The 144179-nt window shown below is 44.1% G+C and overlaps 7 protein-coding genes across 9 annotated transcripts in view; 6 read left to right on the top strand and 1 right to left on the bottom strand.

Moving 5' to 3' along the window:
* LOC110493580 (ATP-dependent RNA helicase DDX39A) overlaps positions 1-1213 on the top strand; it is a 6963-nt gene extending 5750 nt beyond the window's left edge. Inside the window, exons 8-9 of the mRNA XM_021567933.3 lie at positions 198-490; positions 969-1213. Of these exons, the coding sequence (XP_021423608.1) occupies positions 198-490; positions 969-985 (310 nt within the window). The 3' untranslated portion in view covers positions 986-1213. The remainder of the gene's footprint in view (positions 1-197; positions 491-968) is intronic.
* A 4088-nt stretch (positions 1214-5301) lies between these two features.
* On the top strand, positions 5302-11328 carry LOC110493578 (CCN family member 1). Its single transcript, XM_021567932.3, has 5 exons — positions 5302-5658; positions 6695-6908; positions 7886-8257; positions 8541-8716; positions 9630-11328. Exons 1-5 carry the CDS (start codon positions 5608-5610, stop codon positions 9933-9935), a joined length of 1119 nt encoding a protein of 372 aa, XP_021423607.3. The 5' UTR covers positions 5302-5607; the 3' UTR covers positions 9936-11328.
* Positions 11329-12513: 1185 nt separating this feature from the next.
* LOC118940368 (rab11 family-interacting protein 4A-like) lies at positions 12514-24903 on the top strand. The gene is made up of 3 exons (XM_036949512.2): positions 12514-13061; positions 21270-21357; positions 23164-24903. The coding sequence occupies exons 1-3, from the start codon at positions 12852-12854 to the stop codon at positions 23334-23336; spliced, it is 471 nt and encodes a 156-aa protein (XP_036805407.2). The 5' UTR covers positions 12514-12851; the 3' UTR covers positions 23337-24903.
* A 6760-nt stretch (positions 24904-31663) lies between these two features.
* LOC149975706 (uncharacterized) lies at positions 31664-37109 on the top strand. Its single transcript, XM_090204689.1, has one exon. It carries the CDS (start codon positions 32442-32444, stop codon positions 37032-37034), a length of 4593 nt encoding a protein of 1530 aa, XP_090060815.1. The 5' UTR covers positions 31664-32441; the 3' UTR covers positions 37035-37109.
* Positions 37110-58061: 20952 nt separating this feature from the next.
* Positions 58062-60392, bottom strand: LOC118940369 (uncharacterized). Of its 2 annotated transcripts, none has more exons than XM_090204690.1 (3): positions 59693-60392; positions 59141-59261; positions 58062-59007 (listed from the first exon to the last, which is right to left on the bottom strand). In XM_090204690.1, exons 1-3 carry the CDS (start codon positions 59818-59820, stop codon positions 58663-58665), a joined length of 594 nt encoding a protein of 197 aa, XP_090060816.1. In that variant the 5' UTR covers positions 59821-60392; the 3' UTR covers positions 58062-58662. The 2 variants fall into 2 exon arrangements, with proteins under 2 accessions (XP_090060816.1, XP_090060817.1); XM_090204691.1 differs by having other exon boundaries at positions 58062-58944; positions 59693-60269.
* An 11593-nt stretch (positions 60393-71985) lies between these two features.
* Positions 71986-107262, top strand: rab11fip4b (RAB11 family interacting protein 4 (class II) b). Of its 2 annotated transcripts, XM_021567929.3 has the most exons (14): positions 71986-72425; positions 91022-91263; positions 91543-91728; positions 93045-93179; positions 94951-94986; positions 97447-97546; positions 97895-97998; positions 98225-98365; positions 98812-98893; positions 100081-100218; positions 100522-100680; positions 101860-101946; positions 102490-102633; positions 102884-107262. In XM_021567929.3, exons 1-14 carry the CDS (start codon positions 72345-72347, stop codon positions 103001-103003), a joined length of 1755 nt encoding a protein of 584 aa, XP_021423604.3. In that variant the 5' UTR covers positions 71986-72344; the 3' UTR covers positions 103004-107262. The 2 variants fall into 2 exon arrangements, with proteins under 2 accessions (XP_021423604.3, XP_021423606.3); XM_021567931.3 differs by lacking the exon at positions 101860-101946.
* A 1158-nt stretch (positions 107263-108420) lies between these two features.
* LOC149975705 (uncharacterized) lies at positions 108421-135083 on the top strand. The gene is made up of 3 exons (XM_090204687.1): positions 108421-108780; positions 114742-114926; positions 134236-135083. The coding sequence occupies exons 1-2, from the start codon at positions 108507-108509 to the stop codon at positions 114918-114920; spliced, it is 453 nt and encodes a 150-aa protein (XP_090060813.1). The 5' UTR covers positions 108421-108506; the 3' UTR covers positions 114921-114926; positions 134236-135083.
* The last annotated feature ends 9096 nt before the right edge of the window (positions 135084-144179 follow it).

The raw sequence follows: 144179 nt of genomic DNA, 5'->3' as shown, positions 1-144179 counted from the left end.
GCAATCAAATTGAGAATCTCATTTACATGCACATTTTGTATAATGGTCATGAAGCTGTTATCTAGAGGGCCTGAACAATAACCTTCTCTCAGATTACATGTTTGTAGGAAACAGTTTCAGTGTACCCACAAAAGTGAAGCAGGAAGTATAATGCTTGTTCTACTTATTTTAAATCTGTCGATGCCTCCCTCCCCTAGGCTTTCCCGGTACCAGCAGTTCAAGGACTTCCAGAGGCGGATCCTGGTGGCCACCAACCTGTTTGGCCGAGGGATGGACATTGAGCGCGTCAACATAGTCTTCAACTACGACATGCCTGAGGACTCCGACACCTACCTGCACAGAGTGGCCCGTGCTGGCAGGTTCGGGACGAAAGGTCTGGCCGTGACCTTTGTGTCTGACGAGACCGACGCCAAGACCCTGAACGATGTGCAGGACCGCTTTGAGGTCAATGTGGCAGAGCTCCCAGAAGAGATTGACATCTCCACCTACAGTAAGCTATAATCAACCAACTAGTCTAGCACTCATTTGGATTTCATGTGCTACTGCAGTACTTTTTCATTTTTTTTTTGTCTTAAATGTCACCCTATTCCCTATGTAGGGCACTACTTTTGATCAGAGCCAGAGGTTCTGGTCAGAAGTAGTTGGTCAGAAGTAGTGCACTGAATAGGATGCCATTTCAGACAACTATGTTTTCACTTCTCATTTATTCCTCTGGGTTTTGGAGTTTCCTTAAATTATTACTGTTTGTAATGCCAGTGCTGCTTGCAATTGTTCCTTCAATAGTTGATAACACTTTAGAGCATTTGATTATTACCCAGTCATTCCAAGTATGTGGCCTGTGTAGTTATGCTGAAGGGATCTATTTTATTTTCGGGTTATTTCTTTTGGTTCCCAGCATCTGCCAGTCATTTTATGTGGGTACACTGCTTGATGCTATAAACTAACATCTCCCTCTTTTCTTGTTTCAGTTGAACAGTCCAGATGAAAATCACCCCCTGACCAGTGAAGACGACGTGTGCATGCGTGCCCCTCTGTCCCTGTCTTTTTTTTGGAGATGGATAATAAAAAATGTCTTTTTTTTTTAAAGTAAGCATCACTTTTTATTTGATTTTATCCTCCCGAGGCTGCAGTTTTAATGTTATTTTCCCTGTTAATGGTTTTCTATTATTAGGTTAATAAAATAATTGAAATTAAAACTTTTTATACAATGTTATGTCACTGTATGGCTTCTTTTTTTTCCTTGCTAATGGGGTTGTAAAATTCTGGCAATTTCCAAAAATTAAGACCTCCCAGTTGGGTGATTCCCTGCTTATTCCCTCCCTGGGAAAGTTAGCAGAATTTAACCATACTTACTAATTAGAGAGAAGTTGGATTTTCACATTGCAGTATATCATTGTTGAATAAAATGAGTCAGAAGACAAACCTAGATTAACACTATAGAATATCAGATTCAATTGTCAGAAGTAAGTGGCGCTATGATCATACATTTAAACAATTTTTTTACAAATATACACTTAACAAAAATATTGTAAACATGTAAAGTGTTGGTTTCATGAGCTGAAACGAGCTCCCAGAAATATTCAAAATGTGCACAAAGCCTATTTCTCATTTTGTGCACAAATTGGTTTACATCCTCCTTTGCCAAGATAATCCATCTACCTGACAGGTGTGGCATATCAATAAACTGATTAAACACAGCATTATTACACGTGCACCTTGTGTTGGGGGACTACGGTGTGCTGTTTTGTCACACAACACAATGCTGCAGATACGTTTTAGGGAGTGTGCCATTGGCATGCCGGTTGCAGGAAATGTCCACCAGAGTTGTTGCCAGCTAATTTAATTTCCCTACAGTAAGCTACCAATGTCATTTTAGAGAATTTTGCAGTAGGTCCAACCGGCTTAACAACCGCAGAACACATGTAACCATGCCAGACCTCCACATCCGGCTTCTTCACCTGCAGGATTGTCTGAGACCAGCCACCCGGACAGCTGAAACTGGGGGTTTGCACGACTGACGAATTTCTGTACAAATTGTAAGAAGCTCGTCTTGACCTGACTGCAGTTCGGCTTCGTAACGGGCAAACGCTCAAGACTTGTCACCGGTTGAGCATGTTTGGGATGCTCTGGATCGACGTGTACAACAGCGGGTTCTTGTTCCTGCCTATATACGGCAACTTTACACATTCGTTGAAGAGGAGTTGGACAACATTCCACTATCAACTGCCTGATCAACTCTCGGAAAAAGATGTGTTGCGCTGTGTGAGGCAAATGGTGGTCACACCAGATACCGACTAGTTTTCTGATCCATGCCCTTCTTTTTTTTAAGGTATCTGTGACCAACAGATGCATATCTGTATTCCCAGTCATGTGAAATCTATAGATTAGGGCCTAATGAATTTATTTAAATTGAATTGAATTGTAATTCAGTAAAATCTTTGAAATTGTTGCACGTTGCGTTTATTTTTGTTCAATATATAACTAGGAGCAACTCTATTTCTATTTCCCACATTCTCCTCTGCCCTTTCTCTATTCCCTCTCCCTTTTCTTCACATTCATGCACAAACTTGTTTTATTTTCTATTTCAGAATACGGCTACTACATTTCCTCTCCTCAGTCTACCTATTTCAGAATGTTATTTAGATAATTAGTGGAATTAAATTGTAACATATTTAGCCCTCTACGTTTAAATCCTAACATGTAGGCAAATGTGTATTTTAAGTTATCTTAAATGTAAAGGTTATAATATATGCTGGGTAAGACCAGACCATAGTGCTGTGTTTTTGCGTGTTGGGTGAAGTTGCCTCTAGACGCTGATCTTGTCAGTTTTGAACTTTTCCCATAATGGCTACGGTTAGGATTTGGGGAGTTGAAGCTGATTCTAGGTCTCTACCTAGGGGAATCTTCACCTCATAGCTTGTTTTCTTTGTGAAGTACTGTACTTTACGCCAGGCTGTCAGTAGCACCACATATAGGGGCGGAGCAGGAGACGTGGTGTATGCTACCTCCTCCCCTTGAAAAAACAAGCTCTGTTACCACAGAACACCTGTCCTCCCTTTCTCCACTTCTCCCCCTCTATCCCTGTACGCCTCCTTTCTTCTCCCTCTCAGGCAAGCCTTCTCAGACTCTTTTCTTCTCAGCCCAGTTCTTTGTCCATCGCTTCCATTGGTCTTCCTTGTTCTCTCCATTCTGCTCTCAGCCAATCACTCATTCTCTCCTGCACTGTCTTATCTGTATCTAGTTCCATGCTTTGTGTTCACCGTGTGACTGGCCTTAGAAACACAATATCAGCTGTTTCTCTCTTCCGTTGAGTCATAAGTGCACTCTATTCCCTACATAGTGGACTACTTTTGACCAAAATCCATAGAGCTCCGGTCAAAACTACTGAACTACATAGGGAATAGGGAGCCATTTTGGATACACCCATAGTATTGTGCTCCTCAATCTCTAAAGTACTGTATCTGTATTGTGTTCAACCTGGGTGACTAGCTTTAGAAACACAATATCAGCTATTTCTCTCTTCCGTTGTGTCATAATATGCATCCCAAATGGGGATACATAGGGAATAGGGTGCCATTTGGGACAGACAGTCTTGTCCTCCTGTGGCCTATTTATCATATGGCTTCTGACAGACCTCAACAATTGTCAAACCATGAATAACCTTCAAAATCAAATGGGCTGGTGCCTTAGTCTTTGAAAAAGCATATTTAAAAAAATTTAAATAAAAAAATGTCCCTGTCTGTCTCGTTCAGCTCAGTGATGTGGCGAAAACCTGTGGTCGCCGGTTAAATGGGTCTCTCAAATCCTGTACCCCTGGATTAAAATAGATGGGCCATGACTTCCGTCTCCAATGGTCACATTACCACTTGTGCATCCCAAATGGTACCCTATTCCTTTTATAGTGCATTACTTTTTATCTGGGCCTACAGGGCTCTGGTCAAAAGCAGTGCACTATATAGGGAATAGCTTGGGATGCATACAGCTTTTAAGCCCTACAGCAGTGTCTCCTGAGTGGTGGGTGAGGACTAGCTAGTCAATTGTGGCTAGTTCCTTCCGGATCGCTGCTAATGCAATCAATCAAATTCAAACATATGCAGTTGTCACAAAGTGCTTTACAGATACCCAGCCTAAAACCCCAAAGAGAAAAAGCGCAGTGGCTAGGAAAAACTCCCTAGAAGGAAGGAACATAGGAAGAAACCTCTAGAGGAACCAGGTTCATTCAAAAGGCTTTCAGTGGATCACAACTCAAATATGGAACCGCTGCCCCTCAAAGAGAAACAATGAAACACCTGCCAGTTCAAAGAGGCAACTCTATTTACATATGAGCTCTGTGGACTACAACGCTCTATTGAGTAGTAACTGTTGCAAAACAGCTTTGCTATCAACAGCAATGCTGCTATAGGCAGTCTATAGGAGACCAATATGACTGTTAACCGTTCATATTGTTCTCACCTGCATATTCTCCCTATCATATTTCATGCATTCTTTCATCAAATAAGGGTTGTGTGTTTGAGGTGTGTCAGGAATGGAAAGAGCACAAGGGAGTAGCTAACCACAAAGAAAGAGAACTTGATGGGAGAAATGGGAATGTAGTATTGAGTGGGAATCTGGGAGAAGATGCACAATGGGCTCACATGGGCTTTTAGTAATAAACAGGGTTAACCGTTAACTTTACAACAATACACACCAAGGTCTATCCTCATGGCTGTGTCAGAACAGACAACCTCAATTCAAGACGGAAAGCTAGGCAGACATGGGGGTCGTTTTAAGCAATCAAGACCCAGACAGTGGAAGTAGAAGTAATGAAACATCTGTGCAGTCCACAAAATGGACAAGGTTTTATTAAGCCACAAGTAGGTAGACAAGGTCTCACTTCCCTGAAATCATGTAATACCTATACTCTTAATATAACTTGAATGTTTTGCATTTCACCTTGACTACATTTTTTGTACTGTTACACTAATATCAAAACCACCGGAATGCTTCGCCTTTCCTGAGGTGCTGTTGCTATAAGTATTACTGTACTGTACTGGGAGTGTCTGCAGTGCTCACCAGCAAGCCGGGTATAGTTATCTTGGTGTTAGCAGAGCGGTGGCTACAAAGGTGGAATGTCAGTAAGCCTAAATGTGACTTAAAAGCACCGGTTACATTTTAGTCCAGCCAATAAAATAAACACGGACTACTTCTACGGATTTTTATGAATGACCGTATTCATCCCCAAGCACGCCCCCCAATCAATTTGTGGCCCTCTCCTTAACTCCACCCATTTGGAATGTCTGGCCCGCTGCCCGAATGATAATTGGCTGGACATATGGCGACGCATGGGGCGGAGTTTCTGCGTAGCTCACGAGTTGGTATAAAGTAGATCAGGATACTCTCTCTGTTGAATAATTTTTTTTTAGAGTGCTGTAACGATCTCGGGGAAGGGATGAAAATAACTGTTCTCTACACTTCAACGACTTCTGTTCATCCAACGCAACTGTGCGACTGTAGTCTATTCTTGAAAGAGGATTTAAAAGTTCAGAACTGTCTTCAAGCAGACTAATAACGGGGGCAGAGCTTGTTTTTTGACAACTGTCTACTGTTTCTTTGTGATTTTCAATAATTATGGCAAAACGTATCATCTTTGTTTTCTTGACAATGGCAGTCACCAGTCAGGTAAGTCGTATCACCTTGGCAGCTGTCAAATTAGTATGATTTTGATCATATGCAAATCATGCAACAAAATAGCAATGGATGAGTGGATTGCTTAGACTGTTTTGTAACGAGCAGTTGGCGGTGATTTGACTGTCATACACAAGTCATTGTATTTTAGAGACACAAGTGAGAACTTTGTCTACCGTGTTTTCTGTTAACTGAAGATATATATTTTCAAACTGCTGTCGCCTACAGACTATTTGGTAACACGCTTACAAGAGCGTGCTACTGTGTAACTGCTCGTGTAATTACAGTGTAACAATTTTTTGTAATTACTCATTGTTATAATTAGTTACAATGTACTTACAGTAGAAATCCTTAACCCTAACCCAGTGTTCTAATGAGTAATTACAATACTGGTTACACTGTGATTACAGGAATAATCACAGTTATGAGGGCACAGTAATGTAAAATGTGACTGACTTTTTTTGCAGCCTACCAGTCCTACCTTGACTTGTGTCTCTTTTTTTATAGGCATGTGTGTGCTTGTCAAATAACTTTGACTCACTGTCTGAGGGTGGGACTTTATACATACTGTTGATTTTTTTTTTTTTATTGGAAGAAGTTGGCATGGAAGACTAATGTACTGTTACTCGATTCACGAGTTGGCAGGGGATTGGGTACAACACTTAAACAGCTGCCTAGACAGACAAGACATCCATGGGGATGAAGGGGTAGAAATTATATGAGCAAATTAAATTGACTACTTCAAATTGAAGTTCAAGTACATACATTCATTGTAAACGGTGTTCAAAACCACTCCAAAGGGGACACAATAATCAATTTAAATAAATCAGTTGACATCTCACAATGAATATAAAATGATCAAAATAGACTCCTAGAGCATCTTTATCACTAGTAGTGTTTTACCCATGAAGGCAGACCACAGCAAGAAAATACATGACAAAAATGACTTCCTTTCCTATGCTTCTTTCTTTATGCCTAGGAACCTAAACCTCTCCTCTATCCTATTCCTCTCTCCTCCCCACACCTCCAGGTGGGTGCCAGCTGCCCGGCGGTATGTGAGTGTCCAGCCATGCCCCTCTCGTGCCCCCCCGGGGTGAGTGCGGTGGCCGACGGCTGCGGGTGCTGCAAGGTGTGTGCCTCCCAGCTGAACCAGGACTGCAGCCCCACGATGCCCTGCGACCACCACAAGGGACTGGAGTGCAACTACGGCAATGACGTGACCCTGGCCCAAGGCATCTGCAGGGGTAAGGTTGTGATAGGGGGAGGAAGTGGGGCGTTTGGAAGTGTGTATTGTAGAAGTGTTGGGATTCAAAGTGTGTAATGAAGGTTGTAGGTGTTCAGTGTTGGAACTATGATGAGGTGTTAATAGTGTATATCTTGTCAAGTGTGATGTGTAGTAGTTAGTTGATGCTGAGTTTTTATGTGATAGCATCTTAGGGTGCATGTATGAGAAATATTACCGTAGGACTAAACCATGTGTTGAACGTCACCACAGCCCCGGACTTAACACGTTGTATCCCAGTGGGGGAGGATATTTGGATGTTAAGTAGATTCCTTATGGAGCTCAATCTCACAGACCAAAATGGAACTAGTTCTAGCTACATCAAACCAAGATTCCAATCCTTCATAGACTAAGATTGGAGGCTTCCACCGTGTCCATGACATGCAGACAATGAGACTCTTCTGGATTCTTACTCACAAGACTTCCTTTCTCTGACCTCCCTCTAGATCTAAGTGTTCTCTCTGGGTTACAGTCTGTGTGCCGTGTCGGTGTCGTTTATTGTGTGTTTGCTAGTTGTTAAGGGGAGGATTGAGTAAAGGGGGTTTCAGCTGGTGTATCTGGAGTATATGACAGATTCCTCCCGGTCATACCTGGGATTGTCAGTGGAAGTTCTTGTATACTTTGACTTTAAAACACATCCTCATATTTAGACTCTCCAGAGACAGGGATGGATGGTTCCCAAAATACCCCCTCGTTACATGATAGCACATTACACACTGTAGACAGTAAGCAGTTCCTTGGTCCTGCTGATGTTTTTATGTGTATATAAATCATAAATATGTTACTACCTCAAAGTGGTCTTAGTATCCATCTAAATTGCCCCTAAAGGAATTATGAAGTTGAATTGAGTTGTACTGCACTGTACCGTACTGTACTGTACTGTGCTGTACTGAACTCAATGGAATTCAATGCATTCTCCTCATTTCCCTCTCTTAACAGCAAGAAAGGAAGGTCGTACGTGTGAGTATAACGGGAGGATCTACCAAAACGGTGAGAATTTCCGCGCCGGCTGTAAACACCAGTGTACCTGCATCGACGGTGTCGTGGGCTGTTCCCTGCTCTGTGCCAACCGTCTGCCCCCCGCCATCCCCTCCTGCCCCTACCCCCAGCTGGTCAGGGTGCCAGGGCAGTGCTGCTTCACTGTGGACTGCCACAAGGGTACCTGGCGCCTTCCCCCCACCAAGCAACATCGCCAACCAACACAACCCAAACCTCATCCAGACCAGTACCAGCCGGATAACACACTGGGCAATGAGCTGGTGGAGAGAGGCAAGGGCTGGGAGAATGAACAAGGCTACAAGCACCTGCCTGGTGAGGAGCTGTTGCACTCTTGACATTGACCAAATGCATTGTTATTGATCATGATAGATACTTGGCTGTAGCTTATCATGTACACTGAGTGATCATCGCTAGCACTATTAGCATTTTTGGTATAATAGTTGAGGACTATTGGTCGATAGTTACTCATGTTTGTCTGTACATCAGTCAGTCATGTATCCTGGTTTCTTCCCTCTGAGGTATATTCTCCCTGTAACTCCCTTCCTTCCTTCCTTCCCTTTGTCTCCCATGCTCCTCTTCCTCCCACCCTTCCCAGTATGGAAGAATTTGTTGGATTGTGTTGTCCAGACAACGGACTGGTCCCATTGCTCACGAAGCTGTGGGATGGGAGTGTCCTCGCGCATCACCAACAACAATGCTCAGTGTAAGCTGGATAGAGAGACTCGCCTGTGCACCATCCGGCCCTGCGGTGACGTAGCCGTCCCGCCCAAGGTAAATTCCATATTTAGACAACGCAGTGGGCAACTGTAGTGTGTCTGTGTGCCCATCAGTGTGACTGCACATATTTTCATCCATCATCATCATCATCCCAGGCAGTAACAATATCTCCATTATAATTTACTGATCTGATATCACTTTGATAACAAACCCCAACCCCCTAGACTGTTTCCTCTGCGGAGCACGTCCCGGTGGGAACAGACTAGCGTTGATTTACTCACAGTGGCGGTGGCGCCCTTTTAAATATAGTCCCCTCCACCCCACCCACGGCATTCCTGCCAAGCAACTGTCCATAGCTAGGCGCCTGGGCCCTGTGCACTCAGCCAGGGAGATGGTGTGTCTATATTAATCCTCATCTGTTTCTCTGGATCAGTGCTTGCGACCCAAATGCCACACCCTATTCCCTATTTAGTGCACTACTTTTGACCAGGGCGCATAGGGCTCCTGACAGTGCCCATAAGGCTCTGGTCAAAAGTAGTGTACAATGTAGGGAATAGGGTGCCATTTGGGATGCACCACTGTGGGCTGGGAGATTATAGCTGATTTACCACTGAGACTAATAAGGCCTCTGTCTGGCTGAGTGCGAGATTAATGAGTTTCAGTGAGTTTGATTTAACTTTGTTTTGTCACTGTGTTCAGTTAATTTCATAACTTTACTATAATTTAATAAACTTCAGTTTTGTTTTCAGTACTGACACTTTGTTGGTGATAAGTTCATGATTTGGTTGCATAAGCCTTCCGGACATTTAATTCAAAGATGTTTTAAAGATATCTGCAAAAGTTTGTCATTTTATTGAAACAATACAGGTGCCCCGACAGTACAGCATGAAACTTTTACTTTCCTCTGCCCTCTCTGACTATCTCCCTCTTTCTCTCTTTCCCCTTCCTCCTTCTATTCCCTTTACAGAAGGGCAAGAAGTGCTCCCCGACTCCAAAAGCGTCAGAACCCATGCGTCTGTCATATGGCGAGTGTCAGAGTGTCCGCCTCTACCGGCCCAATTACTGCGGCGTGTGTACGGATGGCCGCTGCTGCTCGCCGCGTCGCACGCGCACCGTTCCTGTGACTTTTGTGTGCCCGGATGGCGAGCGTTTCCAGAGAGACGCCATGTTCATCCAGTCGTGCAAGTGTAGCAAGGAATGCGGCCATCTCAATGAAGTAGCCTTGCCACCACAGCACTGGATGTATGGAGACACACATAAGTTCATCGACTAGCTTGATCGTGTTTTAACAGAATCCTCAAACTTGACTGAGAACATTGACAAGGGAAGGGTGACATTTAAAAAAATAAATACCATGGGCCTTGAGGGTGTTTTTCTCTGCAGGCCTCAAATAACAGAACTGAGCTTCACAATGGGCTCTCAGTGAAAGCCTGGCACTATAGTAGCAAACCCCCAAATAGTAAAGTACTTACTGTATGTTTGACTGGAGTGGTTTTGATTGACAGGTGATCCATCCACTCCTGAATGTTCCTCAGACATGGCTCTGAACTCCGGCCTACAGTCCCACCTGGCGTTTTTGTTTAGTTACGGTGTGACATAATGAGTTGCTAGGGCCTTCACAGCAACGACAGAGAGAAAAAGATGAGAAACAGGTGACAACACAGCACTGTGTTGTAGAATAGAAACACATGAAGGAACTGTACAGGGTTATTTGCTGTATAAAGTGATATGATGCTTTGCCTACACTAACCAGGGTCATATTCACTAGGCACCGAATGGAAGAAAAGAGTCTGACACAGGGAGGGACAAGCTGAAGTTGTTCAATAATAAATACTTGCTTTGGTTATCCGTTGCAAAACATTTTTCTAGGGTGTGCACTAAGACTACAACCCAGCTCTATGAGGGCTGGCGTGATACTGGGGCATAACACAATGCACTGAGAACAGTGACTTTAGAAGATAAGTGACGTCAAGCCTGGATGGGCTGAAACGTCTTGACGAAGAGGCTGACAAGATGGAGCATTTAGCTCAGCGCAGGGTACTTGAGTATTAACATTATTTATTCGTATTCTTGTCCAAAGAACTTGACACTAACTCTCTGCAGTAGAGAGTGACGTTCAGTGTAGTTGGGATGATGAGCTGTCTAAAAACAGAGGTTTATGTGAGAGGTGGTAATGAAAGAAATATGTGTCTCAAATGGCACACTATTCCCTATATAGTGCACAAAGTAGTTCTCTATGCAGGGAATGGTAATGATAGCCTGTCTCCACTGACTGCAGTACTAAAAGGAGCTCTGTCTGTAAATGAGACGTGTTCAGAAATGACTGGACCAATACCAATTCACTTCAAATGACCTCTAATCTCTTACCAGATTCAGATGAGTTTTATTAACATGAATGACAAAGCCACTGTTGCTAAAGCGAAGTGAGATAATGTAATCAACAATACCAATAAACATAATGAATACATAATAATAATAATAGAGAATAGTCAATGAATAACATTGGTGAATAATTTTCAATATTGTGTATATGTTTGGGATTCATTCATGTATTGTATGCTGTTCCTGAAATCCGAAAAACTATTGCTTACACATCTTTAATTATGATTTGTTACTCCAAAACTGTCAAATGAAATGTTTTACAATAAAACTGTTATACAATTGTACAACGTCTACTTCAAATGTGTGTTTGTCATAACTGAGAATATGTAGCCAAGCTATTAACATGGCACTAGTGATTGTTGTTGTTCACGTGATACAAAGCTGACCTGCCTGTTTCAGTTACATGTGATGTTTTATTTGAACTTGGCTTGTATCGTTTCAAATTCTTTCATTTGGCAGTCATTTGATTAGCAAGAGGTTGATAAACTGAAAGGATTCGCAAAACACACCACCTTGCCTGCTGACATTTTTGGGAATGTGTTAAAGGGATAGTTCACCCAAATTACAAAATTACATATTGGTTTCCTTACCCTGTTCGCAATCTATGGACAAGGTAAGACAGTAGTCACTGGTTTGGTTTTGTTTACATGGTCACTGTTTCCACTATTGGCACAAATCCAATGCAAGTCAATGGTACTGATATAAGCATTTTTCATGCTTCATGTCCAAATCATCTATAGTAACTTCCCCGAGCTACACAATCAATTTGAGATACTTTAGGATGATTTGGTCAGTAAGCACAAAACAATGCTAATATCAGTCAGTACCTTTGTGCCACACATGCAAAAAAATGTAGGATTTGGAGACAGTAACCAGGTAAACAAAAACCAAGCATGGATTGCTGTCTTACCTTGTCCATAGACTGCTAACAATAAGGAAACCAGTAGCCTGTATGCCATTTTGTAATTTGGGTGAGCTATCACTAACAGAGGACTAATGAACAAAATACTAAACTGTTCCTTTAAGACTACACCTTTAAGGCTGAGCCTGGGTGAGAAAAATGCTAAAAAGCCACTCTGTTATTTTTATCACTAAACAGGAACTCCAGTATTGATTCCATCAACACAAACAGACAGGGTATGGGTGGATTCTGGGGGATGCACGGACTAGACCAGTCAGTATGGGGCAGAATGTATGGAGAGACCCATTGGGGACCATAGACATTGAGGTTTAGGTGGTTTAGACCTATTATTAAATGTATTGAATAGTATCTGCTTCATAGTGTACTGAACACAGAGATATCACAGGTCAACACTGACATTCTCACAGAATCATATGCCGACATTTACAATAAAAAGCATGTTATGTGGACATCCAAATCTGAAAAACTGAAACGTGCAGTTGGCTGCTCATTCAGGACAAAACAAATGTGTCTAGAAAACTTCGCCCTCAGGTGGTGATTTTTTAACAGTATATTAGGTTTGGGCGAAATTTGCAACTTTACCTGTCATCAACTCCCAGTTTATCAAAAATTATCTGTCTGGATTTCGCATATCGGATAGGATTAAATGCACGGAATTATAATGACTAGGACGGCTGTCCCCATTCAAGTCAATGATTCGTCCGTTATGTTCATAATATTTTTATCCATTTAATCCTGGCTGCTGTTTATGGGTTTTTCCCGCTCCCGCTAGTGTACCTCTTCCAACTCTCAGCATCCAGTGGTCCTCGCGCTCTACTGAGTTGGTGAAGTCACGCACAGGCTGCTGTCGGGCGCGCCAGAGCAGCGGTGGTTCTCGCCTCGGGGATGGCGCCCTCTGCTTCGGTGTTCAAGTCGGGTTTTCAACCTCAGGACAACAAACTTCCGATGGAAAGTGTCCTTCCCGACGCGGAGCAGCTCCTGCTGTTCCTCAGGAAACTCAAAGAGGTGTTCGACTTGTGCGACGAGGATTCGGATGGTTATATTCGCGTGGAGCATTTCGTAAACCTCGGTTCACAGTTCGGCCAAGGAGACGAGGTAATATAAATGCCAATCAAGCATCCCCTGGTGTTTTATGGAGTAACGTTGCGCTACAGTAGCGTTTGTTTATACGTTTAAAGGCTTCGTTTCTATGTTTCTTGTTGTGTTTTATGTCGTGTAGACGATGTTATTACACATGCATAGATATTTACTTACAATATACTAATTCATTCATGTTTGGCTATTCAGAACATATAGCCTATACCATAAAGTGGAACAGGCTCTTTGTACCAAAAGCTGAACAAAGTTCAGTCTTACACCTGTAAAAGTATATTTTCTTGGATGCTAAAATACAAGATAGACGTGAGATTTTATTTTCAAGTAACTGTTAACGTTATAACTAGTTTTCAGTGTGGCTGTGGAGGAGAGTACAGTAACACTTTCCAGTGAGATAATCTGATTCAGCCTTTCTCTCCCATTCCTTGTATTCAGGCTCTAATTTTGGCCCAAAAAGTGAAACTCATTTTCGTCCAAATGTGTTATTTTGTGGTAGAGAAATTAGGTCAACTACTGAGAGAGAGAGACTGGAAAATAGGCTAATTGTGTTCTTCTGACGGTATTAATGGACTATAGCCAATAGCTCTCAATTGCATCAGCCTTTTGATATTTAATATAATGTGCCAGCCTCAACATAGTAATAAACATAGGCAGACAGGTTTGTTTTAGTAAAGGAGTTTTCTCTGCTATAAATTAGGCTTAACACAAGCCTTCTGCCATTTGTCATGGCATGGCTGCGCTCTGCTGAACTGGGCTGAGTGATTGTGTGAGCAGGGAGCGAGCATGCATAGACCTGCCTGTGTAGATTCAGAAACAGATATATAGCCTAGACTAGAAACAGCGCAAAGCACCCAAGAGACTTTATCTTATCCTAACCCGTCACTGACCTGCTCTGTCTGAATAATAATTGTGTGCAATGAATTGGCACTCTCTTTATGTGAACAATTAACTATTTTAATTGGCGCTGTGTATCTTTGTAAATGTAATCAGGTTGGTAATAGACCACTTTGCCTGTCTCCATACAGGCTTTTTCCAGTAAGAATGATTCATAGGCTGTGTCTGAAATGGCACCCTATTCCCTATATAGTGCACTACTTTTGACCAGAACCCTGTGGGTCCTGGTCCCCCTGGTCAAAATAGGGTGCCATAGTATGCATACACAGGCAGATCAGCGTAGCTCTACAGGAGTCCACTGTCCTGCAGTGTGTCCTACTGTTCTGAGTGTGAGTTGGGGATGGATGCACTCAACTTCCCACAGGTTGATAAGCATAAACTGATCTCAGACCAGTTTTAATTGGACAACCCATACACTCCCGACTTTGTCATTGGCTAAATGATACCCGTTTGGTCTTGATGTTTTAACTGTTGTTGAATAATTAACAATGGCCCATCCAAAAATAGGTTGTTGTTCACACAAGTCCCTTGTGTTCCAATGTATGTCACAGGGCTGTAACATTAGTGTTGATTGGCTCCCCCGTGTTCTGTTGCTTATCACTTCTCTGGAACATTAGCTCTGATTGGTTCCTTTGGGATGCTTTGCATGGACTGTGGGCAAATGGATCAAATCAAATTTTATTTGTCAAATGTGCCAAATACAACAGGTGTAGTAGACCTTACCGTGAAATACTTACTTACAAGCCCTTAACCAACAATGCAGTTCAAGAAATAAGAGTTAAGAAAATATTTACTAAATAAAATAAAGTCAAAATAAAAAGTAACAGTAGAATGACATAACAATAACGAGGCTATATACAGGGGTCCAGTACTGAGTAAATGTGTGGGGGTACAGGTTAGTTGCGGTAATTTGTACATGTAGGTACGGGTAAAGTGACTATGCATAGCGAGCAGCAGCAGTGTAAAAACAAAGCGGTGGGGGGGTCAATGTATATAGTCCGGGTGTCCATTTGATTAATTGTTCAGCAGTTTATAGCTTGGGGGTAGAAGCTGTTCAGGAGCCTTTTGGACCTAGACTTGGCGCTCTGGTACCGCTTGATGATGTGGATAGGGGTTAAAAAGGGGTGCTATTAATAGTAGGTAGTGTGGGTGTTCAACTATGCATGTAGCATCAACACTCTCCTCAGCAGATGTAGTGAATAGGTCTATATGGACACTGAATTCTCATGTTGGAACTACTTTAGTTCAACATTAAATGAGCATTTGAGAAAGAGGCAGCTCGATGAAACTACATCTTTTCAGCTAAACAATTTCCACAAAGCTTCTCTCAATAGTTTTATTAGACCACAATGGTCCACTCTGTTATTTGACCCTGATGGTCATCTATGAAAGTTTGAACATCTTGAAGAATGATTTGGCTTTAATGGCCATGTACTCTTATACTCTCTACCCGGCACAGCCAGAAGAGGACTGGCCACCCCTCAGAGCCTGGTTCCTCTCTAGGTTTCTTCCTAGGTTCCTGCCTTTCTAGGGAGTTTTTCCTAGCCACTGTGCTTCTACATCGGCATTGCTTGCTGTTTAGGGTTATAGGCTTGGTTTCTGTATAAGCACTTTGTGACATCTGCTGATGTAAAAAAGGCTTTATGAATACATTTGATTTGAGTTACGCACACAGAACATGATGCAGATGAGATTAAACCTGTCTGGACCTCTGTGTCCCACTGGCCACACATAGCCTCAACATCATCCTTTCACTGCTCCCATATTCTGACCTATCCTGTCCACTCCCTCTATCCACCCACTCACAGTCACACTGATCCCCTGCTCCTCCTAATCCAGCAAAACTTAATATAATCTCCTAAAAACTCAGACTCACTGGTCCAAATCTTCCAACACAATGGCCTTCATTTCACCCAGTACTTTCCTGTTGACCCAGTTGCCGTGCCGACAGTAACTAGGGCATTAGAGCCGTAATTGTCTGGTGTGTGTTTTGACTGATAGCTGGCTGACACAGTGAGGGATGGTGATGCACAGCTGTATAGCAGAGGTTGGACAGATGGGAGCAAGGACCCATCGTGCGTGTGTGGTCTGTTGAAGGACTGTCTCCCACCACATTCTCAGACACGCACACAAATGTACGAGCATACACGTACACACACAAACACACGCATACGCAAGCACACACACACAATCTCTCTGGTATTCACACAGTCATTCTCAGTCACTATTAGGTCTCTATCCCCAGCATTTACCATTTCATGACACTGTTTTACCAGCCCCAGTCTAAAAGTAGGAGTTGAAAGAGTTGCAGGCAGCATCTAAAATGCATTAAATGCATAATTCATGAGTACAGTACAGTACCCCTGTGTCTCTGCTTCAGCCCACATGAAAAAAGAAAACCAGCCCCGTCACAGACCAGGATGTCTTACTCCCAGGCAGACTAAATAACTTTTTTGCCCGCTTTGAGGACAATACAGTGCCACTGACACGGCCCGCAACTAAAACATGCGGACTCTCCTTCACTGCAGCCGACGTGAGGAAAACATTTAAACGTGTCAACCCTCGCAAGGCTGCAGGCCCAGACGGCATCCCCAGCCGCGCCCTCAGAGCATGCGCAGACCAGCTGGCTGGTGTGTTTACGGACATATTCAATCAATCCCTATCCCAGTCTGTTGTTCCCACATGCTTCAAGAGGGCCACCATTGTTCCTGTTCCCAAGAAAGCTAAGGTAACTGAGCTAAACGACTACCGCCCTGTAGCACTCACTTCCGTCATCATGAAGTGCTTTGAGAGACTAGTCAAGGACCATATCACCTCCACCCTACCTGACACCCTAGACCCACTCCAATTTGCTTACCGCCCAAATAGGTCCACAGACGATGCAATCTCAACCACACTGCACACTGCCCTAACCCATTTGGACAAGAGGAATACCTATGTGAGAATGCTGTTCATCGACTACAGCTCGGCATTTAACACCATAGTGCCCTCCAAGCTCGTCATCAAGCTCGAGACCCCGGGTCTCAACCCCGCCCTGTGCAACTGGGTACTGGACTTCCTGACGGGCCGCCCCCAGGTGGTGAGGGTAGGCAACAACATCTCCACCCCGCTGATCCTCAACACTGGGGCCCCACAAGGGTGCGTTCTGAGCCCTCTCCTGTACTCCCTGTTCACCCACGACTACATGGCCACGCACGCCTCCAACTCAATCATCGAGTTTGCGAACGACACAACAGTGGTAGGCTTGATTACCAACAACGACGAGACGACCTACAGGGAGGAGGTGAGGGCCCTCGGAGTGTGGTGTCAGGAAAATAACTTCACACGTTGCGTGTGAGGTCAACAAAACTAAGGAGATGATTGTGGACTTCAGGAAACAGCAGAGGGAACACCCTCATCCACATCGATGGAACAGTAGTGGAGAGGGTAGTGGAGAGGGTAGTAAGTTTTAAGTTCCTCGGCGTACACATCACAGACAAACTGAATTGGTCCACCCACACAGACAGCATCGTGAAGAAGGCGCAGCAGTGCCTCTTCAACCTCAGGAGGCTGAAGAAATTTGGCTTGTCACCAAAAGCACTCACAAACTTCTACAGATGCACAATCGAGAGCATCCTGTCGGGCTGTATCACCGCCTGGTACGGCAACTGCTCCGCCCACAAATGTAAGGCTCTCCAGAGGGTATTGAGGTCTGCACAACGCATCAGCGGGGGCAAACTACCTGCCCTCCAGGACACCTACACCACCCGATGTCACAGGAAGGCCATAAAGATCATCAAGGACAACAACCACCCGAGCCACTGCCTGTTCACCCCGCTATCATCCAGAAGGCGAGGTCAGTACAGGTGCATCAAAGCTGGGACCGAGAGACTGAAAAACAGCTTCTATCTCAAGGCCATCAGACTGTTAAACAGCCACCACTAACATTGAGTGGCTGCTGCCAACACACTGACTCAACTCCAGCCACTTTAATAATGGGAATTGATGGGAAATGATGTAAATATATCACTAGCCACTTTAAACAATGCTACTTAATATAATGTTTACATACCCTACATTATTCATCTCATATGTATATACTGTACTCAATATAATCTACTGCATCTTTATGTAATACATGTATCACTAGCCACTTTAACTATGCCACTTTGTTTACATACTCATCTCATATGTATATACTGCACTCAATACCATCTACTGTATCTTGCCTATGCCGCTCTGTACCATCACTCATTCATATATCTTTATGTACATATTCTTTATCCCCTTACACTTGTGTCTATAAAGGTAGTAGTTTTGGAATTGTTAGCTAGATTACTTGTTGGTTATTACTGCATTGTCGGAACTAGAAGCACAAGCATTTCGCTACACTCGCATTAACATCAGCTAACCATGTGCATGTGACAAATAAAATTTGATTTGATTTGAAGATGTGGGTTGATGGTGGGAGCGGCTATGGAGTTGCATACATTTCCTCCATCACAGGGAGTGCAGGTCGGTACTATGGGCTGTTTACAGTAAGATACACCCTCTGTCTCCCCCTCCTCACTTTCACGTTGACTATTACACAGGATCATCAACCGAGATCTACCAGTTCACCTCTGACTGGTATTGGCTGGTTTTATTTATTAATTGTATTTTTATTTATTTTATTTATTTCACCTTTATTTAACCAGGTAGACTAGTTGAGAACACGTTCTCATTTACAACTGCGACCTGGCCAAGATAAAGCAAAGCAGTTCGACACATACAACAACACAGAGTTACACATGGAATAAACAAACATACAGTAGAAAAAGTCTATATACAGTGTGTGCAAATGAGGTAAGATAAGGGAGGTAAGGCAATAAATAGGCCATGGTGGCGAAGTAGTTACAATATAGCAAATAAACACTGGAATGGTAGATGTGCAGAAGATGAATGTGCAAGTAGAGATACTGGGGTGCAAAGGAGCAAGATAAATAAATAAATAAATACATTATGGGGATGAGGTAGTTGGATGGGCTATTTACAGATGGGCTATGTACAGGTGCAGTGATCTGTGAGCTGCTCTGACAGCTGGTGCTTAAAGCTAGTAAGGGAGATATGAGTCTCCAGCTTCAGTGATTTTTGCAGTTCGTTCCAGTCATTGGCAGCAGAGAACTGGAAGGAAAGGTGGCCAAAGGAAGAATTGGCTCTGTTGAGTCTGCCGATAGGAATGTGGTGATTGACAGAGTCGAAAGTCTTGGCCAGGTCGATGAATGTCTCTTATCGATGGCAGTTATGATATCGTTTCTGTGTGTGTGTGTGTGTGTTATATATATATATATATATATATATATATACACACACACACACACACACACACACACACACAGTGGGGCAAAAAAGTATTTAGTCAGCCACCAATTGTGCAAGTTCTCCCACTTAAAAAGATGAGAGGCCTGTAATTTTCATCATAGGTACACTTCAACTATGACAGACAAAATGAGAAAAAAATCCAGAAAATCACATTGTAGGATTTTTAATGAATTTATTTGCAAATTATGGTGGGAAATAAGTATTTGGTCAATTACAAAAGTTTCTCAATACTTTGTTATATACCCTTCGTTGGCAATGACAGAGGTCAAACGTTTTTTGTAAGTCTTCACACACTATTGTTGGTATTTTGGCCCATTCCTCCATGCAGATCTCCTCTAGAAGTGATGTTTTGGGGCTGTTGCTGGGCAACACGGACTTTCAACTCCCTCTAAAGATTTTCTATGGGGTTGAGATCTGGAGACAGGCTAGGCCACTCCAGGTCCTTGAAATGCTTCTTACGAAGCCACTCCTTCGTTGCCCGGGCGGTGTGTTTGGGATCATTGTCATGCTGAAAGACCCAGCAACGTTTCATCTTCAATGCCCTTGCTGATGGAAGGAGGTTTTCACTCAATCTCACGATACATGGCCCCATTCATTATTTCCTTTACACGGATCAGTCGTCCTGGTCCCTTTGCAGAAAAACAGCCCCAAAGCATGATGTTTCCACCCCATGCTTCACAGTAGGTATGGTGTTCTTTGGATGCAACTCAGCATTCTTTGTCCTCCAAACACGACGAGTTGAGTTTTTACCAAAAAGTTATATTTTGGTTTCATCTGACATTCTCCCAATCTTCTTCTGGATCATCCAAATGCTCTCTAGCAAACTTCAGACGGGCCTGGACATGTACTGGCTTAAGCAGGGGTATACGTCTGGCACTGCAGGATTTAAGTCCCTGGCGGCGTAGTGTGTTACTGATGGAAGGCTTTGTTACTTTGGTCCCAGCTCTCTGCAGGTCATTTACTAGGTCCCCCCGTGTGGTTCTGGGATTTTTGCTCACCGTTCTTGTGATCATTTTGACCCCACGGGGTGAGATCTTGCGTGGAGCCCCAGATCGAGGGAGATTATCAGCGGTCTTGTATGTCTTCCATTTCCTAATAATTGCTCCCACATTTGATTTCTTCAATCCAAGCTGCTTACCTATGGCAGATTCAGTCTTCCCAGCCTGGTGCAGGTCTACAATTTTGTCCTTTGACAGCTCTTTGGTCTTGGCCATAGTAGAGCTTGGAGTGTGACTGTTTGAGGTTGTGGACAGGTGTCTTTTATACTGATAACAAGTTCAAACAGGTGCCATTAATACAGGTAACGAGTGGAGGACAGAGCCTCTTAAAGAAGAAGTTACAGGTCTGTGAGAGCCAGAAATCTTACTTGTTTGTAGGTGACCAAATACTTATTTTCCACCATAATTTGCAAATCAATTCATTAAAAATCCTACAATGTGATTTTCTGGATTTTTAAATAATTTTGTCAGTCATAGTTGAAGTGTACCTATGATGAAAAATACAGGCCTCTCTCATCTTTTTAAGTGGGAGAACTTGCACAATTGGTGGCTGACTAAATACTTTTTTGCCCCACTGTGTGTGTGTGTGTGTGTGTGATATATATATATATATATATATATACACACACACACACACACACACACACAGTCTTATGCATTCATGATGTGTGCTCTATATGAGTGAGATCCTCTATGTGTGAAGAGCCGTACTTCACCTCTAGGTCATAACAACATGAGGTGTGTTGTAGTGACTCAGTAGTGATTCAGAGAGGGACTGTTAGAACAGGTGATGGTGGGAGGCTCACAGCTACAGGTCACACACACACACACACACACACACACAGCTGTCAGCAAGAGTCAGACATTGACAGGTTGTTTACAATTTCATCTGTACGTTTGCATAGATTCTATGAAGCCAAACTCATGACAAATTGTTTTTGTTCAGCCGTTTTGTTGCCTGTCCCATGTTCTCCAGGTGAAGAAGTTGGCCAAATGCTTGGACCCCAATACTCAGGGCAGAATCAACTTCAAGGACTTCTGCCATGGAGTGCTGGCTATCAAAGGTAGGAATGAGAGGCTTGGACAGGGAGCCAACCATCGGCAACTGCATAATTCAGTTTTACTGGTGTGTGTGTGTGTCTGCGTGCATGTGCATCTTGCATACATGCATATGGTGTCTTCCCACTGAGGCAGAAAAGCATCATTCAGCAACACTATTCTGCCATTACCCTCCTACTCAGGTTATAGATGCTGGGACTGAAGAGGATGGGTAACTCCTACTGCCTAGTTACCATGTAGTTACCATGGAGTAGAGTTGAGTCACATGTTCATACATACACAGCCTACCTACAAAATGGTATTGTGCTCAAACAATATTGTACTCATTTTCATAAGAAGGTAGTCTAGCTCAAACCCCCAAAATATTTTTTTTATGAGAGAACCAATCAAAGCTCAGCCAGAAATAAGTACAACTTGGTGCGAATATTGCATTTACAATGGCCTCAGCATCAGAAAGTGAAGGTGGAGAGACATAAAGGATGCTGGAGAGTTAGTGTCAATCAAAAGTGAAGCCCTACAATTTAGAGAATAAAAAGTCCTGCCCATGATTGAATCTTAACATCTTCACTATGGTCAGTTTGTTTTTCTCTGCTACACACTCAAGGCTGGTTTCTGCCAACTCATCATAACGGCTCTAACTGACCGGCCGGCCTCCTCTTTGGCCTGTCTAGAGAGAGAGAGTCCCTGTAAACCAGGTCAGTTTGTTTTTCCCTGCTACATCCTCCAGGCTTGTTTATAACAACCAGGACACATGAGTGGACACCAGCCAACCAGGACACATGAGTGGGGAACCAGCCAACCAGGACACATGAGTGGGGAACCAGCCAAACAGGACACATGAGTATGGACACCAGCCAAACAGGACACATGAGTATGGACACCAGCCAAACAGGACACATGAGTGGACACCAGCCAACCAGGACACATGAGTGGGGAACCAGCCAACCAGGACACATGAGTGGGGAACTAGCCCCGCCAGGACACATGAGTGGGGAACCAGCCCTGCCAGGATGTTGTGGTGTATTGTTGGGGCCAAACACGTTAACGGCTAACATCTAACGCTTACCCCATAGAGCTCCATTGCAATTGATTGACTGCAGGTGTGCATACTTAGCAGTGACCTGCCTCTACTCTGGCCCAGCTCAGCCACTGCAGCCAGGGGCTAAATCCACAACCCGCAGATGGTGCAGTGACGCTAAGGCAAGGTATGGGCACAGGGAGTTTGCCTTGTTAATACGGTGCATGCGTGGTGTCATGTCAGGTGCCAATGTGAATTTAGGATGATGAACCACAGATGATGGACTGAAGGCTCTGTTTTAGTCAGATTAAACTGCTGCTAGTCTACTCCCACTAAGTTAAAGCTGAGCCCTCATGTCTCCCTCTTACAAAGCCGAAGACTGCGTTTCTAACCTACTCCCAACCAATCATTAATTCATACCAACAAACTCCTTCAGCCCTCCGTGTCACTGTTGGCTCACTGTCTGTGTGAATATGTGTGTGTTGAATTATAGATAGGAGAAAAGTAAGTGCACGTGCAGAAGTGCACGTTTCCTAAATACTTACAGGAAATGGATTGTGAACTCAACTAGTCTACCTCATTTAATTGTGGCAGTTGTTTTCTGTCTTGATGTCTCATTACTTTATGCTAATTTAACATCTAACAAGTACAGCAAGGTCTCACATCAAGGATTTCATTTGATGGAAAGAAAAGCTACCCAGGGATGGAGAGACAAGTTGACAGTGGGAGTTAAAGAATATCATGTTATTCTATACAGTATGTATAGAACACCTTCTCCCTCTCTCGCTTTCAGGCTGTGAGGGGTTCCTGAAGACCACACTGGGAGCTCGCAGTATCACACAGCGTCCCTATGAGACCGACAACGGTTACTACTACCAGGTACATAATGTGTGTGTGTGCCCTTTCGCCAGGCCAGCCTCTATAGTTGTACACCCCTCTTTTCATTACCAAGTCAAAGTCATGTGAAACCCTCAAACTATATTGTTTTCTTGTAACATGGGAGCTTTGACTTTCTAAGCCCTTCATCCCAAATCAGACCCATAATGTGGTTACATTTTTACACTGTCTTTTCTCTCACTGCACGGTAAACCTAAATTAATGTCAGCATGTGAATCTGGACATAAACTCTAGCCAGAGTCAAGGCAAACTCCCACACAATGGATTAACAGGCATCACATCAAATATAGTGAGTTGTACCATACCTTTACAAATGTATGTCTTTACCAACATTACTTATTTAGATTTTATTGTGGGCCTAGTAGTTTACTTCAAAGTAAAATTATATAACATGTTTGTGTAATTACAGAGTACAATTTTTCAGCGTAAGTACCTCATGTGACCAGAGGGTGGCGTACTTTATCCATTCCATTGCCAAAGAGTAGTAACAGTAGCTGGCCCAGATTCTCCCCAGCCCAGCCCCATTCTGTAGACATGGCCTTTGTTTCACGCTTCTCTCTCATTTAAGGTCAGTAAACTAAGATAATTGGCTTATTATGTCATGGGGGGGGGCGTGTACAGTCTATAACATTGTTCCCAAGTGATGCCGCCCAAGCTTTCACCACACTGGAGCAGACCTGGGTTCAAATATTATTTAGAATCATTTCCATCTGGCACTCTAGGCAGGCTAGAGCAATCGCTCAATGTATTTGAAAGATTTCAAATAGTATTTGAACCAAGGTCTGCATTGGAGAGGAAGATCCCCATATTAGGTGTTACAGGATGTGTCATTGTAATGTCCCACTCATCGGGTCATCTCTGGGGAAACAAGATATGGTGTGGTAACGATTTATACCACGACACTAGACCAGGGGGTCTCGTACATTATATGTAAGCAATGTTGAAGCATTGATTTAATGTCAGTGGGTATTAACTAGTGAATGTTTTGCGTTTGTTTTCAATTGTGCCAGTGTATGTCAGTGTATCCTTTTATATAAGCCCTCTGAGTACCCAGATTGAGAGCGTTTTTTTCTTCCAAGGCTTCTGCTGCAAATGCATTATCCACATGGAGAAATATATCAAATCAAATGTATTTATATAGCCCTTCTTACATCAGCTGATATCTCAAAGTGCTGTACAGACACCCAGCCTAAAACCCCAAACAGCAAGGAATGCAGGTGTAGAAGCACGGTGGCTAGGAAAAACTCCCTAGTAAGGCCAAAACCTAGGAAGAAACCTAGAGAGGAACCAGGCTTTGAGGGATGGCCAGTCCGCTTCTGGCTGTGCCGGGTGGAGATTATAAGAGAACATGGCCAAGATGTTCAAATGTTCATAAATGACCAGCATGGTCAAATAATAATAATCACAGTAGTTGTCGAGGGTGCAGCAAGTCAGCACCTCAGGAGTAAATGTCAGTTGGCTTTTCATAGCCGATCATTAAGAGTATCTCTACCGCTCCTGCTGTCTCTAGAGAGTTGAAAACGGCAGGTCTGGGACAGGTAGCACGTCCGGTGAACAGGTCAGGGTTCCATAGCCACAGGCAGAACAGTTGAAACTGGAGCAGCAGCACGACCAGGTGGACTGGGGACAGCAAGGAGTCATCATGCCAGGTAGTCCTGAGGCATGGTCCTAGGGCGGGAGAAATACCCCAGATATAACAGACTGACCCTAGCCCCCAGACACAAACTACTGCAGCATAAATACTGGAGGCTGAGACAGGAGGGGTCAGGAGACACTGTGGCCCCATCCGATGATACCCCCGGACAGGGCCAAACAGGAAGGATATAACCCCACCCACTTTGCCAAAGCACAGCCCCCACACCACTAGAGGGATATCTTCAACCACCAACTTACCATCCTGAGACAAGGCCGAGTATAGCCCACAAAGATCTCCGCCACGGCACAACCCGGGGGGGGGGGGGGGGCCGACCCAGACAGGAAGATCACGTCAGTGACTCAACCCACTCAAGTGACGCACCCCTCCTAGGGACGGCATGGAAGAGATATATATATATATATATATGCTCTTGAATAATATACAAAGCCTGTAATTGAATACATAGCCGTCACCTGCCATCAATAAAATAGCTTTTGTAAAGTGACTGACATTACAAAATGCCTCTCTCGCCTTCACTGGAAATGTCATTGAACTAAGGTAGTCTCATTCACAAGGCAATGGAACTGTATGACCTTGGTGGTATATGTAGTAGTTAAACTGAAGTTGACTCAATTCCCCCATACAGTTGAAGCTATAAATCCAACACACACACACACACACACTCACAGAGGCAATAGTGTCTGGTTGATTTACAGCTGCCCTAATACATGTGAATCGATTGCTGTTTGTACCGTGTTCCAAAGAGAAAAATGTCATCACCATGGCCATGGGTGGAATGGTGCGGGGCCCAACTTATAGAGAGACACACAGAGTTCCCTTACTACCCTACACTCAATGCGTGCGTGAACGTGTATGTGTGTGTAGGTGCGCGCGCGTGTGTGTGTGTGTAGGTGCGTGTGTGTGAGTCGGCCTGGTCCTAGATAAAGATGGTTCCAGTTCCAGGGGCTGACTTGCAACCAGATGTATAATTGATCCCGTTCACTTCTCCCTCCTCTAGTGTCTACTCAACCTGTTGCACTAGATACTGGGAGAGGTTGGGTGTCTCATACCTGGTATAGGCACAGGTAGCTGTGGTGAACAGGGAATGTACCTTTTAGCTGAATGTATATACAGTCGCAGGACAAGTTTGGAACTATTTGTAAGTACATTGTGAATAGCTTTTCTCTTTAGGATCAAGATTGTTTTTGTATTGATGTTTTGGGGGTTAGTTTGGGTGGGAGAGTGTAGTTTTCTGGGACAGTGGGGTTGTTATCCAGTGTTCCAGCTGAGCTCTCTGGACTAAAGAGGTTTGTGGAGGGAAAACTTGGTTGCCATTGTGAGGAGACAGAGGAATCTCAGAATCTCTGTGCTCCAGTGCAGCCTCTAGGAGGTGAGAGAGAAACAAAGAGAGAGATATGAGGAGGAGGAGAAGTGTGTGATCTGCCTCATTAGTGTAAGAGGAGGTACACAGGATTTATTTGCCTGTTCACTCAAATGGATAATGTGCTGAGCGAGTGCACATAGACACACACACACACACACACACACACACACACACACAGAGGGGGAAGGCTGGGGGAATTAGTTTTGGCAGGTAACAGAGACAGATGAAGCTGGTGCGCTGAGCATTGCAAGGGAGGAGAGAGCGATAAAGACTGTGTGTGAGTGTGTGTGTGTGATGAGAGCTTGGTCTAGATGTGCAGCACCAGGGAGGTAGGGGTAGAGAGATAGCAGATCCGAAGGAAAACCGGCTCCTGTAATTGACAAGCCTGGTTTACAGAATCAGGTCAGAGCAAAGAGTGGGAGCAAAAGAGTGGGATCCCACTCAGAGCAAAAGAGTGGGATCCCCTACACAGTGGCACTAGCAGGGTAACAGAGTCATGTCTACCACCACTCCTGTTGAAGTTTAAAACTGCCACTGGTATATAGGAGCTAGTACAGCGTTGCGTATTGTACCCACGTAGCATCGCATATCAGACATTTCTACACTATTAGACGTCAAAGTTTATGATGTAGCTCTGTGTCTGGTCATTCCGTGTCATCCGAGTCATTAGGATTGAAAATATCATTGTCTGTATTCAATAGCTCAAAATAAGCCAAACTAATTAATGAAAATGGCTAATAAAGTGAACAAAATTCAAGGAACTGCAAACTTCTACTGAAGCATAGGGAGTAGGGATCAAGCTTGTTGGTGTTTTAAGGAGTCAACTGTGTTCTGAGGGTAGATAAATCATGATTGGTTCTTAAAACATTAACAAACTGGAGACTTACATCCCCCAGAGACCCACTTCAGTCCTCCCAAAAGAACCCCCTCTACAAACCTCTTACTGGTACTGACTCTGAGCCACACTGAGCTGAGATATCCCTCACTGCCTTAAGGCGCTTGTCCTCATTAGAACTGCATGGATTACACTGACATTCCACCAGTGCAGTTAGCATGCTAACAGATTAGCAATGAATTCCATTTTGGAATTATCATGCTAGAAGATTAGCATGGAACTCTCCCATTAAGAGGCGAAGGTTAGTAGCTGGCACAGCCACAAAGTAATAACATCTGATTTGAAACCTTTTTATATTTCACCTTTATTTAACCAGGTAGGCTAGTTGAGAACAAGTTCTCATTTACAACTGCGACCTGGCCAAGATAAAGCAAAGCAGTGCGACACAAACACAGAGTTACACATGGAATAAACAAGCGTACAGTCAATAACACAATAGAAAAAAAGAAAGTCTATATACAGTGTGTGGAAATGGCATGAGGAGGTAAGGCAATAAATAGGCCATAGTAGCGGAGTAATTACAATTGAGCAAATTAACACTGGAGTGATAGATGAGCAGATGATGTTCAAGTAGAAATACTGGTGTGCAAAAGAGCAGAAAAGTAAATAAAAACAATACGGGGATGAGGTAGGTAGATTGGGTGAGCTATTTACGGATGAGCTATGTACAGCTGTAGCGATCGTTTAGCTGCTCAGATAGCTGATGTTTAAAGTTAGTGAGGGAAATAAGTCTCCAGTTTCAGCGATTTTTGCAATTCGTTCCAGTCATTGCAGCAGAGAACTGTAAGGAAAGGCGGCCAAAGGAGGTGTTGGCTTTGGGGGATGACCAGTGAGATATACTTGCTGGAGCGCGTGCTACGGGTGGGTGTTGTTATCGTGACCAGTGAGCTGAGATAAGGCGGAGCTTTACCTAGCATAGACTTATAGATGACCTGGAGCCAGTGGGTCTGGCGACGAATATGTAGCGAGGGCCAGCCGACTAGAGCATACAGGTCGCAGTGGGGGGTGGTATAAGGGGCTTTGGTGACAAAACGGATGGCACTGTGATAGACTGCGTCCAATTTGCTAAGTAGAGTATTGGAAGCTGTTTTGTAAATTACCAAAGTCGAGGATCGGTAGGATAGTCAGTTTTACGAGGGTATGTTTGGTGTCGTGAGTGAAGGAGGCTTTGTTGCAAAATAGGAAGGCGATTCTAGATTTAATTTTGGATAATCCTAACCAAACCCTAACCTTAACCACACTGCTAACCCAAATGCGTAACTCTAACCTTAAATAAGACCAAAAAGCTAATTTATGTTTTCATACATGATTACAGCAGAAATTGCTCAGTTCTGCCTCAAGGTTAAAACGAATCCCAATAAACGTCAACCTGCTTAAGAGGCATTAGAAGAAGACAAAAATGTATATTACCATTTGAATGACATCTATTGCAGGATAAATCAATGTTAGAGTTTACATACGCTATATATACAAAAATATGTGGACACCCCTTCAAATTAGTGGATTTGGCTATTTCAGCCACACCTGTTGCTGACAGGTGTATAAAATCGAGCACACAGCCACACAGCCAAAATCGAGCACACAGCCACACTCCATAGACAAACATTGGCAGTAGAATAGTCTTACTGAAGAGCTCAGTGACTTTCAATGTTTGTCGGGAGCTTCATGAAATTAGTTTCCATGGCCGAGCAGCCGCACACAAGCCTAAGTTCACCTTGCGCAATGCCAAGCGTCGACTGGATTGGTGTAAAGCTCGCCGCCATTGGACTCTGGAGCAGTGGTAACGTGATCTCTGGAGTCCGACGGACGAATCTGGGTTTGGCGGATGCCCGGAGGACGCTACCTGCCCGAAGGCATAGTGCCAACTGTAAAGTTTGGTGGAGCAGGAATAATAGTCTGGGTTCGGTCTTCTTCATGGTTCGGTCTAGGGCCCTTAGTTCCTGTGAAGGGAAATCTTAACGCTACAGCATACAATGACATTCTAGACGATTCTGTGCTTCCAACTTCGTGGCAATAGTTTGGGAAAGGCCCTTTCCTGTTTCCGCATGACAATAGCCCCGTGCACAAAGCGAGATCCATACAGACATGGTTAGTCGAGATCAGTATGGAAGAAAAGTCATCTATATCTTTTCAATTAAAAAAAGTGTCAGATTTCCAGTCATTCCAATTAATGTAATACCCCTTGATCTTCAGGAAAAGGACTTGGAAATATGGGAATCTAGATTAGCCAAATTGTTTTACCTGAGCACCACCCAGAAACTAAGGACAGCTTAATCTGTTGTTTTTTGTCAAAAAGAAGTTGATAAAGAAATGTTGCTCTTGGAACGGCATGCTTTGAGCACTATTGAAAAATTGTCCATGAAGAAAATTAAAGCCCCACTCGTTGTCTTCTTAAATTAAATTCCTTTTTGACAGTATTGAGCACAAACATTTATCCCATAGGCAGGGATCCGCACCATGCAGCTGTTACAAAATACACATTTTCACTGGCTGTCCACTGGGGGCGTATTCATTACTCCGATCCTGTTGCAAAACGTTTCTTAAACAGAAGGAAACGGAACTAAATGGGGAGGGACCTACCTGAATTTGTTCAATAGAAACTCTTTTTGCTTTATGTTTGGTTTTCAAGCGGTAAACGGTTTCCGTAATGAATACACACCTGGCTGCAAAAACAATGATTGATAGGCAGCTTAAACTTCTTAAATTCAACCTTTTATTGGGTTAAAATGCACATATACATTCATGAACAGCCATCCACAACAACCAGAGGTGCAAATAAATGAGAGCAGCAGGGTGATTCACATCAATGCGCTATGTAGCCTAAATTTCCATTAAAAAAATCTGTATCGCCTGTAGGGTACACCACTGTTGTTGTCCTTACCTCCAAGCGTTTATTCAAGTTCGCTGATCTTTGGATGCCGACAGCAGTCGCACCATTGGTAGACATAGCTTGGACTGTAGCCTTCAAAAGCCTATTCCTGCTATTTTCCCGCGATCCATCAAATGCATTTGGTGTGTCATCATAGGGGTCTCTGGATTTGTGCTCAGACTCGCTCAGGCGGAACAAACTAAACCTTTTTTCAATGCTGATTTGAATGTTATTGAGAAAGCAGAAAGGTGTCAAAAAAGGTTTCGCAAGCATCTTTTCTGAATTTAATAGTAGTCCTAGAAGTAATCATCTAGTTTTTCAAAAGTATCTATTCTGATTACAATATTTTTGCTGGTAACGTAACTACAGTTACAGTTTTTTTTTGTTATCTGTTACTCCCCAACCCTGGGTGTCTGTAGGCTCACTAAAACAGTGACTATTGACTCAAAATGGCGGCTCGTAATCTTCAATGTAGTCTGTACTGCAAGACTCTGTCACAAACAATGAGTTACCCCAGACTTATACTGTAGGCTACGTTCATTGTGTTGGTTCATAGAGAAGTTTAAGAGACATGTTAGTTAACTTTTCTTGTTCTGGTGCCGACAGGCCAGGCAATTCACTAGGGTTTACTCACCTTAATCTCCTGTCCCTGTCGAATTCATCTAGTCTCTCTATTCTCTTAATTTTGTTGAAATCTTTTCATAACTTTGCATCTTATCTCTCCGTTCCCGGAGCACCAGGCAAGCTTCGTGATTCAACATCAGAGCAGAACAGTGTGTGAGGGAGCTCCCAAAACCAGCTCTGAAATTAACTGTGTTATCTCGCCCCCCCCCACTCTCTGTTCTTTCATTCTCTTGCACCATCTCTCTCGTGTGCTTACACTCACTCTCTAAATCGGTTGGTTGGTCTTGCGCTATCTCTCTCTCTCTCTCTCGCTCTCCTTGCAGGGTGGTTTCTCTCACCCCTTTCCTCTCATTTATCTATTTTTCTCATCCCTCTATCCATGTTAGCATTGGAGGGAGGACTATACACTGTCAGCCACTGCAGTCATTTCATGCTCGAATTTAAGAAGACAGAAAGAGAGAGAGACAGAGGGAGAAGATAAATAAAGCGATATGGAGAGGGAGCAGTAGAAATAGAGAGAGAGACACAGAGAGAGAAATACAGAGAAAAGGGAGAGAGAGAGAGAAGGGATATTTACTGTGTGGGCACTGCTGGAGCATACTGTGCGAAACACACTCATCTAGATGAGTGAAGGAAGCGTGCGGAGATGGAACCGCTTTGAGAATACTGTGCTGCAGACTTATGGCTTGTCATAATAGCCATAGAGATCCTATTATTCATCTCAATGATAATAGCTTTTAGGGATCCATAGTTCTTCAGAATTGTGCAGTCAATGGAATAACTCAAGCAATGGTCTTCTTCTGTCTACGTATAGATGGTTAGAGATCTTTAAAGAGGTTGATGTTAAGTCACTGTAACCATATGCAGTACCAGTCATTGCCTTAGCTTGTTACAAATATTCTGAATGATTCAAATGATCATCATTACGAGAGCCTGATTGACTGATTTCACATAGACCCACACATATCATTTGGAAAGATACTGTGACGTAGAAGTCCGTCACTGGCCGCAGGCAGCATTTGGTTCTTTAACGCACACACATATTCATCACTCCTCCCTGCGCCATTATACCATAAGTTAACAATGTGGGTCGACACACAAATTAACTTCTGTCTTGGTGCAGGCATTTCACACTTGTCAATGTTCATATTTGAGAGATACAATAATTATTATACTTATCAATGTTGTGGATGAGCGCATTGTTTGTTTGTTCTGTTCCTCTCTCTCCATCTCTGTAGCTTTCGGGTATGCTGGAAAAGGACCCGAGCTAAGGGAATTGGGTTGGCTTTATAGTGCCTGTCCCAAATGGCTCATTAATGCATATGGGCATATTGAAAGATATTGTCAGTAGTGATGTAATGTTGTAAATGTTATGTTGTGATATTGTTTAAAACCGTGTTGCAATGTATATCCTTTAGTATGTTTAGTTCATGGAAAATGTAGGTTTGTATTGTTAATTGATTAATTAATTAGGGTTAATTGTTCTGAGGGGAGGGGCTAGCCCTACAAAAGGAGCCTCTCTCCAGTCTCTAAGGAGGGCATTTTTTTGGATTGAGCTGTGGATGGGGCAGCATTGTTTTTAAGCTGTCCCATAAGGTAGACGTTGATGGCAGTACTGTTGTTTTTTGTTCCGGAATCACTTGTAAATAAACACCTTTGCACAGAAGAACTTTTGCGGCTCCGCCATCTTTTTATTTTGATAGAGGTTAGGTTATCCAGTTTAGCCTTCTGGCCTACTCTACGTGACATATGGTGGCAGTGGTGGGATGGCGTACCGCAAATCAGTGAATTCCAACAAGAGAGGTAAAGGAATGCGTACAGGATTGCGTTCTCAGCAACAGCAGCAACTGTCAGAAAAGGTACCTGAAGTTGAACCGGGGTGGAATACCATGGAATCGTCTGGAGAAGAAGAGGTCAAGTATGAGAAACTAGGAGCCCGACCGCGGGGCCAAAGACAACCAGAACTGGGTGAGCTGCTGACTGAAGGAGCAGTTGGGGGACCAGAACCACACCCAACCATGGTAACCCTTTTTCAGCAACTTTTCACCTGCCTTGAGAGGAGGGACGAAGACCTCAAGCAGGAATTACGTGGCCTACGCCAATCTATCCTCACAGCTCCCCACCAGGTGGAACTCGTCAGTGAGAGCCCAAGATTGGGTCTTCCAACACCAGGACGACAAAGGCTCGATGCAGCAGGGACTTCAACTCCACAGCAGGCACCCCAAGCAGTAATGAGGCCAGCACCAGGAGACCAGTCCAGCAGTGTTAACGTCCAGCTTCCAGCATTCCTGAGGAAGGAGCCAAAGATGCCCTCATACCAGCAGGGGGAGGACATTGAAAACTACCTGCTGAGGTTTGAGCGCATGGCTAAGACGTGGCAGTGGCCTGAGGTAGAGTGGGCCTGCAGGCTTGTCCCATTGCTCACGGGCAAGGCCTTAGAGGCTTACACAGCAATGGATGAGGGGCTGGCCAATGTCTACAAGGGCTTGAAGGAAGCGCTGCTGGTGAAGTTTGACATCTCACCGGAAACCTACCGTCAACGCTTCAGAGCTGCATCAACGCCATCGGGTGAGTCACCGACAGAGACGTACCACCGCCTCAAGGGTCTCTACCGACGATGGGTTCGACCGGGGGAGAAGACACAGGACGAAATCGGGGAGGTCATCATCCTCGAGCAACTTCTACAAGTTCTACCACACGACATTCGAACCTGGGTCCGAGAGCACGAGCCCAAGGACGGTCTTATGGCGGCCAAGCTTGCACTGCAGTATCTTAATGCACGTAAAGGGGGCCCACCACAACCTGCAGCACCCGCTCCAAGGAGTCTCAGAGACACAAGGGACATCAGAAACGCCAGAGATGGTGGAGGTAACTCTGGGGGTTATGTGTCTGGGAGGGAGGTAAGGGATCATGCAGTTCGCTCTGATGGGAGGGGTCTGACCTGTTTTTACTGCCGGCAGCAGGGGCACAAAGCTTCAATGTGTCCGCTACGTAAGTCCAAGCTCTCAGGTTACTGTTATGTACCCAGAGAGGGGGATGGTGTTCAGAATAGACAGACTCGGGAAGGGTCATGCTTGGTACCTGTAAAAGTGAATGGTAAAAGTCTTACTGCAATGATTGACACCGGCAGTTCCCTGTCATTGATCAGAAAAGGTAATGTACCTGTTAATGACATCGATTATGGTCATCAGACACTGATCCAATGTGTCCATGGTGACCAGTCACAGCAGCCCACAGCTGAGCTCACAGTTGAGATTCAGGGTCAGAAATACCTCCTCAAAGTTGGGGTAATGGAGAAGCTACCTTTTGAGATGATTTTGGGGAGGGATGTGCCTGTACTCTCTGATCTGTTGGGAAGTGTGGGGGGTCAGCTATATGAGGAGTCAGTTTGCCAGTCTGATGTTCAGATGGCATGTTCAGTTGTCACTCGTGCCCAGGCCAAAGCTGGTTTACAACCTCTGCCTGACTTGTGTGATAGTCTGTGCGAGGGGGGAACCAAAGGGCCCAGAAAGTCACGCCGCCAGCGGCGTCTTGAGAAGTATGTGGGAACCCCTGTACCTGTAGCTGATGTGTCTGGGTTAGAGGTGCAATGGGATGTTCCACAAAATTTTGCTACACTGCAGAAGTCTGACGCAACCTTGAAATGTTTGTTTGACAAGGCCTTAGCTGGGGACAGTCAATCTTCATGTGGGGGGATTTACACAGTAGACAACCACATACTCTACCTTGGGTCAGAGGCAGATAGCAGGAAGTTGGTGGTGCCATCTACCTGTAGACCACTTGTTCTCAACCTTGCACATACAGTTCCATGGGCAGGCCATCTAGGGCAACATAAGACCTATCTTAGGCTAGGCTCCCGTTTCTTTTGGCCCTCCATGTATACTGATGTACAAAAATACTGCAAATCATGCCCCACGTGCCAGAAAACCAGTGCTGTCCGTAGGTCTGAACGGGCTCCTCTATGTTCACTGCCAGTTATCTCTACCCCATTCAAGAGAATTGCAATGGACGTTGTTGGACCCTTGGAGAAGAGTAGTGCAGGTTACAAGTATATATTGGTGATCTGTGACTATGCCACCCGGTTCCCAGAAGCCTTCCCACTCCGTTCCATAACCACTCCAAAAATAATCAGTGCTCTTGTTCAGCTCTTCTCTCGTGTAGGAATCCCAGATGAAATCCTGACGGACCAAGGGACAAACTTCACCTCGCGACTGATGGTTCAACTCCACCAACAGCTGGGCATTAAAGGCTTGAGGACTACTCCCTACCATCCCCAAACGGATGGGCTCGTAGAGAGATTCAATCAAACGCTCAAGAACATGCTGAGGAAGTTTGTGGCTGACACTGGTAAAGACTGGGATAAGTGGTTACCCTTTCTGCTTTTTGCTTACAGGGAGGTGCCTCAGGCATCGACAGGTTTCTCGCCATTCGAACTCCTCTATGGATGGCCAGTGCAAGGACCACTGGACCTGCTGAAGAAGTGCTGGGAAGGTTCCCCAGTAGCTACCTCAGGACAGGGGATTGTCCAGTATGTCCTCCAGATGCGAGACAGGTTGGAACGGTACCGAGAGGAAGCTAGAGCAAACCTTCAGCAAGCCCAGAAGGCCCAGAAGAGAGGCTATGACCAGCACGCTCGCCACAGAGAGTTTGAGCCAGGACAGAAAGTCCTGCTCCTCCTTCCCTCGTCTACCAGCAAGCTCCTTGCGCAATGGCAAGGACCGTACCTAATCGGGAGGAAGATGGGCCCAGTGACCTACGAGGTGCTGCACCCGGACAAGGGTAAGAAGAAGCAAACCTACCATGTGAACCTTCTCAAGGCCTGGGAGGAGAAAGAGGAACTCTCCAAAGGAAAGTCCTTTCTGGTCCGCAGAGTAGAAGAGGATGAGTCGGATGGGGTCACAGAGGCATGGAAAGAACGAGCAGAAGTCATACTGGCTCACCTGGAAGAAGACAAGCAAGATGAGCTGAAGCAGCTGTTTGGCAAGTATCCGGCCCTCTTCAGTCAGAGACCAGGAAGAACCAAAGTCCTGGAACACGTCATTCGTTTGAAACCTGGCCAGAACCCTGTCCGCCAGCATCCTTACCGTGTGCCTGAAAGGCTGGTGGTAGCCCTGAAGGAAGAGGTCCACACCATGATAGAGATGGATGTTGTCGAGCCATCTTCAAGTGAATGGAGCAGCCCTATTGTCATTGTCCCAAAGAAGGATGGCTCTTTGCGCGTCTGCATGGACTTCCGTAAGGTGAATGCCATCTCCCAGTTTGATGCCTATCCCATGCCCCGCATTGACGACTTACTGGAGAGAATAGGTAGAGCTCATTACATCACCACATTGGATCTCTGCAAAGGGTACTGGCAGGTGCCCCTGGATGAACAATCCAAGGCCTACACTGCATTCCGGACGCCAATGGGCCTGTTCCAGTTCAAGGTCATGCCGTTTGGCCTTCATGGGGCCCCTGCGACTTTCCAGAGGCTGATGGACAAGGTCCTCCAGGACTGTGACGATTACTGTGCTGCTTACTTGGACGACGTGGTGATCTACAGCCACTCCTGGGAGGAGCACATACAGCATCTTAGCAGCGTCCTGGGGAAGATCCATGAAGCAGGCCTCACGCTTAACCTCCTGAAGTGTGAGTGGGCGAAACAGGAGACAAAATACCTGGGGTACCAGCTGGGTAAGGGTGAAGTTCGGCCTCAGGTGGAGAAAGTGGAGTCCATCAGGAATAGCCCTCAACCCAGAACCAAGACACAGGTGAAGTCCTTCCTAGGTCTGGCAGGGTGGTACCGGAGATTCATTCCACAGTTTTCGACCATCGCTGTCCCTCTGACCAACCTCACTTCGAAGGGGGCCAGCAACCGTGTGAAGTGGACTGAGGAGTGTGAGGAAGCCTTCATGACACTGAAAAAACAACTGTGCTCATTCCCTGTTCTCCAGACCCCTGATTTTAAGAAGAGATTTCTCGTGCAGGTGGACGCTTCGGCTGTAGGAATTGGAGCTGTACTGGCCCAAGGGGAGCCAAGAGAAGAGCTTCCTGTGCTGTACCTGAGTCGGAAGCTGTTGCCCAGGGAAACCAGGTATTCTACAATCGAAAAGGAGTGCCTGGCTATAAAGTGGGCCCTAGATAGCCTCCGTTACTACCTTCTTGGGAGGGAATTTGACCTGTACACGGACCACAGAGCACTGACCTGGATCCAGACCATGAAGGACCGGAATTCTCGTGTGACCAGGTGGTATCTGGAGCTCCAGCCCTTCAGGTTCTGTGTCCGTCACAAGGCAGGAAAAGAGAACGTTACTGCGGACTACCTATCAAGGCTCCCGAACATGGTCGCTTCAGGAGAGGAGGAAGGTAATGTGACGTAGAAGTCCGTCACTGGCCGCAGGCAGCATTTGGTTCTTTAACGCACACACATATTCATCACTCCTCCCTGCGCCATTATACCATAAGTTAACAATGTGGGTCGACACACAAATTAACTTCTGTCTTGGTGCAGGCATTTCACACTTGTCAATGTTCATATTTGAGAGATACAATAATTATTATACTTATCAATGTTGTGGATGAGCGCTTTGTTTGTTTGTTCTGTTCCTCTCTCTCCATCTCTGTAGCTTTTGGGTATGCTGGAAAAGGACCCGAGCTAAGGGAATTGGGTTGGCTTTATAGTGCCTGTCCCAAATGGCTCATTAATGCATATGGGCATATTGAAAGATATTGTCAGTAGTGATGTAATGTTGTAAATGTTATGTTGTGATATTGTTTAAAACCGTGTTGCAATGTATATCCTTTAGTATGTTTAGTTCATGGAAAATTTAGGTTTGTATTGTTAATTGATTAATTAATTAGGGTTAATTGTTCTGAGGGGAGGGGCTAGCCCTACAAAAGGAGCCTCTCTCCAGTCTCTAAGGAGGGCATTTTTTGGATTGAGCTGTGGATGGGGCAGCATTGTTTTTAAGCTGTCCCATAAGGTAGACGTTGATGGCAGTACTGTTGTTTTTTGTTCCGGAATCACTTGTAAATAAACACCTTTGCACAGAAGAACTTTTGCGGCTCCGCCATCTTTTTATTTTGATAGAGGTTAGGTTATCCAGTTTAGCCTTCTGGCCTACTCTACGTGACAGATACTGTAGCATTTCTGCCATCTCATATAATGACACCATAGTCACAGCAACCCAGACTGACTAGCAGCACACATTACTCACCCTGCTATCACAGCCCACACCACTCACCCTGCTATCACAGCCCACACCACTCACCCTGCTATCACAGCCCACACCACTCACCCTGCTATCACAGCCCACACCACTCACCCTGCTATCACAGCCCACACCACTCACCCTGCTATCACAGCCCACACCACTCACCCTGCTATCACAGCCCACACCACTCACCCTGCTATCACAGCCCACACCACTCACCCTGCTATCACAGCCCACACCACTCACCCTGCTATCACAGCCCACACCACTCACCCTGCTATCACAGCCCACACCACTCACCCTGCTATCACAGCCCACACCACTCACCCTGCTATCACAGCCCACACCACTCACCCTGCTATCACAGCCCACACCACTCACCCTGCTATCACAGCCCACACCACTCACCCTGCTATCACAGCCCACACCACTCACCCTGCTATCACAGCCCACACCACTCACCCTGCTATCACAGCCCACACCACTCACCCTGCTATCACAGCCTACACCACTCACCCTGCTATCACAGCCCACACCACTCACCCTGCTATCACAGCCCACACCACTCACCCTGCTATCACAGCCTACACCACTCACCCTGCTATCACAGCCCACACCACTCACCCTGCTATCACAGCCTACACCACTCACCCTGCTATCACAGCCTACACCACTCACCCTGCTATCACAGCCTACACCACTCACCCTGCTATCACAGCCTACACATACCACATCACTCACATTGCTTTCACAGCCCACACATACCACATCACTCACCCTGCTATCACATACCACATCACTCACCCTGCTATCACAGCCCACACATACCACACCACTCACCCTGCTATCACAGCCCACACATACCACATCACTCACATTGCTATCCCAGCCCACAACTACTGATGATCAGCATGCATCTGGGATGTGGTGATCTCCATATTCCCTGTTTAGTACACTACTTTATCCTATTCCCTGTTGTCGTGTCTTTACTATCATTAACTGAAGACTGATAGTTTTTATCAAAGATTCTCTGTAATTAGTTATTACGCGATTAGACTGATTAATCATGTAACCGTAATTACTAGGAAGTCAGGGGAACCAAGGAGAAATATTCAGATACAGATTCAGATTACAAAGTTATCATTTCCTAAAATAACTTTTCAGATATTTTATCTGATCAATTAGTCTTCAAATTAATTAATTATTTACCTCACGTTAGTCTCATTCCAAACGTCGTAAATTGTTGGTTATTGTAAGGGATTTCCTCCTCTTCTTCCGAAGAGGAGAGGCGAGAAGGATCGGAGGACCAATATGCGGCGTGGTAAGTGTCCATGGTTCTTTTAATAAGAAATACTACATATGAACAACTGAATACAAAAAACAAACGTGGAACGAACGAAACCCAAAACAGTACCGTGTGGTGAACAACACAGACACGGAAACAAACACCCACAAACCAAAAGTGAAACCCAGGCTACGTAAGTATGATTCTCAATCAGAGACAACTAATGACACCTGCCTCTGATTGAGAACCATACTAGGCCGAAACACACAAATCCCCAAATCATAGAAAAACAAACATAGACTGCCCACCCCAACTCACGCCCTGACCATACTAAATAAATACAAAACAAACAAAATAAAGGTCAGAACGTGACAGTTATCTGCACAAACCCAGTCTTCACTATGAGTCATCTATACATCAATTGTCTTAAATAATTGATTTATTACTAACTAAGTAATTCACAGAAATGCATAAACAAACAAACAAACAAGGTAAATGTGGTTACATGAAATGAGAATGTGCCCTAGTGGGCTAAACCGGCATGGCGGCTTGTTAGACAAAAGGGGAAGTGGGGGTCGACTAAGAAGTCACTACAAAGTGCTAATTATAACAATTGAAATGCTGTGGAAAACCCGGATGAAGAAAAAGGGCTGTCCCAGGAGGCCTGACCCTAACTGGGCTCAGGGGCGGTCCTCTGAATTAGTTCAAATCAAAAAGGTATTGTATTTTCCTTCATTAAACAGTCCAAAATCATATTACACAATTATACAAACAGTATTATGCTCACTCATTCATCTCATACAACAATTAGATGTAAACCTCATATCTGAGGCTATTATATAAACAGCGTTATGGTAATGTGGCCAAACCGTCTCCCATGAGCTTCCCCAAGTTGTGACAAACGGACCAGTTCGTAGCTGGATTCTTCACCGATCTTTTATACTTTCTCCGGAACATGAAATTTGTTCGTACCTCAAGTTCTGTGAGGTGGAAGGAATTGCTTTGTTCTCTATGAAAATGTACCCTCTCTATACTGTGTGTCCATGAGGAGATCCTCAGGAATTTACGACGTCTCTCTGGCCACAGCAACCTAGTTGAAGGAGGCAAGGGGGAGGCAGGGAGAGGGGGATGGGGCTTGCTATACCCAAAGAGGCCAACGTCATGACATGGTGGTTTGGATCTTGTTTGTCCTGCAAGTTACAAATCAACATAAAATCATGAACACATGGTGTCCTGTTTGTAGATCATCGTTGCAGTCCCCTCTGGTGGTTGACCTTGGTAGGCTTCTCTGAAAGCAGAGCAGTCCACCACAAGGATGGCAGTTGATGTCCGGTTGGTGATCGCCGTTGCGGTCCCTTCTACTGATGTACCTTGGTAGGTTCCCTGGAGGGCCAGGGAGGGCCAGGGGATGTCCTGGTTGGTGATCGCCGCTGCGCCCCCCCCCCCCCTCTGGCGGTTTACCTTGGTAGGCTCCCTGACAGCGGGGCATGCCGCCACAAGGATGGGCCGTGGGTGTCCGGATTTGGGGTCGCCGTTCCGGACCCGTAGTCTGGTCGTTGTCCAGACTGGAAGATCTGGGCAGTAACTTAGGCAGATGTTAACAACGTACACACACTCATGAAATATATATAATTACATTCATTCCCCAATGAGCGGTGATGGTTGTATGGGGACTTTGTTTATGGCTCTATCACTTCCTAAGTGTCACAGGAACTGAACCGAAAAGGAATGAAAGCATAAACAAAAGATATACAAAATATAGTTCTCACACAAAAATAATCTAATTGGACTGTATTCTATATACAGTGGGGCAAAAAAAGTATTTAGTCAGCCACCAATTGTGCAAGTTCTCCCACTTAAAAAGATGAGAGAGGCCTGTAATTTACATCATAGGTACACTTCAACTATGACAGACAAAATGAGAAAAAAATTCAGAAAATCACATTGTAGGATTTTTTATGAATTTATTTGCAAATTATGGTGGAAAATAAGTATTTGGTCACCTACAAACAAGCAAGATTTCTGGCTCTCACAGACCTGTAACTTCTTCTTTAAGAGGCTCCTCTGTCCTCCACTCGTTACCTGTATTAATGGCACCTCTTTGAACTTGTTATCAGTATGAAAGACACCTGTCCACAACCTCAAACAGTCACACTCCAAACTCCACTATGGCCAAGACCAAAGAGCTGTCAAAGGACACCAGAAACAAAATTGTAGACCTGCACCAGGCTGGGAAGACTGAATCTGCAATAGGTAAGCAGCTTGGTTTGAAGAAATCAACTGTGGGAGCAATTATTAGGAAATGGAAGACATACAAGACCACTGATAATCTCCCTCGATCTGGGGCTCCACGCAAGATCTCACCCCGTGGGGTCAAAATGATCACAAGAACGGTGAGCAAAAATCCCAGAACCACACGGTGGTGGGACCTAGTGAATGACCTGCAGAGAGCTGGGACCAAAGTAACAAAGCCTACCATCAGTAACACACTACGCCGCCAGGGACTCAAATCCTGCAGTGCCAGACGTGTCCCCCTGCTTAAGCCAGTACATGACCAGGCCCGTCTGAAGTTTGCTAGAGAGCATTTGGATGATCCAGAAGAAGATTGGGAAAATGTCATATGGTCAGATGAAACCAAAATATAACTTTTTGGTAAAAACTCAACTCGTCGTGTTTGGAGGACAAAGAATGCTGAGTTGCATCCAAAGAACACCATACCTACTGTGAAGCATGGGGGTGGAAACATCATGCTTTGGGGCTGTTTTTCTGGAAAGGGACCAGGACAACTGATCCGTGTAAAGGAAAGAATGAATGGGGCCATGTATCGTGAGATTTTGAGTGAAAATCTCCTTCCATCAGCAAGGGCATTGAAGATGAAACATGGCTGGGTCTTTCAGCATGACAATGATCCCAAACACACCGCCCGGGCAACGAAGGAGTGGCTTCGTAAGAATGATTTCAAGGTCCTGGAGTGGCCTAGCCAGTCTCCAGATCTCAACCCCATAGAAAATCTTTGGAGGGAGTTGAAAGTCCGTGTTGCCCAGCAACAGCCCCAAACATCACTGCTCTATAGGATATCTGCATTGAGGAATGGGCCAAAATACCAGCAACAGTGTTTGAAAACCTTGTGAAGACTTACAGAAAACGTTTGACCTCTGTCATTGCCAACAAAGGGTATATAACAAAGTATTGAGATAAACTTTTGTTATTGACCAAATACTTATTTTCCACCATAATTTGCAAATAAATTCATTAAAAATCCTACAATGTGATTTTTTGGATTGCTTTTTCTAATTTTGTCTGTCATAGTTGAAGTGTACCTATGATGAAAATTACAGGCCTCTCTCATCTTTTTTAAGTGGGAGAACTTTCACAATTGGTGGCTGACTAAATACTTTTTTGCCCCACTGTACGTCCAATGTTCTGGCAAAATGACTATCATGACATTGTCTCTATTGCCATATCTAGGGTTTTCCTACTTGGTGTGTTGCTTAGGCACTATCCTAAGTTGATAACTATATGATAAGTTTACAGCTGTAAGGCACTAGTTTTGGGCAGTCTACAGGGATGACCTATGGACTTCTGGGAAGAAAACTGGTGAGTGCTGTAGAGTCAAAAGCCTAGAAGTAAATGTTCAACTTTACTAAGGCTGGTATTTTGCTTGGACCCTTAAGTGATCCTAGCATAAATCCTAATTGGATGTTCCGTTGTGCATGTGCGTTTATGCTTACACAAGCGCTCATGTCAAGGGAAGAAAACCAAGTATCCTGGCAGATTACAACTTGTTCAGAATCTGACGTAGTCAGGTAATTTTCAGGTCAATGCCTGGAGGTCAGTCAGAATTGGTGTCGAGGGAGTCTGTAGTAGTTTTTACTACAAGTCATAGCTATGTTATCCACGGAGGAGCTAACCTCATGACGGAAGTATTCTTTAAGTATTGGACCAGTCGTACGTGGTGTGATCGTGGTTAATGATTCTAATAATTTTCCTCCTGAATGGAGGATTCTATTTATTAGTGACATGTCTGTTAACCATTGGAAGAGTGCGCTGGAGATTACCTTCCACGTGTTGCACTCTGAGTGACTCCTATGTCGCTATTGTCAAGGGTAATTTGATTGGTTAGGTCTCTAACCTTCTTACTGATTGTAGCTAGACTGACTGTCGCTGGTATAGGTACTGGTGCTCAAAGGAACCAGTTATCCTACCGATTTATTCTGAAATATTATACTACCGGAACACATGATTGGAGCATTTTACTAGTTGTATTGTAGTTGAACTGTAACGGCAGATTTCCTCTTTGTCTGAAGAGGAGAAAGGATCGGACAAAGATGCAGCGTGGTAAGTGTTCATGACGATTTATTAAAAACGAACTGAACACTGAAATACAAAACAATAAACGATGTGATGAAAACGAAAACCGAAACAGTACCATGTGGCGACAAACACTCACAAGGAAACAAACACCCACAAACCAACAGTGAAACCCAGGCTACCTAAGTATGATTCTCAATCAGAGACAACTAACGACACCTGTCTCTGATTGAGAACCATACTAGGCTGAACACAAAAACCAACACAGAAAAACAAACAGACCGCCCACCCCAACTCACGCCCTGACCATACTAAATAAAGACAAAACAAAGGAAATAAAGGTCAGAATGTGACATGAATCTACACATGGCAAGGAATGATTATTGTTGCCATTTGTTTTGGAGGTGGACAAGTCCACTGGACTTCCTTTACGACCAGTGTGGTACACCTCAGTACTATCTTAGATGTGTTCTAAGATAATCCCCGTCTAGGGGCCTGTCTGCTCCTCACTGTTCTCATAGGGGAGTTTACAACTAGATTTAATTTATGCTCTGGCGGCCTCGTACGGTGTTGTCCGTAGTCTCAACCCCCCCACCGGCCTCGATGAGGCTCATCATGGGTCTGGGATACTATCCCCCCCCCCCACCACCACCAGCGGGTGGTGTTGGTGTCCGAGGCGCAAACAAAAAGGTCGGACCCAATGTACGAGTTGTCAGTGGCCGCGTTGTTATCAGAATGGCTGTAACATTTCAACCAAATCTCCTGGTGTTTGTGCTTCAAAACGCTCAGTGGCTGTAGAGGCATGTCAGTCACCACCGCGTCCGCATGTGGCAACCTCTTCAGTACCTGCGAACTGAGACGAGGATATCGTCTGTGATATCGCAAAGTGTTTCACCAGTGGGAGTCATGGGGTCAGTTGCTGGACTGATGCCATTAGTGTCATTGTAAGGGGTGACAGTCCCCAACAGAGCAGAAGGTGTATCATCGGAAGCAGAGTATACTCTGCGCATCAATGTTTTTCTTGTTGATATGGCCGCAGTGCTTGCGGAAGTGTCCGAAGGGCAAGAGGATTTCATCTCAACTACCGTATTGCATGACTGCAAGGAGGAGGGAAGTTGCTTATTCACAGAGACAGCTGGCTCGAAATCATGAAAAGAATGGTCAATCAGGATGGCTGATGGAATGTGTCGAGATATCGTAATATCTCCTTGGATCGGATTCTGCCCCAAGAGGTTTTTAAACATCTTTTTCCCAAGGGGTGCTTTCGACAGATACCCCTCGTGAATAACTGCGTTGCAGCTAGCGTTAGTGAAAGACAGTGTGGTCAGTGGAGGAGGCACGGTGGCCTGTGACCATACCTGGTTGGTTTTCCAATCCATCAATGGGAGTAACCGATACATCAAGTCTGCTCCAAGTAGCAGGGTTACAGTTTTGAGGCTGGTAACATACACAGGGTGAACGAGCGATACGTCCTTGAAATGTAGTTTCAGCATGACTCTCAATGTGAGAGACGAGGTAGTCTGAGTGACCCCTCGAAGTGTAGTGTCGCATCGTTCCAATTTTAACCAACGTTTAGTTGGCTTCAAAGACATTTTGAGATCATCAAACAATGTTTGAGAGATGAGTGATATTGTCGCACCCGAATCAATTAGCGCATGACAAGTTAAGCAGTCCTCCAGGACTGTTTCCAGGTATGGCCGTTTAGATTTGTGGTTAATGGACATATTCCCCACAAAGTGGAGTGGTCGTTCGCAACGACATGATGTGCCATTTCTGTTCAAGGTGGAAGAAGATTGACTTTTCCGATATTGAGTGGGCGTGGCTTTAACGAAGCGTTTTACCTTTTTCTTCGCATCCTTTGTATCAGAGTCTATAGACAAAGCCTGTGGGCTTGTTTCTTGATCAAGCAGGCCCTGGATAGGGTCTTGAATGAGAGCAGGAGAAATTTGAATTTTAACGTCCTTGCTATGGGTGTTAATTCCTGTGGATCTGGTGTCCGGTAATTCCTCGTCTAGTCCTTGTGACTTATCTTTTACCCTTTTCTCAAATTGTTCTCGCTTTTGTTCTTCCCGTAGTGGAACTTCTGGAGAACATTGGTCTATGTTTTGATCGTCCTTCAACCCTTTGTTACACTTGTGCTCTGACACTTTGTGTGGGTTGGGTGCAGGAATGTAGCGAACAGGTCGATTGTAGCGGTAGTCATGTGGATGGCGACGTACTTTACAGTTATTTCGACTGCGGAGCCCCATGGGCCCTGGCCAAAGGTAGTGCACTTTATAGAGAATCGGAAGCCATTTGGGACTGCACCCTAGTGCATTATGTAGGAATAGGGTGCCATTTGGGACTCACACTGAAAGCGCTCTCTGATGGATGGAGAGGTAATTGCTAGTCAAAGGTATTGATCCATGATGGCTGGCTGGCTTGCAGCCTAATGGAAGCTGAAGGGACATGGCTTGTAGTGTAGTGATTTATCTAATGAGGGGTGTGTAGTGTTAGGCTAGCTGTAGAAAATGGGTTGGTATCTGTTGACATTTCATTCCCTATCATTGCTTTAATTAATGGCTATTTTATTACATGCTACGTTAAGCCTTCCCTTCTTTTAAGAGAGGAATTGTATTACATTCAAGGCAGCCATATAATATTGAAATATTCTCCCCCAGTCATTAATATTGTCTATAAATTAGTCTTTGACTGTGAGAGATGGATTCAATTCAGCAATACATTTCTTCACAGCACTTGAGCACTAGTTTTAACCATGTTTATGTGTGGGTGTTAAAATCCAAAACAGATGTTACCACACCATACCTTAATCCTCTACTTGGGAGGGATACTGTAAGAGGATCTCACTGGGGTTTTGGTGGTTTGATGCTATTGTGCTCCTGAGTGTATTACAACTTATAAGCAGAGTGCAATACACTGTCCCAACAATACCACACACCGCTGTCACTATGGGTCTTTAAAGGGTGGCTTGCATCTTTTGAGCTTTTAACTCATTACACTTTAAAACCACAAGTTCCTAGATGACAGACATCCTCCACTATTCTAATGTGATGTGATAAAACATAATGACAAGCTTTCGTTTAAAGTGAAGATTCAATGTTTGTGACAACCAAGACTGTGCTATTCCTGTGACATGGTAATTACACGGTGCTCTCTGTCATGATAGATGTCACGTTGTTATTTCAACGTCTGAATAAGATACTGTATATTCCAAAGGGAGAACTGTAGTGGGTTTTCAATGCTTGGCTAAAGATAACACAATCCAATGGAATTGGACTGCCTAATAGAAGACAATGGAGTCAACCAACAATGTCCAATACCATATACACTCTTAGATTCCAAGAGGGTTCTTTAGTTGTCCCCATAGGATAACCCTTTCGGGTTCCATGTAGAATCCTCTGTGGAAAAGGTTCTACATGGAACCCAAAAGTGTTCTACCTGAAACAAAAAGGACCGAAACCTGGGACCAAAATGGTTCTACCTGCATCCAAAAAGGTTCTTCAAAGGCTTCTCCTATGGTAACAGCTGAAAAACACTTTTAGGGTACTGTAACTAGGGCCAAGAATAACTCCTGTCCCATACAGTATATCCCTTCTTTATCTGACTATACAATCACTGTACTGTATTGTACTTGGTCATTGATAACAGCACCCTATGTGTTAACTAATTTATCCATAAACACCTTTACTTTATTTCCTGAATGGGGATTTCGAGATGAATCTCCTTTGATAAATCGCCGGCCACATGCCCTTGGTGTGATGTATGGAGCATTGTTAAACATTTAAACCCTCTACTAGTACCACAGCCTGCAGTATGTACATATCATTGATACTGAAGGGGTCCAGCTATTTGTATTCTGTGCATTCTGTGAGGGAGATTGAGAGATAGGCAGAGGCAGAGGGAGAGAGAGAGATAAGCAGCAGCTCTCTGTAACTAATATATTAACGGGAGCAGCGTCTTGCCACTGGCCCTCATAGAAACCCATTAATATACACTAAATGATGGTATGAGAAAACACTTTTCCATCAGTCTGTCACTCTGTTTCTGTACAGAATACAAGAGGCTGTATGTATTAAGTGTTGGAGTGATAATTTAGGATTCATTTAGCCTTTTAGATCACAATGAGTAAGGTTACATGAACAGGAGGGACCTGATCCTAGATCAGCACTGACCAGTATCAAAGCTAAGCGTTCAAAATAAAACCAAGTGCTGGACTCTTCCTCATAATCCATATTGCTGAATTGCAGCTCTGGATCCACTCTTGCCAAGCCATGTATGAAAATATCAATGGTATCAAAAGTGAATGCTGCTGTTCTCTCATATATTCAGTACAGTACATCACCCTCATGCTTGGTTGTACTTTTAGTGGAGGCATTTTAGACAGTTTAAAGTTTGAAAGTTGAAAATCAAAATGAGGATGGAGAGAAAATTGTTAAAGGGGTGAGAGACAGACAGAGAGAGAGAGAGAGCGAGAGAGAGAGAGAGAGAGAGAGAGAGAGAGATGAAGTGATGACCAGCTTGAAAATCAGATGGATGGATGGATGGAATAACAATTCTCAGTTGGAGAGATTGAAGAGGAGGTAGATTGCTTATCCTCCACTGGCTTTGGCATGATGATGTTGTGACTGGTTGTGGTCCATAGACGTCCAGCTGAGAGCAGCAGTCACCAGTCTGGATGGTGGTACTGTAGACAGCCCAGCTCAGCCAATTATTTATAAATACACTAGAGGACTGATCGGGGGAGCTGTGTTGAAGCCACTGTGCCTCCATTTTGGCACGCGCCTCCACAGCGCCCTCACCTCCACAGCGCCCTGCCCTCACCATTGTAAACAATATTTTGGAAGCTATAGAAATGTCACGTTTATTATATTACACACAGCTTCATGCAAACTTCTAAAATAAAAATATATATAAAGACATTTTCTTTAAAGTATCATTTTTAGAGATGACTAATGTTTCTGACCCCACTACAATAACAAAATTACTTAAATACATGTCATTTTGTCCTTAAAACGTTTAAGTGTTGGCCTCCCGAGTGGCACAGCGGTCTAAAGCACTAGCTGCTTTACTACATATCCTGGTTCGATACCGGGCTGTGTCACAGCCGGCTGTGACCAGGAGACCCATGAGGCGATGCACAATTGGCCCAGAATCGTCCGGTTTAGGGGAGGGTTTGGTCTGCCAGGATGTCCTTGTCCCATCTTACTCTAGCGACTCCTGTGGCGTGCCGGGTGCATGCACGCTGACACTGTCGCCAGGTGTACGGTGTTTCCTCTAACACATTGATGCAGCTGGCTTCTGAGTTAAGAGGGCAGTGTGGCTTGGCGGGGTTGTGTCTCAGAGGACGCATGGCTCAGGAGTTGCAGCGATGGGACAAGACTGTACCTACCAATTGGAAATGATGAAATTAGGGGGAAAATGTCGAAATAAGATACATTTAAGTGAAATACTGTAGAATTCCATTCATTCCTATGGAGGACTGCTCCTACTAGGGAGTGCCAATATGGCCAACCAGTGGCTTCAAAGCCTCTCAATGGCCAATGCATAGCATCAGCAATCCAGGGTTTATATACATCATTGGCCCCAGCAGTCCCTCAATGATAGCCAAGGACAGAGCAGGCATCATTAAACAGTACAGTCAGTGGTTAACAAGGAGGACTGCAAATGACCATCGACAGCTACCTCCTCTTTCTCTCTTTGTTTCTCTCACTAATTCTCTTACGCATTATTCTTACACAATATTAGGTTATCTCTTTCTACATTTTTCACATGCAATACTCTTTCTCCATTTCTCTCCCGGACTCTTTCTCTCTCTCTCCTCTCTCTCATACACACAGATTAATGAATATATACGGCAGGTAGCCTAGTGGTTAGAGTGCTGGGCCAGTAACCGAAACGTTCCTAGATCGAATCCCCGTGCTGACAAGATCGAAAAAATCTGTCGCTCTGCCCCTGAACAAGGCAGTTAACCCACTGTTCCTAGGCCTTCATTGTAAATAAGAATTTGTTCTTAACTGACTTGCCTAGTTAAAAGAAAAAACTGGTTGCATCTTTGATCTCATTATGTGCGATGATGGTACAGGTTTTACGTGATATACAGGGCTCAACATTGGCTTTAAATGACTTCCCCACCTCAGCTAATGTCACTGTGCGCATGTGTGTGCATGATCTATGTGTTTTTCTTATACGTCCTGGGGTAACAGTTTCAGTATAGATGCAGAACATGAGAGCAACTGCACTTTGAAGTATTGTTTTTATGCAGCATAACTGAGGAGATGCATTGAGTTCTTCAGGCAACACTTACAGCACTATCATCATATAGTAAGTAGTACAGTGTTATCATGTTACAGCCTTGAGAATGGAGACGCTGAGTTATAGCGGTTGAAATATACATTGGATTTAAAATAAGCAGTGGAATGATTCAGGGGAAAATGTGACAGAGAAGAGGAAGATACACTATGTGGACACCGATTCAAATGAGTGGATTCGGCTATTTCAGCCACATCCATTGCTGATTGATGTATACAATCGAGCACACAGTCATGCAATCTCCTAAGACAAACACTGGCAGTAGAATGGCCCGTACTGAAGAGCTCAGTGACATTCAACGTGGCACCGTCATTTGATGCCAACTTTCCAACAAGTCAGTTCCTACATTTTCTGCTCTGCTAGAGTTGTCCTGGTCAACTGTAAGTGCTGTTATTGTGAAGTGGAAACGTCTAGGAGCAACAACGGCTCAGCCGCGAAGTGGTAGGCCACACAAGCTCACATAACGGGACTGTCGAGTGCTGAAGCGCATTAAAATTGCCTGTCCACAGTTGCAACACTCACTACCGAGTTCCAAACTGCCTCTGGAAGCAAGGTCAGCACAATAACTGCACTCAAACTCAAGATCACCATGCACAATGCCAAGCGTCGGCTGGAGTGGTGTAAAGCTCGTCACCATTGGACTCTGGAGTAGTGGAAATGCGTTCTCTGGAGTGATGAATCATGCTTCACCATCTGGCAGTCCGACAGACAAATCTGGGTTTGGGGATGCCCAGAGAACGCTATCTGCCCGAATGCATAGTGCCAACTGTAAAGTTTGGTGGAGGAGGAATAATGGTCTGGGTTGGTCCAGTGAAGGGAAATCTTAAAGCTACAGCATACAATGACATTCTAGACGATTCTGTACTTCCAACTTTGTGGCGTTTGGGGAAGGCCCTTTCCTGTTTCAACATGAGAATGCCCCCATGCACGAAGCAAGGTCCATACAGAAATGGTTTATCGAGATCGGTGTGGAAGAACTTGACTGGCCTGCACAGAGCCCTGACCTCAACTCCATCCTAAACCTGTGGGATGAATTTGAACTCCAATTGTCAGCCCTAATTGCCCAACATCAGTGCCCGACCTCACTAATGCTTATGTGGCTGATTGGAAGCAAGTCCCCGCACCAATGTTCCAAAATGTAGTGGAAAGCTTTCCCCGAAAAGTTTAGGCTGTTATAGCAGCAAAGGGGGGACCAACTCCATATTAATTCCCATGATTTTGGAATGAGATGTTCGACAAGCAGGTGTCCACATACTCTTGGCCGTGAAGTGTAGCTCCTCCTTCAGTAGCTGTTTTGGAAGTTGAAATGCCCTCTAGTCAGTATATGACTTTGGCATGCTAGTGCATGTGTGTTTTGAACATTTGTGTGCCCTTCACTGGCATATGTGTGTTTCAGTGTGTGTGTGTGTGTGTGTTTGTGCCACAGGGCCAGGCTGTCTGACTGGCAGAGCTGAGGTCACCCCCTGCCACGAGCATCTGGACAGATACTCTGAAGCATGGACTCTCTCTGAGATGCACTGGGCCACACACATGTACTGTACTAATACACAAACCTCCATGCTGTTCTTGTTTGGTGATGTTCTATAGGAACTGTGTATCTCCATTCTTTCTGCTGTTTGGCCAGAGGGAGAGAATATGGGCGCTTATTGGGACTGCTGCCAACTTTCTCTCTCTCTCTCTCTCTCTCTCTCTCTCTCTCTCTCTCTCTGATACAGACACACACACACACACGGCTGAGGGAAGGATGGAATGTCAGTGTGTGTGTGTTTGCTTGTGTGTCTACGTGCGTTGATTTGTGTGTGGGTGTTTCAACCCCCCAACCCTTTGCTTTGCCATCACTTTCTACTGTTTGTTTCCTGGCAGACTTTCACTGTGTTCTCTCTCAGTTCCCTATGGATCCTAGTACTGTACACTTGAACTCTAGCACAGCTAAAGGCACATTACAGACTGTCCTGGAATGAATTTAAGGGGGTCAGCAAAAGGATAAAGTGCATGCACACGCAGCCAGGCACACACGCACACACACATACAGGCATAAAAACACACACACAAACACACACACACACACACACACACACACACACACACACACACACACACACACACATATTGCTGAACCGTAATATTAACCACTAGTTTGGCTGAATCTGTTCACCTAAGCTTAAAGGGTGTTAAGTCTAGAAATGTCATTAGTTTAGCTCTACCACTCACAATGGTTGAGACTAGACCCTGGCTATGAAGAGTTGATCCTAAAGAGAGTGTGACTGATAGGATTCATTCTGTCATTGATACTCACTGTAGCAGCATGCTGAGTCCACTCATCTAGAATGGTTTTACTTGTCATGCCTATAGCTTGAGTGAATGGTTATCCAGACTTCTCTCTCCCACTCTCTCCCTCTCTCTGTCTTTCTCTTTCTCCCCTGACTCCCTCCCACTCTCTCTCGCTCTCTATATCTCTTTTTTTATTTTATTTTTTATTTATTTATCCGTTATTTTACCAGGTAAGTTGACTGAGAACACGTTCTCATTTACAGAAACGAGCTGGGGAATAGTTACAGGGAAGAGGAGGGGTTGAAAGCCAATTGATCTCCTTAGTACAGCAGTGTAGGTATGTGTATGCCTATGCCCTGCTATGTTATGTTATAAGTCTATAATAGGGAATATATTCTAAGGGATGAAGTGCTTGCGACAGCATTCTTGCCCCTCTCTCCACCTCTCCCCAAATCTGAGCCAGCACATCTGATATAGCCCAAGGCCAAGGTTTTAACTCCCTCCCTCCAACCCTACCCCTTTTTCCAATAGCCTCCCTCCTTCCCTCTGTTCTAATCTATCATTCTCTTTCACACTGTAGCTTCTTTAGCTACGCTTGCATGTTGTTCTCCTTGTCATCTACTCATTGATTTGCTTGCTCCTTTCTTATACTGCCCACTTTTCTGTTGTCTTCCAACCCCTTTCTATCTCTCCATCTATCCAAACCCTGTCTGTCCCATCCTTTCTCACAGTCTCTCTCTCTGCTTATTTAATTAGGTCGCTGATATTCCTTTGATGTGGCGGCTGAATAGAGGAGCTGTCACAGGAGCTCTGTTCTGGCCCGCTGCCTCCCTGCGCGCACACACGAGCACACTCACTCACTCACTCACTCACTCACTCACTCCAAAACATTTCGGCAAACTTCACATTCTCCTACTGTACAAAGGTCAAACCAACAAACACACGTCCTGTCTCACAGACTCACTCTAAACCTCACACAGTGTTACTCCTTCTCACACCCACACTGTGTTCCTCCTTTGAGACCCAATTTAGTCACAACGGAATAACAGAAGTGATGTTATAGGGTTGGAAAACATAGCCTTTACCAGCACAATGATGTATGGAACACACAATCCATTTGGTATCATCATTCCCTGCAGCAATAGAGGAAGTTTATTCCATAGAGGAAGCTTAAGTTCCATTATATCTGGCAGACTATTTCAGCACATAGTTTTCTCCTCAACACGGTACCACAGCCAACAAAATAACAAAGAGAATGAAACAAAACCGAAACAGTTCTGTAAGGTGACGAAAAACACTAAACCGAAAATGATCACCCACAAAACACAGGTGGGAAAAGGCTACCTAAGTATGATTCTCAATCAGAGACAACGAACGACACCTGCCTCTGATGGAGAACCATACCAGGCCAAACACATAAACACAACATAGAAAAAATAACAGACTACCCACCCCAACTCACGCCCTGACCATACTAAAACAAAGACATAACAAAGGAACTAAGGTCAGAACGTGACACATGTCTTCTACACAGTATCTAACAAAGATATATTGACAGGGGAGATCACCGTGAGGGCTGCATGAGAGTATGAGTAGGGAAAGGTTATAGAAAGCTACTAGGGACCTTGATAAACATCTCCTGTGAGACACTGTCATCATGGTCAAAATGTGTTGGAGACAGTGTCACCGTTTAATCTTATCAATAGATAGATATTAATGATGGGTTCCAATCCCAATTTAGAATTGCCCATTTAACAGGTTATTTGGTAAAGATCTGTTGATGCAGTGTTTGGTAATTGTGTTACTGAGACACATTGTATCCCTGTATAGTTAAATGAGCCCCTAGTTAAGAAGACTAGACCCTACTAGGTTTATTGTTATTCATTCTCACTTCAGTCTTTCATCAAACTTATCTTCACAGATGGTGTTAAAACACTCCGTACCAGTGATAGTGGTCCAAAGCCACTGCTCCTGTGTTGCATGAAGTTCTATGTGCAATCATCTGGTGGCCCTTCTTTACCAGACAGCGCACTACTCTCAACTAAACATTCCTGCTGCACCACCAGTTCACAGATACACAGACACAGAACAGCGTTGGCACGAGCCAAGAACACTTGTGAGTCTATCAAGATCCATAAAAAAATGCACCTGAAAAGTATTCAGCCTATGCAACAGTAAATCCTTGTTAATTAGGGTGTGAAGCCAGGTCCGGTTGATGGGATAGAGTTCTGTAAACCTACTAACTCGTGTGCTGATGGAATAAGGTAAGTTGGAGGTTCCTAGAATGGAAGCATTTAAGAAAACAACATTTTCTTGTGATTTTTTTTGTATCCAGATGATAAGCCTGAACAGTGGCGTCTTTACGATGTAATGACAAAGGCTAGGTGTCACGCCCTGGCCATAGAGAGGCTTTTATTCTCTATTTTGGTTAGGCCAGGGTGTGACTAGGGTGGGCATTCTAGTTTCGTTATTTCTATGTTTTCTATTTCTTTGTTTTTGGCCATGTGTGGTTCCCAATTAGAGACAGCTGTCTATCGTTGTCTCTGATTGGGAATCATACTTAGGCAGCCTTTTTCCCACCTGTGTTTTGTGGGTAGTTGTTTTCTGTAAAGTTTATGCACCTTACAGAACTGTTTCGGTTTCTTCACTTTGTTATTTTGTTCAAGTGTTTTGGTTAATAAAGAATCATGAACACTTACCACGCTGCGTTTTGGTCCGATCCTCATTACAACGAGAGCCGTGATACTGGGGGAAAATATATAATCTGTATATTTTAATCAATTTTATTTGAACTTTCGGGCTTGTGCTGTTTCTGGAAAAATTACATGAGTCTTCGTCATAGTAATCTCTCCAACCTGATAAGGTTTTAAAATGTTTTCAGAAGTTCTCTGCAAAGCACTCAATGGATACATGCCTCACATTAACCTTCTCCGCGTCCCAGAAACGTATGCCAACTTTTTTCCATTTACTGCCCCTCTTGTGACAACAATGGAAATGTCAGCTGACATGCTTCTGGTTGAGTCCGCCTTTGGGCCAGTGCAAGCTGGCAGTGTGCTGTCCTATCAACTTCCTCAGCCAAAGACCCGTGAAATTGTGAAGATTGCCGATGCCCCTTCTCCACCAATCCTTCCATTAGATGGCTACAGACTTCAGTCTTCCCAGTGTGCTCACATTTTTATTTTATTTTTTATTTCACCTTTATTTAACCAGGTAGGCTAGTTGAGAACAAGTTCTCATTTGCAACTGCGACCTGGCCAAGATAAAGCATAGCAGTATGAGCAGACAACACAGAGTTACACATGGAGTAAACAATTAACAAGTCAATAACACAGTAGAAAACAAAGGGGGAGTCTATATACAATGTGTGCAAAAGGCATGAGGTAGGCGAATAATTACAATTTTGCAGATTAACACTGGAGTGATAAATGATCAGATGGTCATGTACAGGTAGAGATATTGGTGTGCAAAAGAGCAGAAAAGTAAATAAATAAAAACAGTATGGGGATGAGGTAGGTGAAAATGGGTGGGCTATTTACCAATAGACTATGTACAGCTGCAGCGATCGGTTAGCTGCTCAGATAGCTGATGTTTGAAGTTGGTGAGGGAGATAAAAGTCTCTAACTTCAGCGATTTTTGCAATTCGTTCCAGTCACAGGCAGCAGAGTACCCGGAACGAAAGGCGGCCAAATGAGGTGTTGGCTTTAGGGATGATCAGTGAGATACACCTGCTGGAGCGCGTGCTACAGATGGGTGTTGCCATCGTGACCAGTGAGCTGAGATAAGGCGGAGCTTTACCTAGCATGGACTTGTAGATGACCTGGAGCCAGTGGGTCTGGCGACGAATATGTAGCGAGGGCCAGCCGACTAGAGCATACAAGTCGCAGTGGTGGGTGGTATAAGGTGCTTTAGTGACAAAACGGATGGCACTGTGATAGACTGCATCCAGTTTGCTGAGTAGAGTGTTGGAAGCCATTTTGTAGATGACATCGCCGAAGTCGAGGATCGGTAGGATAGTCAGTTTTACTAGGGTAAGCTTGGCGGCGTGAGTGAAGGAGGCTTTGTTGCGGAATAGAAAGCCGACTCTTGATTTGATTTTCGATTGGAGATGTTTGATATGAGTCTGGAAGGAGAGTTTGCAGTCTAGCCAGACACCTAGGTACTTATAGATGTCCACATATTCTAGGTCGGAACCATCCAGGGTGGTGATGCTAGGCGGGCATGCGGGTGCAGGCAGCGATCGGTTGAAAAGCATGCATTTGGTTTTACTAGCATTTAAGAGCAGTCGGAGGCCACGGAAGGAGTGTTGTATGGCATTGAAGCTTGTTTGGAGGTTAGATAGCACAGTGTCCAATGACGGGCCGAAAGTATATAGAATGGTGTCGTCTGCGTAGAGGTGGATCAGGGAATCGCCCGCAGCAAGAGCAACATCATTGATGTATACAGAGAAAAGAGTCGGCCCGAGAATTGAACCCTGTGGCACCCCCATAGAGACTGCCAGAGGACCGGACAGCATGCCCTCCGATTTGACACACTGAACTCTGTCTGCAAAGTAATTGGTGAACCAGGCAAGGCAGTCATCCGAAAAACCGAGGCTACTGAGTCTGCCGATAAGAATATGGTGATTGACAGAGTCGAAAGCCTTGGCAAGGTCGATGAAGACGGCTGCACAGTACTGTCTTTTATCGATGGCGGTTACGATATCGTTTAGTACCTTGAGTGTGGCTGAGGTGCACCCGTGACCGGCTCGGAAACCAGATTGCACAGCGGAGAAGGTACAGTGGGATTCGAGATGGTCAGTGACCTGTTTGTTGACTTGGCTTTCGAAGACCTTAGATAGGCAGGGCAGGATGGATATAGGTCTGTAACAGTTTGGGTCCAGGGTGTCTCCCCCTTTGAAGAGGGGGATGACTGCGGCAGCTTTCCAATCCTTGGGGATCTCAGACGATATGAAAGAGAGGTTGAACAGGCTGGTAATAGGGGTTGCGACAATGGTGGCGGATAGTTTCAGAAATAGAGGGTCCAGATTGTCAAGCCCAGCTGATTTGTACGGGTCCAGGTTTTGCAGCTCTATCCTTAACCATCAGGAGCAGTTCCACGTCAAGTCATTACAGACAACCTACGTGATGTCACACAAAGTCGAGGTTGCTACAAGGGAGCAGAGCAGCAGCTCTGAATGGCATCAGCTTAGGAAAATGAGAATAACATCCTCTCGTTTCCGAGAGGTTTGCCATGTCCGGGGAGAGACCTCAGCTGACCGTCTAGCTGAACGGATGTTCAAGGGATCTGGTATGCAGACCATGGAGATGAAGAGGGGGCTAGCCATGGAGCCAGTGGCTGTACAGCAGTACTGCACACTGAAGAATGTTAACTTCTTTCCGTGTGGCTTCGTAGTGCACCCAGATGCTCCTTGGTTAGGATCCTCACCAGATGGCATCATATTTGATCCCAGTGTGAGACCACACTTTGGACTCTTAGAGGTCAAGTGCCCAAATGTACCAAGTTATGTTGACTGCCCTTACCTGAAGATACAAAATGGAGAGCTGATGTCCTTACCTGAAAATATAGAATGGAGAGCTGATGTCCTTACCTGAAGATACAGAATGGAGAGCTGATGTCCTTACCTGAAGATACAGAATGGAGAGCTGATGTCCTTACCTGAAGATACAGAATGGAGAGCTGATGTCCTTACCTGAAGATACAGAATGGAGAGCTGATGTCCTTACCTGAAGATACAGAATGGAGAGCTGAAGTTGAAGAGATCTCATGCTTACTACTGGCAGGTGCAAGGTCAACTCCTTCTCACAGGTTGTAGCTGGTGTGACTTTGTCATCTGTGCACAGGAGGTCATCCTAGTTGAAATTATATATAATTATATATCATCTACAGGTTTCAAAAACTATAAGAGAGACGATTGGCCACTTATTTTTACCACTACTTGCAGAAGTGTCTATCTCGCACCTGGATGTATCCCCTGCATGGGTGCCATGTTCTTGTGAAGAAAACTACAGTAGAATAGATTTGTTTAAAAAAAATGTATTTCAGCAAATGTTCAACAGTTCAGTTAATCAATTACACATCTCTAACATTGTATTCAGTCTTGCATTCTGGCTATTCTGTGTTGACTTGATTTCTTTCCCCCACCCCTAAACTCATTGCCTAATTAAAGCCAATACAAGCTCCACACAAACTGATGTTCACTACAACACAAATGATTGATAAACAAATTATTATTTTGCTGCTAGCAAGTAAACACAAGTACATTTACACTGACTTGGCCTATGCTCTGACCAAAGGTCAGTTTTGATAGTTGGCCAACAGGCACGCCACTGCAAATAATTGGTTGATGCTGCCTGAGATGGTCAGGGGGGTGACTGTGTCAAACAGCCTGTGCTCCTTTACTCTGTGGATCATTCTTTCAAAATGCACTCTCAGCCTGGCAATGGACTGGGTCTCCCTAACCTCATGCGCTGGCCTCTGTGTGTGTCTTGACAGAAAGACTGTCCGGTAGCCCTTGCACGGAACAATGTCATCTACGAGAAGGCCATTATGGTGGATAATGGCCAATGTCAGGGGTGAGTAAGGAAATAATTCCAGACTGCTTGAAGATCTCCATGTCACTCACATATGTGGTGACATTCCCAACATGCCCTTAAAGGTACAGTGTGACTTGTAGGAAGAAAACACCTCACTCTGCAGTAGTAGTGAAGATGATGTCTGGCAGGCGATCACTACCTGGGTGTCTGGACAGTCCTTGAACTCAGGTGGCAGGTGGGCTTTGATGGTTTCTTTGGGGATCCATAGCCGTGCTGATCCAAGCAGACAGTAGAGGAAGTTGGCCCAAGAGATGATAATCCGGCTCACTGTCGATTGGTGGATACTGAACTGATGGGCCAAATCCTTCTGTTTCAGACCCAGAGACAGATGAGTCATAAACAAGAAGAGCTCGTCGATTGATGGCAGTGTCTGAACGTAAAGAAAACCGTTTTAGTACAATATAGTCCTCATATTCAGTCCATAACAAAAAGTAAATAATGTTTAACAATTACAGTAAGATCAAATAATATTCTCTTAAGTATTTAATGAAGTTGTCCCTTACCAGTTTTCTTAAAGTAACACTTGTTTCAGATGAATTGGTGTTTGTGACTCTTATAAACCTGGTCTCTGCTGCCCCTTCAAACAAGTGCCAGAAGGCCATCAGGTGGGTGTAGCTTGCACATCTAAAGACGAACCCAGAGTATTTGAATACCAAAAAAGCTCATTACTATTATTGCCCATCTTCTCTAAGCATCAAGTAGCACTAGACATGACCTAGTTGCTATTGTAGCCTGTTTTGTTGTTACTGCAATTCATACTGTAATTCACAGCAGCTATCATCACAGCAGTGAATTTGTTTTAAATGTTCCGTTATTTAACCTGGGAAGTGGACTAAGAACCAAATCTTATTTGCAGCAACGACCTGGGAGCATCTGAAAACGAATGTAAAGACGATATGCATTCAATGTGCCTACTTATGCTAAGATATGCTAGCCTAGTTTTAAATAACAATGAACATGTTCTTAAAGGTAAGATGGACTTTGGGATAATAATAATAATTAATAGTAAATAATTAACAATAGTAATGCTGGATAATAATAAATCATTACTGTACCTTGTGTAAAAACGTATATCCTCGTCAGAACCAGCAAATCGCTGTAGACCAAAGCCGTGTTGGGCGATCAGTTTCTCCAGCTTGGCTCGAAGCTCCTCAATTTCTCTTACGTGCTCATGGTTTTCCATTTTCTTTCCCAAACACCAGGTCTCTTTTGAATGTGCCAGTTCCACGCCAAGACTGTAGGAACAACACCTCTTTTTAGGTATTGTCACTTCCTAATGTTTACCTCAACAAAGTCACTCAACGAAATGTGTACAACACATATTTGTGTGTTTGGTGACAGTAAAGTTGTCACGACGTACTGCCACCAACCACCTTTTTCTGAGCTCTACACCGACCGGGAAACTATGGAAGCGCACAATACCATTCCATTTGGAAGAAACTGAACACAGACGCACTGAACAATGTTCATTAGCACCTCCTTCGTGGGGCTGTAATTTAAACGTAGTCATTGCAAACTATTTCAGTCAGAAATGCATCAACGACATTTAGATAGCTAGTAAGCTAATGATAAAAACAATAGCAGAAATCGCTCCGGAAGTCATCAACCCGGACGTTGGAGGCGGTATAATGCATAGAGCCTATTGACAGCCATGGTGTGATGCATATCATGTGTTTGGTTCTGCTGGTCTTAGTTCAGTTCACACTGATCTTACTCAGGGCTACTGACTTCTGTCTGAAATGGCACCCTATCCCCTATAAAGTGCACTAAAGTAGTGTATTATATAGGGCAGAGGGTGCCATTTTGGACACAGACAGTGACTGCTTTCCACGACAACCCCCAGTAATAGGGGAAGTGATCTATCTAGTCTTCAACATCCTTTTCAACACTTCCCCTTCAGCAGTGATGTGCAGCCTGTCCTCATACAATTCTAGTAGTTTGACAATCATTATATCTTTTCATTTAGATTTATCTCTCTCATACATTTTAGTCATTTAGCAGACGCGCTTATCCAGAGAGACTTACAGTAGTGAGTGCATACTTTTTCTTGTTTGTTCGTACTGGTCCCCAGTGGGAATCAAACCCACAACCCTGGCGTTGCAAGTGGGACCCCTACTCATACTTACTCCAAGCGATCTCACACACACACATACACACACACACACACACACACACACACACACACACACACACACACACAAAACCCCCTCAACCCGTCTCTCTCCCTATACACAAGTCCACCTCGCCCCCTTCTATCTCTTTATTCCTCCCATTGATTCCCCTTCCCCCCTGGTCCCTGTGGCCTATTAACAGCATGATAGATGATCAGGCTTTGATCCATCGTCACTCACTGGCAGTGAGGTCAGCACCACCTGACCCAACGGCCATGTAAAGACAGATCCCTAAAATAACTTCTGTCTTGGTGTGACTTTGACTGCCCAGTTCCAATGTGTGGTGGTGAGAGATGTATAGGGAAGAGGGATGTGTGTGTTAGGGCGTGTCTGTTTGTGTGTGTGTGTCAGCTCTTGCAGGGTGGGATGAGCGGTGAGCCTTCATACCAACCACTATAGTGTCCTACCACTAGATCATAGCAAGTCAAGGGAAAGTGAATGTTTGTCCCCTTGGCCTTGCACTATTATGGCTAATATCTTAGGAACATACTGTGGACAAGAGTACAGACAGTATACCGTTTTTTGTGTTTATTTTTTGTCGCTTGTGTTTGTTCCCATTCTACATGGTATACTGTAATAAAGAGATCCTAACCTTTCCAGCAAAGGCAGAAGAATGTGTAGTGTTTATCAATACCTCCACATAACTCTTTTAATAGTGCCCTGAGGGCGCCACTAACCCAGTGACCTGGTTTCACCATAACACAGCTGTGTACTGATATCAGTCACACAGACAGAATGGGACTGGGTAACTTATCCTGTTAGAGCTAGAGAGGAGCGCTGTTTTCTAGCCTAGGCTATATATCACCTGTAACACCTTGCGCTGTACAGTCACAGTGGCATGGTAGTTAATAGTGATTTTACCATAGCTTTGATTTTGGGCCAGATCCTGTTTTTTGCAGCCAACCATGTCTTCAAGCTCCGCTTGTATAGACGCTGCAGCTATTGCAGTTGTATGTTATAAGGAGGGCTGTGTGTGTGTGCTGCCATTCTGTTGTGGGTAGAGAACAGCTGAATATTTCATGGCGAGCGGCAGCAACGGGATCTGATCGCTAGTGTGCGTGTGCGACTGTGCGTGCGTCCATGTGTGTGATCTCTCCATTTCATTCCGCCATAGTGTCTGCAGATCACTCCCTCTGAGCTTAGAGAGATAGACAGGGCAAATAGGACTGTGTGGAGGCTTGATTCTGCCTGCCCTGAAAACGAGAGACACTTAACTGCTCTGGAACGCCACTTACCTTGGGAGAGGGAGGGGTTATGCAGTCTGGCCATGCAATATACATTCTAGACCATACTATAGCAATTTGGAGAGAGAGTGCAAATGTATAGGTACATATCAAGTCAGTCTATCACACACAATAGAGGAATATCAACTCTCTGTCTCTCTCTCCCTTTCTCCTTATTCTCTCTCTGTCTCTTTCTTTCTATCCCTCTCTCCCTTTCTCCCATTCTCTCTCTTCTCTCTCTCACACTGTCTCTCTTTATCCTATTTCTCCCTCCCTTCCCCCTCCCCCCTCTCTCTCCTCTATCCCGCACTCTCTTTCCCTGTCTCCCTTTATCCTATTTCTCCCTCCCCCTCTCTCTCTTCTCTCTCCCTGTCTCTCTCTCTCTTTCTCTCTGTCTCTCTCTCTACCTCTGCCTACGTTATCATTTTGTCACTGTGTAAAGTGGTGCAGTAGGTGTTTGCTAATTCTCTCCATGTACAGCAGCTGTGGCTTCAAAATGCTGATAACATACCAGACCAGCAAAATATATACCTTGCTTTAACATCTACAGCAGCCTATTTTTCTCTCTGCGTCCCAAATGGCACCCTATTCTATATGTAGTGCACTAGTAGTGGTCAAAAGTAGAGCACTATATAGGGCTTAGGGTGCCATTTGGGATGCCAATTCTGTTAGAGCCTAAGGAAATGTATGAGAAATGTCTCAAAGTGAGAGGGACATATGTTGTCTGTGTTCTTAATGAGTTATGATGCTCGACTCATTATGTGGTGGTTCCAGAGTCTGTGTTCAAATGCAATGTTGTGTCTTTGGCTATGCCGGATTAAGTGATTTGACATGCTATTCTATAAAATCCTTTCTACGTAATTAATATTACCTGATTGAGCTAATCATGTAAATGTAATTAACTAGAGAGTCGGGGCACCACAAAATAATATTTATAGAGCTGTTATCTTCCGAATAAACTCTTAAAGACCTAGTAATATTTTACATCAATAGCAATCGTCACCTTAATTCAGTCTCATCTGAAAGTTGTAAATTCTTGGTTATCTTCACGAACCCTGGCTAACAAGTTGAATCAGCAACACAAAATTGGGTTTAATTATTTATTTACTAAATACCTAACTAATCACACAGAATTACACATACACATGATTAATTATAACTTGATTACAAATTACGTCATAAAGGAAAACGTCCCTAGCGGGCGGAACAGATATGAGAGCTTGTTACACAAAAGAAAAAGGGCTAGGTTTGAGTGAAAGAGCGGGAAGACTGAGTAACAAAGGAAGAAGCTGTGCTATCGTAAATACAGTATTTTATGCATTCTAAATTACCGCCCATTTGCAAAAGGAAAATGCAATAAATATTTACTCTGAGCTGCGCTTCAGTAGGTTGGTGGTAGATGGAAGGTCGTGTTACCAAACCGAGCCCTTTGAAGAATGTCTTTGGTGGTCAATTGGATACATTGTAGTAACGTCGTTGTGTGATAGACGGAATACTCTGTCTGTTCCTTCCTAACCCTCGTTTGCAGCTGCTGTTGCTAATTCAACGGCTAGGAGGTATCACTTCTCTAGTGAATAAGAGTTCAAAGTTCATAGCATTCGCAACCAAAGCTCACGCTGATGTTGGCTTCGTTCTGTAGTTATTATCTGAACCATTCTGACATCGGACCGTCGTCCTCACATCCTCAGAACAGGAGGTTATAATATGGTCGTCAAGGCTTTATATAGGAAGGGAGAGGAGGGCGTGTTTGAAAAGTTTTATAACCCATGTCCCTTCACAGGGGCGGGCCACTGATTGAGCAGAGCTCTAACCTTATGAAAACTCAAATCTCTCATTTGGAAGCTAAAATTACATTTCATATTATATTTATTTATTTATTCATATTTATATTCAAACATTTAAATTGAACAACAATTCCATGTGAATCCGATAACTCTGATGTGTAGACTTTCCACTGTAGAGTTTATGTCATCTTATCATTGATGAGAATGTTTCAGATGACAACCGAACTGACATCATATTCATTAAGTACCACCCCATATGTTCAATTGGTCGGATTAACAGAATATAGTTAATTTCCCTCCACCTTCTGATGTTCCCAGAGTCTCTATATTAACCAAGGGGTTTTCCAAAGGGGGGAAGAGGTATTTATGACTGTCATAAACCTACCCCCAGGCCAACGTCATGACAGCACTTATTGTGAGTCACTCTAAAGTTTCTCCAGAGTGTTCTGCAATTGTTATGCATTGTCTTTTCTGGTATATAAACACTTTTCCTTCTCCAGTCTATATGCCTTTTGAACCATGCATCCCACTGCTGGCACTGCTGGTCGGTCCCTGGATGGGGTACCAGATGCTGCTGGAAGTGGTGTTGGAAGGCCAGTAAAAGGCACACTTCCCTCTGGTTTAAAAAAAATATCCCAATGCCCCAGGGCAGTGATTGGAGACATTGCCCTGTGTAGTGTTCCGTCTTTCAGATGGGACGTTAAATAGGTGTTCTGACCATCTGTGCTCACTGAAGAACCCATAGCACTCATAAGAGTGGGGGTGTTAACCCCGGTGTCCTGACTAAATTCCCAATCTGGCCCTCATACCATATTGGCCACCTAAACATCCCCAGCTTCCAGTTGGCTCATTCATCTCCCTTGTAATTATTCCCAAGATTGTTTCTGTAGATGAGAATGTGTTCTCAGTCAACTTACCTGGTAAAAAGATGGCAAACTATTGAGTCGAACACGCTAATTCCTCATTCTCTGGGACAGATCAGAATCTGGAATTCTCTTCCACCATAGCCAATAATGACAGCATGGTCAGTGGTCCAGTGGCCTAATCAATCCATCCCATTGTCCAGACTGTGTGTGTGTGTGTGTGTGTGTGTGTGTGTGTGTGTGTGTGTGTGTGTGTGTGTGTGTGTGTGTGTGTGTGTGTGTGTGTGTGTGTGTGTGTGTGTGTGTGTGCATGTGTGATTGGCTATAGAAGTCTACAGGAAGAGAGCTACGATGGACTGATAAGCAATCCTAGTTGCACGGGTACCAGTGATTAACCAACATTTCATATTTTTCCCGTTATTAAACAACTAATAACCGATGTTGGTTCAATTACTAATGAACTACAATGACCATAATCCACTGCGCCTGTTCTTTCCGGCTTGGACAGATGGATACACTTTTATGCTTGCTACGAAAGAATAGATACACAGACCGCATGAGAGAGGAAAGTACACAACACAATGAAGAGGGAGATGGATAGAGACGGTTCATGAAAGTATGCCTTATCTACTTTGAAGAACTAGTAAAATGATTTAGTCAGACAGCCCTGCAGCATACGGTGTGCAGGCACAGAGAATGTTGTCTGGCTGTTTGGCTGCTACTGCCTGAGCAGAGATGAGATTAGGATTTTTAAGGAATGAAAAGTAATGAAAAGTAATAGTCATCAATTAAAAACAATGTAATATACATGTAACGATCGTCTTCGGGAGAAAGAGAGGAGGACCAAGGTGCAGCGTGGTAAGTGTTCATGTCTTTTTAATAAACAAACTGAACACTGGAACAAAACAATAAACGTTGTGAACAAAACAAAACAGTACCGTGTGGCCCAAACACTCACACGGAAACAAACACCCACAAACCAAAAGTGAAACCCAGGCTACCTAAGTATGATTCTCAATCAGGGACAACAATTGACAGCTGCCTCTGATTGAGAACCATACTAGGCCGAACTCAAAAACCAACATAGAAAAACAAACATAGACTGCCCACCCAACTCACGCCCTGAGCATACTAAAACAGAGACAAAAACAAAGGAACTAAGGTCAGAACGTGACAATACACAACTGAAATATTGAATTATTTCATAGTAATTTCCTATTTTTCTATTGCTGTCTACTCAATGTGGACCTGACAGAGACAATGGAATATTTCAAATGTTTTGGCAATTGAATGTCCACTATTTTGGGCTTTGGAATAAAAACAAATAAATCTAAAATCATTTGAATCTCATTCTTTCATAATGCATGTAATGTTCAAAAACATGCAGCTCTCTTCCTGATGGCTTCTATAGCCAAAGAAGTAGAGTAGGTCTACAGGAAATGGTTTGCCCACCTTGGTAGAGTAGAAACATCGGACTATGTGTGTATGTGTGTGCATGTGTGTGGCTGTGGTTGTGTTTGAATTCCCCCAGTCCTGCATCTTGGCAGTAGGAGAGTAGCACCGTTGTTGGCATTCACGTCAGCCACTCCACAACACCACTCACTGTATCCATGTCTTTACCCCTCACTGTATCCCTGGTACCCCTCACTGTATCCCTGGTACCCCTCACTGTATCCCTGGTACCCCTCACTGTATCCCTGGTACTCCTCACTGTATCCCTGGTCCCCTCACTGTATCCCTGGTACTCCTCACTGTATCCCTGTCTTTACCCCTCACTGTATCCCTGGTACCCCTCACTGTATCCCTGGTACCCCTCACTGTATCCCTGTCTTTACCCCATCACTGTATCCCTGTCTTTACCCCTCACTGTATCCCTGGTACTCCTCACTGTATCCCTGGTCCCCCTACTGTATCCCTGGTACCCCTCACTGTATCCCTGTCTTTACCCCTCACTGTATCCCTGGTCCCCCTACTGTATCCCTGGTACCCCTCAGTGTATCCCTGTCTTTACCCCTCACTGTATCACTGTCTTTACCCCATCACTGTATCCCTGTCTTTACCACATCACTGTATCCCTGGTACCCCTCACTGTATCCCTGTCTTTACCCCTCACTGTATCCCTGGTACCACTCACTGTATCCCTGTCTTTACCCCATCACTGTATCCCTGTCTTTACCCCTCACTGTATCCCTGGTACTCCTCACTGTATCCCTGTCTTTACCCCTCACTGTATCCCTGGTACCCCTCACTGTATCCCTGGTACCCCTCACTGTATCCCTGTCTTTACCCCATCACTGTATCCCTGTCTTTACCCCTCACTGTATCCCTGGTACTCCTCACTGTATCCCTGGTCCCCCTACTGTATCCCTGGTACCCCTCAGTGTATCCCTGGTACCCCTCACTGTATCCCTGTCTTTACCCCATCACTGTATCCCTGTCTTTACCCCTACTGTATCCCTGGTACTCCTCACTGTATCCCTGTCTTTATCCTAACTGTATCCCTGTCTTTACCCCTCACTGTATCCCTGGTACCCCTCACTGTATCCCTGTCTTTACCTCTCACTGTATCCCTGTCTTTCCCCCATCACTGTATCCCTGTCTTTCCCCCATCACTGTATCCCTGTCTTTACCCCATCACTGTATCCCTGTCTTTACCACATCACTGTATCCCTGTCTTTACCCCATCACTGTATCCCTGTCTTTCCCCCATCACTGTATCCCTGTCTTTACCCCTCACTGTATCCCTGTCTTTCCCCCATCACTGTATCCCTGTCTTTACCCCATCACTGTATCCCTGTCTTTACCACATCACTGTATCCCTGTCTTTACCTCATCACTGTATCCCTGTCTTTACCCCTCACTGTATCCCTGTCTTTACCCCTCACTGTATCCCTGTCTTTACCCCTCACTGTATCCCTGGTACTCCTCACTGTATCCCTGTCTTTATCCTAACTGTATCCCTGTCTTTACCCCTCACTGTATCCCTGGTACCCCTCACTGTATCCCTGGTACCCCTCACTGTATCCCTGTCTTTACCCCATCACTGTATCCCTGTCTTTACCACATCACTGTATCCCTGCCTTTACCACATCACTGTATCCCTGTCTTTACCCCTCACAGTATCCCTGTCTTTACCCCTCACTGTATCCCTGTCTTTACCCCATCACTGTATCCCTGTCTTTACCACATCACTGTATCCCTGTCTTTACCCCTCACTATATCCCTGTCTTTACCCCTCACTGTATCCCTGTCTTTTCTTCCACTTCCACCCTACTCCTTCTCTCATTCTCTCTCATTCTATGGTGCCACTCTCTACTCCTCTCTCACCCCCCCCCCCCTCTCTCACACACACACACACACACACACACACACACACACACACACACACACACACACACACACACACACACACACACACAATCTCGCTATTTTCCTCTGTCTCCCTCTCTCTCTCCCTCCCTCCTCTGTCTTGTTGCTGCATAGTGAATGCTGGCTGCCTCTCAAGTCCCCACGGAGCTTATTGAACTGAACCCGGCAACATACACTATTTGTTTGGCTTATTTATTTTTCTTTGGGAGGAATGTGTGTGTGTCAGAGAGAAGAAGTGAGTTTGTGTGGTTGAAAAGCGGTAGCGTGTGTGTACTGTATGTGTGTGCAATGTGTGTGATGTGCGTGTGTGATTGGAGTGACAGCATAATGCAGTACAATAATTTTGCCACAAATCTCCTCTCGCTTCATTCATCCCTCTTGATTCATTTTTCGCCTCACTATTCCTCCAATACACAGTTCCATACCCCTGGAGAATCGTTTAATCACTCTATTCTGCTCTCTGTGAATAACATCAAGAAATCACATTAATGCTGGATCTGAAAGCATTACCCTCAAAGTATTACTACATGTCTCCAACTGAAATACAATACGCCAGTCTCACCCAGGTAGACCTGAATAGAATGTGAAAGGAGAAGGCCAGCCCTCTAACAAATTGCGTATTAACAAATAGCTGTGGGACCGTTGTTTGACGTGTAGCCAAAGTCTTTGAGTGTGAGAGAGAGAGAGAGCGAGAGAGAGAGAGAGAGAGAGAGAGAGAGACAGAGAGAGAGAGAGCCAGAGAGAGCCAGAGCCAGGAGGGGAGCATTCCTTGCCACATAATTAGCTTTCATTTGGGTCCCCTGGCCTGGATCACCCTCTCTATCCCTTCTTCTCTCACCCCTTCCTTTCATCCTTCCTTCCCACCCTCTTTATATAAATCTCTCTCTCCATATATGCATGTCAAGCACTTGGTGATCTAGTGTCTGTGAGGTGAGGATCTGATACATATGTCAGTTCCCTCCGGAGACAGTCTGAGTCATAAAGACAAAGGGGGCAACAGGAAGAACAGGAAGAAAGGAAGAGGTAGAGGCTGAGAAGCAGAGGGAGAGGGAGAGATGGGAGTAAGCTGAGAAATGAGGAGAGAGAAAGGTGAGAGAGAGGAAGTGGTGAGGGAGAGGAAGAGAAGTGTTCTCCACCCTGAAATGTTACAGGGTTTGGCTTGGCATGCCAGGCACGGTCACCATTGTTTGGAGCAAGTTTGTCGCAAAGAAACTAGATTGGCACGGTACATAGCGATAAGGTGTATTATGAGTGATCAGGTTGGTTGACAGGAGAGTACCTTGTTTACAACTGTCCTGTATGGGAGACAGCTCCTCTTGAAGAAAGTAGGACATCACTGAGACATAACAGAGACAGCAACTGCTCCCGGAGCGCCAATGATGTGGACGTCAATTAAGGCTGCCCCCCCCCCCCCCCCCCCCCCCCCCTTTGATTCAGAGGGGTTGGGTTAAAGGGAAAGAAGGGGAAGGGGAAGACACATTTTGGATGAATGCATTCAGTTGTGCAACTGACTAGATACCATACCCCACTTTCCCTTCCATTAACACAACAGCACAACAGGCAGGTGCACAAGACACCATAGTGACAACAGCATTACCACAGACAGGTGCTAGTGCTACCACAGTGAGATGCTATCGTTTGGAGCTAGGAAGAACAGGGAGATTTACATGGCGTAGTTTGCACAGGTGCAACAGAGAGGCTGCTGTGTAGGTAAAAGACTCCTACGAAGTGTACCGCACCTCTAAATGATAACGCTGATTAATCAAATTCCATATGCTGACCGCAAGGCACTGCAGAGGGTGGTACACTCAGTTGCACACAGCCTGCCATCCAGGACATCTACAACACCAGGTGTCGCAGGAAGGCTAAGAAGATCATCATTGACCCCAGCCACCGTAGGCAGTACAGGAGCATCATGGCTAAAACTAACAGACTGGCCAATAGCTTCTACCCCCAGACCATTAGGCTGCGGAATAGTCAGTTACCTGTCCCTGATATTTATATTAATCATTGTCACAGTGGAAACAGTTATATATTATTAGTATTATTTATTGTTTCATTCACACCTGCACTGTTGGAGCTCGGAGTTTAAGAATTACACTGCAACTACCTGTGACTAATTAAAAAAGATCTATCTAATCTAGAATAAATAATTTGTTTTAATAATGAATTTCACCATGCAGGTGATGCACTGCACAGACTCACCAGTATTCCCCTCACCATTCAACCCCTCATCCTGTCTAGCAGTTTGAGCTGTTGTCTTGTAGTCCGAGGCTGCGTCCTAAGTGGCACCCTATTCCCTATGTAGTGCACTTTTGACCAGAGCCTGGGACACAGCCTGACTCTATCCTTCTACTGCCCCTGCCAAAGTCAACTTATTATGTTGTGAGACAGTTGGGCTCAGCAGGCTCAGACTGTGTGGGTTTAACATTAAGCTGCTGGGCCCTGGGAGAGGGAGAGGGGGTGAAGGAGGGTGAAGAAGTACAAGGAGGAGGGGAGCTGGGGAGGAGAGGTAGAGGGGAGATTGGGGAGGAGATAATGAGAGAAGGAGGTGTTAAGGCTGTAGCTGTGTTGTGATGTGGTGCTGGCCTTTTGGGATCCACTGTTGTTGACTCAAACACTGCCTCAGCCAGGCTTTTTAGAATATTAATTCATTAATTTATTTATTTTTGTTTATTTAACTAGGCAAGTCAGTTAAGAACAAATTATTGTTTACAATGACAGCCTAAACCGCCTAAATCCGGACGACGCTGGGCCAATTGTGCGCCACACTATGGGACTCCCAATTACCGCCGGTTGTGATACAGCCTGTAATCGAACCAGGGTGTCTGTAGTCACACCTCACGCACTGAGATGCCGTGTCTTAGAACGCTGCGCCACTCGGGAGCCCCAGACTATCAGGAAGGGAAGGAAGGAGGAGAGAAGCCTCAGCCTTCCCCTCTCTTAAGGGTTGGGGGATCTGAGGAGGTTGGTGGGGTGGAGAGTTCATCACCAGATCTCAAAGTCCATTGTTCCAGTGGGAACTGTGTGAGTGACGGAGAGGGTGTGTGTTTTGTGTGTGTGTCTGCGTTTGACCCTTTCTCTCTCGCTATCTTTCTGTCACTCTGTCTTTTTTTCAGACATGAGTTTATTTAGCTCTTTCTTCCAGTGACACTGTAGCCTACCAGTTATCTCCCTCGGTCTAAAATACAATTTCTCACCATTCACTCTTCCCCTCATCTCTATCAATTCAATTCAATTCAAGGAGCTTTATTGGCATGGGAAATGTGTTAACATTGCCAAAGCAAGTGAGGTAGATAATATACAAAAGTGAAATAAACAATAAAAATGAACAGTAAACATTACACATACAGAAGTCTCAAAAGAATAAAGACATTACAAATGTCATATTATATATATATAGACAGTGTTGTAACCATGTACAAATGGTTAAAGTACACAAGGGAAAATAAATAAGCATAAATATGGGTTGTATCTATCTCTCTCTCTCTCTCTCTCTCTCTCTCTCTCTCATATACTCACACAGAAGCTCAAATATGCAAACAACTTTTTATACACCTGATTGGGACACCTGACACTCTCTCCCCTTCCCTTATCTCTCTCTCCTCCTCCCCACTTTCTCAAATCCTCAAACCCACACAGAAGAACTCCATCACTCCACTTTCCAGGTTTTGAACCTGTAGATAAATGTGCCATGTCATTCGATAAGACTGTTTGAGTGGAGATAGAATGTTACTTCAGCCCTCTAGTAAAGCCGCTCTGTTCAATGGAAGAGAGGCAGGGCTTGATATGCAAATGCAGCTTGAGGGGGCGGAGGCCAAGAGAGAGTTTGCAGCAATGTGACTCTCTCTCTCTAGGGGCTGGCCCAGCTGAAGCCAGTTGCCCGGCAACAGCTCAGGGAGAGGGGAGGAGGGGGGAGTGGCCTAATCTCAACAACTGTTGCCAGAACTGAGCTCCCTCTGTGTGAATGTGAGCCAGCCAGAGAGCGAACAACCAAATGAGTGTGTGTGAGAGAGTTGCTGCATCTCTGCATGTGTGTGAGAGAATGAGGTAGTTGCAGTGTGTGTGAGTCGTGCTCTCACAGAGGAGCTAAGCCAGCCAGCACAGTTTTAGAGGCTCTGAAAGAGCACTCTCTCCTCTCCTCCTTTTCTCTCCCTCTTTTTCTGGACAACACTGATTCAAAGGACTGCCATTTGGACTATCTAAACCCCCGGCACTTTCTGTACTGACCTGGCTTCACCTGTGTGTGTAAGACGAAAGGCAGAGGACTTCACCCCTGGTTTGAGGGGCGCGTTGGATGACTTCTATGGATGAGGGCTTGGCCGGTGGAGTGTTGGGCCAGGGGGACCACCATGGCTCCCCCCAAATAATGGATGGGGTAAGAGACAGCACCTCTTTGCTAAAGGACGGGGGTAAGGGGATAGAGGGGTAGAAGGATAGAGAGAAGGATCTGGGGCGGAGGTTAGGGGTTGGGGGATCTGGGGGGGTTGGTGCAGTGGAGAGTTCAGCACCAGAGCTCAAAGTCCATTGTTCCAGTGGGGTGTGTGTGTTTTGTGTGTGTGTCTGCGTTTGACCCTTTCTCTCTCTCGCTCTCTTTCTGTCACTCTGTCTTATGCTCTTTCTTCCGCTGCCACGCTGTAGCCTACAGTCTATCTCCCTCTGAAATACAATTAATCACCATTTACTCTTCGCCTCATCTCTCCCTCTCTCTCGCTCCCCCTCATTCTCTGACCAGCCAGCCCCGGATTTCAATTAATCCCATTACAATCAGAGGAGGGGTGAACCGAGACAGCACCCAGCCACCGGCTGGCTATACAGAGAGAGAGAGAGACTTAAACATTGTGGGTTTTTAGTGTACAGTGCAGTATGAGCTTGGCTGAAGCTCAATGTTGTCCGTTCCGGCTGTGTAACTTAGCCTATGGTTCAGTGAGAAAGGAGAAGTTTATCCCACACAACAATGTGTCAAAAAAGGAAGTCTACATTCAAACTGTTGGAATGGGTGATAGGGTTTCACAATGTTTGTGTTTCCTTGGTCAGTACCTGTGACTTTGTCAATATAATTACCGACATGTTGTAATTGTGGTCTCAGTTCTACAGAAAAGAGGAAAGATGTCTATTTGTCATACAGTAACTAGTTTCTCCCACAGTGACATGTGACATGGCTAGCCGTATCTGTTTGAACAAGATGGCTCATGTTCTGTAACAAGACATTAAGTCATGAGATGCGTCCTCTTATTCTCAAACTAACTAACATTTCTCCTTTGCCAAGATAATTAATCCACCTGACAGGTGTGTCATATCAAGAAGCTGATTAAACAGCATGATTATTACACAGGTGCACCTTGTGCTGGGGACAATAAAAGGCCACTAAAAGGCCAGGTTTGTCACACAACACAATACCACAGATGTCTCAAGTTTTGAGGGAGCGTGCAATTGGCATGCTGACTGCAGGAATGTCCACCAGAGCTGTTGCCAGATAATTGAATGTTCTCTACCATAAGCCTCCTGCAACGTCATTTTTAGAGAATTTGGCAGTAAGTCCAACCATAGACCGCGTGTGGGCGAGCGGTTTACTGATGTCAACATTGTGAACAGATTGCCCCATGGTGGCAGTAGGGTGGCACCTATCTATCACTTTCCACTCTCCATTCCAAGGGCATTTTTAGCACAGCTTTTCTGAACTCTGATATGGCCTGTCTCCATTATGGTGTCTATATCAGGGCTTTATTCTGGTAGTTGGTGTAGGTTTTGTTTTGATATGAAACAGCGGGCTCTAACTGGTTCGTTTGAACATGACCAGGGCCCAGTTGCTCAGCACTTGTTGCTCAATGGCAACAGGTTTAACACCATGAGAACAAATGGATGGTCAGCATGTTGATGACACTGCAATCTGACTCCTAGGGCACTGATACCGATACTAGGGAATATTACACTGACTCCATTGGCTCTCTCACCCTCTCTTTATCTGTCTGAGTATGTGTTCCTGAAATACACTTTCAGATAGTCAGGATGACCGGACTGATTCCTCAGCGGGCGTCTTAACACCCATTCCCCCTCACCAAGGATACCTTTTATCTATCTGACAGACACACACACACACACACACACACACACACACACACACACCCTACTCAACATAACCCCCCTAGCCCAATCTTAGTCCTGCTTTGAGGAAAGAAAAAACAGCTGAGGGAAATGTCACCACAGGGCCGTCCAGCCAGGGTGGCACAGACAGGGACACAAACACGCGTTTGTTCCCACTTGGCTCTTCAGGGAACAGATAGCTGACAAAGGACAAGGACAGAATGGAAAGGGAGTGGCTCCCAGGGAGTAGAGGTATACAGGAGACTGTGTTGAAGTATTTTTACTGGGAAACCCAATACAGCCAATTGGGTTGATACAGGGACACTCTGGGAAACACTCTGGGGTGGGTGTGGGTGTGAAATGGGTCCTTCCTATTGTCGAAGAGAAAGTGTGTGTTTGTTTGAAACACACACCCTGAAAACATGACAGATCAATGGCACACAATGAATGGTGGTTTGGAGGAGCTGAGTCCACAGAGAGACTTGAGGACCTACTACTGTACAGGTGTCCTAGAACAAGCATACAGGAGCGGCCATCAGTTATGAGGTTGTGTGTATGAGGTTGTGTCCATTTCTAAGTGTGTGTGTGTCTGGGGTTTATAGTTTATAGTCTATGTGTCAGCACGTGCCTCAAGCATTTCTGTTTGTGTCTGCGTGTGTGTCTCAGTAGCCGAAACCTGAAGTGCTTTTAGAGACTTCTAGTGCTTACTTCACAGAATGCGGCTGGATTATGAGTCATCAGTTCCTGTTCTCTTTTGACTCTCAGGGTTTTTTTACTCCATCTGTGAATGTGTGGGCTGAGAGTCTCTCCATTGCTGTAAGAGGTTGAATCATAAAGATCCAAAACACACACATAGGAAACGCTGGAAATAACCTCAGCTGTACTCAGAGAAGGAAACATACTGACTAAACAGTTAACACATAGGCCTACTGGTAAAGGACAGTAAAATAGACTTAAAAAGCAATATTGTTTAGTGACTGCACAGGTAGACTCCATTGTGTTGGAGAGAGCACTTGAATCAAATGCCGGCTGCTGAGTTAGAGTGTAAGTCCGAGATAAAGAGACTGAAAAGCGCTCTGCAGTGCGTCAACAGTATGAGATTGGATTTGGATCTTATCTTCTCAAGCACAGTCAGAGCAACACCAGCAAAGCCACAGTATAGCTCTCTCTCTTTCCTTCTTTCTCTCACTGTCGCTCACTCTCCCAGTCTATCTTTCTTTCCCTCCCTCTCGGTCTCTCTCTCTCCCTCACTCCTGTTTCTGCTGACACCCACAAAATCAAAGCCTCCTCTTTTGAATTTCGCCAGTCAATGTCTGTCCCAGTGGATGGCTGATCATACCTGCTGCTCTCTCTCGCTCTCTTTCTCTCGCTCTCTTTCTCTCGCTCTCTTTCTCTCACTCTCTCTCGCTCTCTCTCCGTCTCTCATCTCTCCAACATACCCAATATCCATAAAAGATCATCCAGACTTTAATTCAGGGAATAATTATCCAGACTATCTAAATATTTCCCATCTCTGGACAGCGGGAGAGAGGGATGCAGATGGTGGGAAAAGGATAGGATCCAGGCTAGAATACATGGAATAGCTAAATTATCCTTTCAGATTTCCCATGCGGAAGTTGAAAGGTATTACGACGCATGGGAAAGAATAGACGGACACAGGCCTTCTGTCTCTTTCTCTTTAGGCTAAATACTTCCGGGGCCGACAGAGATGGCCGCCTCGCTTCGGGTTCCTAGGAAACTATGCAGTATTTTGTTTTTTTACGTGTTATTTCTTACATTGGTACCCCAGGTCATCTTAGGTTTCATTACATACAGTCGGGAAGAACTACTGAATATAAGAGCAACGTCAACTCACCATCAGTACGACCAGGAATATGACTTTCCCAAATGGGATCCTGTGTTCTGCCTTTCACCCAGGACAACGGAATGGATCCCAACCTGCGACCCAAAACAACGAAGTCGTAAAAGAGGGAAACGAAGCTTCTGGTCAAGCTCCGGAGACGGGCACATCGCACACCACTCCCTAGCATACTACTCGCCAATGTCCAGTCTCTTGACAACAATGATGACAATGATGAAATCCGAGCAAGGGTAGCATTCCAGAGGAACATCAGAGACTGTAACGTTCTTTGCTTCACGGAAACATGGCTCACTCGAGAGACGCTAACGGAATCGGTGCAGCCAGCGGGTTTCTTCACGCATCGCACCGACAGAAACAAACATCTTTCTGGTAAGAAGAGGGGCGGGGGCGTATGCCTTATGATTAACGAGACGTGGTGTGATCACAACAACATACAGGAACTCAAGTCCTTCTGTTCACCTGATTTAGAATTCCTCACAATCAAATGTCGACCGCATTATCTACCAAGGGAATTCTCTTCGATTATAATCACAGCCGTATATATTCCCCCCAAGCAGACACGTCGATGGCTCTGAACAAACTTTATTTGACTCTTTGCAAACTGGAAACCACATATCCTGAGGCTGCATTCATTGTAGCTGGGGATTTTAACAAGGCTAATCTGAAAACAAGACTCCCTAAATTGTATCAGTGTATCGATTGCGCAACCAGGGCTGGTAAAACCTTGGATCATTGCTATTCTAACTTCCGCAACGCATATAAGGCCCTCCCCTGCCCTCCTTTCGGAAAAGCTGACCACGACTCCATTTTGTTGCTCCCTGCCTACAGACAGAAACTAAAACAAGAAGCTCCCGCGCTCAGGTCTGTTCAATGCTGGTCCGACCAATCTGATTCCACACTTCAAGACTGCTTTGATCACGTGGATTGGGATATGTTTCGCATTGCGGCGAACAACAACATTGACGAATACGCTGATTCGGTGAGCGAGTTCATTAGAAAGTGCATTGACGATGCCGTTCCCATAGCAACGATTAAAACATTCCCGAACCAGAAACCGTGGATTGATGGTAGCATTCGCATGAAACTGAAAGCGCAAACCACTGCTTTCAACCAGGGAAAGGTGACTGGAAACATGACCGAATACAAACAGTGTAGCTATTCCCTCCGCCAGGCAATCAAACAAGCTAAGCGTCAGTATAGAGACAAAGTAGAGTCACAATTCAACGGCTCAGACACAAGAGGTATGTGGCAGGGTCTACAGTCAATCACGGATTACAAAAAGAAAACCAGCCCCGTCACGGACCAGGATGTCTTGCTCCCAGGCAGACTAAATAACTTTTTTGCCCACTTTGAGGACAATACAGTGCCACTGACACGGCCCGCAACCAAAACCTGCGGACTCTCCTTCACTGCAGCTGACATGAGTAAAACATTTAAACGTGTTAACCCTCGCAAGGCTGCAGGTCCAGACAGCATCCCCAGCCGCGTCCTCAGAGCATGCGCAGACCAGCTGGCTGGTGTGTTTACGGACATATTCAATCAACCCTTATCCCAGTCTGCTGTTCCCACATGCTTCAAGAGGGCCACCATTGTCCCTGTTCCCAAGAAAGCTAAGGTAACTGAGCTAAACGAATACCGACCCATAGCACTCACTTCCGTCATCATGAAGTCCTTTGAGAGACTAGTCAAGGACCTTATCACCTCCACCCTACCTGATACCCTAGACCCACTCCAATTTGCTTACCGCCCAAATAGGTCCACAGACGATGCAATCTCAACCACACTGCACACTGCCCTAACCCATCTGGACAAGAGGAATACCTATGTGAGAATGCTGTTCATCGACTACAGCTCAGCATTTAACACCAAAGTACCCTCCAAGCTCGTCATCAAGCTCGAGACCCTGGGTCTCGACCCCACCCTATGCAACTGGGTAATGGACTTCCTGACGGGCCCCCTCATCAAGTTTGCGGCTTGATTACCACCAACAACAACGAGACGGCCTACAGGGAGGAGGTGAGGTTCCTCGGAGTGTGGTGTCAGGAAAATAACCTCACACTCAACGTCAACAAAACAAAGGAGATGATTGTGGACTTCAGGAAACAGCAGAGGGAGCACCCCCCTATCCACATCGATGGGACAGTAGTGGAGAGGGTTGCAAGTTTTAAGTTCCTCGGCATATCACGGACAAACTGAATTGGTCCACCCACACAGACAGCGTCGTGAAGAAGGCGCAGCAGCACCTCTTCAACCTCAGGAGGCTGAAGAAATTCGGCTTGTCACCAAAAGCACTCACAAACTTCTACAGATGCACAATCGAGAGCATCCTGTCGGGCTGTATCACCGCCTGGTACGGCAACTGCTCCGCCCACAACCTTAAGGCTCTCCAGAGGGTAGTGAGGTCTGCACAACGCATCACCGGGGGCAAACTACCTGCCCTCCAAGACACCTACACCACCCGATGTCACAGGAAGGCCATAATGATCATCAAGGACAACAACCACCCGAGCCGCTGCCTGTTCACCCCGCTATCATCCAGAAGGTGAGGTCAGTACAGGTGCATCAAAGCAGGGACGGAGAGACTGAAAAACAGCAAACAGCCACCACTAACATTGAGTGGCTGCTGCCAACACACTAACTCAACTCCAGCCACTTTAATAATGGGAATTGATGGAAATTGATGTAAATAATATCACTAGCCACTTTAAACAATGCTACTTAATATAATGTTTACATACCCTACATTACTCATCTCATATGTACTGTATATGTATATACTGTACTCTATAACATCTACTGCATCTTTATGTAATACATGTATCACTAGCCACTTTAAACTATGCCACTTTGTTTACATACCCTACATTACTCATCTCATATGTATATACTGTACTCAATACCATCTACTGCATCTTGCCTATGCCGTTCTGTACCATCACTCTTTCATATATCTTTATGTACATATTCTTTATCCCTTTACACTTGTGTGTATAAAGTAGTAGTTTTGGAATTGTTAGGTTAGATTACTCGTTGGTTATTACTGCATTGTCGGAACTAGAAGCACAAGCATTTCGCTACACTCGCATTAACATCTGCTAACCATGTGTATGTGACAAATACAATTTGATTTGATTTGAAATAAAAGGAGAAGAGAGAGTGGAAACATTGCCGGTGGAAAACTTGTCCTAATGCCTTAGGTATAGTGTAGTATAGCATATATACCTTGTTGTTATGGTGAGATGTTGGCCTGCATCATGCTCACTGTTCAGTCATGAAGCAGCTTCTTAAACCATCTCCCATCCTCTTCCTTCTTCCTCAGTCAATAGTAGTGTGAACTGCATGGTCATCCAAATGACTGCCTACTGTCCCTGGGCTGCAGATCAATGACATGTCCAGCACTCAAGGCTTTCCCAATATTGTTAATGTTACATGACATTTGTGAGAGAGAGAGATAGAGTGAGCAAGAAAGATGTGTGAAAGTAGAGACTACAACTTTCCAAATCTGTTTGAGCAGGATGAATGTCGCCCATATTCATCCCATATGTGTATTAACATATCCATGTTATCTCGCCACACTCTGAACAGATGGTGCTTTAGGATGGAAATGTCTCTTTTCCACTAACTTGCTGAATTGACCAAACTATTTATCAACGTCTTTTCTAAAGATTGTGTGCCAACATGCTGTAAACATCATGGACGTGTTGACTACGTAGTTGCGTGAATATCATTTGACTGTGGGTCAAGCTTAGAATACATGGATGCCAAAGATAAGCTGGCGTAACTGATGCTGCAAAATACCAGGGACTCAAATTGAGATGATTCAGAATTGTTATAGAGGTGTATTTTACTGTTGTATAACACATACATGTGCAGGTGTACTACCTTCCTTCATCACTCTGTTGTCGCAGCAGGAAATGCAAGTTGTAGTGTGTTCAAGTTTTAAAAAGGCGTCTAAAGTTAGTAGTTTCCACTCTAAAATGTCAGACTTGACTTATCCTAACAGAAAATGTGTCAAGCCCTAAGAATATGTATCCGGCGTAATAATTCACATTTCCTGTTGCTGCAGGATTATCTTCCTGCTGTGAGGAACTGGTCAGCATGTACATGTCCTGGTTGGTTGAATAGTTGTAGTTGTGTTCCCAGCTCCAACAGCGCAGTAGTATCTAACAAATCACAACAATACACACAAATCTAAAACTAAAAGAATGGAATAGAGATATATAGATATAAGAAAGAGCAATGGCGGAGTGGCATTGACTAAAATACAGTAGAATACAGTATACGCAGTGCCTTCAGAAAGTATTCAGACCCCTTGACTTTTTCCACATTTTGTTAAGTTACAGCCTTATTCTAAAATGAATTAAATTGTTGTTGTTTTTTTACCATCAATCTACACACGATAACCCATAATGACAAAGCAAAAACAGGTTTTTAGAAATGTTTGTACATTTATTAAAACATTTAAACTGAAATATCACATTTACATAAGTATTCAGACCCTTTACTCAGCACTTTGTTGAAGAACCTTTGGCAATGATTACAGCCTCGAGTCTTCTTGGGTATGACGCTACAAGCTTGACACATTGTCACGGAACCCTCCGGTACGGTTACTCATTCCGTGCACCAGTTTCAGAGGTCTATGTCACCAGCCTCTAGGCACTGAACTGTGTCGTTACGCACACCTGGTTCCAATTCCTCACTGATTTGTATAAATGTGCCCTTTGTTTCACCATTGGGCTGTCGATTATTGTTCTAATGTCCGTTGGTCGTGTGAGTACCTGTACCTTGTCGTTTTGGATTTCTTGCCACTTGTATTGTGCAACACGGTCTCGTCCCGTGTTGTATCATTGTGCGCTTGTGTTTCGGGTCTCGTATTTATTCGAGGTACTCCTCGCTCTTTTGTTTGGGTTTCAACCCTGTGTTTTGTATACGTGTATTATTGGTCTTCATCCCCGTGCCTTTACATGGCACGCTGTAATTTGGGTAGAGAAATTTTAAAAACTATTAAGCATTCCTGCGGCTGTCTCCCGATCCTTTATACCAACGTGACACACATCTGTATTTTGGGAATTTCTCCCATTCTTCTCTGCAGATCCTCTCAAGGACTGTTAGATTTGATGGGGAGCGTCGCTGCACAGCTATTTTCAGGTCTCTCCAGAGATGTTCGATAGGGTTCAAGTCCGGGCTCTGGCTGGGCCACTCAAGGACATTCATAGACATTCATAGACTCCTGCATTGTCTTGGTTGTGTGCTTAGGGTTGTTGTCCTGATGGAAGGTGAACCTTCGCCCCAGTCTGAGGTCCTGAGCGCTCTGGAGCAAGTTTTTATCAAGGAACTCTGTACTCTGCTCTGTTCATCTTTCCCTCGATCCTGACTATTCTCCCAGTCCGTGCCGCTGAAAAACATCCCCACAGCATGATGCTGCCACCACCATGCTTCACCGAAGGGATGGTGCCAGGTTTCCTCCAGATGTGACGCTTCGCATTCAGGCCAAAGAGTTCAATCTTGGTTTCATCAGACCAGAGACCATCTTGTTTGTCATGGTCTGAGAGTCCTTTAGGTTCTCTTTGGCAAACTCCAAGCGAGCTGTCATGTGCCTTTTAATGGGGAATGGCTTCTGTCTGACCACTCTACCATAAAGGCCTGACTGGCGGAGTGCTGCAGAGATGGTTTGTCCTTCTGGAAGGTTCTCCCATCTCCACAGAGAAACTCTGGAGCTCTGTCAGAGTAACCATTGGGTTCTTGGTCACCTCCCTGACCAAGGCTCTTCTCCCCGGATTACAGTCGTGGCCAAAAGTTTTGAGAATGACACAAATATACAATTTCACACAGTTTGCTGCTTCAGTGTCTTTAATATATTTTTGTCAGATGTTACTATGGAATACTGAAGTATAATTACAACCATTTCATAAGTGTCAAAGGCTTTTTATTGACAATTACATGAAGCTGATGGAAATAGTCAATATTTGCAGTGTTGACCCTTCTTTTCCAAGACCTCTGCAATCCGCCCTGACATGCTGTCAATTAACTTCTGGGCCACATCCTGACTGATGGCAGCCCATTCCTGCATAATCAATGCTTGGAGTATGTCAGACTTTGTGGGGTTTTGTTTGTCCACTCGCCTCTTGAGGATTGACCACAAGTTCTCAATGGGATTAAGGTCTGGGGAGTTTCCTGGCCATGGACCCAAAATATTGATGTTTTGTTCCCCGAGCCACTTAGTTATCCCTTTTGCCTTATGGCAAGGTGCTCCATCATGCTGGAAAAGGCATTGTTTGTCACCAAACTGTTCCTGGATGTTTGGAAGAAGTTGCTTTCGGAGGATGTGTTGGTACCATTCTTTATTCATGGCTGTGTTCTTAGGCAAAATTGTGATTAAGTCCACTCCCTTGGCTGAGAAGCAACCCCACACATGAATGGTCTCAGCATGCTTTACTGTTGGCATGACACAGTACTGATGGTAGCGCTCACCTTGTCTTCTCCGGACAAGCTTTTTTCCGGCTGCCTCAGTTTCTCCCCCCTTCTCTCTGACTCCCCCTCCTTCTCTCTGACTCCCTCTCTCTCCCTCTCTCTCTCATCCCTCTCTGTCCAGCTCTGTGATCTCTCCACTCTGTTCTCCCTCAGTGGGTGTGTGACTGGAGGGGAGGAGCAGTTCCTTTCTTTCCCTCCTCTTCCTTTCTCTCTCCCTGTCTTTTCCTTCTCTCACGTCCTCTCCTCTCTCACGTCCTCTCCTCTCTCATGTCCTCTCCTCTCTGCTGCGCTGGATGTGAATAATAGATTTCTCTACTGATCCTCCTCTCAGAGATCCGTGCTGCTCTCTCTCTCTCTCTCTCTCTCTCTATCAGACTGCAGCACACAAACCCAGTGTCTGCAGGAGCATATTCTGTTTAATAGTAATGATTTGGTATGACTGTATCTAGCACTTCTCTGCTGTCCAAAGTACTTTATATTATGACTCAGTGCTTGCACCACCGATGTGGAGCCATTTCTCATTATCTCTTTTTGTGCAGCACTATCACCCACCTGGCAACCATCTCTCAGTAACTCTCATTCTCCTCTACCTGCAATATGACAGCAACTGATACTGACCCCACTTTAGTACCAATTGTCCCTGTGACACACAATCCCACGTCTGTAGGAGCCTCTAGTGTTTTTATATTAGTGTAGATAAAGAACAGGGGATGATGAGAGGAAGACATGTTAGACTATTGAGATGCATCCCTTGAAATATAATTGCTTCCATGTCTGTAGTGTAGATGGAGACGACGAGGACAGGAAGACAGCTTAGACTATTGAGATGCGTCCTTCTGACACAAAAACATAAAAACAGCATTGCATCGCCCAGAGCTGGAGCCGCTCTACTATACTGTGTGTAGCAGAGCATCAATAACAGTAATTTTACTGTTGGGCTTTTCTCTCTCCACTGAGTGAGCAGGCCATGATAAGCCTAATAAAGACGTCCGGCAGGCTGGGTTGGCCGATGACTGAGGGTGTGAGGAGAGATGACAGAGAGAGGAGAGTAGAGATGGGAAAGAGGAAAGGAGAGATGTGAGAGATGGGAGATAGGAGAGGAGAGATGGGAGAGTAGAGATGAGATGGGAGAGAGGAGAGATGGGAGATAAGAGATGGGAGAGAGGAGATTAGAGATGAGAGGAGAGATGGGAGAGAGGAGAGGAGAGATGGGAGAGATGAGAGGAGATATAGAGGAGAGGAGAGATGGGAGAGAGGAGAGTAGAGATGAGAGAAAATATAGAAGAGAGGAGAGATGGGATAGAGGAGAGGAGAGATGGGAGACTAGAGTGATGGGAGACTATCTGGTATCATAAACACAAGGATGGGGGAAAGGGCTGAGTCTTTAACATGAACACACCTGAGTTCACATATGTGACCGACCACCTTCAGGTCTTATGGTGCAAAATTACATTTAGTTTTTTACATTGGATAACAGCAGAGACACAGAGCTACAAAATGGTATATCATAGACTGTGTTTGAGGAACAATGGGACTTGTTTCTCACTTTTGAGAAAATGTCAGTTGAATGTTTTGGTACCTATTGGAGAGCTCTTCTTTGTCTATACCAATTCAGCATCATTCACACCCTTTAGCCCCAATTCACACTCACACCCTTTAGCCCCACCCATCTCTTTAAGGGTTGATCCGAGCGTCAAGCACCCAAGCTAACTGTCTAACATTGGCTAGCTTGCCAGCTACTTCCAGACACAAGTAGAACAGCTCACTGACCATTTTACTCTCCCTAGCAGAGCTGGTTAGGCTGTTTTTATGTTATCCAGAGCGTTGGTGACAGCAACTGTGCTGCTGGCATCAATTTACGCTTTTCTGCCAACGTTTACTCAAAATCAAATCAAATCAAATTTATTTATATAGCCCTTCGTACATCAGCTGATATCTCAAAGTGCTGTACAGAAACCCAGCCTAAAACTCCAAACAGCAAGCAATGCAGGTGTAGAAGCACAGTGGCTAGGAAAAACTCCCTAGAAAGGCCAAAACCAAGGAAGAAACCTAGAGAGGAACCAGGCTATGTGGGGTGGCCAGTCCTCTTCTGGCTGTGCCGGGTAGAGATTATAACAGAACATGGCCAAGATGTTGAAATGTTCATAAATGACCAGCATGGTCAAATAATAATAATCACAGGCAGAACAGTTGAAACTGGAGCAGCAGCACGGCCAGGTGGACTGGGGAGAGCAAGGAGTCATCATGCCAGGTAGTCCTGAGGCATGGTCCTAGGGCTCAGGTCCTCCGAGAGAGAGAAAGAAAGAGAGAATTAGAGAGAGCATACTTAAATTCACACAGGACACCGGAAAGGACAGGAGAAGTACTCCAGATATAACAAACTGACCCTAGCCCATACACATAAACTACTGCAGCATAAATACTGGAGGTTGAGACAGGAGGGGTCAGGAGACACTGTGGCCCCATCCGATGATACCCCCGGACAGGGCCAAACAGGAAGGATATAACCCCACCCACTTTGTCAAAGCATAGCCCCCACACCACTAGAGGGATATCTTCAACCACCAACTTACCATCCTGAGACAAGGCCAAGTATAGCCCACAAAGATCTCCGCCACGGCACAACCCAAGGGGGGGGGGGGGGCGCCAACCCAGACAGGAAGATCACATCAGTGACTCAACCCACTCAAGTGACGCACCCCTCCTAGGGACGGCATGAAAGAGCACCAGTAAGCCAGTGACTCAGCCCCTGTAATAGGGTTAGAGGCAGAGAATCCCAGTGGAAAGAGGGGAACCGGCCAGGCAGAGACAGCAAGGGCGGTTCGTTGCTCCAGAGACTTTCCGTTCGTTTACTGACACGGCAATATTCAACAGGTGTTGAGCTTTCGTAAATTCGTCAGTTATTCTGCGTTCTGGCACACTTAGACGAGAGTGCTCTGAAATGAGTAGGTAGCCAGCGCGAATTTTGCAGCTACATCTATCAACAGTTGTCACAGTGACATTCTATTTAAATGGTTACTTGCATAGTGGAGTATTTTGTTAGACATGTAGCTAGCTAGCTAGGTAACAATGAACCATAATCCCCACTCATGACGTTACTACCCTGCATTAATCTGCAGGTAGCTAACCAACCAGGTTCAATGTTAGCTAGCTAACATTAGGCTATAACTAGCAAAGCAAATGGCTCTGAGATATGAATACTAAGATCATATGCGTAACGTTAGCTAGCGAGGCAGCCAGCTAACATTAGCTAGCTAGTTAACAGTACAATTAAAACGACATTCTGTCAAAATTAGAAACATGTCATATCTGAAAATGTAGCTAGTTAGACTATCTTACCCGTATACATCATAGATGGACACCTCTCCCTGTCATGGATGCCCTGAGTTTGAAGATGTAATCCGGAGACAGGTGTTTACTCCATCTCCTTAGCTATCATACTCTAATTCCACTGATTTCAAAACTCGATCCTCCAGAAAGTGGAGAGCAACACTTATGCAGTTCTACTAAGTGTATATATTATATATACTATATTATATATATTTTTCAAAGCTGCATTAGACAGGATTACCTACACGTACTGACCAGCTCAAATAGACAGACATGCTACATGGTGAAAGTTTAAATTCACACACACACACACACACACACACACACACACACACACACACACACACACACACACACACACACACACACACACACACACACTAACAGTCTGATGGCAAACCAACAACTCTTTGGCAATAGAAAAGCCTTCTTCCACTCCATCACCTCATCCCCTCTACCTCTCCTCACAGCCCCTTCCAGCCCCTGATGTCACCTGGGATGTGTGAAAGCGGAAGAGGAGGAGAGAGAGGGAGAGGAATGGGTGTTGGCCTGGATATCAGGAAATCAGGCCAGAGCCCCTGGGTCTTGGTCTCTCAGGTTTTTGGGGGCTTCCCATCTCTCACTTGATCTTGAATGGGAAACCAGAGAGAGTGAGAGGGAGAGTTATAGAGAGACAGAGAACTCCAGTAAGTGATCTAGAGCTATCAATATTAGAGAAGAGCAAGAATGGGCATATCCTGGGAGGTGGTGATCAACTGTACCCTCTCTGATGTTCTTAAAGCTTGTACTAACATGGCATCATTAAAGAAGAGTGCAACACCCTTTGGCATTCAGGTAACACCCACTGGCTGCTGTGAGGTCATTTGGTAACCTCCACAGACATCTGTATATATGGCTCTGACAGCATCCTGGTACACTTTTGGGAACACAGTGATGTGTTAGCCCGTGGTAGCCTAGTTATTCAGCTGTTATGGCCTGCAGGCTTTTTAGGAGTAGTTTGTTGTGCAAGGATCCGGTAGAGAAGCCGGTCTCCATACACACACACACACACACTCCACCCCCTCGGCCCCTCCTGTTGATCACCCTGTTCCCACCTTTGTCAGAACAGCTCAGGAGTGACTGGAGGAGTGCCAGCTGAACCCCATCCAAAACAAACCACTACCCCATCCTTCTTTTCCCTGTCTCTTCTGACCTAAACTACCAACTGCTTACTGGCATAAAGGCATTCACCCACCCTGACCAAACTGTCCCAGTCTCTATTGTACTGGACTACCAGGGCTGGGGTGACGCGGTTTGGCTGTCTGGCTGTCTGTGTGTGTGTGTGTGTGTGTGTGTGTGTGTGTGTGTGTGTGCGCAGAAGGGAGTGTGTGTTCATTTTGTTTGTTTGTATGTCTGCCCTCAACTGAGCTTTAATTCAGACGGATTGGATGCTCATCTGTATGTAATAGCCCTATCTGAGTCTCATGTCTTGAGGGAGAAGACCTTTGGAAGTTGCTCAACTTCTGTCTACTGAACTATACTTTAACCATTCTTAGCCATGCCCACCATACAGCACCAAACACAGCAGGCAAGATCCCCGTACACACTGGCTATGCAAAGCGGCTTCCTCACGCCCAAATAGTTCTTCAGCAACAGGTGTCAAGTCGGGTTAATCAACACCATTCACCTAAAATCGTAACAACTCTTCCTACTGTGTGTTTTTCTTTGTGTGTTTCCTGTAAGGATTTTACACTCTTCACTACTGCTACTTTTTTCTTGCAGTGTAATATTTCCATCCCGAGAGGTGCGATGGGGCCTAGGTTATTGCCTCTACCCCATGCTGGGTGGCATTCCCTGGGGCATGGAGATGTGAAGACCCCCTCCTGGTCCTCTATGGAATACTAAACAGGCTCTTTCTCCTTGTATTGTCCCTGGCCCTCCCTGCCTCTGGGTCCCTGCTGCTGTCGCTTAATCCTACAGACAGTGTGTGTGTGTGTGTTGTGTGTTTGCCTACAGGTTGTGTGTATGGGTGTGTTTGTGTGTGCGATCAAGGGTTGGGTGTGTATTCTGGGAGGCAGACAGGCTCCAACAGCGCTTTAGTGAATTTAGGAATAGTGCTTTTGGCCTCCAGCCCTGAGTTTTCATCCGTTAACAGTTCAACCAGTATTGAGAGAGAGAGAGAGAGAGAGGTGAGGTGAGAGCCCTTGAGTGATAATGCCTTTATTATCCTCTAAAGCTGTCTAATGCTCTGTGTGGGATGTACCTGTATGTAATTGGGCTGGCCTCTGTACCTCCCTCTTTCTCATCTCTCTCTCTCCCTCCCTCCTACTTCTCCGGTATGTAGAGATAAAGTAGGGTTCCTCTATTAGCATTAGACTGGATTAGAGCTGTTGGAGCGACACTGAATGAATGACAAGTGTCTTATGACCTTTAACCTTTAACCCCCCCCCCCCCACACACACACACGCCTCAATACCCTCTGTGACCTCTTGGGTCTTCTGACAGTGACGGATTCCACTAGCCTAATTGAAATTCCTTTAGTGTTTCACTTACGACTTTGAGCACTTGTTCTAGCACTTGCATTTTAGGTTTGTGCTCACTGTTCACTGTTCAACCAACATGTTTTGACCTTTACTGAAAGCCTAAGAATGTATCTGTCAGTGTTTAATGCTATCAATGTTTTGACTGGTGATGTTAATAAGGCTGACAGTACTATTTGCGTTGTCCTGTAGTCTGCACAAAGATGTCTGTGCGCTTTCCAGGTTATTACTGTGTACGTGCGTGTGTGTGTATTTATGTGTTTGTGTGTGTGTGTTCTGGGAGGCAGACAGGCTCCAACAGAGTTCTAGTGATGTTAGGAAGAGTACTTTTGGCATCCAGCCCTGAGTTTTTTAAATATTTTTAATTCAACCTTTATTTAACTAGGCAAGTTACAATGACGGCCTACCCCGGGCAAATCTGGAAGATGCTGGGCCAATCAGCCTACTGATCAACAACATTTGCATAGAAGCATCACTCCAGCATGTCACGCCTGTGTGGAAGGACATCATGTAGGCACTGCTGTTAGTTTGAGAATATAAAAGGCAAATGGGTCCACTTTAACGTCATGATTTGTGATCATGGATGCTTATCAAACTAGTATATTTTGTCATTTTCTGTGATCTGGATTTTTTTCTTATATTTCTCAGTAAGCATCTCTAATCTGCCTGGACGAAATTCAAAACAACTCAGTTGGCTAGTTCAGCTATCTGTCAACAATTGGGCTGTTTGTAACTTTATCCTACAGCTACGATTGGATAGAGCGAGGAACTCCGCTCCCTTTCACATGTCCTAACATCTATCTCCATCGCTCATATCACTTGGTGATGTTTACTGCTACTATGAGAACTAGCTCAATGGCAATGACATTTGCTGCCAAGCCATAAATGTGCATAATATCTAACAAGGATAGCAAGGGTAGGAAAAAAGATGAAACGACCAAGCACGTTCTGTCTGAATGACTCAAATCTGCCAATAGTTTGAGACGTGAGAACGCACAAAGACGTGATGATCTTGTTGCGTCCGTCGTCGGAAAGAGACCAAAGCGCAGCGTGGAAAGTCTTAATTTATAATTTATTTTAGAATGGACACAAAAAAAATATAAACGAAAATAAAGTTCTGCAGGGTTATACAGCTACTGTGCAAAAACAAGATCCCACAACATAGGGTGGAAAACAGGCTGCCTAAGTATGATTCCCAATCAGAGACAACGATAGACAGCCTCTGATTGGGAACCATACCCGGCCAACAAAGAAATAGAAAACTAGAATGCCCACCCAAATCACACCCTGACCTAACCAAATAGGGGAAATAAAAAGGCTCTCTAAGGTCAGGGCGTGACAGATCTATAGCTTTCTTGGTCCATACACATTAAATATGCAGAAATATTCTTAGGTAGCTAAACCTATTGCCAACCTTTATTTAGGCATTTTATAACACTTCTTTCTTTCCCTATTACGACAATCATTTAACCCGACTATCAACTGTCAATTTACGGATTCAATTGCGGCAGGGTCAGATCAGCACACCTGTAAATAGATAACTTTACTCCGCAAGTTAGATATTGTCTCGTTGCTGAAAAGGGTGCATGTTCAAAATGATAACCAGCTAACGTTAGCTTGCTACGTTGGCTATTAGCTCCTATCTGATATCTTAGCACCTTGTTTGTCTAGCCAGCTAGTTAGCATAGTAGCTAATATAGCTAGCTAGATAACACCACAGATGAAATGGTTAGTTATCGTAATATTTGCTAAAAGGTCACATAGCTATCTCCTTAACTTATTGCATGCATGTCGGGGCACGTCGACACAAGCCTTATTATTAGTGAATTAACTAAACTAATATTTGCAACAGGAGTTGGATTTTGGTCACTGTGTCAATTTATCCATTTCTCAATACTGCACCTTTCTGTTGAAGAATGAGCTAGTTCGCTGCGGCTGACTTTCCCAGCTAGACATTCCTCTGCATTGTGCAGTGCTCGTGGCTCAGGCAGTGAGTGGTGGCTAGCATAGCAGCAGCTTTGCTACGTAGAAGGGACTATTGGCTAAGCCGATAGAGAAGGGCCGATAGTCGATAGACTAGAAAAGGTCAATATTGGTCCGATATATCGGCTCGGCTGATTATCTGTCACCGGTCGTTCTTTACTCTATTACCATTAGACTGGATTAGAGCTGTTAAAGTGAAACTGAATGACCAGTATCATGACCTTTGACCCCAACTCAATACCCTCCATGACCTGCTGTGACCCCCAGAGTGAAGGAATCCACAAGCCTGATTTAAATCCCTTTAGTGTTTTACTTAGCACCTTGTATGAGTTAAGACCTCATTTTGAGCACTAGTTCTAGCACTTGGATTTCAGGTTTGAGCTCACTGTTCACAACCAACATGTAACCTTTGCTGAAACCCTAAAAACATGTCTAACAGTGTTAGACGCTATCAATATTTTGACTGAAGGTCTGAGAGTACTATTTGCATAGTCCTGTAGTTCTGTCGACTGCACAAAAACGCGCGTGTGTGTGTGTGTGCACGCATGCCTGTGTGTGTGTGTACCTCCCCTGCTTACCTCACTCCCTCTCTGTATGTAAATGTTAAAATCTTTTGTCTGTAATGTGTTTTTCGTTATGTTTCAGACCCCAGTAAGACTAGCTGTCTCCATTGGCGTCAGCTAACGGGGATCCTAATAAATCACATCTCTCTCTCTCGCTCTACAGCGTGTTGACAAAGCCCTTGCACATCCGGTCCTCATGTGCACGCGGGTGTCCCTTAACCCAGAGCCTGGGTGCCATCTATTCCCAGAGGGAGAGGAGAAAGGAGAGGTGGAGGGCAGAGAGAGGGCAGAGTTAGACATGGACAGTGCTGTGGAGAGCAACCCAGGATCAGATGTCTCTGAAGGGGGGAGGAGTGGAGGAGACAAGGAGTATGGACTGGGAGGACTTTTCTTTCCTGGAGACAAGTTAGTTGTTAGTCTTTGTGTGGTGTTGAACATATGGTGTCTTTATAAGTGAACTCTCTTTATAAAAGAACTGTAGAGATTAGACTTGTTCATGTACATGTAACTCATCTACCTCATGTGAAATATATCATTTGCAATCCTATAAAAAAATCTGCACTGTCAGAATCTGAATAGTCACCCTTATAATTGAAAAATGAATGTACAATTTGTCTATTTTCACTACGACACTTTAAACGTATTGAACGTTACTTCCTGAAAGTCTACTTCCTGTTTTTGCAGGTGCAGTCAGCTAAACCCATCGGTGACCTCTGACCTGTCGACGCGTTCCTCTGCCTCTCTGAACGAGGAGCAGTTTGAGGACTACGGAGAGGGAGAGGACGTGGACTACACTCCCAGCAGCCCCTGCCCCGAGGACGAGACGCGCACCAACGGCTACTCTGACCTGGGCTCCTCTGTACCCTCCAGGTAAGAGGAGACCCTGACACACTAATACACAGACACACTATTACATAGAGTATCATTACAACATCCACATAAAATTGGGGAACACCATATGCAATGAGAAATACAAACGTATACACGATCAAAACTGTGTGTAATGATATAAGACAGAAACACAAACACGAAGATGATTCATTACCTGTCAAACATCATGTGACCCAGAAAGGCCAACTGATCAACTAGAGAAATCTGCATAACACTGTGCAACAAAAAGATGACAAGTGCATGCACAGCATCACCCAACCCAGAATACAAACACACAGAGCTAAGAGTTTGAACGATTTCAGATCCAAGTGATGATTACTTACTGAACCCCACTGAGCATAATGTTATATTTTCCCTGTCCTGTAAGTCTGTGACCCTCTTAATCCCCTAGTGTGTGTGTGTGTGTGTGTGTGTGTGTGTGTGTGTGTGTGTATGCCCACTTCAGGCTGCTTCTCTATTCTCTCAGAGCCTCACTTACCAAACTCATTAGTTTTTACTCTTGACTGGAACTGAGTGTGATGGTGTCCCAATGTACCCTATTACCTACATATTGCGCTACTTTTGAACAGAGACCTATTGGCCCTGGTCAAAAGTAGTGCACTATAAAGGGAATAGGGTGAAATTAGAGACGTAGCCTATATGGCCCCCAGGGCCTCTCTTGATTAAAATTCATCTATAGAGCTGTTTTGAAGGAGGATTTACTCCCAACACTATTCAGCTTCCTTGGTCCTGCTCCGAATATCAAGTACCTAAACTCATTACTATGGACTTATTTTTGTCCTACTTCTGAGTTTAGAATAGAGCTTTATGATATTTGTAGATGGTTGTGTACGTTTCCATGGGAAATAGTGTGTTATGTGAACTACATGTTAACATGTAGTAAACCCAGACAGCTGTGTGTGTGTGTTTGTGTGTGGTTGTTTGTACGTGCAAGTAATGTGTTTGTGTGTCCACTGTATTTGTATATTTGTATTTATGATGATCCCAGTAGTTCCTGCCATGGCAGCAGCTACTCTTCCTGGGGTCCAGTAAAATTAAGGCAGTTGTATACAATTAACATTTACATTACATTTCACAACAGATTTCATAACATATTAAGCGTATTCCCTCAGGCCACTACTTTACTACCACATATTTACAACACAAAATCCATGTGTATGTTTGTGTATGTTGCATTTGTTATCATATGTGTTTGTGTATGTGTGTGCCTGTATCTGTTTATGAAATCTGATTTTACTGTGTGTGTGTGTGTATATTCTGTCTCTAACGCGTTGTCTTCACCTGTGTGTGTGTAGTGCTGGCCAGAGCCCCAGGAAGACACGCCACCTGTACAACAATGAGATGATGGACGTGTACTGTTCCCAGTGCTGTAAGAAGGTCAACCTACTCAACGACCTGGAGGCCAGGCTGAAGAACCTCAAAGCCAACAGGTAACACAGGACAGGACACCCACCGACACCATTACACGTACGAGCCCAGAGCCCAGCTGAGTAGGTTGAACGGGCGCAGGATTTTGGTCATGTCAGATCACGTGAACAGTTAAACTCCTGGCTCTGAGAATGAGATGTGTTCTTACAGAAAATGAACCTGGTCATTATTTCAGGGAAGTGACACACTTCTATTGTCCACTATGTTTACCCTGACTGACTATTGTACTGTAGGTAAGATAGGTTAGATAATACTGTCATAGTGACCTGCTGTTTATTTTGATGATGTCACCAAAAGCTTAAATGTCTTGTCCCCGCCCACACACACACACACAACTTGTTACATAAATCCCCAAATGTCAGAATGGGTCACCACCATTCATCGACCCACATCATCAGCGTGTGTACAGTGAGAGTTGTAGGCGGTCAATTTTCAGACACGTTATCCTGTGTGATCTTTATGGATTGAATCACTTCCTCTGTAAACTAACGCACCCACACCTTCTTTGATGAACACACACTGACTGAAACACTCACAGCTCACATAGAACTTACTTATATAGACTTGCACTCTCTTGTACACAGACACACACACTCACACCCACCAAGACACGCACACACCTGCACCCCTACTATATGTAAGCTATAGCAGTAGTGGCCCTAGGCTGGAGAACTCGGTAATGAATGCAATGAAGTGGTGAGGACTCTGGAATCGTTTTGTCTTCCCTTCAACTACAGCTCTGTCTCTGCTGACTCTGCAGTTCTTCTGCCTGAAAAGGTTACTCTCTACTGAGATGAATACCTGGGCTAACAGTACTTAGTCAGACCCCTACCTTTCGCAGGAGAGCAAGTAAAGAAAGGGGGAGTAGTAAAGGGAGGAGAGGGAGAGAGGATGGGGATGGGAGAGGGGGAATGGGAGTGGGAGAGAGAAAGTGAGAAGGAAGAGAGAGAGGGAGAGGAGGGAGGTGAGAGAATGTGGGATGATAAATAGGTGAATGGGCATGCAGAGGAGGAAAAAGCGACAAAGAGAGAGATTGTAGGAGAAGGATAAGTTAAAGCAAAGATGGATGATGCAGAGTCGCTGAGAGTGAAGTGTTGCTGGCAGAGAGATGGAAGACTTGACAAGATCAATCCTTGAAGGAGGGACAGGAGGAGACAGAAGATGCCCCGTCAGCATGCAGTCAGTCTGGGGAGATGCTTGAAATGGCATAAATGTGTGTGCGCACGAGGATTTGTGTGTGCATAAGGTGTACTCTCACACCTGTGTGTGTGTGTGTGTGTGTGAGAGAGAGATTTCTCTCTTTGATTTAATGGTGAAGCAGACACAAAGCTTTGAGACAGAACTATTGCTGAGCCCACAAAACTACTGTTCCCAGCAGCACCCTCAGGGAACGTTATTTCATTAACATTGACATGCCCTTCATGCCATACTCTCTGGTTGTGTTTTAAATTGCACCCTTTTCCCTGTAGGGCTCTACTACTGACCAGGGCTTATAGGGCTCTGGTCAAAAGTAGTGCACTATATCCTATAGGGAACATGGTGCTATTTGAAACACACACTCTCCTTCTCCTCTTGTGCAAAATACTGATTAACAATACTACTACCTAATACCTACTACCTAATTAACCTACTACCCAATACCAATCAAACAGCAATTAGCTTTACTATCTATAATTCACTGTTATAACTAATAAACTAAAGTCTCTAGACATATCCATGACTTCTGACAAGGATAAAGACTAACTGGGATGTTCTCTGACTCTTTTTCTCCAGCCCCAATAGGAAAATCTCCAGCACAGCCTTTGGCAGGTCGGTCATGTCTCCATATGTGTGTGTGTGTTTACTGTGTTTGTTTTTGCATGTTGGCCATTTCCTTATTGTTCCAGTCCGTTAGTCATGTGATCATCATGTCAGCCAGTGTATTTGACTGCTGTCTAGGTAATTCTTCCTAAGTAATATGGTAATGGTTTAGGTATACTGAACCTCTCTACCTCTTCTGTGTTCACTTTACTACTACATTTACTACCGTGTACAGATCTTAATTTGACCAGTTTCTCACAGCAGGAAAATAAACCTGCAGCAACGGGAAATATGGGCAAATGAAGGAAATTGATCAACAGGGTGATCAAATGAAGATGCTTGTTTGTACACATTGAAGCAAGGGCACTGTGTTCAACATACAAGTGTACCTGTATACAATGCAGTGGAGGCATTATTATAGGTTGTTTTACAATACACATACAAACGACAACATCACACAAACATCAACTACATCACACCTGCCCAGACCCACATGCTGACTGACACCCCCATCTCAAGCGCCCGCATCACTCTCCGCCACATGGCCTCAAACGGCACCGTCTTGTTTCTTTCTCTCTGTCGCCCACACACTTCCAACATTTAGATAACAAAGCATTTGACCTTTCCACTGTGTTAACAACGGAGGTTTGGTTGATTTCCAGTCGAGAAAAGTATCGTCCCAACCCATTGGGTATCTCACTACACCCCCATTTGCCATGTCTTGAAATATGCAGACAGACGGATTAAAAGCACATTTACATTGTAATATTTCTGACAGACAACTTTTAACTCCGCCCATACCTTTCCAGAAGGCATGGATTATTGATTCAGAGTTAGTTTTACACTTAAGACATACATGAATCTGATGTTGTGCTGTAGAATTTTTGAATTTTGTCTCCTCTAATACAATTCTATACATTAGTTCATACTGGATTAAGCGTACATTTTAGTTAATTGTAATTTTGTTAGTTAGGTTCCAACATTCCCTCCATATTGTGCCAATATCAGCTCTTGGTTCCAATAGTTAATTTTTTTCTAAGAAATTGTCAGTTAAATAGGCTCTTTTTTGTATAGCTTACCTATCATATAAATATCCTTTCATTGTGGTCAATGTACAGTGTCTAGGGTTTTGTCCTACTTCCCTCTAGAATGTGAATTAAACTGACAAAGAGATATTGGCCTGCCAGCACTGATCTATGTGCATAGTGTTCTCCCCAACCTCTCCTCTCTCTACTCTCTCCTCTCTCTACTCTCTCCCTCTCTTCTACTCTCTCCTATCTCTACTCTCTCCCTCTCTTCTACTCTCTCCCTCTCTTCTACTCTCTCCCTCTCTTCTACTTTCTCCCTCTCTTCTACTCTCCCCCTCTCTTCTACTCTCTCCCTCTCTTCTACTCTCTCCCTCTCTTCTACTCTCTCCCTCTCTTCTACTCTCTCCCTCTCTTCTACTCTCCCTGTCTTCTACTCTCCCCCTCTCTTCTACTCTCTCCCTCTCTTCTACTCTTTCCCTCTCTACTCTCTCCCTCACTTCTACTCTCTCCCTCTCTTCTACTCTCTCCTCTCTCTACTCTCGCCCTCTCTTCTACTCTCGCCCTCTCTCTACTCTCTCCCTCTCTTCTACTCTCGCCCTCTCTTCTACTCTCTCCTCTCCACTCTCTCATCTCTTCTACTCTTCTACTCTCCCTCTTTTCTACTCTCTCCCTCTCTCTACTCTCGCCCTCTCTTCTACTCTCGCCCTCTCTTCTACTCTCGCCCTCTCTTCTACTCTCTCCCTGTCTCTACTCTCGCCCTCTCTTCTACTCTCGCCCTCTCTCCCTCTCTTCTACTCTCTCCCTCTCTACTCTCTCCCTCTCTTCTTCTCTACCACTCCTCTCCCTTTCCTTTCCTCTTTACCTCTCTTCCTCTCATCTCCTCTCTCCCTTCCCTTCCCTACTCTCTACCTCTCCTCATCTCCTCCCTTACTCTTTCTCTCCCTTTCTCCTCCTCCTCTTATTGATGAATAGTCTCTGTAATGGAGGCTGGTGTGAAGCCATTCCATTAGTTAGAGTGGGGCTAGATGTTTTGGTGGCAGTTTGAATGCCACTGTGTGTGTGAGTGTGCGTGTGTGCGTACATATGGGCATGCATGCCTGTGTGTCTTTGTAGTGTAATAGTGTGTGATGTGGGCATGTGTGTGTGATGTGTGCATGTGTGTGTGTGATGTGTGTGTGATCAGCTCCCCCACTAGCACAGCCCTTTTGCTTATAGTCCCTTTTACATCCTATCCTGCAGCATTCTCTCTGCAGGAGTGGGGACACACACACACACACAGTGGCATTATGGTTCAGGAGTAAAGCTCAGATTGATGCCCTAAAGGGTGAAGCTAAAAAAGGATAGCTCTAGGACTACCACAGTTGGGAGAGATTGGATTGTTTTTTTCTTCAAGTCTTGTATAACAGCCTCTTCCTCTCTCTTCCTCTCTCTCTGTCTGCAGGCAGCTCCTCCACACCAGTAATTTCAGCAGCAGCAACGGCAGCACGGAGGACCTGTTCCGAGACAGCATCGACTCCTGTGACATCGACATCACTGAGAAGGTACCGTAGAGATACGTTGTGTTCTGTTTAATTCTATGGAAGGGACTACCATTTATCGTATCTGTCTCTATCTGTGACCATTCCACTACCTGCACTCCATTATATTAAGGTGAAAATTGATGGGATACTGATTGTGAAATTGATTGCATTGGCTGCTACTGTCAAGAGGTGTTCTGCTGTGAATCGAGCTGAATGGCTCGAGCTTGTTGCTGATTGTGCTGGCTGAAGTAAGGACATTGGATGAATGAATGATATAACAACATCTCTTACCCTCTCTCTCTTTCACTCTCTCTCGCCCTCTCTCACCCCCCCCCCCTCTCTCTCTCTCCCTCTCTCTCCCACACACAGGTGAGTTACCTAGAGAAGAAGGTAGCAGAGTTGGAGAATGACACCCTGATGAACGGAGATCTCAAGTCCAAGCTGAAGCAGGAGAACACACAGCTGGTTCACAGGTAGGAGATTTACACACACACATGTATGCCCACCCACCCACGCACACACACACACGTAGATACGCACACACACACACACGTAGATACACACAAACACATACACACATACACATGTACGAATGCACACACACGTTCATTCTTAAATATATATATATATGTGTGTGTGAGCATTTGTGCTAATGTTTCTGTACGTGTGTGTGTGCATGCGTGTGTGTGTCACTCATAGGGTCCACGAGTTGGAGGAGCAGTTGAAGGACCAGGAGGCGCGGGCAGAGCAGAACACAGACGAGGAGCAGAGACGACACCGTGAGGCCTACAGCAAGATGGAGAGAGACAAGAACACTGAGCTAGAGCTGCTACACAACCGGTATCACACACACAAACACACTTACTTCAATTATTTATACATTGCATCATAGATACTCATATTTACATGTATGCGTGTACACAAAGGTGCTATCTATAACTTAAAAGGGTTCTTTGGCTGTCCCCATAGGAGAACCCTTTGGGTTCCATGTAGAATCATTTCCACAGAGGGTTCTACATTGAACCCAAAAGTGTTCTACCTGGAATCAAAAAGGGTTCTCCTATGGGGACATCCTAAGAACCCTTTCTTCTAAGAGTGTAGTCCATAGCGCTAGGTAGATACCATAGATTAGGCCTTGAGCTAGATACTGAATCCAGACCTTGAGGTCTGCTGTACTGCTAATGTCCATTTCTCTTTGTTAGTGGCCTTGTTTTGAATAACCCGGACATACAGTATAGTAAACATGGATGAATTATCATAATGTGTTTCCTCTTCTTCCCCTACAGAGTCCAACAGCTAGAGGAGGAGAACGGGGATATATCGGTGAACATGTGCAGACTGAAGTCTCAGACAGAGAAACTGGACGAGGTATGTGCGTGCTTGCGTACATATCATCCTCAGAGACACAGTAGGCTACGTTGAGTACAAACACACGCTCTCACTCATGCAACTTCAGTACTACTATCTCTACACAGACAGAGACCCCATCAACAGCACGTGACCAATTGCCACAGTCACACACACACACGCACACGTTTGGAGATGTGAAGGCTACAGCTGGGCTCATATCAACACCTCTATTTCTAGCCTGCCTTTGCGAAAACATGCAAGGGAGTTGGCATTACTGGTCTGCGTGATCTATTAATTGTGTGGTTGTGGGAACAGACAGTCACACTAACTAATTACTATACTATACACTTCAGGTTGCCTGACGACTCAAACTAAATTATTTCGCTCACCTCATACTTCAGTCTGAGACTGCCATCGCTGAAGTCATTTGTGGTGACGTCAAAATCATCAGCGATTTGATTGTATCAAAGCCAATGCCGAATTTTCAAACCTCAGCTTTACCGATGTGTATTCTGTCTCTAGCCCAACCCATTGGTTTCTGGAACCAATCACAGTGGCTAGAATGTTGTTCCGTTCTAAAAATCATCGGGGAGGGACTCAGATCCAGACTCATTGCGGAGTAATTTCACCTTTATTTAACCAATTTTTTTCATTATATTTTTTTTTCATAAAAATTATAGTTAATTTTAAGGTATGTGTCCTAATGCTTCTTCTTACAGGATTATTCACTGTGCATTATTAGACTGACTGTGTTCTTGCTTACCGCATACATCCTAACAACCCAATGCCTTATTCATACTGTGGGACCTTTATTGTGTGAACACCATGTGACTTTTATTTTGATGAGCTACTCTGGAGGTTGGGGGTAGAGCCGAGATTATTGGGTAATCGGGGTCAGTTTTGAGATTGAGTGACTCCACCCTCCCCAGCTTGTTGCATTATTTTGCCTCTCCCTAAGCTGTTGTACTTGGCTTATAGGGCCGCCCCAAACTGCACTGTGCTGGCTTGGGGCTCTTCTATTCACATTGGCCGTCCCAGCACGGCTCCAGCAACTATAGTGGATGCGTAACCAGTCCAGCCCAGAACAGATTGCCTTGGCTTTGGTCTGTAATGTGAATCAGGCATACGTTTGAAAAACGATCCGTGCTTCATTCTCTGTGCATCATCACATGTATTCGAATGTGTCTATACGTGTGTGTTGTCAGGAGAAGCAGCGTATGACAGACAAGCTGGAGGACACCAGTCTGAGGCTGAAGGATGAGCTGGACCTCTACAGGAAGATGATGGACAAGCTGAGGCAGAACAGACACGAGTTCCAGAAGGAGAGGGAGGCCATGCAGGAGGTGGGAGGAGGGATAGCACACACACAGGGACACACGTGTGCACACACACACAAACAAACACACACGCATGTACACACACTTATGCACACTTTTACATGTAGTGTGAAATGGAAGTTTATGATGCCTCTCCCACTCTTCTGAAATCTCTAGTAGCTGAATGTTTGTACAGAATACATTTTCAAATAAACCAGCCTGCCCATTGCATCAGACTGGTCTACATGGCTACCCCAGGTACTCTTCATACTAAACAGTCTTCACGACAGCTACCGCATATCATCCCTGGTTGTCTCCCTCCTCCTGCAGCTGATTGAGGACCTTCGTCGGGAGCTGGAGCACCTGCAGCTGTTCAAACTGGAGACAGAGAAGCCTGGCCACGGCCGCAGCTCCTCCTCTGGGCTGACGGAGTTCAACGCCAAGACCAGAGAGATGGAGCTGGAGCACGAGGTCAAGAGACTCAAACAGGTGGGCTTGAGAGCTAGTGGCTAATGCTAACTCTGTATGAATGCATTGTTACTTCCTCTTTTGGGGTATTTGCTAGGATTTAATTGGGCAAGAGACTCAAACAGGTGGGGCTCAAAAACAATCTTTTACACAAAGTGTTTTTTTTTTTTTTTGTTTTACACACGTTCCCCCTCAATTCCACCTCTAAGGATAGTGTATGTGTTTGTATATGCCACCACTATATGCTTTTGTGCGAGCTAACAGTGTTCCGTGTGATAGTCTAATGCTGGGAGTACACTCTCAACATAGAGAGTGGCATACACTGGTCATATCTACCTACAGTGCGTCTTATCTACTATAGGTTTGTCCTTTTCGACTTCTTAGATAGTGTGCCATTTCTAGGTGGTGAATACCAGTGATATCTGTCGGTCAAGGGCAGTGAAATGATATTGTTAATGTTCCCCATCCTTGTTACGAGCATCGGACCGAGTATAACCATGAGACAAGAGATCAAGATGAAAGTGTTTCAAAGATGTCCTCTCAGACAAGGCAGAGGCTCTAATGCTGAGACATGCAGTATTGCGGTATCTTCATGTGTAAAGATTTGATATTCTACTGTAGGCTTCTTTCTTGCCTTCGGTCAGTACACTCTGTCAAACTGACAGTAACGCTAGGAGAGTAGTGCCTCGCCTTGCCTGCAGCTTTCATCTGGATCTGTCTTGCTCTCTATCTCTCTCATTTTTTTTCTCTCTCTCACACTTGCCTGGTGGCCGTCTCTGCTCAGCTGTTACATTTGGCAAATGACAGGAGTGGAATGTTAGCTAAAAAGTCTGGTACCCAAACTACACAGACAAGTAAACCATTTTCTGCAGTCACAGGCTTTGATTCAAAGTTTAAACTACAAGGCTGGAAGAGAAACATCTCTAATTGGTGTCAGGCAGATATGCGATGCCCTTTTTCTCTTTTCTCAACACTTTTAGATCAAATGGTGCTTATCTAAAAACTCCTTATTTAAAACACTCATAGGTTACTTTTTCAAATCGGTTATTTTATTAATGGCACTGTTTCATATTTGAGAAAGGGATCAAAAGAGAATGCAGATCAGCTAGCTGATGTGATAGTATTCCAAACAGGGATGAATGAGTCTCTTCCCTCTCATGTCTCCCTGTGCTCCTCTTTGCTCCTCCTCTGTGTGTCCAGCGGTTTGTCTCGCAGGATTTTCCTCTGACCTCTGACCTCCGCCACCTCGTAGTATCCGCTGGGGCACGCCTCCGTCACGGTCAGACGGTAAACAAACCCACTGTTGTTTCTTGTGAGCTTTAACCTTTGACCCCTCCCATTAACCACAGCATAATCATCACCATACAGCGCCTATAGAGCTTCACCCCCTGTCGACACAGGGCGCAGTTTGTGCCATAACACCGTGATAAACATAATAACCCGTGTCCTGTCCTGTAGGTGTTACCGTAGATGTGGTGTGCTGTGTCGGCTGCTGTTGAAATCGAGAGATGGTTTGTCGTGGGTGTATTTGTGTGAGGCTTCAGTAGTCTAATCTAACAGGCCTTGCCTACTGACACAGTGTGGATGAAGTGGGGCGCTTGGAGAATTGAGATGAATCTCATCAAGCTGTGGACTCCCTCTAAACCCATCGCTTCAGTCTGTCAAATCAAGCTATGATACTCATCTCGCTCTCTCTCTCTCTCTCTCTCTCTTGCTCTCTCTCTCTCTCTCTCTCTCTCTCTCTCTCTCTCTCTCTTTTCTCTTTTCTCTTTCCCAAACTATCACCCTCCCTCTATGTCCCTCTCCTTCCCTCCCCCCTCCACCCAACAGGAGAACCTGAAACTGAGAGAACAGAACGACGACCTGAATGGTCAGATCCTCAGTCTGAGTCTGTATGAGGCTAAGAACCTGTTTGCCACACAGACCAAGGCCCAGTCGCTGGCTGCTGAGATAGACAACGCCTCACGTGACGACGTGAGTTTTTCATTCATAATGCTAATCATTTGATGATTTGATCATTTCGGAGTAACCCTGCAAGAGTAACCCTAATGAATAAGGTCATAGTACGCATGGAATTTAGACAGTAGGCATGTATGTGATGAGTAACCTTGCCTAAGACCTGAAGAGTTTCATTCTGCATGACATCAGGGTTAGCTGGTATAACCAGATAATGGCACCTCCATATCTAATGGTAACATCACATTGCTTTGATATTTCTCCACAGTTGATGGAGGCCCTCAAGGAGCAGGAGGAGATCAACTTCCGCCTGCGGCAGTACATGGACAAGATAATTTTGTCTATCCTGGACCACAACCCCTCCATATTGGAGATCAAGACCAACTAGAACCCCCCTACTAGAAACCCACTACTAGAACCCCCACCGGGAATGGGGAATTTGAAAGGGAAAGGAAGACTAGCCACGCTGGGGCCTGGGACAGCTAGACATCATTGCCCCCTGCTGCCCCAGGAGTGGAACTGTGAACTTGGGTGTATTCATTAGGCACAAAACAGAAGAAAACAGACTGAAACTGGGAGGTACTACCGGGACTTGTTCAATTAGAAACACTTGTTTTTGTGTTCTGTTGCAAAACGCTACGGTCTGGCCTAATGAATACGGCCCTGTTTTCTCTCAGCGACTGGAGCTATAGTGGATATTCTGTGTTGACGACTAAAGGGAGTTTTGGTACTTCACCGTCGTACTTCTGTTCTATTCTGTGACTCATCAACAGATGTTGATATCTCCCTCATACTCCTTCATGCACTTTCTTCTATGTTCTCTATTGTTTCCTCGCAGCCTCATCTTTAGTCTAAAACACAATCGAGATGAATTATTACTGGGGAAAATAATTATACTGGGCAGGTGCTTTGAATAGGTAGGGCATTACTGGTTGTTGAACACTGGATATATGTACTCTAGTGGTGTATGTAGAAACAATGTGAACAAAAACCTATTCACCTGCAACAGCGTGTGTTGTAGCCATTGGGGAATAAAGGAACAGAGAGAGGCTGGCAGATAGCCACACAGATATCTTTAGCTTCCAGACAACCCTATCCCCACTGTTTCCTTAAAGTGGATCTGTGTTTGATCGCTGAAGACCGGTATGTGGGTAGAGGCACGTTGATGAAGAAAGCAAAGCAGCACGTGTTTCTGTGAGTAAGAAGAGTGACAGAAAGAGATGAAAGGAGGGAGAGAAGGAGCGAGAAAGTGTTGTACAAGCATCTCCATGTCAAAAGGTGTTGGCATTGACTGAAGAAGATATCAGTCATGTGAAGTGATAATGAGAGGCAGCAGAACTTGGTGTGATGGAATGCTTTCAGGAGGATGGAATGGCTTAGTGAAGTCAAAGAAGGAACAGATGAAGTGTATCGGTCAGTACAGTACAGGGGAAGAGAAGAGAAGAATGCCTTCCTAGGGTACTCTGAGATGACAGTACAGTATGATCTGTGTAGAGTAATACCATGTGATAAATCCATATTGTAAGTTGTTAATTGGCTGGTTAAGAATTTCAATGCCAATTCCTCTTAATCATGGGTTCCCATTCATTATTTTCTACTCAGACATTCTGTAGTAAGTCTGTCTAAATAAGTTGGTTAGACCCGGGATATCTGCTATGAAGGATGTCCCATTGCATTAAGCTGCTATAGCTACCCACACAAAAAACTATAGTATACTATGGAATAAATACTATAGTATTCACTGTAGTGTTTTTGCAGACTTTTTTTCTGACTTACGGAGTCCGCAAAAACACTGCAGTGAATACTGTAGCATTTATTGTAGTATTTACTGTAGTATACTGTATTATACTGTAGTATTTACAGTTAACTAAAGTATAAATACTGTAATAATAGAAAACTGTAGTGTATACTATAGTAATAATGTATTGTTTTTGCGGTTTGTAGTATTTACTGTAGTGTTTTTGCAGACATTACTGTAGTATTTACTACAGTGTTTTTGTTTTATTATCTTTGACATAGAAATGGAGGCTTTCTCCTTCAGGAAAGCTACTGGAGAAATACCAAAAGAGCACATTTTCCATAACCTGTAGGTAGGACTGGGGTCTAAACAGATTGTTCAGTGCTTCTGCTCTTTTCTATAACCTGTAGAGAACACACTATATGGTCTATACTTGGCATGTAGGTTTCTCACTTAAGGGTGGCACAAATTGCGACATGGGGGAGGGGAATGGGCAGGTTATATGCAAGTAAGATACTGTAGTATTTACGACAGTGCTTTTTTATGGCTAACACTACAATATTTACTATAGCACCTACAGTATACTATAACATTACATAGTACTACTGTTCACATGAGCGAGGGATACTACAGTGTGTAGTATAGTATAGTACAGTTTACTCTAGAATTCTATAGTAAGTACTTTAGTATTCTATAGTATAATATAGTGTTTTTTTTATGTGGGTATTAGCCTATATGCTTTATATTTCTGTGTCGGACACTGCCACTCCACTCTCCCTATATCCCTACTGAACTAGAGACAAACCCTGCCAGCACACAGGGCTGTCAAGTCAACAGCATAACAATGTACAAGCACATGAATGTAACCCAATGGATGTGAATGTACAGAATGCTTAATGCATTCTGCATAGAGATAGATACAGTATTTATCTCTATGTTGTTCCACATCTCAATGTGTTTTATGAATTTCCTCTGGGTGTTAAGCCATGTCAGTGTGGCTCATTGAATCATCCCTATCATCTCTATATAAGATCCTGTAGTATACTGCGGTATATTCATCAGAAGTTCACTTACTGTAGACTAGAGTTTGGTACTAATAAGACTGGAATAGCAATCATACTGGAGTCTATACAGAGTATATGGGTAGTGTTTGCCCTTTGGCTAGTATACTGTAAATATCATGAATGTCTCACGTAGCTAACATTCTCTCTGTTAAAACCTAATGTTTTTTTTGTGTACAAAACTACATTTTGTTGAGACAGTTTTCAAATGTCATACAGTAGGCCTTTGCTGTACTACTGTATTTGAGAGGACGTTGATAGGCAAGGGGGATAATCTGCTGTAAATTAAATAGCTCTAAACGTACATTTTGCTTCCTTGCACAAAAATATGTCGTTTTTTCTTCTTTTTGCATGTTCTCACATTTTCTGGTATTCGTGCCTTTAAAACAGTATATAGCTATGTTGTTTAGACAACGTAATAATGAATATTTTTACTGTTGCTTTAAAATCTGTGTCTGAACGATGTTCATGACTTGTAAATGTTGTACAGGATTTGTATTGTGCCACTCACCACACTTTTACTATTTTATACAGTTCTATCAGGAAATGGCCAGGTAATCAACTCTAGTTAATAAAACTGTTACAGCACAGGTTTATTTTTATTTATTTATTTTTGTACTTTTTACCCCTTTTTCTCCCCAATTGGTAGTTACAGTCTTGTCTCATTGCTGTAACTCCCGAACGGACTCGGGAGAGGCGAAGATCGAGAGCCAGTCCTCCGAAACATGACCCTGCCAAGCCGCACTGCTTCTTGACACACTGCTTGCTTAACCCGGAAGCCATCCGCATCAATGTGTTGCAGGAAACACTGTACAACTGGCAACCGAAGTCAGTGTGTATGCCCCCGGCCCGCCACAGGAGTAGCTAGAGCACGATGTGACAAGGACAACACGGCTGGCCATAACCCAGACGAAGCTTGGCCAATTGTGTGCCACCTCATGGGTCACCCAGTCACGTCTGGCTGCGACACAGCCTGGGATGGAACCCGGGTCTGTAGTGATGCCTCAAGCACTGCGATGCAGTGCCTTAGACCGCTGCACCACTTGGGAGGCACAGCCCAAGGTTTTTTATTTAAAAACAGATGAGCATTGGGGGAATATTTAGGTTAACACAGAAACAGAAAAAACTATCTATGAATGCAGTGTCCATTGCTTTTCAGGTTGCTTTGGTTTCTGTGTCCTTTCAAAGTACGTTGATATGGTTTCCCCCTGTCTTCCTATACACTAAATAAACTGGTGAGCAATACTACTTTTCTCTATACCATACCAACCTGGCACTACAAGGTTTACTTCTACAACCTTGAAAGATTTACTTCACAGAAATTTTAATGATATTGAGATAAATTGAGATACGTCTTCAAATTGAGCTTTGACTTCGTCCTCATGTAGAAGCCCTCCTGTCGTTTGAGGAGTTGTTGATCATTGGCATCCCATTTCAGACAGTGCAACAGCCAATCACCTGTTGAGCACTGTCACAAAGTTTCACTTGCAACGTTTTTAAATAAACTGAAACGTTTCCCATTCGTTGGCTCCTAAATACTTCCTAACATAATGAAAGATGTAGTCTCCTGTTCTTCAAGATATTGAGAGGTTGGGTTTTAAAGCGCACAAGGGGTGGCATTGTGGCAATAAGAATGGCTTGAGCTTGTGATATCTTGTTATTTTCTGTTACCTAGTTTCTGTCGTCCTATTTCTCTACCACGTACCACTGTTACGCATACATTGAAGCACTGTACTTGCATGTGGCTGTAAGTAGGCTACTACTTATGATATGAGGTCTTATCTGCAATTGTGATGTACAAACAACTTTAAGCTGTAAATAAAGAGATTTGCCCTGGCATGATTACAACCTGATGAATGCTAATTTCTTAAATGAAAATGTCAACTTCTTACAGTATGATGAAAGGAATACTCTGTCCCGTTTTAGGAATAATAATGTTTGCCATTGATTCAGAAATGCAGTAAAACAGGTTTGCTACAATTGATCAAATGTGGGATTTCCTGTATTCCTGTAGACATAACTCTCTAGCTGCAGTGTGCCTGATGAGGAGCCTCTATCTATGCTGACCTAAATCTCACAGTCCTGAGAAATGACTTGTGGGACCCAGAGAATTCTCAAAGAGATGGAAATGATATGGTTCAGTGTACTTCAACACATACATTAAACCCCTGATTCACACTGTCAATTGATTTAATATTATGATGGTGGAGTGGGGAACTAAAACTTGTATTATTTGCATGATTCAATACATTGTCCTACAGAGAATACATAGGGTTGGATTGAAAACAAAAACCCGACACAGTACAAAATAATAAACCAAGCAGTAACCCACGTGGATGTCAAAACAGAGGAGACTCCGCGGTGCGCTTGACGTCATACACCGCATTCGAAGCCCACCGGAGGTACATGTACGATGAATTGGTTAATTAGCTAGCAATTTACCTTACCTTGATTGTATTTTTATAATTGCCCATACTGAAACCCACGTTTATGTAGTTAAATTGGGCTGTTGAGTTTACATGAAAGGGGAAAAATTCTATGATAATTGATGCTGGTATAAAGTGAGTTTTCTAGCCAGCAATCGACGTTAGCTAACTATCGAACAATCAATATATTAGCAACCGGAAGACTTAATTTAGCAACGTAATAAAAATGTTCATGCAGAATTTTGTTGTTAAATGTAGCTAGCCTATTGCTGTATTCCATGTTGTCAGTTTAATTATTTGTGAAGGAGGACTTGCCTCGACAAAATTTGTGGCAGCAAGGTGATATCGATAGTGCACGCTTTCTCTATCTAGAATGATGCTGTGAAGAAACATTTATTTTGCAAAAGTGTCAGACGTTATTAGCCGTGCTTGACTTGGACCGATATAGGTGCCGGTACTGTTTATATTTTGGTGCAGGAGCTCTACCATACTATTGAACAGGAGCTCAGGAACTCAAGCGTATAAAATTTGACGTGCAGCTACTCCGCTCTGGCGATCTCCTGCCCATGTCAAGCACGGCTTATTAGCTAACATGACAACATTTCTGTGTTCATGCTTTTCTCTGTAGGACTACAGTATGGAGATGGAGACCTGTAACAGTGGACCATGCTCCAGACAGTGAGTAACCCCCCGGGCTTGTGCATCAGTGCCAAAACCATTCCAGAGAGAAAGCTGATGTATTCAGGCAATGGTAAACTGGACCCTGCTCCAGAGCGTAGGTACAGGCAGGCCTATTTTTCCAGGTATAGGTGGAAATGGAGGAAGAAGTCCCCCCAAAAAACACAGCCGTTGCCGCCAGCCCCACCTCTGCCACCATATGAGGAAGAAAACTGGGAGGACGAGATGGGAATCGTAGAGACGTATGGATTTGCTCCATATGGTAAAGAGGGGAGAGATACAGTGGGGTCTGGAATTATTGGATCTCTTGATTAAAAATGAGGCAAAAATACAGTTTAAAATACAAATACTGAGCTATATTGTATGAAAATTGTTATTTTATACTATTTTATTGCTCAGAGAAGGGAGAAAAAAAGATGGGGTCAAAATGATTAGTGCTGCTGTTTTCAATACTCCATCACCCTCCCCTTTGAGAATAAGGAAACGGAACATTTTTCTAAAATGTTTTATGAGATTGGAGAACACGTTGGGAGGGAACTTAGACCATTCCTCCATACAGAATCTTTCCAGATATTTGAAATCCTTTGTTTGCGCTGCACTTCCCTCCTCAATTCACACCACAGGTTTTCAATGAGGTTCAAGTCCGGAGACTGAAATAGCCATTGCAAAATGATGATTTTTGTGGTCAATTAACCATTTCTTTGTGGATTTTGATGTGTGCTTGAGGTTATGGTCTAGCTGGAAGATCCACGTGCGGGCAAGTTTCAGCCTTCTGGCAGAGGCAACCAGGTTTTTGGCTGAAATGTCATGATACTTGGTACAAGATCCCCAGGACCACTGAAAGCCAAATAGTCCCGTAACAATCGAAGATCAACCACCATTACTTTACAGTAGGGATGAGGTATTTTTTGCATATGCATTCCATCGATGGCCAAACCGGTCGATCCCGATCTACTGGTCGATCTCCAAGAAATTCCTAATCGGTCGCCTTGCGTTCCTGTTTTTTATTATTTATTTGTTTCACGCTGTTTGTGGTAGTTGCTCTTGATTTAAGGTGCCCTGCGCGCCGGGAAGTCGACGTTTCATGTGTCTGAAGGTACAAACTCCGCGTACCCAACGAGCCTAATCAAGTGCACATATAGGCCTACAGCTGGCCAATCAGATAACTCTGATCACCGTGCAGCTTCCATGAGTCCACAGTGAAGCCTGAGCATCATTTCTTTCTTTCTGATGAGAAAAAAAAATGCTTCTGTCTGGGAAGGTTCTCTTCTGCACAACCAATCCAGTAAATGGGGAGGAGGATTTAAAATGCGGTGCTGCCTTGTAAATGTCCAAAAGCAGATGTCACATCCTTTATTTGTAGCACTGGTGCACCTAACTTCACAAAGAAAGGAGAACCAGACAAAATGTAGGCCCACCAGATTTTTTTCTATTTTTTCCTGCATATGACTGTCGTATCATTCTAAAATGTCATCAGTTGTTACCTTGATGTAGAACGCATCACTAGACATTACAAGACATCACAATAAAAACAACTTTTAATATTTGTATTCAAAAGTGCAACAGCAAACCTATTTACATAGGTAATTTGTTTTGGACAAACAAATGTAACATACAAAACAGATTTTTTTTTGTATTCAAAAGTGCAATAGCAAACGTATGTATGTGTGTGTGATTTAAAACATTACCTGCATTGTATTTAAAAGTGCACATTAAAATATAATCTCTCTGCCTGGTGATCGGCTTTCTGTCACATACCGCTGCCCGGTACTAGACGTGCCTATGATGTTGCTGCAGCTCTTTCCTCGTACTACAAAGTGTATCGATAAGCTTTGCTAGTATTAGTGGCTTGTCTTTTTAATATCGAGTAATATTTTAACGTTCTCTAACAACATGAATTGGTGGATGAGGCAGAAATATTGAAGTGAGATTCGAGTTTCGCCATCGCCTGGAAGACTGTAATATGCAGGCACCATCAGTCCAGTAAAATTAAAAAAAGGCAAATTATTTCAAATAATGCTGACTCAGCTTTGCATAACAAGTAATACAACAAATTATCTAATATTACCAGTGTGATCATAAACCTCAAGTTTTGAAATATAATACAATTGTCTGAGAAGAACAATATTTTAATGCCATTTGCAGGGCAATTCAAGCATAGCCAAAATGCTGTGATAATGTATCAGGCTATAGCCTATTGCACAAATTTCATAGGCTAATGTAGCATTTGTTTATGTTTTTTATGTCATGTTTCAAAAATGATCTGAACGGTAGATCTCGGCCTGCATTTTGACTCAAAGTGATCTCGGCTCTGAAAAGGTTGGTGACCACTGGTCTAGGACAAGTTAGATTCAAATATTGGACTCTATTAATGTATGTAACTTACTGCCATTGCTCCCAGGTCAATAACAATGTATCCATATTACTAGACAATCGGTAGTACAAGGAAGGAACCATTATTTATGTCAGACTTAATATCATATCAAGTCTTGTCTTGTTCTCTTGGTTTGTATAGAAATGTTGACACAAAGTTTTGGCAGCACTAACAGTGCAATTTTACTGTTTCTATACAATTTCTCTAACTAAGGACTTTTTTAATGGAGGGTGGTGTTCAGTTGTACCAAACTGGAGGACACATTTAGCTGAAACAGAGGTGCTAGAGGACTTCTTCAGTAAGAAAATGTTTGGTTTTCCATTTTGCTATATCGTGCCCTACTGAAGATTTTCAATGCGCTGCTCATAACAAAACATTAGATATAAATATTATAGAACAGACATACAGTTGAAGTCGGAAGTTTACATACACTTAGGTTGGGGTCATTAAAACTTGTTTTTCAACCATTCCACACATTTCTTGTTAAACTATAGTTTTGGTATGTTGGTTAGGACATCTACTTTGTGCATGACACAATTAATTTTTCCAATAATTGTTTACAGATTATTTCACTTATAATTCACTGTATCATAATTCCAGTGGGTCAGAAGTTTACATACACTAAGTTGACTGTCCTTAAACAGCTTGGAAAATTCCAGAAAATAATGTCATGGCATTGGAAGCTTCTGACATCATTTGAGTCAATTGGAGGTGTACCTGTAGATGTATTTCAAGGCCTACCTTCAAACTCGGTGCCTCTTTGCTTGACATCATGAGAAAATCAAAAGAAATGTGTAGACCTCCACAAGTCTGGTTCATCCTTGGGAGCAATTTCCAAACGCCTGAATGTACCACGTTCATCTCTACAAACAATAGTACGCAAGTATAAACACCATGGGACCACGCAGCTGTCCTACTGCTCAGGAAGGAGACGCATTCTGTCTCCTAGAGATGAACGTACTTTGGTGCGAAAAGTGCAAATCAATCCCAGACCAACAGCAAAGGACCTTGTGAAGATGCTGGAAACAGGTACAAAATGATCTATATCCACAGTAAAACAAGTCCTATATCGACATAACCTGAAAGGCCGCTCAGCAAGGAAGAAGCCACTGCTCCAAAACCGCCATTAAAAAAAGCCAAACTATGGTTTGCAATTGCAGATGGGGACAAAGATCGTACTTTTTGGAGAAATGTCCTCTGGTCTGATGAAACAAAAATACAGTGCCTTGCGAAAGTATTCGGCCCCCTTGAACTTTGCAACCTTTTGCCACATTTCAGGCTTCAAACATAAAGATATAAAACTGTATTTTTTTGTGAAGAATCAACAACAAGTGGGACACAATCATGAAGTGGAACGACATTTATTGGATATTTCAAACTTTTTTAACAAATCAAAAACTGAAAAATTGGGCGTGCAAAATTATTCAGCCCCCTTAAGTTAATACTTTGTAGCGCCACCTTTTGCTGCGATTACAGCTGTAAGTCGCTTGGGGTATGTCTCTATCAGTTTTGCACATCGAGAGACTGACATTTTTTCCCATTCCTCCTTGCAAAACAGCTCGAGCTCAGTGAGGTTGGATGGAGAGCATTTGTGAACAGCAGTTTTCAGTTCTTTCCACAGATTCTCGATTGGATTCAGGTCTGGACTTTGACTTGGCCATTCTAACACCTGGATATGTTTATTTTTGAACCATTCCATTGTATATTTTGCTTTATGTTTTGGATCATTGTCTTGTTGGAAGACAAATCTCCGTCCCAGTCTCAGGTCTTTTGCAGACTCCATCAGGTTTTCTTCCAGAATGGTCCTGTATTTGGCTCCATCCATCTTCCCATCAATTTTAACCATCTTCCCTGTCCCTGCTGAAGAAAAGCAGGCCCAAACCATGATGCTGCCACCACCATGTTTGACAGTGGGGATGGTGTGTTCAGGGGAAGATGGTTAAACGTTTTGCATTGTTGCCAAAAAGTTCAATTTTGGTTTAATCTGACCAGAGCACCTTCTTCCACATGTTTGGTGTGTCTCCCAGGTGGCTTGTGGCAAACTTTAAACTACACTTTTTATGGATATCTTTAAGAAATGACTTTCTTCTTGCCACTCTTCCATAAAGGCCAGATTTGTGCAATATACGACTGATTGTTGTCCTATGGACAGTCTCCCACCTCAGCTGTAGATCTCTGCAGTTCATCCAGAGTGATCATGGGCCTCTTGGCTGCATCTCTGATCAGTCTTCTCCTTGTATGAGCTGAAAGTTTAGAGGGACGGCCAGGTCTTGGTAGATTTGCAGCGGTCTGATACTCCTTCAATTTCAATATTATCGCTTGCACAGTGCTCCTTGGGATGTTTAAAGCTTGGGAAATCTTTTTGTATCCAAATCCGGCTTTAAACTTCTTCACAACAGTATCTCGGACCTGCCTGGTGTGTTCCTTGTTCTTCATGATGCTCTGCGCTTTTAACGGACCTCTGAGACTATCACAGTGCAGGTGCATTTATACGGAGACTTGATTACACACAGGTGGATTGTATTTATCATCATTAGCCATTTAAGTCAACATTGGATCATTCAGAGATCCTCACTGAACTCCTGGAGAGAGTTTGCTGCACTGAAAGTAAAGGGGCTGAATAATTTTGCACGCCCAATTTTTCAGTTTTTGATTTGTTAAAAAAGTTTGAAATATCCAATAAATGTTGTTCCACTTCATGATTGTGTCCCACTTGTTGTTGATTCTTCACAAAAAAATACAGTTTTATATCTTTATGTTTGAAGCCTGAAATGTGGCAAAAGGTCGCAAAGTTCAAGGGGGCCGAATACTTTTGCAAGGCACTGTAGAACTGTTTTGCCATAATGACCATCGTTATGTTTGGAGGAAAAAGGGGGAGGCTTGCAAGCTGAAGAACACCATCCCAACTGTGAAGCACGGGGGTGGCAGCATCATGTTGTTGGGGTGCTTTGCTACAGGAGGGACTGGTGCACTTCACAAAATAGATGGCTTCATGAGGTAGGAAAATTTATGGATATATTGGAGCAACATCTCAAGACATTAGTCAGGCAGTTAAAGCTTGGTTGCAAATGCATCTTCCAAATGGACAATGACCCCAAGCATACTTCCAAATTTGTGGCAAAATGGCCTAAGGACAACAAAGTCAAGGTATTGGAGGGGCCATCAAAGCCCTGACCTCAATCCTATATAAAATGTGTGGGCAGAACTGAAAAAACATGTGCGAGCAAGGAGGCCTACAAACCTGACTCTCTGTCAGGAGGAATGGGCCAAAATTCATCTGACTTATTGTGGGAAGCTTGTGGAAGGCTACCCAAAACGTTTGACCCAAGTTAAACAATTAAAGGCAATGCTACCAAATACTAATTGAGTGTGTAAACTTCTGACCCACTGGGAATGTGATGAAAGAAATAAAAGCTGAAATAATAATTATCTCTACTATTATTCTGACATTTCACATTCTTAAAATAAAGTGGTGATCCTAACTGACCTAAGACAGGGAATCTTTACTAGAATTAAATGTCAGGAATTGTGAAAAACTGAGTTTAAATGTATTTGGCTAAGGTGTATGTAAACTTCCGACTTCAACTGTACTTCTCTGCCATGCTGAATAGGGAATAATGTCCGCTCTATTACAAAACATTTATCTGCAACATTCAGAGCGTTGCTCCTCTAGAACATGACCCAGGACTGTGTTCAGTAGGGAGAAAATGTTTTGAGCTGAATGAAACTGGGAGGGTATACCTCCAATGAGAACACAGATTTCTGTTGTAGGTTTCAATATGTTTTGCTACAGTTTGCCCAACTGAACACAAACCAGAATTGCCATGAACCTTCTGTTCCTCTCTTCAGGCCCAGAGGATGTGGATAGAGTGGCCCTACAGGGGTTGACCCTGAACCAGGCCCCCTGCCCTCCCCACCCCCAGACAGCAACCGACTACAGCCCTGCCACCCACCACCAAGCCCCCATCAAATGGGTCCGCCACATCATCCGCAGCGTGGAGGAGCAGTTTGTCGACGCAGAGGTTTGAGGTCCGGTGTGTCCCGATTCGCTTTTATTAGTAATACTCTTTAATTGTGAGCTCTTAGGAATGATTTTAGTTGGTTTCTCAGGTGTTTCAGTTCTGCTTGTTCCTTGGTTGGTTATTAATGAATTAGGATGACAAATTTGTAGCCTAGTTGACAGTTGGGTCACGTGTTAACACTTCATGATTTTTGTTTTTTAGGTGTATAGTCTAACTCTTCACTAAAAGAGAAATCATAGTTTTTATATTTTATATACTTTTGTTTTAAAAGCAAATAACTGATATAGGCCCATGTGTTCAACTGTCACACTCCCTTTAAAATCAAATGTGTTAAAATAGAGAAGGCCCAGTGCAAGAATAAGATGGGGTTATCAGGTTTATTACACTGATATGTTTGGATTTATTCTCAAATGGATTCACCTGATTGGACTGATTCTGAGCCCATGGAGAGCAAGAGGTCAGGTCACCATGACTACAGCAACTCTAAGACACAACCCACTGGGCACAGATGTCATTTCAACATCTATTCCACATTGGTTCAATGTAATTTCATTGAAATGGTGTGGAAACAACGTTGCTTCAAACAGTGTGCGCCTAGTGAGAATGAAATTCAGCTTTTAAATTCCAGGATCTCTTTAACAGGAATAAACCATGCATTTTAACAACAACCCTTCTACACTGACGCTTCATTCCCACAGTTTTTGTTGTAGTAGTAATTCAGAAGAGAAATGGTAGCATTAGTTGCCCACCTGGTGGCAGTGTTGGTTAAATATTACATTCACCTCTGTTGTGCTGAATTCTTTCCATGCAGCTCTGGGTTTATATAGTGAGTTCATTCAGTTCACAGGCCCCGTTCAAATACTCAAAAAATGCATCCTTCCTTCCTACCTTTTCTTGAAAGTAATTACAGATCTGAATTTGTGAAAACAAGAAGGAGCTAACCTTGCTCTGGGCCCGGTTTCCCTAAACCATCTTAAGGTTAAGTTCATCGTTAGAACCTTCGTAGGAGCATTGTTAAATCTCTGAGCTGGTCACCAAAACTCTTGTTATTAACGTTGCACTTTAAAACGCTCGTAATTTTAACGCCTGCCTCAGACCACTCATAAAACAGTTAAATGTGTCGTTAGTGTTCTGTTCGGACGGTACAGACCGAAGTTAGCTGATCGGCTCTACCGACTTCAGACGAGTCCCAATATGCTTGTGGGGGTCGTAGAGCAAAACAAAGAACACCCATCGTGTTCGTGAGAGTCATCTTTCCACAGAGGGGTCATAGTAGTTTGGAGGCCAAACCGTTCAGACGGGATTTTCGGGGTGTCCCCATGGCCTGACACACGGCTCTAATTCTGCCACTTTTCACCGCAGATGCATAAGTGCAACATTGGCGGATGTGGTGGATTGAGACGCATCCAATGCACATATCCCTAGTTTAAACTGGGGATGTTTTTATTATGCTAATTAGACTAACGTGCGCAATGATGTGACAAATCTGTGATTTCATTTTTTTTTTGCCTATTTGGGTAAGTATTAGAATAAGCAGCCTCAATATTGCAGCCGTAATTGGTAATATCTCTCTAGGAGCTGATCCGTTGTCAATATTGTGAAATAACATTACAATTAAGGTAGATTTTAATGGAGAAAGCTGATCCGAGAGCAGGGCTCCCTTTCTTTCGATCCGACCAGGAACGATACATGCGCCAACGACGCACTTAGACTGCTCTCTCTGTGTGTTGTTTTGTGAAATGCATGTTACATCTTCGGCCGTTGTAGGAACGACGCATCGTTAAAACGCTTCTAAGTCTAAATTCCATTGTGATCAGGGAAACCGGGTCTAGACCTATCCAATTTCGAATAAATCTGTCTTTACCTCAAGGAAGGAAGGAAGGATGCATTTCTAAAGTAGAAGTACAAGGCCCACATTCACTTGCCATTTAAAATGACTTTCCCTAGTATCATTCACAAAGGCAGTTGTTTTGATGAGCTAAGAATGAAATTATTTATTGTAACCAATCTGATTCATGTAATCTAACATGATTTAGTGGTGTGCTTTGTCCTCAGATATTAGGTGTTCGATCGAGATGATCAAATGCTTTGGAATTCTCTGCTCCGTGCCTGTAGATTAATTTGAAAACAAGGCTCCTCCGTCTTTTAAAGAGAGAATTATTTAAGATTGGATCAATCACCATCAAAGCAGACCACTTACAGTTTGATGTGCTTCTATAATCATCTGTGAGAATTTAAATGTTGCTCCAAGGGCACTGTCAGACAGTCAGTGTGATGTTGCACTGTCAGACAGTCAGTGTGATGTTGCACTGAAGGCCAGTTCTCACTGGTGATTGTCTTCATTCAAGAGAACAACATCCCTCTTGTCATGATTGGGAATGGGGATACTCAACATAGGCCATACCATCAACTGCTATATAAAGAGCATAACGTGTAAAAGGTTTTCAATCCCTTATGGGAACGTGGCTTTAAAGGAATTAAGCATGAAAATGACATTTTCCCCTGGTAGGCTCAATCCAGGTCTGTGCAAGCACCCCCATAGACTAGATCTGGTTTGCTTGTTGTGAGTTGTATTAACAGCAGTGAATGCATTGTTGAGACACATGTCTATTGTCAGATGTCAGTTCCAATCATGTGGAGAATGATTAATACCCCGCTGTCCCAGTAGATATCTACCACCTCTTACATTTTGGAGGAGTTTCCAATGGTGGGTGGTTGATCAACCCTAGCCACAGATCTAGGATCAGTTTACACTACAACTATTTTACTTGACCTTTATGACAGGAAAACACAAAACAGACCCCAAATCAGATTCTAGTAACAACCTACTCGTACTCTCCTGTATCTGGATCAGACTCGGGCAGCTCCATATTTCTCCTCTGTGACTCCGCAGCCATTGCTTTGTGATCTCCATCCAGTGTCCAGTCATTTAGTCCGGTAATAGATCTGGTTATAACCACAGATCTACGATTAGTTTACCCACCCAATCTATAACCATTAGGAGTGGAAAACTTAAAGCCCAAGATCAGTGACTAGGTAGGCGCAACATAACCAGCACCAGCTCCACATAATTTCCACTGTGTGACTCAGCAGCCACAGCCGTGTGATCTCCCCGGTGATTGATCTGGTATTAATAGCCACGTTTAGGCTCTAGCACAGAACAGGAAGAGGCTGTTGTTAGCTAGCTGCAACCAGAACTGACCAGAACAGACCTACAGCAAACTGCTCCTTACTATACTCTTATAGCTTAGATACACTTAACACCTCTGACTACCGACATTTTGTTTAATCTCTTTTGTGTTCACACAGCAAAGACCTTGAAGTCGTCAACCACTCAGCCTTGTTAAAATACTCCAAACCTGGAGGTGGCAGTAGTGTTTTTTGGCAATGCATGTCAATGTCTGTTGCTTAGTTTATGGTCTAGTTTCCAATGTTGGTTAGCTAGCTAGATAATGATGTTGCTATGTTGTAGAAATCCCTTGTTGATACTAGCCAGATGGACACAGCTAGATAACTACCTAGCAAGATGATGAAGAAACAACACAATTCACTCTCCATAATCCCATTTGAGTTGGCAAGAAAGGCATTTCACTGTGCATGTGACATTAACTTGAAACTACTGCCAGTGTGTGCCAGTCCATAGCCAAATGTATACCTAGCTAACGTTAAAATATTCGCTAGCTAAGGACATTGTACTAACACAGGCAGCTGTTTCAATGAAACTAATCCACTGTGATTTAATTATAATGTCAATGTCAGTGGTTAGCTAGCTTGGAGGAAGTATTTTGTGTTTTGTGCATTGCATTGCATCTGTGCACTTAGCTAGCTACCATCCCATAGCCTACATTGCATATCAAGTGTGACTGGCTCATCTATTTAACCATGGAGGTGTGGAGAAAATGCTGTATATTTTTTCTATTCCTTTTCCTTTTTGTTGTCACTCCTTTTGGCTTCTCCATGTGGGAGTTTGTGCTCTCTGATTGGCTCAAAGTTGTTGACCACTGATGAACTAATGCGATTTTACAAGTATAATATCGGCGTTACCGGGTCGGCATGCAGCAGGTACCATTTTTGTGTTAATTGCTTTTAGCAGGGGTCTTTTAACCCACCAAAGGGCAAGTCTTGGGAGAGTCTTGTTCAGTGGGGTCTTACTTCATTAGACCTTGTATAGGTTTTTCTTGTTTAGTTGCCACATGAGACTAGTATATTCACTAGATACCACTGTCCAAGGCTGTGTTTACACAGGCAAACCAATTCTAAGCTTTTTTTCCCAAAATGTGTATTTTGTTTTGTAGAGCTGGTCTGATTGGTCAAAATACCAATTAGTGAAACAAATATAAGAATTGAGCTGCCTAAGAACCATGGTGATTTGGTTTTAATTCAATGTGACTTGACCTAGTGGGATGCCATCATCCATTCCAGGGTTTGGGGTGACAGTGCACTGACTGACTCTAGTCTTCCATGTCTCCTTTGTCTGTGGAAATAGCTGGCAAAGGTCTCCATGCACATTGCTGACCGGATAGACGTTAGGTGTTTCCTAACGTCCACGTGGGACAATGAAATGGTGCAATGCGAAAGGACAGACACTGGCCAGGAGGGCTTCCAAGTGGGCCAGCCCTGTTAATTTACAAACCCCTTTTCAAACCCCGGTTTCAAAGCTAATTGCTGTAGTCATTGCGTAAGTAATGTTTGTTAAATTGTGTTTTTCTTTAAATATATATATTTTGATTAATTACAAGGCCACCACCAACATCTGGTGAACATGGCCATGTTTTGCTGAGTCACTTCCATTTCAATTCTTCTGTGTTTTTGAGGGTTGCCACACTATGAAACAACAGTAAAGTTCAAAATGGGGTAAGATGGATGGAGTTAGATATATGGAGTTAGATATAGCCTTGATTTTAGCAATTTTCTTACAATCAACTTTAGAAGTGTTCTTTTTTTTTCAAGGTTTGTCATTCGCATCGCAACGTGTCTGCCTTACCCTGCTAATGCTGTTCTCGAAATGCTTACAAAACCAATCTCCTGTTTTCACCTCAGTCCCCCAGCCTGCAGTACCACCCCAGGCCCAGAAGGGGCCAGTGTAGCTGTGTCAGTCGATCAGTGGTGGTGGTGCCCTCTGGCCTGTTGGGATGCAGGGCTCATAGCTGGTAGCCTGGCTGACTGCTGTGTCTGTGCTGTGCACTGGCCTGTGACGCCTCCCTGTCTTTGTCTGCAGCCATGTGGTGTCTGGGTTAAGGTGCTGCTAAAACAAAGCCCTTGAACAGTCGATCTCAGACAGATAGAGAGAGAGAGCGAGAGAGATGGTGTGAAAGAGGGAGGAGAGGATGATGATATAGGAAGCACCTATTACGTATTGGTACTTTTAGCCCAAGCAGCAGGACTGTGAATCTATGGGGATTGTATACTGATGAATGTCTGATGTTTCTGTCTGTTTTAGCAGAATTTTTATCACATATGAGACTGACTAGTATGAAGCTGATAATCCAGGGTGGATATTTAACAAATGTAGTGCAACCTATTGTTCCCATCCTATTGGTCTTTTCCTAATGTGGCTATGGTCTCTCTACAATATCTCCACTCCAGAGGAGGCTGGTGGGGGGAGCTATAGGAAAATGGGCTCATTGTAATGGCTGGAATGGAATGAATGGAATGGTATCAAATACCTCAACATATGGAAACCTCGTGTTTGACTCCATTCCAGCCATTACAATGAGCCTCTCCTCCTATAGCTCCTCCCACCAACCTCCTCTGCTCCACTCCTACCCTGTTATCTGCTGTGTTAGCTGTACAGCTCCCTCCTCCGAGTCTCATGGTCTTTAAACCTTTGATCGCAATGCAGAACCCTGCATCCTCATTCTGTGCATTACTCTGAGCGGTGATAAGCATGCCGGTCGGCCCCCCTGACTCCCACACGCTCTCTACATCACAACACCAGGAATGTGCCTTTTACATGATTTACTCTTGTCTTTATCACAGGCACTGATAGACCCTCACCAAGGTTTCTCAGGACCTTTTTTTTTATCCATTCAGTGGATAAATAAACTTCCTCCGGTTCTCTTAACCCCCTAGCTCCCTCGTTTCTCCTCTTTCTTCTCTTGTTCAGGAGTTTGTTTGATCATCCACTGGCCTTGGGTTGGCCGGGGTCGTGTTCGTTAGGGCACGCAACAGAAAGTGTTCTAAAACATGAACATGAGCATTTCTTATTGGGCAAATCCAGGCTGTCCCTCTGTGTTTCAGTCTGTTTACTTCCGTTTGGTGCCTCATGAACACGGCCCAGTTCTTGTGGTCAGTGGAAACAATGTGTGAGTAGCGAACTCCTGTACAGCTGCTTACAAATCTATTAGGCCGAACTTCTCCATAGAGATTTAAACAGCACACAACACTGGTATGTTACATGTCATAGCCCAGTGGGATGTCTGTGGCCACGAGTCTTTGTTAGTCATCAGGTCAGCACTGGGCCACTGGCAGGCGGAGGCTCGGCTGTTTGCTGTTTCCTCAATCACTACTGATGGACTGAGTCAGTCGGGGCCCAGAGTGTTTCCTGCTTAGTTCATGTGGTCTGACCTAAGCATTTGATATATTCCACTGTAATCAGGGCTAGGAATTTGACCTAGCCTGGTTATGTGACCTGTGCCCGTATTGATCGCTGATCTAAGATCAGTTTTGCCCCTCTCATAAATAAGGATTAGATCTGAAGTGATGAAGGAAACGGACACATACAGGGAGGTCACGAAGAAATCAAACCACACAACACTCAGATTTCTGGACGTTGTGTTTGGTGTTTAGGATTCTGTGTTCTCTATATATTGATGACTATTTTTCCACGTTACTTTTGATCAGCACTCCTACTCTGACACACTGACCAGGAAAAATGACTTGCCCTACGTATAGTACAATAACGGGTCAACTATGGAAGTAAAGTCACCTAGTCTATTGAACACCAGTGCTCCAGCACACGCATGAACCGTCCATGTTAATGTATCTTCTATCTAGGCCTTGGGCAGGTGCCAGTAGTAGTGGCAGAATGGCAAATTTTGGAAGCAACGGTGACAGTTGGCACAAGGCAGGCAGAATGGTACCTCTGTGCCGGTAGCATTGTGATTTGGAACACACTGACTGCACGAGCCTGGCATGCACGCAGGTGTGTGTCTGACACTGTGGGCTCTGTTTTCGGCTGTCATTAAGGCGGCGCTAGTGTCAAACGCACGTTAGTTTGCAATTTAGTCATGTAAAAACGCACTACCTTTTTCCAGCCCTAACGCCAGGTTCAGCAATTTACCTGTGTTATATCAGCTCGCTTGCGCTCAGATGAGCAGGGTGGAAATATTTGAGGTGTCCTTTAAAAACATGATCCAAAGTGCCAATTTCAGGCAGTGCTGATAGGGATATTTAAGACCAACAAAAAGCTGGTTTTAGTGGTAACGCAGTTGGTTATTGAGTTCCACAGTCAATGTGTCATAATGCCCATAAAACCTAGCTGCCAAACAGGGAAATGGTTCCAATTGTTTTTCCACCATTCATTTTTCCCGTAAGGGATTTTAGAAACACTTTAAATAAGGGCTGTGTTTCGTGTAGGCTTACCCTGGTGGGACGTTTTGTAAATCTCTCTCGGACAGGGTGACTTTTATCAAGATATTCAGCAAATTTTTATTCCAACCAAACTTATTAGAATGATTCACCTTCCTGGTTTTATCGTGACAATGTCCTTGGCACGCTTGCAATGCAACTTCTGGAGATGTGTGAATGCGATCTGATCTGTAAGATGGTTCTGATTTTTGTTCATAAAACATAAGCCTATTTGGGAGCAGTTTAACGGTTAGTGGACATTCTCCCTTTCTCTTTATATTGGGTCCCCTGTGAAAAGTTTGGATGTGTGTAAAACTCTCCATAGTCTGCATTGTTTTAATATTACATGCCCACGGAGAGAAATGATGGTGCCTGTAAGTGTGACACAGCCTATATTGAAAACAAGTTTTTGCTTAGTTTTGTTTTGAATTATTCGTTCTCTTTTAATGCTTTATCAATTTAATCCTGATTATTGACAATGTTTAGCATGCCCATGCTCAGCCGTAATGCAATTTACGCTCGACCTAGCCTTTATATCAGTGTGAATGCTATTGAGGCTATGCAATTACTTAGAACAATGTGGACTGCAAATGGTTTCAAGTGAACGTATTTAGCAAAGATAGGTCTACGTTTTGTTATCTGGTTTCTGTAAGCCATTTAAAAAGCTATAACAGAGTAACATTGGATTTGGAGTTGATTCCAAGTCTATACATAAGTCCATAAATACACAACTTGAAGCAACCACATATTTGGCCATGGAACACATTCAGATTGACCAGTGAGGGGCCAAGCCTGGACACACCCACAACTTGTTTATTCATCAAAAGGCACCTTTTTTGAGCCAAGTTCACCGATTTAATTGTGATAGTGAAATAAGCAACAAACAAAAAAATTCTGACACACTCTGAACCTATAGTGCTACCGCCTGCGCTTAGATTTACTATTGCGATAGGTTTGTTAAAATAGAGCCGTGTGTGTGTGGCAGGTAGCCTAGCGGCTAAGAGCGTTGGGCCAGTAACCAAAAGGTTGCTGGTTCGAATACCTACGCCGGATAAATGAAAAATCTGTCGGCGTGCTGTTGAGCAAGGCACTTAACCCTAATTGCTCCTGTAAATCACTCTGGATACGAGCGTCTGCTAAATGAACAAAATGTAAAGTGTGTGTATATCCAGGACGAGCAAGGCCGCTGGTGGTTGAGTGCTCGTAGGAGTTGGTGACCTCGTTCACTCGATCTGCGACAAAGGAAAGGCAGGAGACGCAGGGAAGAGCTCAAATCACTGGTGTCTGTCCCAGTTTCTCGCTCCCTCTGGTACACTTACACACACTGGCTCTCTCTCTCTCACACACACACACACACACACACACTATCCCACCCCAGTCAGACACTTCAAGAGATTGGCAGATTTCCCTCCAGTACTGTACCACCTCTGAGAAGAATGGACCATCGCCCCACTGCCCAGCATGAAAGCTATACCCTGTGTTTATTTATGACTTCCATTTCATCTTGAAGCAGCCATTCAGCCCTCTAGAGTACCTTTGTACATAGCTGGTTGCCACACTGACTGCATTGAGACATTAAACGGAGCCATGACAGACCTAAATTGGTTGGAGTCCTTGTGCGTAGCAGCGTGTAAATCTGAGTCGGGATCGCAGGGCATCTTCTTCAACTGAAATGTACTGTATTTGCCTTTCGCCAGGCAGGAGCTTTGGTGTGTGTGTGTGTGTGTGTGTGTGTGTGTGTGTGTGTGTGTGTGTGTGTGTGTGTGTGAGAGAGAGAGAAAAGGACAAGCGTTATCGATGGAGGCCAGAAGTGAGGCTGGTTGGAGGGAAGGATGTTCACTGACTGGGAAGGGATGAAGTTACGTAGCTCTTTCTCTGTGTACGTTTTTCTCTGTCTCCTCTCCCTGTCTGCCTGACCAACTGACCCCCACCCCTCCCTCCATCTTTCTCTCTCTACTATATCATCAGGTCCTGGCACCACCAGTGAAACTCCCACACTCCTCTCCTTTTGGCCTCCTTTACTGGGACGTTTTATCTACACACACACAGTGTGTATGTGCTGGTGGCAGTGTACATGAGTTAGTGTTCAGTCTGACACTACTACACACCATCTGCTTGTAAGGATATCGGAGGAACATTCTAGCCCTTTCTCTCCCGCTTACATAACTGCTTCTATCTTAATTCTGAGCTATCGAGTCACTAGTGCGATTAAGCATGGGATACTTGGGTATTCGGAAACACACCGGATGCTATTCTCTCCCGATGCCCTTTGAGACCCCACATATCAATTATAGACCTGGGTTCAAATACTATTCAAAATAATTTCAAATACTTTATTTCTGCTCATTTGAGCTTGCCTGGTTTAATGGACCAGTAGATTCTTCCCAAAACTCTCCAGGCTAGAACAAACGCTTAAAGTATTTGAAAGATTTTTAATAGTATTTTAACCCAGGTCTTATGTGTTGCTGTGAGGAATGTGGTCAGTGTGACTGTTTAATGTAGGTTCACCTGAGAGGTTTGGCCTTCACACCTCCTCATCAGCCGAGAGGTCAGCGGGGCCACTGGTAACTGATCTCCGTGGGCATTGGCTACGGCTACCTCACCGACTCGTGCTCTGGCTCTCCTTTTCTGACACTAACACACACTCTCGCTCTCTTCTGAATCTCTCTCTCTCGATATAGATACAGTGCCTTCGGAAAGTATTCAGACCCCTTGACTTTTTCAAAATGTTCTTACGCTTCAGCCTTATTCTAAAATGTAAAAAATAAAACAATATCCTCAGCAATCTACACACAATACCCCATAATGACAAACACAAAAACAGGTTTTTAGAAATGTTTGCAAATTTATTAAAAACAAAAAACAGAAACCTTATTTACATAAGTGTTCAGACCCTTTGCTATGAGACTCAAAATCGAGCTCAGGTGCATCCTGTTTCCATTGATCATCCTTGAGCTGTTTCTAAAACTTGATTGGAGTCCTCCTGTGGTAAATTCAATTGATCGGACATGATTTGGAAAGGCACATACATGTCTATATAAGGTCCCACAGTCGACAGTGCATGTCAGAGCAAAATCCAAGCCGTGAGGTCAAAGGAATTGTACGTAGAGCTCCGAGACAGGATTTTATCTGGGGGAGGGTACCAGATCTGGGGGGAGGGTACCAAAACATTTCTTCAGTATTGAAGGTCCCCTAGAACCCAGGCTGTAATCGCTGCCAAAGGTCCTTCAACAAAGTACTGAGTAAAGATTGATGAGGGGGGAAAAAACAATTGAATCAATTTTAGAATAAGGCTGTAACCTTATATAATGTGGAAAAAGTCAAGTGATCTGAATACTTTCCGGAGGCACTGTATGTGGCTGGACAGACCAGGCCAGGAGGGGACCTCTTTGCTTTACTGTTTCCAGGAAGCAGGAAACGCAGTCTTGAGTTTCCCCTTCCTTCCACCTCCTTCCCTCCCGCTTCCAGCCAGGTGGAGAAAATAGACAAGTGTCTCGACATTAAAAAAATATATAAATAATAATAATAATAAAATAATAATGTTCCACAAACAGTGCCTTTGGTTCGTCTCTTCCTTCAAAGAGAGATTCCTACTACAGTATGTCTCACGATTCACTTATCCTGGCTCGTCATCTTTTTTCCCCCTGCTTTGACGGAATACCCGAACCAATCCAATGCAGCGAGAAGATTGTCTGTCATCGTGACTTAAGTTCTCTCTTACATCATGCCCTGCTATACATCATTAAGTGCTCGGCTACTATAAATCTTCACTCAACGTTGAACTAGAAGAACGCGAATGCCAAGAAGGAGATCCCATCATCCAGATTGGTTTCAATGGAGGGAATCAGGAAAAATCTAGCCTGGTACCAGATCTGTTTGTGCTCTTGCGTGACTCATAGGAGTTGACAAGACTGTGCAGCAGATCTGGGACCAATTTAACCAGGATTTGGATTTGAAAGCTCCCGCTTTGTTTGAGCAGTGCACAATTGACCCAGCATCGTTCAGGTTTGGCCGGGGTAGGCCGTCGTTGTAAATAAGAATGTGTTCTTAACTGACTTGCCTAGTTAAATAAGATTGTTTTTAAATGTTTTTATTTAACATTTATTGGCTGGGTTCGTTTTGGATTCTCGGAGTAAGGGGAAGGAAGAAGCTGTGCAGGCACTTTCTGGAACTAACCCTCAATCATCTGACATCATATTGGCCATCAGAAGAACATCTACACTTTGAAGACCACATCTCTCTTCGACATGTGACCACTTCTGTCAGCACGGTCTGACTAAGAACCTGGATGGTCTTACCCCAGGAAACTGGGACTACTTTGAAAAAGGAGGATAAAGAGCATTCAATGTCTGCATAATTAGTGGCTTATGCTTTAACTGGGACAAAACTATGCAATTATCCCCATACCATCACTTCCGTATCTGACATTTCCCAAATGTATTTTGTTATTGATTGTTCTTGTTGTCATGTGACCAGGCCCTTCAGCATGTATCCCCCCCAAACAATGAACATTTACCTTTTTGAGGTAGCCTACTAACCTCCTGTTGGCAGTACTCACTACAAACCACTGTTTTTGGTATTTCAGGAAGGCTTACTTCTTCGGGAGGTCCGGAACAATAGGGTTTGGCTTGCTTAGCTTTGTTGTCGGTTGCATCTCTTATTTAGTTAGCTTAACTGTGTGTGTGTGTGTGTGTGTGTGTGTGTGTGTGTTGTAGCGCTTGTTGAGTTTGCCTGTGTGTGTGAGAAAGAGAGAGAGAGAGAGAGCGAGAGGGGAACTCCAGTTCTCTCCTCCCCCTCTATCTGATGACTCAGAGAAATGTGCTTGGCTCCCGGCAGGCCGGCCTGCCAAAGCACTGGGCCTGATGAAAACACACTGAAATTGACGGGAGAATTCCTTGGTAGAATCTTCTAGGATTATAGGGCCTAAAGCTTTCTCAGAGGCCCAGATCTGATAAGTAAGAGCATAAAACTAAGAGCATAAATGTGTACTGAAGCCTCAAAGCCTCCTAATGGGTTTACTTTGCAGCTTTGGTACGGCATGTGAGTCTCCACGTTTTGTGTACTTTGGATGTGAGCCAGTTGGGTGACTTTAAATCCAATGCAGTTGCACTTACATTAAGGATACAGAAGTGGATTGGTTGTCTTGTACGGAATATATTTTTTTCCTACATGGTCGAACAGGGCTACACTGGACTACAATGCCAATGTGGCATAGTCCACTTCGGGGTCGTGTTCAGTTGAGCACGCCGTAGCAAAACTATTTGCAGTTGACTCTTTTGTCTCTTTCTCTCTCCCCGCCCCCAGGATTCTACTGAATTGCTCTAAGAAGCCCGCACCATTATTTCTTAGAATACACTGTTCTTTTGTTTTTCATAAGAAATTTAGACAGAACCACCAAATGTAGATATTTCGTAACTCAACCGACTGCTTCCACATAGATGGTCTAAATGGGAAGATAACAGTTGAGTTTCTTGGCTGTGGGGTTTAATGTATTGGCTGTAGTAGTAGTTGGCTAACTACCTTAAGACTGCTTTGTTGAGATCCGTCAAGCCTATTATGCTGGCCAACGATGTTCTTGTGGAATTGCATTCTCTTTTGTTTTCTGTTCCAAGGTACCCCTCGTATCACTTCCATCCCATGGTTATAAACAGTAGGGCCACGGTGTGTGTGTGTGTTGATACGATCTACAGTGCATTCGGAAAGCATGTTATGGCCTTTTCCCCATTTACACACAAACCCCATAATGACGAAGAAAAAAGGTTTTTAGAACTATTTGCAAATGTATACAAAATAATCAACAAAGGAAATTATATTTTCATAAGTATTCAGACACTTTACTCAGTACTCAGTCAATGAAAACCGGATGCACCTGAGCTCAATTTCGAGTCTCATAGTAAAGGGTCTGAATACTTATGTAAATAAGGTATTCTGTTTTTATTTTGAAAACATTTGCAAATATTTCTTAACCTGTTTTCGCTTTGTCATTATGGGGTATTGTGTGTATATTGAAAACATGCTTTATTTAATCAATTGTAAAATAAGGCTAACAAAAATGTGGAAGAAGTCAAGGGGTCTAATTACTTTCTGAATGCACTGTATGCATGGCCTGCATAACAGTGATCAATCTGGACAACTATACTGAGGAAAGAACGACATCAAGCCAAGACAGTCCTAGTCTAGTGTGTTTTTGTGTGTGTACGTCTGGCAGAGTGCTTATGTTTGGGCGGGTAGATGCGGCAGGTAGCCTAGACGTTAGAGCGTTGGGCCAACAAGGCACTTAGCCCTAATTGCTCCAGATCCGCTGTACGACTATGGCTGACCCTGTAAGACAACACATTTAACTGCATGTATCCGGTATATGTATAAAAAAAAATATGTTCCAAGGGAAAAGGTCCATCGACTTTGATGTCCGTGATGGACTGACTTGACTCATGTACTCCCTCCCGTATGCCAACCATGGCCTCCTGTATATTCCACGTCTGTATGTCAGTTACTCTGTGTGTGTGTGATGTTTTGTACGTCTCGCTTTGTGTATGTCCGTGCAGCACTGCAGGAATGGAGGTGTTTAATATGGCGGCCACACTGCTGCTGGAACTCTCTGTGTGAGAGAGGGAGAGGGAGAGGGAGAGAGCAACAGCTCGTTTGTAGTCTGCGACTGAGCCTCGCATCAAACGGCAGTTCTTCAGCCGTTTTCAGCCCGTTCCCTCACACACACACACACACGCTCACCCCAATCCCTCCTCTCACACTTTGCATCCCACCTAGTTTTGATCCCCTTCATAGTTCATACTACAGATGACAGAGTCACCGATAACCAACATCAAACACTCCCAGATGGCGGCCGTTTTGTTTGCTCCCCCATATTACCTTTCGGTCTCACTCCCAAACCTCGTTCGCACTGGGACAGAGACTCTGACTCATGTCTTTGTTACATATATATGTTTATATTGACTACTAAGTCCATGCGTCTTATGTATGGGCTCCTATATGTCGATCTTTCAGGACTAATTCATTATCTAATTAGTCATTCAACTAGACATCTGTATTTACATGGGCCTAGTTTAGACGTCTACTTACTCACACCAACTGTCATTGGATGTAGCTAACTGCACGTTGAGGTCCATAAGGACTATGATGTTAGTAGAATAGTCAGAGATGCTGATGAGAGGCATGTCTCTTATGGAGGTGAGGAATTATATGTTCATATGGCTTCGCTCCCTGACACTAGTCCTGTATGGTGGGTTCGGGCTGGGTAGAGTACACGGCCTCTCTCTCTTCTCCTGGAGGCCTATGTGACAGGTTTCCACTCCGCCCTTGCATGGGGTGGTGTGTGTTTGTGTGTGTGTAGTCTGGGTCGTGAGGGTTGAGGGTGAGTCATCCTCTGAGCTCTCCCCTCATTATTCCCCCTCACGTCCCCCCCACACACACACCGCACCGTGCACCAGACACCTTCAAACAACGCTTACCAAACAAACAGGCACAGCACAGTGTTACATGTCAATCATTCTATCCCTTTCACATGTATACAGAGAGAGACAGAGCAGTTATCCATCTCCAGCTGAGTGGCAGGAAGACACCTGAGTCTGCTGAAAATGGTAATACAACAAACCTTTCATTCCAAACTTCCATGCAAAGCTAACATTGGCATGAATGCATGATTTGCGTCTAAGTCAGGATGTTGACCCATAGGCCTTTATGTACAGTACGTTTAATATTATCTCAGTGGTTAGTAGCTGGTACAATAAGACGTGCAGGCTTTTTACCTGTAGGCAGGTAGAACGGGTCGGGTGATATCTGCAAGCATGAATAATTTCTCCCAGATACAAACCTCCCAGATTCCCTGGGGTTTCATTCCCCCTTGAGCCTCGCTGAGGTTTTCAAAGCCAAATGTGTTGAATAAGTCCGATTTGACTGGGAATTGGATTCGCACGCTGAGAGGATCCAACTCATTGAGCTCCCACAGGCAACTGGGTTCTTGTAGTACTGCATCGCTTCCTTTCCTTATCTCCTTTTCTTGTCTCCTTTCCTTGTCTGATTTCTTTCACGACTCTAGTAACTGTCCTTTCACTGCCTACTCTTGGCCTACTTTTTTTATTGTTTTGTATTTATTTTGGTACTTTTTATCTTTTCCTCCCCAATTTTGTGATATCCAATTGGTAGTTAGTCTTGTCTCATCGCTGCAACTCCCGTATGGACTCGGGAGAGGCGAAGGTCGAGAGCCATGCGTCCTCTGAAACACAACCCTGCCAAGCCACACTGCTTCTTGACAAACTGATTGCTTAACCCGGAAGCCAGCCGCACCAATGTGTCGGAGGAAACACCGTACACCTGGCGACTGTGTCAGCTTGCATGCGCCCGGCCCGCCACAGGACTCTCTAGAGCGCGATGGGACATGGAGTTCACGGCCTGTCAAACCCTCCCCTAACCCGGACGACGCTGGGCCAAATGTGCGCCGCCTCATGGGTCTCCCGGTCATGGCTGGCTCCGACACAGCCCGGGATCGAACCCAGATCTGCGATGCAGTGCCTTAGACCTCTGCGCCACTCAGAAGGCCCCTCTAGGCCTACTTCTAATCATCACAAGAAGGAGCCCTTAGAGGTCCTGGGTCAAGTTGACTAATAAACTGGCTATCCTGTGGAATTCCACTCTCCTTAGGTATGTTTTGCACTTTATTTAGATGGAACAAGGGGGAGAGACAGTGAGAAGGGAGGACATGGGGATTGAACCCGGGTCTCCAGTGGGAAACAACATATGTGGTTAGAGCCGTGAGCGTTACTGCAAGAGAACAGGCTCTGCACCTGTCTTTATAGTTGATACCTATCAACCGTAGAGACGCGTATTGCAATAAGTGGCGCCTGTAGACGTGTACTACAACTCGGCACACACTTGTTCTGCTGAACATCATCGTACGTGTCAGTGTTACGAGATGACGTCAATCCTTCTCCAGTATATTGCTATAAACAAACAATATGCTCTATGTCCCAGATGGCACTCTATTCCCTATGTACACTACTTTAAGCTAGAGCCCTTTTGGGGTGCACCCTATAAATTCCAGAAGACTGATTTGTCCAGCGACGGTCCAGAACCGCTCAGCTGCCCGTCACCATGGGATTGTCCAATGTGGATGGAGCTGGAGCGTGGGCAGGCCCGGTAACCAATAGGAACCCGTTGAGGGCAGCATGCGTGGGACGAGGGTCTAGTTAGTTGGTTAGCAAGGAAGGATTTGGAAGTACCTTCCAACTGGGAGAAATTAAACTGTCAAGACTGCAGTTTGATTGGGTAATGGATCTGGTATGTTTCTCCTCTTTGATCTAGTGCTGATCTAGGATCAGGTCCTCCCTGCCCATACAATCTTACTCAATATGATCTGAAAGGGGAAACTGATCCTAGATCAGAAGATTCAGCTGCATTGGGTAGTGGATCTGGTATGTTTCTCCTCTCTCTAATGCCAGGATGCCATAACAGAAGTTTCTCTGATGTGGTTCAGGACTCCAGGGCAGGGTTGGCTCCGTGGTGGTTTTTTAGAAATAACTGTCAAAATGGTGAGGGCGGAGGGGAGACAGTTACCCAGAGACAACCGGATTGGCTAGGCTTGGTCTCACCGCAGCCATAGCAGTCTGGTGAGCTGGTTTTGCCTGGAGATAGAGGGAGGAGGGGTGGTTTAAGAGTTCTTGGCTAGAGTTGATCTGGTGTTACTGAGTGTTTGAATGGTTCTTTTTGTTCCGTTTCTACCATGACTCACTCTCTTCTAACTGCTGCCCTGAGGGGAGAGGGTACTGATGTGGTCAAATCATTAGGAGACTGCATGTTCTCCTTCTACGGTAGGCATTGGCCTACTTTCTGACCAATCAATAGCCTAACTCAGTCCCTAGGATGATGAAGTGAGAGTAGATTTCACCAAACAGCTTTCCCCTTCAGTTCTGTCAGTACTGCCTGGACACTGTCGATTGACTTATCTCAGCTTGAGTTGTGGTCGATATGCACATACTGTAGCTAATCACATGATACTCTGCAATTCTCAGAGTATTTTCTCAAACACCATTGCCTAATGTAGGTCCAGAATGATACTTATTCAGAACACCACATGGCACTTATCTACGGATGTTGTCTGCCTGATCTTATCCGTAAGCAGAAATGAAATGTATTCCACTGTCATCGGACAAGCTAATGAATAGTCAATGAACCAAATGCCCTCTCCACCTGCCGGTGTCTCCCCTCCCTCATCAGACCACCAGCGGCCATGTTGTTTCCACTGGTGGGTCGTATATTTAGTCCCGTCGAGGACCTTCGAGTGCTCTCCTCGTGTCTCCTGAGGGAGAAAGCCACAGGTGTTTTCTTAGCCTCTCCTCGAGTCTCACCTCACTCCTCTGTCAGCTTATTTAGCCCTCCCATACCTCTCTCTCTCTCTCTCTCTCTCTCTGGTCTCTCTCTCATTGTCATTGGAGTGCGATACCTCCTCCTTGAGGCCTCGGTCCTCGGGGCACTCGAAGCCCTCCACGTGTCCTTCCAGCTCCGGCAGCATTTCAAAACCATCTGACCCCGGTGTGCTAACTGGGCTATTTTGAGAAGCAGGGATGGCAAAACCGTCTGTCTGCTCTCTGCATGCAATGCAGTGGCCATCTGAAAAAACAGGACTGTTGATTTGGGTGGTGTGTGTGTGTGCATATGATTGGAGAGGAGATGGGTGTTTGGAGATTGCGACCCAGTTAAGTCTTGGGGTGAAGCTGTGTGTTTCGTTGAGTAATGGGGACTAGTGTTGGAAATGGAGATCTCCTACTGTTGCAAAACAGTGATGTCCACAATGAGGTCCCTTTCACAGTTGTCTGGGTAATGGAGCAATAGCCTATGTCTTGTCACTTTCATCATCATTGACATTAAATATGACACAATGCCCGAATCCCTCAATTGTAGCCGGGCAGTGAAACCGGTCCTTTCCTTTTCGTAATGATCATAACTAATAACTATCTTTTAAACGTATAGCCTACGTAAGATGTAGTTTAGGGTGTATCAATTTAAATAGCACCATGACAAGTCCTAGATCATCACCACGATAACTTCACTTCTCAGCTTATTTAGTCGGCACGAATCTCACAAGAGCTAACCACATGCGTTACCTTTTTCCTGTCTGATTTACAGTCTGCTTTCCTACCAGGTAGACAGAAATCCCCTGAAGTGGAGTACACACTGAGCATGCGTCCCAAATGGCACTCCGTTCCCTACATAGTGCACTACTTTTAGCCAGAGCCCTATGGGACCCTGATCACAAGTAGTGCACTTTATAGGGAATGGGGTGCCATTTGGGACTTAACCTGAGGCCTCCTCTCTCTAATGTTCCTGATCAACTGGTTCAGCAGTGGAACATGCCAGCTATTAACAGAACATAACAGAATCTCATGTAATATTTATGTGGGATTTGAAAATATTACAATGTTTACTTTGAGGAGGCCTAGATTGATAGTAGGCTGCGGTTTTGTGGGAATAATGTAATAATGACTGGTAGGTTTTCTTATCCTTAATTGGGTTTAGATTACTTTAAAAACAAATCTGTTCTCATATATTGTATAACTAACATCTTAATTTAATCACAACGCAGAACATTTCAAACTTGTGTATTTGAGGTTTAAAAAGGCTTCTGAAGTTTAATTTCCACTTTGAAATGTTTATTTTTCCTTGTGAAAAATCTATCAACCCCTACAAAAATGTAAATGTAATTATAATCCACATAATAACTCACATTTTCCTTTTTCTCCAGGATTATTTTCCTGCTGTAGCAAACTGCCGACCCCTCCCACACTCTACACCCTCAGTTTGAGAGACTTCCCTCTGGCCGCCGCTTCAGAATGCCCATAGCCAGGAAGAACGTGTTCAAACATTCCTTTGTTCCTTGTGCCTATGGACTACTAAATGCAAAGTAAATTGTATCTGTATATGCACTTCTCTATCCAGTGAGTGAGCGAACATATCAATGTCCACTATGTTTTTAGTGTATGAAATGTGATGGACTGACTGGTTTAAATGTGTATGATGTGAAAATGTATGTGATCCTTTTAATGGAAGGTGATGCCAAAGAACAACAACATCCATCCTGGACGAACAAAGTGTTATTCTAAATTTAAGATCCTACATCTGTAGGCCAATCTACATTCTACAGTGCGTATCTAACCAAAACATCTGTAGGCCAATCTACATTCTACAGTGTGTATCTAACCAAAACATCTGTAGGCCAATCTACATTCTACAGTGCGTATCTAACCAAAACATCTGTAGGCCAATCTACATTCTACAGTGTGTATCTAACCAAAACATCTGTAGGCCAATCTACATTCTACAGTGTGTATCTAACCAAAACATCTGTAGGCCAATCTACATTCTACAGTGCGTATCTAACCAAAACATCTGTAGGCCAATCTACATTCTACAGTGTGTATCTAACCAAAACATCTGTAGGCCAATCTACATTCTACAGTGCGTATCTAACCAAAACATCTGTAGGCCAATCTACATTCTACAGTGCGTATCTAACCAAAACATCTGTAGGCCAATCTACATTCTACAGTGCATATCTAACCAAAACATCTGTAGGCCAATTTACATTCTACAGTGTGTATCTAACCAAAACATCTGTAGGCCAATCTACATTCTACAGTGCGTATCTAACCAAAACATCTGTAGGCCAATCTACATTCTACAGTGCATACCTAACCAAAACATCTGTAGGCCAATTTACATTCTACAGTGCGTATCTAACCAAAACATCTGTAGGCCAATCTACATTCTACAGTGCGTATCTAACCAAAACATCTGTAGGCCAATTTACATTCTACAGTGCGTATCTAACCAAAACATCTGTAGGCCAATCTACATTCTACAGTGCGTATCTAACCAAAACATCTGTAGGCCAATCTACATTCTACAGTGCGTATCTAACCAAAACATCTGTAGGCCAATCTACATTCTACAGTGCGTATCTAACCAAAACATCTGTAGGCCAATCTACATTCTACAGTGTGTATCTAACCAAAACATCTGTAGACCAATCTACATTCTACAGTGCATATCTAGACAAAACGTAGCATTGAGTTGAGCTGGATACACATCATATGACCATTGAATGATTGCTGTGAATCACTTCAACCCTCCGAACACACACACACACACACATGCTAATGTGTCTGGGACGTCACACACTGGTCTGAACATGCAGTAGAATAGATAGCTAGTGTAGTACCCCTGAGAATAGGATCTGTAATGTGTCCCCTGTCAGTTGCGCATGTGGAGCTGCCAGCATTGTTCGCTGGACGCTGACAGCTGTGTGTACTTATCGAGAATAAACACAGCTCACAGATCTTGGACACATTCGCATGGGAAGACAAGGAGAGGAGAAGGCAGACGGGAGTGACTCAAGCCTGTTGTCCACCTACAACACTCTGCTCCATTGACATTAACATGTATCTCAAAGGGGGGGGGGGGGTTAGAATACATGTTGGTTTTAGCCTCCCGATTATCTGCTTTATCTTTCAGCTCTCTGGGGGCTGGCTTGTTCTGTGTCTGGCAGTAGTGCTAGGGGAAGTACAGATGAGGAGTGTCTGCATAGTTGACAATCCTGGGCTGGTCCCACTGGCCTGTGTGAGTGAGTGGGCCTTCTGATGCAGCTCCAGGGTGGGGCTCGTGGACTGTCTGAATGGTCCTCCAGGGTGGGGCTCGAGGACTGTCTGAATGGTCCTCCAGGGTGGGGCTCGAGGACTGTCTGAATGGTCCTTCAGGGTGGGGCTCGAGGACTGTCTGAATGGTCCTCCAGGGTGGGGCTCGAGGACTGTCTGAATGGTCCTCCAGGGTGGGGCTTGAGGACTGTCTGAATGGTCCTCCAGGGTGGGGCTCGAGGACTGTCTGAATGGTCCTCCAGGGTGGGGCTCGTGGACTGTCTGAATGGTCCTCCAGGGTGGGGCTCGAGGACTGTCTGAATGGTCCTCCAGGGTGGGGCTGGTGGACTGTCTGAATGGTCCTCCAGGGTGGGGCTCGAGGACTGTCTGAATAGTCCTCCAGGGTGGGGCTCAAGGACTGTCTGAATGGTCCTCCAGGGTGGGGCTCGAGGACTGTCTGAATGGTCCTCCAGGGTGGGGCTCTCATCGCCAGCCTCCCACTCATCTGAGTTATTAGTACTGTAGGTTTTATCACAAAATCTGTGAGTCTATAGGACACTCAGCATGGCCACATGGTTAATACCAACAGACCACATTGTATCACTGCACTAAATTAGGCTAAGTTAGCACAGTGAATGAGACTCAATGGATGGTTTCGTCTCTGTGTGAACCAGGAAGATGACTCTGTAAGGTAACAGCTGAAGCGCGTCGCCTGAAATGCATTTAAACATGACTTAATGCACCACTTCAACTCCACTCTGAAGTGTTAGACCTTTTGGTAGTCGGAGAAAGCAGGGTGCTTGTCATGCTTGGTATGCTGGTGACTCATCAGCAGAGTGTGTGTGAAAGGGAGAGGGGGATACTTAGTCAATTGTACAACTGAATACATTCAACTGAAAGGTGTGTAACTTGTGTTTACTCTGTGTGTGTGTGTGTGTGTGTCAGTCCTCTTGTAGACATAAGTGGGATGTCACCCAGTCAAAGAGATTGAGGTAAACAAGGTTAGAAGATTTGCACATTGCTTTCCCCCTCAGCCTAAAGAGCTCTCTCTCATTTATATATTTGCTTTGCATGGGAGATGGAGTGGCATTGGTTTTACATAGCAGCTGAAATCTCAGGTTTTGCCAGGTGTGTGTGTGTGTGTGTGTGTGTGTGTGTCATAGAAGCAGGTGTCTGGATCCTCACCCAGACAGCGATTCTTCACACTTCTCCTGTTAAACCTCACAGATCCCCATGCCTGTCATTTTATTCTTATGGCTTACTGTGTGTGTTGAGCTGCAAGCGGTAACTCGATAAGCTAATTCTACCCCCATTTTAATTTGGGGCGCCCAAGGAACCTCATGCATAGTGGCTAGATGCGTTACCGTGACAGCAAAGCGTCTGTCCCATAATATAAAACTCAAGCTGTGACACTCGAGGCCTTTTACCTTTGTACACACTGGACTCCAACACCTCTTTATTCGCTGACTTCATCATGGCAGAGAGCGCGTCAAACAACACATTAACACATCCCACAGCTGCTTCTGTCACATTTCACCTGGCTAGAAGCTACCATAGACAAGTGGTTCCACCATGTTAAATACCATTTAGTACAGTTACAACACAATCAGGCCTTTTCATATCAGTCTGTTGGTGAACCCAGTCCCCTGTACTGCACACAGTTTCTTAAGTGTTCCTTAAATATGAAGGGCCCTGGGTGGCTGGCCTGGTGCCAGCTTGGGTTGCCTGCCTGGGGATTTTCCTCTTAATGACTCTGCCTTGTGATCAGCCAGTCAACCAGCCAACACTGTATACTTCCCTTCCCCTCTATTTGATTTTGCTCTCCTTTTACATGCGTTCAATAATACGATCATTGTTAATACTCTAATTGAATGTAATAGTTTGATTAAATGTTGACATGCTTTGCAAGAAGAATGATTTCCCTTATAATCAGGAGAACGGTTCAGAATGTTGGGGATCGATGACAGAAATCCATCTAAATATATGCACATTCCCCTCCATTTCTGCACCCATTGGTAGATTTAAACAGACTCTGATCTTGTAGATCATTTAGGATTAGGGAAGTATTTATGATTCATTAAAAAAATGGTTTGGAGAGCATTTACACACAATATATTGTGTAGTTGACTTTTGAGTCATCTCATTGAGACATACTGAGAAGTAGGCTATGTCCTCTCATTGGGTACATCTGACATGCATACGATCATTTTGAATACTCTGATTTAATATAATAGTTTGATTTCAAATGTTTACATGCTTTGCAAGAAGACTGATTTCCCATGTCAACAATCTGGTTGACATGGACAGCTGATACTCAGGCTACCTGGTGGAACTTTGAAAAATGCAGAAAATCACCAATCAAAATCAACATTCCATCACAGCGATCATATATGTTCAGATATATAAAGTCTCTGAACCATTTCGAAGATACATTCTGAAGGATTTCCCAAACTCACTTCACTAGCGCCAAAAAGAGGGAGGCTCACGCTGGTCATGCTAGAACATGCGCAGCTGAAATGTTCTAATAATTACAAACATTGGTCAAAAGTCTAGGTGTTTTAGTCTGTTTATGCTTACGGCCCAATAAAAGGCCCAGTGCAGCCAAAAACGTGATTTACTGTGTTTTATATATATTTCCACATTATGTGGTTGGAATAATACTGTAATAAAGTTTGCTAGACCACCTGAGAGGGGGAGCAAGTACTGGATTGAACAGAGTAGTGTGAAGCTGCCACCACATTTGTCTGACCGGTATGGTCCGGCGGCGGAGGTTAGGACACACCAAAACTCAATGATCTTTATTAAATACACCATTTCTTAAGACAACGTGCATGAAATGCTAGGCGACCTACTAAATTCCTGCAGTCTCTGTAACCCAATCAGGAGTGCTGCACCTACTCATTCAAGGATTTTTCTTTATTTGGACTATTTTCTACATTTATAGAATGGTGAAGACATCAAACCTATGAAATAACACATATGGAATCATGCACTAAGCAAAAAAGTGTTTTATATTTTAGATTCTTCAAAGTAGCCGCCCTTTGCCTTGATGACAGCTTTGCACACTCTTGGCATTCTCTCAACCAGCTTCACCGGAATGCGTTACCGGAATGCTTTTCCAACCATCTTGAAGGAGTTCCCACATATGCTGAGCACTTGTTTGCTGCTTTTCCTTCCCTCTGCAGTCCAACTCATCCCAAACCATCTCAATTGGCTTGAGGTCGGGTGATTTGTGGAGGCCAGGTCATCTGATGCAGCACTCCATCACTCTCCTTCTTGGTCAAATAGCCCATACACAGCCTGGAGGTGTGTTGGGTCATTGTCCTGTTGAAAAACAAATGATAGTCTCACTAAGAGCAAACCAGATGGGAAGGCGTATCACTGCAGAAGGTTGAGGTAGCCATGCTGGTTAAGTGTGCCTTAAATTCTAAATAAATCACTGGCAGTGTCACCAGCAAAGCACCATCACACCACCACCTCCATGCTTCACAGTGGGAAGCACACAATGCGGAGATCATCCGTTCACCTACTCTGCGTCTCACAAAGGCACGGCAGTTGGAACCAAAAATCTAAACATTTGGACTAATTAGACCAAAGGACAGATTTCCACCGGTCTAATGTCCATTGCTCATGTTTCTTGGGCCAAGCAAGTCTCTTCTTATTGGTGTACTTTTAGTAGTTTTTTTGTTGTTGCAGCAATTCGACCATGAAGGCCTGATTCACGCAGTCTCATCTGAACAGTTGATGTTGAGATGTGTATGTTACTTGAACTCTGAAGCATTTATTTAGGCTGCAATTTCTAAGGCTGGTAACTCTAATGAACTTTTCCTCTGCAGCAGAGGTCACTCTGGGTCTTCCTTTCCTGTGGCGGTCCTCAGTTTCATCATAGCACTTGATGGTTTTTGCGACTACACTCATTTTCCGGATTGACTGACCTTCATGTCTTAAAGTAATGTTGGAATGTCGTTACTCTTTGCTTATTCGATCTGTTCTTGCCATAAAATATATATATTATTTACATTTAACCTTTATTTAACTTGGCAAGTCAGTTAAGAACAAATTCTTATTTACAATGACGGCCTACCGGGGAACAGTGGGGCAGCTCGGGATTCGGTCCGGCAACCTTTCGGTTACTGGCCCAACGCTCTAACCACTAGGCTACCCGCCCCGCCAATAAATCTGGACTTAGCCCTATTAGGTAAAATACCATCTTCTGTATACCACCGCTACCTTGTCACAAGACAACTGATTGGCTCAAATGCATTAAGAAGGAAAGAAATTCCATAAATGTACTTTAACAAATTACACCTGTTAATTGAAATGCATTCCAGATGACTACCTCATGAAGCTGGTTGAGAGAATGCCAAGAGTGTGCAAAGCTGTCATCAAGGCAAAGGGTGGCAATTTGAAGAATCTCAAAATATATTTTTATTTATTTAACATTTTTTTGGTTACTATATGATTCCATAATAGTACAAATTAAAACCCTGGAATGAGTAGGTGTCCAAATGTGACTGGTACTGTACATTTAAGGAGAACTGAACATCCAAGGTGCTGCTACCACTTCTCTTACTGCAAACTGGGCCTAGTCCAATGAAACACAATTGTACAAACATGCAATTCACTGCAGGGGCATAATAGCCTACACACTGTCCAGAGAGCCACAGTTTTTAGCCTGATTAAATTACGTAGAGGAGCGCACTACACTTGCAGAGCGCTCTGTTTTACTAACACTGATTAAAGCTTAGCTAATTAATTTGCATGTCCAAGAACATCCTACAATGAGCAGCGCGGTCTGTTTCCAATAGCGGGGGAGATGGCTTGAACTGCTAGCAATCCCACTATCTAATCTGGTTCCCCAAATTCCCCCTCACTACCTGTCTTTGTCGCCGGCTGCCCTACCCAGCAGCGAATGACATCCTCCCCTGTTAAGGTGAGTGCAATGTAGATACTTGCAAAGGCTACAAGCCCAACATTCATCAAAGCACAGCTCCCCCTCCAAGACCAGCCAGCGCTCTCGGCTCTGCCTTAAATGTTTCTCAGCGTACCGGGCAGAGTCTTGCAAGCAGGCACAGGTGCGTGCAATTAGTTCATGATTTAGTGTCATCCTCCCTCACCACAATACTGTGAAAATTACATGGCAGTTTAGTGTAAGAGCGGTTTGAAAAGACTGCCTGAAATGTCAGCCTGTTTTGGTGGGATGGAGTTTTGGCCTGCCTGGTGACATCCCCAGGTGGTAAATTAGTTAATAGACCAATAAAAAAAGAGTTCCAAACCTCTGCCACAGGTAGTTTTCAGTCCCCTCCCCACTCAGATCACTTGCAGAATTTGCTAAGGAACTATTTTTGTTTCTTTTTGACTATTTTAATTAAAAATCACACTAAGGTACTTCATTGGTACTCAGAAATGATTTGATATTGAGATAAAAACATCTGCTTTAGGCTTAAGATAATCAGAGTACCCTATGCCAAACAATGAGTATTGCCATAATCAGCTTAAAGGTAGACTCCGCGTTACGAAGTAGATGCAGAAAGTAAACAGCATAGTGGGTCAATTTCCACAACAACCTTGAGTGTTGAAGAGAGGCTCAACTTCAGTAACAGCGTGAAGCAAACCCGCAGATACTGTGTGAGAGCGAAGTCTTGCATCTCTACCTTTTTTAATATCGAATTATTACTGTGCATATAAACACTCACTGAGACACAGAAAAATATTGACACAGAAGATAAGAGATTGGGAGTTAGAAAAAATAAGGGCCTGATTCAGATTTTATATGGCTTTCCTATGCATTTTCATTTAAGCACTTTGCAGTATTTGGTATTCAGACTTACCTTATGCGGGTGTGCAAGGAGTTCTTTGGGAGTGGCTCCCTTATTTACACTAAAAACATTTAATTCAACCACTGAAAATCCTCCCACTTGCTGGCCAACAAGTTTCCTCATGGAGTTTTTATTTCAATGGGACTTTCAGTACATTTATCTAAAGCCATCTCTTTAAATACGGTGTACTTTTTACATTTGAATTTTCTCGACAGACTCCTTCTATTCGAGAACGGTTCAGAATGTTAGGGATCGATGACAGAAATCCATCTAAATATATGCACATTCCACTCCATTTCTGCACCAATTGGTAGATTTAAAAATACCCCTTGATCTTGTAGATCATTTAGGATTAGGGAAGTATTTATGAATCATAAAAAACAGGTTTGGAGAGCCTTTACGAACAAAATATATTGATGAATAAAAAAATACATTGAAAGTTGCCATATTCAATTGTTCAAACCATGAAATATTGAAAGGTGAGACAAGTGTACAATAGGGGTTGAACAAAAGTCCTATAAATAACCTATTCCTCACTAATCATGGAACTAATGACAACGGTCAAGTTGTCGTGATCCGTGTGCCAGGTTCCAGGTTTAAAAAGCTGCCACCACCATGCTTCACCGTAGGTATGGTGCCAGGTTTCCTCCAGACGTGACGCTTTGCATTCAGGCCAAAGAGTTCAATCTTGGTTTCATCAGATCAGAGAGTCTTGTTTCTCAGGGTCTGAGAGTCCTTTAGGTGTCTCCAAGAAGGCTGTCATGTGCCTTTTATTGAAGAGTGGCTTTCGTCTGGCCACTCTACCATAAAGGCCTGATTGGTGTGCTGCAGAGTTGGTTGTCATTCTGGAAGGTCCTCCCATCTCCACACAGAGAAACTCTGGAGCTCTGTCAGAATGACCATCAGGTTCTTGGTCACATCTCTGACCAAGGCCCTTCTCCCTCTATTGCTCAGTTTGGCTGGGCGGTCAGCTCTAGGAAGAGTCTCGGCGGCTCCAAACTTGTTCCATTTAAGAATGCTGGAGGCCACTGTGTTCTTGGGGACCTTCAATGCTGTAGACATTTTTTGGTACCCTTCCCCAGATCTGTGCCTCAACACAATCCTGTCTTGGAGCTCTACGGACAATTCCTTCGACCTCGTGGCTTGGGTTTTGCTTTAACATGAACTGTCAACTGTGGGACCTTATATAGACAGATATGTGCCTTTCCAAATCATGTCCAATCAATTGAATTTACCACAGGAGGACTCCAAGTTGTAGAAACATCTCAAGGATGATTAATGGAAACAGGATGCACCTGAACTCAATTTCAAGTCTCATAGCAAAGGGTCTGAATACTTATGTAAAGATATTTTGGTTTTTAATACATTTGCAAAAATATCTAACAACCTGCTTTTGCTTTGTCATTATAGGGTATTTTGTGTAGATTGATGAGGGGGGAGAAATAATTCCATCCATTTTAGAATAAGCCTGTAACGTAGCAAAATGTTGAAAAAGTCAAGGAGTCTGAATACTTTCTGAATGCACTGTAGGCTACATAGCTCAACTTACTGTACAGCATTAGCCTAATATGATCCACTATTGCTAGCAACCCTCAGGAACAACTACAAAAAGAAAGAAAGGTAAACGGAATGGAATGTAAAGGAATAATGCCAAATGTACATATTCAAGGAAACAAACACTAAAGTGACAGTTATAAATGTTTGTGGAAATAACTGACGGTGGCTACCAATAGTGGCTAATACTTAACATGATACAAATTGTAAAAAAATAATAATAATTAAAACGGAGAAAAGCCCGGCCATATAATTAAAACATTCTAGAGCTCATAAATCAATTTGGTAGGTTCGGCGCTACAGAGGTTTATAGCTTGGGTCTCTAAATTTCAACCCGGCAAATTATGAGGACATACAATTACAATTCTGAATAATGGCACAGATATTTATAGCTTTCTTCACTGTGGAAAAGGGGCCAAAATGCATATCATGTTAAAATGATTTTCAGTTTGCTTCCATTTGGCTGGTTTCACATTAATCTCCAGCGATCATAAGGAAAAATGATCTAAAACAATTGCTATTTGTAATTAAAATCCCCTTCTCCAAACGGATTACTCATTTACCTAGTTCTTATCAATTTATACTACCATTCCAGTGTTTTACTTGCTATATTGTATTTACTTTGCCACCATGGCCTTTTTTTTCCTTTACCTCCCTTATCTCACCTCATTTGCTCACATCGT

This window comes from Oncorhynchus mykiss, chromosome 17 (genome assembly GCF_057628025.1).
Source record: "Oncorhynchus mykiss isolate SJ-2025 chromosome 17, ASM5762802v1, whole genome shotgun sequence".
Classification (NCBI taxonomy): Eukaryota; Metazoa; Chordata; class Actinopteri; order Salmoniformes; family Salmonidae; genus Oncorhynchus; species Oncorhynchus mykiss.
This window is presented reverse-complemented; position numbering and strand designations above follow the sequence as displayed.

Excerpts from the sequence above, each read along its gene's own strand:
- LOC118940368 (XM_036949512.2), top strand. The coding sequence starts at position 12,852 with ATGGCGCCCTCTGCTTCGGTGTTCAAGTCGGGTTTTCAACCTCAGGAC. Across the intron at positions 13,062-21,269 it reads AGTTCGGCCAAGGAGACGAG|GTGAAGAAGTTGGCCAAATG; the intron begins GTAATATAAATG and ends CATGTTCTCCAG. Across the intron at positions 21,358-23,163 it reads TGGAGTGCTGGCTATCAAAG|GCTGTGAGGGGTTCCTGAAG; the intron begins GTAGGAATGAGA and ends TCTCGCTTTCAG.
- LOC118940369 (XM_090204690.1), bottom strand. The coding sequence starts at position 59,820 with ATGGAAAACCATGAGCACGTAAGAGAAATTGAGGAGCTTCGAGCCAAG. Across the intron at positions 59,262-59,692 it reads GATATACGTTTTTACACAAG|ATGTGCAAGCTACACCCACC; the intron begins GTACAGTAATGA and ends GTTCGTCTTTAG. Across the intron at positions 59,008-59,140 it reads GTGTTACTTTAAGAAAACTG|ACACTGCCATCAATCGACGA; the intron begins GTAAGGGACAAC and ends CTTTACGTTCAG.
- rab11fip4b (XM_021567929.3), top strand. The coding sequence starts at position 72,345 with ATGACTTCTATGGATGAGGGCTTGGCCGGTGGAGTGTTGGGCCAGGGG. Across the intron at positions 94,987-97,446 it reads TCCAGCACAGCCTTTGGCAG|GCAGCTCCTCCACACCAGTA; the intron begins GTCGGTCATGTC and ends CTCTGTCTGCAG. Across the intron at positions 97,999-98,224 it reads AACACACAGCTGGTTCACAG|GGTCCACGAGTTGGAGGAGC; the intron begins GTAGGAGATTTA and ends TGTCACTCATAG.
- LOC149975705 (XM_090204687.1), top strand. The coding sequence starts at position 108,507 with ATGCTCCAGACAGTGAGTAACCCCCCGGGCTTGTGCATCAGTGCCAAA. Across the intron at positions 108,781-114,741 it reads GTATGGATTTGCTCCATATG|GCCCAGAGGATGTGGATAGA; the intron begins GTAAAGAGGGGA and ends TCCTCTCTTCAG.
- LOC110493578 (XM_021567932.3), top strand. The coding sequence starts at position 5,608 with ATGGCAAAACGTATCATCTTTGTTTTCTTGACAATGGCAGTCACCAGT. Across the intron at positions 5,659-6,694 it reads CAATGGCAGTCACCAGTCAG|GTGGGTGCCAGCTGCCCGGC; the intron begins GTAAGTCGTATC and ends CCACACCTCCAG. Across the intron at positions 6,909-7,885 it reads GGCCCAAGGCATCTGCAGGG|CAAGAAAGGAAGGTCGTACG; the intron begins GTAAGGTTGTGA and ends CTCTCTTAACAG.
- LOC149975706 (XM_090204689.1), top strand. The coding sequence starts at position 32,442 with ATGGCGTACCGCAAATCAGTGAATTCCAACAAGAGAGGTAAAGGAATG.